Consider the following 129,886-nt stretch of genomic DNA (forward strand, 5'->3'; position numbering starts at 1 on the left):
TAAACAAACATAAGATCCAAATCCGATTCAGTACAGCACATAAAATCCGTGAATTAATTCCATCTGTGAAAGATGTCATTCCTGACTTACAATACCCTGGAGTTTATAAACCGAGTTGTAGTGATTTCTACACTGGAGAAACGAAACGTCACATCTCTGATCGTGTCCGCGAGCACAAGTCAGATCTGAAACACGGCAAACCTGATTCTTCTGCCGTTGCCGATCATTGCTACAACACTGTGGGCTCTCATGAAACTGCCTTTTCCGAGACCAAGGTGCTCTGCAAACCTCCTGGCTACCATCAAAGGGTTGTACACGAAGCCATCCAAATATACAAACAGACATAATTTCAACCGTGATGATGGGTACAAACTTAGTAATCATTGGAAAGATGTTATCAACCACGCAAAAAAGATTTAACTACACATTTGGACCATCTTATTTGACAGGCACTATTATTCAGTTACCGTATAGTTTCTTTTTTCTTTTTTCACACTGGTTTTCCTCCTTTTAATTTTACCACACATATTTGGCAAATCTAGACTTAATCCCAGCAACGTAACAAAGTGCTGTTTCATCTACATAACAAAGGCTCAGTCCCATTCACAGCAGCCGCACCTTTACATCAGCCGCACCTTAACTCTCAGAACCTCCCAGTTCAACCATTCTACACAACAAAGACTCATTCCTGGCAGCGATTTCAGCCACACCACTTCTACATAACAAAAGGCGCAGTCCCATTTACACGCACCTTTACATCAGTCGCACCTAGTTTACACAAAGGCTCATTCCTAACAGCGTGTTTCAGCCGCACCGAACCTCACAAAAATAATATTCAGGGCCTACCTTTGCTCCACCCACCCTCAACCAGTATATATACAAGGACTGTTTTCTTGGAATTTCTCTTACTTGATACAGCTATCATGCTGTGATGGTTCCACCTTAAGACGGAAGCTTGTGTTGCCTCCGAAACGTCGCGATTTTTATTTTTAATTTTCTTAATTTTAGTACCTACGTGACTTTACCAAAAAACCCAAGAATATGAGCCCTTATAAAACTCAACGTTTAACCTACTCACGCCGGAATACTCCACAACGCTGTTGACCCTGGCCATTGACCGAGCAACCCAACGTTCCAACCAGCTCCCTCCGCAGGAATGTGTTTCAGAAGGGACCTGGCCACATGCAAACGCAGTGGCATGCGGAAATTTACATTGGCCAAATACTCAAAGGGGCATATTTCTCAATACCGATACATTTCTTGAATTTTCACATTCGCATCGGACTTTGGACTAGGTTACCAGAAAATTAGATGGTCATCACTATCCGCCCACGCCTTTGCGGTAATGACCTTAATTTTAGACATCCAAAGCAAACGCGCAGCCAAAGACAACCAGGAAGTACTGCAAGGCCTCCAATTGCTGCAGAGGCCTCCATTGGCGATTGATCCGGAGGCAAGGTTTGAAGGGATTCAAACTGGAAAGGCAGCAAGCAAAGGTTAAGCTTTGAGGTGACGGTTGCACACCGCTGAGACCATCGACGTGAGAGAAGGAGCTCCAAAGAGCTAAGGTGAGAGCAAAAACATTACGGAAAAAGAGTCAAGCAAGTGGGGCCTAGCGTTGCTATGTAATAAAGACAAGGCTCCAAGTTTGTCCACATTTTCACTTCCACCAATAAGAACTTTGAGAAACGCCGATTTAAGTCCAATTCCCCCCCCACCCCCCCAAATACATTCCTTCGGAGTGGGCAGGTAGGAACTTGGTTGAACAACGCATTCGTGCGCGACAAATAATCCCTGGTGGGCAGTGTGGAAGCTGTTGTTCCTACCTGTATAAGGGTAGTGTATCATGTATAGTGTAGTGTGTAGGTTACACGTTCAGTTTTATAAGGGCAACACGGGGTGACTAGCCCCACCCCACACACGCTCCCCACCCCTCCCACACGCCCCACCCCCAACTGAATGACCAAGGCTGAGAATGTTGAAAGGAACACGAGGCAAAAATATCCGCTTTTTTCTTTTTAAGGCTTCCATTTTCTGAACGAGCCATCCTCCCCAAGTTCCATTCTGTGAATAAAACATCGCCCGTCTCCTCATTGGCCCGAGTCGCGGCGGTGCCCCCCCCCCACCACGAACCCCCCCCCCCCTCTACCAACCCACCGCTCACATTGGGGCGGGACCATGCACGACAAATAATCCCTGGTGTGAAGAGTGGAACTGTTGTGCCTACCTGTATCAATGGATTCTTCAACTGCATATTATCGATGTAGTTCAAGCTCAAGTTTCCAGAGTCAAATGCCTTCTCATAGTTCACAAGGGCTTGGGACAAGGTTAGTTTAGAGTTATGCATTACTCCAGGAAGTCAATTTCTAGTCTCAACGGCCACACTGCAAGAAATATTCAATCCCACCGATCAGGTGAGGGTGGCCGCAGGAACACAACGATTTTCTTTCCAAGATCTGCCAATACATTTGAGGGTGAAGGGAGCATCACCCCTGTTTCTACATAACTATATTTTGGGATGTTACCCATTCTTTAGGGGGCTATTAACTGGGTGTCAAGTGCTACCATCATATCCGTTTTTAAACAGTACAAAGCCCAATCCTCCTGAAATCGGAGGTCAGTGGGGCACTCGTTGCCCTTTTGGGCAAAGCCAAATAAGGAGGGGCTCTCCCATCAAGACCACCACCATTGCCCAAAACCAAACCTGCATCATGAGAAGGGAAATGCACCAGACATTGCTTGCCGGTTCAACTTGAACACACGATTCACCAAGCCCAGGACCAGTGTGCCAGCAATTGTATTAGTCATCTCATTTTATATACATTTGAAAGATTTATTTGGGCTTATCAGCAGAAATGGGCTGGCCACAGGGCCCCTTGGTGAGGAACACACGCTCCTGGAACGGGGCATGGCCGGCCACGAGGATCCGTGTCCACGTGGCCATGAAAGCTTGGAAGTCCACGCTGGCGCCTTGGTTCTCGTGAAGATCCCCCATGATCTTGCGCACTTCATCTGGGTCACACGCACCCTGCATTCGTGATACAGGAACACTTTCTGCTACAGCCAATGCACCAATCACTCTGCGGAGTGTTGCAGAAATAGGAATCAACATGCTATGGTGGCCATTACGAGCCCAGTCTCAATCAACCTCCAACAGTGACGAAGCACGCTCACTCGTTCTTGCAAAACCCAGTGCCACAGCACATGGCACCGCCTCAAGCCGCAGCGGCTCCTAGTGCACGCGGAGACACGTCATGGCACCACATTGCTCGAGAAACGTTTGCAGTGCTGCTGCCGCGCAGAAGCCACAGGAAACCCACCGCCAGGTAGGGCCGCATGTGCTTCACGAGCAGATTCTGCAGCGCGTGCTTCCTCATGGAGACGTTCCCCGCGCCTCCTTCACAGTTGGCGCAGAACTCGCGCACAAAGATGTCCATCACAGCGCTCAGATCCTCCATGGCAGCAGCAGACGAAGGCATCACCAGATTCCTTCAGCCAACACACGTGTACATTACATACCAAGATAAAGCACGCCCATAGCCTTTTTGGGTGCCCAGACGTATAGGACAGCTCGACTTGCAACACCGCCCCCCCCCGCATAAGACTTTTCTTATAATAATTAAGACCCTCGGTAACAACCAAACTACCGACGAGTCCGAGCAGGTCGTGTGCAGACGCAGCGCCATTAGGCGACGCGTTCATGTTACGCAGACGTCGCCAGATGACAGCGCTATGCTCTTCTGACGCATGTACAATTTAGCCCAACTGTGCAGCTGCGGTGAGAACTGCGGCACTCAATGCTCTTCAACTTAGTAAATTTACCTTCTGCTACGTCTGAAAATTAAATGATTTCCAACTGTCAGTTTGGTTTCACACATTTGGTAAAGGTTATGTTAAAATAAATGTTTGTAAGGGTTTTCACCAAATTCACTTAAACAAATGTAATGGGTTATCCCGGAACGGAACCCCAATGTCTAACATTTTGCCAATGGGAAATTAAGTGTTCGACTTTCAACAGCTCGACCTTTCGACGTAGTCCGGGAACAAATTAGGTCGTAGTTGCGGGGGGGGGGGGTCGCCTGTAATACATAATTTACATCTGTAAGGCGCCTTCCACCGGTCTCAAGGCGCCTTCTAGGAAATAAAGGCTAAGGAAAGGCCAAGCTAAAGAGACGCGGACTTTAGAAATACCATTTTAAATTACGAGATTTAAAAGTATCCAAATTATAGAATAAACGAATGTACAAAGGTAGGGCATTCAAGCAGTGCCACAGGCACAGCAAATGGCCGCTCACACCAGGAAGGCAGCTGGGATCGCAGAACTCGCAGAAGGGTGGGGGGTTGCAGATCTTAACAACCTTGGCAAGGGGTGTAGGGATGAATCAACCTCATGAATGTGGTACCAGCAATTGCAAGGCCTTCACTAGTACAAGGCTCTTTAACAGCCGCTTCTAGACAAGAAACCAGTGTAATGAGAACCAGGGAAATATGGTCACAATGGGGCGAGGGCAAGCAACCCAACGGCTACATTCTGAACAATGTAATCTACCAAGAATCTTATTTGAAACATCTACCAGCAAGGCTTTTCAAAAATCGAGTCGCGAGAGAACAAGTGCATGGACGAGCCTCACAATGAGCAAGCATAAGTATGTTGCGCAGTCGAGCACTGTTGGCAGGTAAAATTGTTTGCAACCTTAGCACGAGCATTGAATGGAAAGGGACCGATCAAATATCACAAAGATAACAAATCATGCTTCGGGCAGACGTTCTGGCCATCAATAACTAGGCTTAAAAGTCCCAGTTTAGTTGTTGGGGAAAGCCGACTAAGCTAATTAAATCTTGTTTAAATGTAGCTCCGAAAACATTTTTCCTGCAACCTTAATTTTACAGTTGAAAAGATTTCCGATGTAGACTATGGTGTTAGCTGGAGGCAAACGTGGGCGTCATCGGTGTAGCAATGGTAGCGCAGCCCTAGAAATAAGTGCTCCAAAGTGTCATGTTAAATGCTAAACAGAACCAAGCACCGATCCTTGGAAGTACCCCAGACCGCACCACATCTGACAGGACTTAAAACCACCCAGGTGAAATACGGCTTGGGGTTTTGCAGACAAGAGCAGAACCACCACAGGCCCCCATAATATTTTCCAGTCGTTAAATTAAAACATCATTGTTAACAAGCACCTATTAATGCCAACACTACGCCCAGATGCCTTTTTATCCCAAGCAGTAATATTTAGACACACGTCCTCAAGCCACGGATGTCTCCACCGAACTCGAGACGCCGAGAGGAGACGGAACTCACCGGGATGTAGAAGAATACGAACGCCGAGCAGCAACCACTGAATCCGCCTCCCGCAGGGTTAAAATCCTCTGCTATGCTGGTGACGTCACCAATTACGCCTTCACGTGTGCTGGTGACGTCACGTATAATTGTTTGCACCTGTGCTGTTAACAATCATTTCATCGACATGTTTTATTGACGTCACATGACCCATCGAGTCTCCGCGTGTGAATCTGACCAATTCCGTGCGTCAGCTCATTCAGACGAATTCCCCTGCCTGTGCGGGGTAATGGAAACGATTACGATGATAATTGATGATGATGACGAGAAGGAGGGTGGATGAGTTTGTCTGTCTCTTTGATGTTCACTATTGTCGTGAAGGCGTCACTCGCTGTTCTGTTGCCAGGAAACTTGATCACAAATCCAATGCGAGTTTTGATATTCAGCGTCGATTCGCCTGATATGCCAGCAGGCGAGCTGCTGGCATATCACGTCGCCACGTGATATGCCAGCAGCTCGCCTCTCTCACTGCCGCGCGTAGACGCAGTTCTCGCGTTAACGACTCCGATCACCACAGCGCCACTCCTCCTGCAGTGTCACCGAGTATCACGAATCTCTCCCAGTTTCCTGCGCCGAGATGTTTGGCCAGTTTCACATGGCACACGTGGTTCCCAATCATCTGGGAATGCCCCAAACGCCTGGAATTCGAACGCTTCACAAATGTCCGTGGTTCCCCTCCCATCTCCATCGCAATTCGATGCCGAGCTGTCGATTCTTGACGATAACTTCACCTGCAATTGCTCGTGACTCGAATATCCTCGCGTGTTTACAGTTCATGTTACTTGTTATTATACCACGATAAGTCGAAAATAATCGAATCGACTCAGGCTAAAGGGAATTTATGTTCCATGAATTGTGAAAATGCAATATTTGCGGCTTTTCATGGGACGTAGTTGTTTTTCCTTCAATCACTTTTTTGCTTCATTGCAGTACAGTATATTATTTATGTTGCTTAGATCACTCTTAAAATCCCATAACTCAACTGCGTCATTGTGTCATCACCAACGTCATCATCATAATAACAACACGATAAGAAGGACGTGCATTAGACACTGCTGGCACGATTTTGCGTTTCCATTGACACTGCCACGTTACTTTATATCACGAAGTTCGGTTTTCCAAAAGCCACTCTACGTTGATCTCCATTAATAAAAAAATTTAAATACATGAAAAATTGTAAAAAAAAAATGTATTAAAAAAAAATTTAGAACGTAAAATTCCGAGCAACAATTGTCCATCTTACCTTCCAAAGTATTTTTGCATTGCTCGCAGGTGAAGTCAGGTTCCCAGGGTTTGTCTTGATCCCCGACAGGCATGCCGAAATATGGCTTGTCGGCCTCACACATCTTCGCAGATGCTTTCACAGAATACTTTTTTGCTCTTGTCTTGATAAATTGGCCGCAGACATAGCAAAATGCGTCTGCCAGATGCTTGCAGCCTCTTGATGCCATCTCAGAAAAATGCACAAAGGTATCCACTTACCCAGCTGGAACTAAACTGAACTGGTCGGCTTAAGGCCCCCGTATTTATACTACTATTTATATTACGGGAAAGTTCTAGAATGTTCAAGAAGTTACTCCAAGTTTACTCAGCACTGAATCTATCTGGAATGTTCTGAAAAAAGGTACATTTCAAAATATAACTGTCCTGGTCACAAAAGCAATGTTTGCGGGGAATAATAGCCATTTTCTCTACTTTTGAGGCATAAGCAATTAGGAAATAACACTTACTAGTGTAATAAAGGACTCTTAGGCGATGTTGGTCTCCGTCTGTCCTTTATTGGGTTCTTGTCTCGCACCCCGCGATGTCCCCGGTCGGACCCGCACCTCTTCCGTCGCGTGCCCTCCGCACGCCGTTCGAGTCCTCCGCTCTCTCTGCAGCCACACCGCTGGCCGTGTGCCCCGCACACTCTGCAGCCACCCCGCTGCTCCGTGTGACTCCGCACACTCTGCAGCCACTCCTCCGTGTGCTCCCGCACACTCTGCAGCCACTCTGCTGCTCCACGTACACCGCTGGCCGACGGTGCCGTGACTCCGGCCACGTGGCAATTCGTGCCACTCCTTCGCCAGCACCCCGCGTGGCTTCTCCTATCTTCACTCTCTCTCGACTCCCGATCCCCTTCCGGTTCTCACCCTATATCCTCCTCCTCACGTGACCCTGACTCCTCCTCCTCCTCACGTGACCCTGACTCCGCCCCCACTCACCCCGACGACCAGGCTCCACCTCCCCTAATACTCTGGCCCGCGTGAGTGGTGCGGAGGCAGCGCCCACACTGTCCTTGCTCGCATTACATGACCCCCCCCCCCCTGATGAAAAACCAGACGTCCCCGGCTGCAACAGAACAAAATAATGCGAGTAAAAATACAGCAATCAGCATTACAAGACAAACGGAGATTATAACAACAACAACAATTAACGAAAGGAAAGGGACTTGGAATGCGTGCGGGTCGCCGGCCCGTCCCGAACGGTGGGCGGCCCCCGCACAGATCGCGACCGCGACAGGGTTTTAGGAGCGGCGGGATCGGAACCGCCCGCTGCTGTTGGAGGCCTGTCAATTCCAGAGTCCCGTTCCCCAGAGAGACCCGTCACCGGGGTCTCCTGCAAATGCGTCCGTGGCGGGGTTGGAGGGGCAGCGGGGTCAAGTGTCCCCGTCGCCGTGGTAGGCCCACCCGGAGCAGGAATCACTGTATCCATCTGTGTCACGGCCGGTCCGTCTGTAGAAGGCACGACAGGCGTGCTTGCAGGTTGAACAGGCAAAGTCAGTGGCGCGTCGGATGCAACAGACACCGGCAAGGCAATATTAGGAGATGATGCATGCGTCTGCGGGGCCACGTAGGGTTTCAATCGAGACGTATGGACGTGCCAGCGCCGCGATCCAAAACGAACACGTGCGGACTGCGGACTAGGAACCTCAATTAGCACAACCGGCCCCTGCCATGGTTTGTGCAACTTAGGGAAGGTCCCCACTCGCACCTGCGGGCAGTGCAGCCAGGCCATATCCCCCACTCGCCAGGGGCATTCCCCATCCGAGCGCCGAGTGCAACGTTCGTTCCGGGCCTGGGTCTTGGCCGTAGCCAATCGGGCCCCCTAACGTGCCTCTGTCATGCGACGAACAGCGTCCTGAATGTACTCCGGGAGAGGCTTAACAGGACCCCTCGCCCCGTACCCAGCTGCACGTCCACCGGCGGCACATTCTCGCGGCCGTACATTAAAAAAAAATGTGAGTACCCCGTCGACGCGAGAGGCGTCATCCGGTATGCAGAGAGCACCCCAGGGATATGCAAATCCCAATCAGTCTGCTTTTCGCTAACCGTGTGACAGAGCATGGCCGACAGGGTCCGATTAAGCCGTTCCACCATCCCATCCGTTTGCGGGTGGTAGGAAGACGTCCGAACCTTCTTGGTCCCTAGTGCAGCACACACCTCAGCCAATAATTTAGAAGAAAAATTTCGCCCTTGGTCTGTGAGCAACCTTTCCGGCGCCCCTTTGTCCATTACATATCCGAACAGGAACGCGTCCGTGATAGACGCCGCCGACTGGTCGGGTAAGGGCCAAGCCATCGCCCAGCAGGAAAGATATTCCACCCCGACCAGCAAAAATGTATTCCCCCGAGCGGACGGCGGGAAGGGCCCCAAAATATCCAACGCCACCAACTCGTTAATCCGAGACACCTGTATGGACTGCACTGGCAGCACATATGGGTGTTTAGGCGGCTTCCGCCGGGCACAGCCGGGACACGCCCGAATGTGCCCGACGCCATCAGTCGTCATGCTGTGCCAGAAGTAGTCCCGCTGCAATGTCAACAAGGTTTTCTGCACCCCGAGATGTAACAACGTCTCGGAGTGCAGAGTCCGAACCAACTCGTACCGTAACGACGACGGCACCACCAGACGCCAGCGATCGTGCAACCCTTCCCTCCACATCAGCAACCCATCCCGGAGAGCGGCTCCCGGCGTCCCACCTGACAGCGGTCACCCCGTCCCCTTCGCAGCCCGACCCCGCAAGGCCCCCAGCGACTCATCGAGCAATTGCTCGCGAATCCATACCGAACGCGGCAGGTTCAAAACCCCATCAGCCGGTCCCGGGCATACGGGAGCCTCGGGCACCTCGACAGCGGACACAACAGGCCGAGGGGGTTGTGGAATCCACGTACACCTATTCGTGCCCGAAGCGCAAGCGCAAGAGGACCCCTGCGGCAATCTAGAGAGTGTGTCCGCGTTCGCGTGATGCGACCCCTTCCGATACTGAATTTCGAACGAAAATTCCTACAGGGTTTCCAACCATCGTGCCAATTGGCCAGACGGTTGGTCAACTCTCAGGGCATATTGCAAGGCCGCATGGTCCGTGCGCACAATAAGCGTACAGCCGTACAAATACGGCTGATATTGGCTAAGAATATGTACAATAGCCAAAAGTTTGCGGCGAGTAACGCAGTAACGGGTCTCCACTGGAGACAACACGCGGCTACCGTAAGCTACCACACGTTCGACGCTGTCCCTAGACTGGGACAGAACAGCCCCAATCCCGATGTCACTAGCGTCAGTATCCAGAATAAAAGGTCAAGTGAAATCTGGATAGTCTAACGTCGGTGCCGACGCCAAACGATCGCGCAGGCCTTGAAACGCCGCCTCTTCCGTCGGTCCACAGCTGAATCTGTGGCCTTTAGCCGTAAGGAGGTGCAACGGCCTAGCGATCGTGGCAAAGTTTGGAACGAACCTGCGGTAATATGAAGCGTACCCAACGAACCGACGCACGTCCCCCACTGAGGCCAGAGTCGGCCAGTTACGGATGCACGCCGTCTTCTCCAGGTCCGTGGTGACCCCTTCCGAACTGACAATGTGGCCCAAATAGCGCACGGATCATTGCAACAAGTGACACTTTTTGGGCTTAAATTTCAAATTGGCGGAACGCATTCTAGAAAACACCACGTCCAACCTCCGCAGATGTTCCTCAAACGTGCGGCTGAAGACGATAACATTGTATAAGTATATCAAGCACGTCTCCCACTGCCGACCCGTTAACACGAGCTCCATCAGCCGCTGGAATGTCGCGGGGGCGGCGTTCAAGCCCATGGGAAGACAATTAAACTGAAACAATCCCTGCGGCGTCCGGAAAGCCGTCTTTTCCCTCGAAGACTCGTCCAGGGGAAGTTGCCAGAATCCCGATGAGAGATCAAGAGTAGAAAAAAAATTTGCCCCAGACAAGGCATCGAGGGCATCATCCATACGCGGCAGGGGGTACGCGTCCGCAACCGACACCTTATTTAATTTGCGAAAATCAACACAAAACCGCAACTTCCCATCCTTTTTTTTCACAAGCACCATCGGCGCGCCCCATGGACTGTTGGACGGGGAAATGATGTCAGCGGCCAGCATCTCCTCGACTGCGCCGCGAATGTGATCCCGCTCCGGCGGACTCAACTGATGCGGGTTCATCCGAATCGGAGCGGCATCACCCGTATCAATGTGGTGGGAAAGCAAGGAGGTGCGACCCAAATCGAAATCGTCCGCACTAAAGACGTTGGAATACTTCCCCAACAGCGCGCGAAGCGCGGACCGCTGGTCCCCAGTCAAAGACGCATTTTCCCGGCACAACTCGGCAATCCATCGATCGTCCTGTGACGTGGAGGCCGATACCTCCCCTACAAGGCCCCGGCGGCCCTGATCGTCATGGCTCGTGAAAGCAGACGTAGCGTGAGCCAAAACCGTTCCGGCCGGTACAACAACATTATCCGCGCTTCCATTCAACACTTGTAAAAACGGAGGTTGACCCGGCCGGATAATCATCTGTGCCCCGACCAGCGTCAAGCCACCCGTTATAGCAGTGGACGGTGATAACAAAACACCCGCCGCACCCTCGATTCCAGGCACCGGTTTCCGATACCGCAGCGGAATACGCATCTGCGAGCCAGGCGGAATATCCACCGATACCTCGGACAGCGCCTGTACCTGACGGTCAGGAGCTGACTGGCCTCAGGGTGACGGCAAGAATGAAATTTGCCGACCCCCTGGCAATTCAATACAATTGTGATCCACCCTTATTTGAATGGGCATCTTGGCCAGGAAATCGGTCCCCAACAAACAGGGCACCGCGAAGGACCTGGAAATCAACACGGTCCCTGAAGCCGAAACACCCCCAACCGATATACTGGCGTCCACCTGACCCACAATGCCCATACTACCCCCGTTCGCCGCTATGCAAGAGTCGTAAACCGGCCGCACCCGCCCCGGCGGAATGGACAAGAAATGGAATATCACGTCGGAGATAATAGTCGCGGATGCACCCAAGTCCACCAAAATGCGTACGTCGAGCCCTTGGATCGAATCCGGCACGTTTGACGACCCAGTTGCGGCCGCAACCACCCGTCGCGCCAATTTCCGCCACTGCGTCAGAGAGCGACGCGGATTACTAAGCGCCCCCCCCGTTAGTAATGGCACCCGGCCCGCATGGCGATGGTGATGCATGAGATAACAGGCCTTGCTGGGTGTCTGATGCGTACCGACTTGCCTGTCGTGGGTGATCCTGCCGCGTCGCGTCCGTGACCGAGGCCTCCTGCTGGGGCGGCTGCCGAATGCGAGCACAACATTCTCTGGCGAAGTGGCCCTTACAGCCGCAGCGGAAACACGCCAAGTCGGCTCGCTGTGCAGCACCCCCTCTGTCTTGGCGCTCCCGCACCGGCAGCCCGGGGCGCAACCTCGCTCCCCCTCGAGCAGGCCACTGGGTCGATGCCGCCGTCAGCTCCTCAGGACCCTTCTCGTCACGAACATAGACGGCCTTCTTCGGGTCCCACCCTGTTGCACCGCCTTCGATGGTGGGGCTCCCCGTCCAAGCCATCACCTGTTTCCACCGGCGAAGGTTGAATTGGGCATCCAGGCACTTAGCCGCCGTCCGGGACGTTAACTTATCGTAGCCGCACACCGGTATGGGGATGCCCAAATCCCTGGATAACTCCAACATTTTACCCAGTATCAGGCGTTCCAACAAGTCGGGCTCCGTCTCCGGATACGCGGCCATAGCTAGCTCCATCACAGCGCCCCGGAATGCCACCGGTGATTCTTCAGGTGCCCGTTGCCGCTGCGCAAACCTGCGATGTGCATCGTCCGGGGGCTCATACGCCTCCGCCATTTCTTCAAACACCCCCTATAGCGTCATCTTCTTTGCGGCCTTGATGGAACGGAAGAACCTGATGGGCTCGTCGTCAAGAAGCATTGGCAAGACATCCAAGGCTTCCGCATCCGTCCATTTTGCGGATCGTACCGCCGCTTGAAAACGGCAGGCGAATGCGCTCCAATCTCCGCCAATGGAGAATTCTTTCACAGTCGTTAGACGATGGCTGCGGGTCCCCACGCCGCCGTCATCCGCCGATGGTGATCCATGCGGCAGCGACAAGATGGCGTCACTCTGCAACGTGTTCAAAATGGCGGCTCCCCGTCGTTCGTCCCTGACCACGGCCAAGATGGCGGCTTCCCGCGGTGGAGGCAGCAAGATGGCGGCTTCCCGCCGTTCCTCCCCGACCACGCCCAAGATGGCGGCTTCGTGCCGCGTGTTGGAGAGGGCTGGAAGCGTCGGCAAGGCCCCACTCGGATGCTCCCCGCTTGGCCTCCCCGGACTCGTCATGGGCGTCACCAGGGCGCATAACTGCATTAAAACAGCCTTCAGCGACTCAAGTTGGGCCGCCACGTGTCGCCATCCCTCCACGGTGCCCACCAACGCAGACGGTCCTGCTGAGCCTGTAACATCTTGCACTCCCGGCGCGTTGCCTGTCCCTGCGTCGCCTCCGCCTTCCATCGTTGGTAGCGCCACCGCCGGAGAAAGATCGTCGTCGTCTTCAGAAGATGGTGCAGAAGATGGTGCAGGTATGTTCTTTCTTCTGAGCTGTTTCGACATGCCGTCTCACTTCTGACTCCAATGTAATAAAGGACTCTGAGGCGATGTTGGTCTCCGTCTGTCCTTTATTGGGTTTTTGTCTCGCACCCCGCGATGTCCCCGGTCGGACCCGCACCTCTTCCGTCGCGTGCCCTCCGCACGCCGTTCGAGTCCTCCGCTCTCTCTGCAGCCACACCGCTGCCCGTGTGCCCCGCACACTCTGCAGCCACTCTGCTGCTCTGTGTGCTCCCGCACACTCTGCAGCCACTCCGCTGCTCCACGTACACCGCTGGCCGACGGTGCCGTGACTCCGACCACGTGGCAATTCGTGCCACTCCTCCGCCAGCACCCCGCGTGGCTTCTCCTATCTTCACTCTCTCTCGACTCCTGATCCCCTTCCGGTTCTCACCCTATATCCTCCTCCTCACGTGACCCTGACTCCTCCTCCTCCTCACGTGACCCTGACTCCGCCCCCACTCACCCCGACGACCAGGCTCCACCTCCCCTAATACTCCGGCCCGCGTGAGTGGTGCAGAGGCAGCGCCCACCCTGTCCTTGCTCGCATTACACTAGCTAGAAACAATGCCTCAAACGCCTAAAATTCCATCGCTTTGCAAATGTCCTTGGTTCCCCTCCCATCGACATCGCAATTCGATGCTGAGTTGTCGATTCTCTACGGTAACTTCACTTGCAATTGCACTTGGCTCGAATATCCTCACCTGTTTTCAGATTTAAGTGATAGCCATCTTGTATATGTTTAATGTGATCGGTCTAAAAATGATCTACCCGAGCCGACTTCTGCTACAGGGACTTTATAATCAAACATAATTATTATTGTGAAATATTTTAGATGTTTCGTGACGCAGTTGTTATTGCTCTGATTCCCTTTGCTTAATAGCTGTTGATTGTTTTGTGGCTGAAATTCTCGTTACCTGGGTTATGTTTTCTCATCAGGCCCTCCGTGGTCTCTTGAGTTGTCACCTGGGTACACAAATTGCACTCGACTCGAATGTTTTTCAACGAATCTCTGGATGTGCCGTGTTGATTGACCATACTTCACCAATGTGGTAAGTCGGTGGTGAATGGGATGTGCGACGGGGGGGAAGCAGGACCGTTTCCGTTGTCGCGTCATACCCCTTCAATACCAGCACAGATCTCGCACTTTCTGGCCCCTCTCATGGACACCACACGGGGTTTATCGTTGTCTACAGTTGCACGTTGATTGGAAACGGAGTGGCACCGAGTATTGGAGTAACCGGAGCTGCGGGGAACATCACAACCCGAGTGTAGACTCTCCGCATTCTACCTTCAGCAGCAAAACTTCTGAGGGCGTCCCCGAGGTCAAACACCGGGGAACCCCACGGCAATTCACGTGCCAGATCCGCACGTTGACCTCACCGCCTCGATTTAAACTATAAAACAGTTTATTTTAACAGTTAAGGCCCACTGAGCTATAGTGTTCTTTTTCAGAAGTGATCTGGCCACAAATGGTAGCTGAATGAATTGGCCTATCAAGCTGAAATTTATAGCCGCCAAATACTCAAGTGCATGGATCAACATGTGCAAGGGGAAAACAAAAAACCCAGAAAAAATCGACGCAACCATGGCGAAGACAGAAACGCAAACTCCACATATACAGCAGGCGTCAGGGTTGGGATCGAACCCATGATCTCCTGTATATCAGGCAAGGTCGTTAACGTCTCGCCACCGGAGCACCCCTTTCACAATTGGTTACAACTTAAACCTCGCTCGGGCCTTCAAAACAGTCTGCAATGTTTCCCAGCAGGTTGCTCGCGACCATTGTTCGGCTCATTTAAGAGCCCAACTTTTGGGCTTGTTGATTATCTCTTGCAGTTTCACATTCATTTATATCCCACCTTGGAGTTTCATCAGAAAATCAGAGGCAATAGCCTCTCCATTTGCCCGTGCCTTTGTTTCCACCAATAACATCGTTGGAAAACAATGCCCGGTGAATAATGTTTGTTAAAGTGAGATACCCCCTCGAATAGCAAGTCTTCATCTGCATATCCTCGGCATTACCCCGTTCCCACCGAAGTTGAAGCTCCTCCATTTAGACATTCAACGGCCTTCTCGTAGCACAGAGCTTTGGACAAGATCAGTTTATAGTTATGCATCGCTCAACGAAACTTTGTATAGTGTAAACGGGTACGCTGGTAGAACACTTTCCAAATCCGAAAGCTCAGGTGTGAGCTTGGCCGCTTTCAAATTCTGATTCTTTCCGAGATATGCCTATACATCGTTCATTTAAAAAGGGGAGGTGCACTGATCATTGGGCGTCGTGTCGCCTATCACGGAGCTGTTTTGAAACAATTTCAAGCCCGTTCATCGTAACACCCGCGAGGTCAAACGCATGATTCACGAAGACCAGGACCAGTTTCCCAGCGATTACATTTTTCAACTCGTTCCATTTAAAGGGATTTATTTCGGTTTATATGTAGAAATGGGCAGGCCAAATGGCCCCTTGGTGAGGAACACACACTCCTGGAACGGGGCATGACCAGCCACGAGGATCCGCATTCACGTGGCCATGAACGCTTGGAAGTCCACGCTGGTGCCTTGGTTCTCATGCAGATCCCCCATGATCTTGCGCACTTCATCCAGGTCACACGCACCCTGCAGGCGTGATAACGGAAACAGTTTCTGCTAAAGGCAGTGTTCAAATCCCTCTGCTCAGTGCTGCATCGAGAGTAAACATGTCATGGTGGCCATAAGACCAGTCGTAATCAACCCCTTAGCAACGGCTACTCCCGCTCAGTCGTTCCTGCAAAACCCAGCGCCACGGATTCTGGCGCCACCTCGAGGTGTCGCAGCTCCAGGCCATGAAGATCCCACAATGTGAATTCGTCGAGCCGAGTGGAGAGGCTGCGTGAGGAGGTGCTTGCGGTGCTGTCGCCGTGGAGGGCACAGGAAACCCACAACCAGGTAGGGCCGCATGTGCTTTATGAGCAGATTCTGTTGCTTGTGGTTCCTCATGGAGACGCTCCATGCGCCTCCTTAACAGTTGGTGCAGAACTCGTGCACGAAGATGTCCATCACAGCGCTCAGATCCTCCATGGCGGCGGCAGATGAAGGCATCACGAGATTATCACTGAACACAGTGTACATTAATTTTACACAAGATGAAGCTCGATCTCCGATATAACCTTTCGACTGTTAGCAACCAGTATAGCACACGAGGGGGTAGATCGCCAGCACCACGCCCCGCGACCTTTGCTTCCCACGTTGAGGGGTGCACACACCAAGTGCTCATTTGCGGTCACGTCGACCTAGAGAAGGTCCAGGACTCGTTAAGAAAAAGCCTCATCTGGTGTTGGCCCCAATTGGGAATCAAACTCGGGTCGCAGAGTTCAAAATCGCAGCGCGCAACCCGCTCAGATCCACACCACAAGCGTGTCCAATCCACACGAGTTAACTTGGCGCAGTGACCCTACGCAAAAACACGTGTAATGCGGGCGTAAACGACCTCCAGGAAGTGACGTCATGGGGGGAGGAGTTACGTCACGTGGGGGAGAGGGTAAGGGTCTATAAGGGGGGTAACCGGAAGCAGTCGGGAGTGATCGGGGACTGGGAAAGTGAGAGGCCACGCAGGGCGAAGGGTGAGGAGAGAGTGGCGAGGTCGCCACACACCCGAGCCACGAGGATCGGCACCGTCGGCCAACGGTGACCGACCCCGGGGCAGGAGGAGCAGCGAGGAGGCTGCAGAGAGCAGCGGGTCTGCAAGGGAGGAGTCGGGCAACAGGGGTCTGCACGGCGTGACAGCAGCGGGGCTGCTAGGAGGGAGTTGGGCTACGTGAGCGACAGCAGCCTGGGGCTGCAGAGTGGAGAGTATATAGGGGAGTACCGTGATGGAAAAGAGATCGAACCCAAATAAAGGACACAGGACAGAGAGAAGCGTCCGAGTCTTTTATTACACACGTATAGCGTTCATGAGAGAGGGCTCGAGAACCGCGAGATGACCTGGCATAACAAACCAGGAGCCAGCCATGAGAGCAGATGCCTCAAAGGTGGAGTCCCTTTTTTTAGGTCCGCCTTTTGGCGTCATCTGGTCGAGCGCCAATTGAGACGAGGCTCAAAAGAAAACTGTCTCTGGTGTGGACCAATCAGTTTCACGGACAATGCATATATTATCAGTGTGTTTTTTATTTGCATTTTGACTACAAGTATTGTGGTTAATGCAGACATGAATCCTTGTAAAAGGTTTCAGTTTTGTTGCCAGAAAAAAGGGGAAACCCCCTATTATTATAATGGCTGTGTTAGATATTTAACCTGTTAAAGTTAGGACATTTAACCTGTTAATGTAACACTAAAGAGTCGAAAATAACTACTAAACATCACAGCCAGTTATGACTTAACCTGGTTAATAACGTCCTTCCAATGATTGCTCAGTCGTGATATTTTTGTAATTTTTTTATTCACTTTATTTTAATTTTCATTATTTTATTGTTATCATTGTTTCTATCTACGTGACGTTACCGAAATAACCATAGAATATGATTTTCGATGTAGTATCTTTGTTTACCAAAGTTCCTGTTCCTGACACCATTGCAGTCATTAAAGATTTGGTCCAACAAGAACTGAATGCTGATGTACCGGCCCTTGTTAGACACTGCCTCACCAACACTTACTTCACCTGGAATGGAACATTCTACAAACAAGTTTAAGGTACCCCAATGGGTTCTCCCTTATCTCCAGGTGTAGCCAAAGTTTTTATGGAATTTTTTTAGACAGATGCCATCCAGGCATCCACCCTACGTCGTTCCTTTTGGAAGAGGTACGTAGATGACACGTTCGTCATTGGGCCACATGGCCTACCAGCTTTGGACCAATTCTTCAACCACATCAATTCCATACACCCAGCCATAAAATTCACCATGGAGGTGGAAAAGGATGGCAAGTTACCATTCTTGGATGTTTTAATCGAAAAGAGACCAGATAGCTCAATGGGACGCTCTGTCTACAGGAAAGCCACCCATATGGATGCCTACCTAAAACCTGATTTTCACCACCATCCATCTCAGAAAAATGCTCTCATCAAAACGCTATACCATAGAGATCAATGTATATCTGATCATGAACACCTAACAAAGTGATCTCTAACACGTACACCAGGCTCCCAAACGATTTCCAAAATCTTGAACAAGCACAAGATCCAGGTCCAATTTAACGCAGTGCATAAAATTAGTGACCTGATCCCATCTGAGAAGGACAAGATTCCTGACATGCAATATCTCGGCGTCTACAAACTAACCTGTATCTGCAGCAGCAGTTACATTGGGAAAACCAAACGACATGTCTCGGACCGTGTTCGTGAACATGAGGCAGATCTGAAACACGGCAGGACCAATACTTCTGCCGTGGCTGATCATTACTTTAATTCGGCTGGTTCACGTGAAATTGATTCCTCTGAGACGATGTTACTTTGCAAGCCGACTGGCTATCAACAAAGATTCGTTCACGAAGCCATCCATTTCTACAGACACAGACACAATTTCAACCGAGACGAGGGTTTTAAACTCAGCAATCATTGGAAAGATGTCATCAACCACTTTGGGTCATGACTTGATTTGTTTTCTTGTCCACCTCACCCGTCAGCAGTGTGGGTGTGTGGAACGAGGTGCAATGTTTTGATTGGTATAGACCTACTGCCGGTATCAGAGACCTCTCGTACATTAACACTAGCTGCCCTGCCCATCTCTAAACCTTTATAAACAGCTCTTTGATTGGTGTAGACCTATTGCCAGTGTCGGAGACCTCTCCTACATTAACATTAGCTGCCCCGCCCATCTCTAAACTTTCATAAACAGCCTGCTTTAGCAGCTTTCCCCCTCTTTTTCTCCTGATGACGATTGCTTGTGTTGTGATCGAAACGTTGTGATATTTGTATTATTTTTTTTATTAACTTTCTTTAAAAAATTTTAATTTTATTGTTATAATTTTTTCTATCTACGTGACTTTACTGAAAGAACCATATAATATGAATTCCTGCAGTCACGAAAGTTAAGTCAAAATTTTACATTGAAACTGACAAGCAAATCACCTGGAGATAGTGAGATGTCCTTAATTAACGCTACCAAGTGAGCCGAGTTAAGTACAGCTGAGGTGGTCTTACCAGTGAATGTTTGTAAGGTCTCAGACAGAAATCAGGCTACTTTGTAGGTGAGTGAGTCAATGGTGGAGACGATAGGCCGAAGGGTTGTCCCTTCTTTATGGATTTTTGGTAAACCATAAAATCTGGGTGGTCTAGCAGCAGAGGGTTTTAAGGGTAGCCGCTTGGTTGGTTCGGTTAAAGATGTCGAATCTGTGATGATATTGTTGGTTTTCGTAACCAGGCGGTTGGTGGGATCTCTATTGATTTTGGTAAAGCTTCCATCATTAAGTAGGTCCTGAATTTTGTCGTTGCATGTGGTTTTGTCCAGGATGACAGTAGCATTGCCCTTGTTGGTTGAGAGGATGACTCTGTCATCTCTGTTTTTTAGGTGAGACAAACTCAAAGCGCTCATCCTTACTGATGTTGCCAATAGATGACCGCTTGCGTTGCGATCAAAACGTAGTTTTCTGTTATTTTTAATAATTTTCTTTGAACCTATCTATGTGACTTTATCGAAAGACCCAAGAATATGAATTCCTGCAGTCACGAAAGCTTTAAGTCAAGCATTCTGTAGTTTAACAAAACATTTACACATTTCCGCGATCTAACACCGCTCAAAGTGCTCATCCTTACTGATGTTGCTTATAGGTGTCTTAGCGTTTTTGAGGATTGCAGCGATTTCCGATCTTGCCACGACTGCAGGAATGTATCCCAAACCCTTAAGGGCTACGTCGATCTGGGCAATGATATCATCAACTGGGATGTCTTTAGAGGTGACTGTGAAATTCAACCCTTTAGCTAGAACCGGTTTTAGGCTGCCGGAAATTGGGCTGTTACTCTGATTGATAACAATCTTGTCATCGTCTAACTTTTTAACGTGTCGACCTGGCTTCTTCTTGGACAGGAGGTTGAACTTGGCAATCAGATTATCTTTAATATAGCTGACATTCAGGTGGCTGATGAGGCAGTCATTTTATATACATGTTCCCAATCAGATGTAAACATTTTTTCTGTCAATGTTAATTGTGATTGCAAGAGAGCCTTGACTAAATTGTTTAGTTCAAATTGGAGCAATCTTATTCACTCTGAGATCAGGACTAGGCCGGCCCTGAACAAGATCCGTTTGGCATTAGGAGAAGTGACAGCAGCAGATGTCAGTGTAAAAGCGATTGGTATTACCTTAGTGTCGTGGCATCTCTTCAGAAAAGTGAGCGACTCGATCAGATGAGCCTTCTTGTCTCAAGGTTGTTAAAATATCTAATAGTTGAGTGGAAACTAGGGGTCGGCACGGTTTGGCTCAAACCACCAAACCGCGGTTTGAACCGAACCAAATCGGTTTGGTTTGGCTCTGTTTGAACTGGTTCGGTTTGGTTTGGGGCTACGAAAACCGACTCGGTTTGGCTTGGACAGGGTGGAACCGGCTCAAACTAGTTTGGTTCAAGCCAACTTAAGAGGTTTGGTTTAGCTTAGTTTGGTTTGGTTTTGGTTTGGTTTGGTTCAGTCGTCGCTGGTTTGGTTTGGATTGCTCAATTTGAAACCAGTTTGAGTCGGTTCAAACCGTGCCGACCCCTAGTGGAAACCCTCCCCGTAGAGGTGGTAAAATCTTGACTTAAAGCTTTTGATGACTGCAGGAATTCATATTCTTTGGGTCTTTCGGTAAAGCCACGTAGATATAAAAAAAAATTACCACGACGTTTCGATAGCAACACAAGCAATTGTCATCAGGTGAAAATATAGCGAGAGAGCTGCTGAGGCAGGATGTTATAAAGGTTTGAGATGGGTGTAGCCCAAGGGTCACAACGGGGTGACTGCGAAATTCAACCCTTTAGCTAGAACCGATTTAAGGCTGTCGGAAATTGAGTCGTTACTCTGATTGATAACTATCTTGTCACCGTCTAACTTTTCACGTGTGGATCTGGCTTCTTCTTGGACAGGAGGTTGAACTTGGCAATCAGGTTATCTATGCATTTAGCTGACATTGAGGCGGCTGACGAGGCAGTCATGCTATCCACATGTTCCCAATCAGATGTAAAAAAAATTGTAAACGTGCAGTTTAGACAGGTTTCCATTGTACTGTGATCTGTAATGTTTTTGGGTTGGTGCCAACCCCCTTTCACATCTCTGCTTGTCCCTGAATCGTTTTGTTAATAAAATATTTTTGGAAAAAGTATTGCAATAGTCGGTGGTTCTTCGTTTTTGGCTGACTATGCTGAGTAACTGCGTGCTGAGAGGTCGGGTGGGCTCCACTGCTTCGAGTGGTTTTGGAGAGAAGTGCTGATAGACCCCGATCCAAACCTGCCACAACTATGACAAGAAGGGTAGCCGAGATTGTTGTTCTCTGATGTGGAGTATTAACATTAAGGTGCCACTCTCCGCTATTTTGCCTGGGAACTGGATCACAAATCCAATGCCAATTTCTTTATTCAACGTAGATTCGCATAAACTCTCGCCTCTCACTACCACGCACAGATGCAGCTCTCACGTTAACGACTCCGATCACCAGTACCAATCACCCTGCAGTGTCATCCAGTTTCACGATTCTCCCAGGAGGGTCCTGTGGCAGGATGTTTGGCCAGTTTCGCATGGCTTACGTGGTTCCCACTCATCTATGAATACCCCAAACGCCTAGCATCCATCGCTACACAAATATCCGCGATTCCCCTCCCAACTTTTTTGCTGTACATTCTCTACAATGACTTCACCTGCAATTGACTAATATCCTCACTTGTTTTACAGATTAGTGCAATAGCCACCTCGTTTTTGCATCTATGTAACTTAATTTTAAATTATTTCACTTTAAATTCAAAATACACGAGTCAACTTTGTCAACATAACTTATTAAATATTTACTTTCGTGCAATATTTTGGATTTCGTAAGTTGCTTTTCGGTCAGATTGCTCTTTGCTTCATTCTGTACTTTGTCATTTTGGTGACCCAAGTCACTTGCACATTAGACCATCCTGGCCTCTTGAGTTTTCGTCTCACCTGGTTAAACAAAATCAACTTTACTTTTTGAATGGTTTATTTGTTCAGTGTTGATTGACCATACTTCACTACTGGTAAGTCAGTGGTGGTGAATGGGATGAGGAACAAAAAAAAGCAAGACCGTTATAGTTGTCGCGTCATGTTCCTGCAATAGGAATACAGATCTTGCACTCTCTCGCTCCTCAGACACCACACTGGGATTGACACTTGCTGCACTTTGAGCAGGGGAGCTGGTATAGCTGTGGGGAACATCACCACCTCTCCATGTTCCACATTCAGGAACATTTTTGAAACCTTCGAGGTCAGACTGGGAACCCCATGCCAATTCACGCACCAGATGTGCATTGACCAAACCACATCACCAGCATTAATGCAATGAGAAGCATGTGTACATTAGACACTTGGCACAATCTTCCTGGGGGACGCATTTACACTGCCACAATGCTTTGTTACCAAGTTTGGTTTTCCAAAAGTCATGCCACGTCGAGCTCACTGCCTCGAAACTATTGTTTCTTTTACCAGGTAAAATCCAGAGCGATACGGATATTTTACTGGTAGGAACCTCCTGGTTACACCAGCCCACAGGGGATTATTGTGTCCGTCCGTCCGTCGTGCATCCAAAAATGGGAGGGGTGGGGCTGGGTGGAGAGGGGAGGGTGGGGCTGGGTGGAGAGGGGCTGGGTGGGAGGGGTGGGGCTGGGTGGGGAGGGGCTGGTCACCCCGTGGTACCCTTATAAAACTCAACGTTTAACTAGCTCACGCCGGCTTGTGCCCGCCGTCAGTCAGGGATTTTTCCGGAATACTCCACACCGCTGTTGACCTTGGCCATTGACCGAGCAACCCAACGTTCCTACCAGCTCCCTCCGCAGGAATGTGTTTCAGAAGGGACCTGGCCACATGATAGCGCAGTAGCATGTGGAAATTTACATTGGCCAAATACTCAAAGGGGCATATTTCTCAATACCGATACATTTCTTGAATTTTCACATTCGCATCGGACGTTGGACTAGGTCACCAGAAAATTAGATGGTCATCACTATCTGCCCACACCTTTGCGGTAATGACCTTAATTTTAGACCACATCCAAAGCAAACGTGCAGCCAAAGACAACCAGGAAGTACTGCAAGGCCTCCAATTGGTGCAGAGGCCTCCATCGGCGATTTATCAGGAGGCAAGGTTTGAAGGGATTCAAACTGAAAAGGCAGGAAGCAAAGGTTGAGCTTTGATGTGACGGTTGCACACCGCTGAGACCATCGACATGAGAGAAGGGGCTCCAAAGAGCTAAGGGGAGACCAAAAACATTTCGGCGGAAGAGTCAAGCAAGTGGGGCCTAGCGTTGCTACGTAATAAAGACAAGGCTCCAAGTTCGTCCACATTTTAACACTTCCACCAATAAGAACTGAGAAACGTTGATTCAAGTCCAATTCCCCTCCCCCCCAAATTACACGTTCCTTCGGAGTGGGCAGGTAGGAACTTGGTTGGACAGCGTGTTCGTGCACGAGACAAATAATCCCTGGTGGGCAGTTTAGAAGCTGTTCTTCCTACCTGTACAAGTGTAGTGTACCGTGTATAGTGTAGTGTGTAGGTTAAACGTTGCGTTTTGTAAGGGCACCACGGCGTGACCAGCCCCACCCCAGCCCCACCCCTCCCACTCCCCACTCACTGAATCACCTGAAGGCTGGGAATGTTGAAAGAAACACAAGGCAAAAAGATCCGCTTTTTTCTTTTCAAGGCTTCTATTTTCTGAATGAGCAATCCTCCCCCAGTTCCATTTTGTGACCGAAACATTGCCCGTGTCGCAGCGGTGCCCCCCCACCCCTCTACCAACCCACCACTCCCATTGGTCGGCACCCGGGGCCATGCACGACAGACAAATAATCCCTGGTTGGAAGTATGAAACTTGTTCCTACCTGTATCAATGGATTCGTCAACTGCATATTCTCGATGTAGTTCCTTCGCATCTCAAAAGTTCAAGCTAAAGTTTCCAGAGTCAAATGCCTTCTCATAGTTCGCAAGGGCTTGGGACAATGTTAGCTTGGAGTTATGCATCACTCCAGGAACTCAAGTTCTAGTCTCAACGGCCACGCTGCAAGAAATTTTCAATCCCACCGATCAGGTGCGAGGATGGCCGCAGGAACATAAAACGATTTTCTTTCCAAGATCTGCCGATACATTTGACGGTGAAGGGAGCATCACCCCTGTTTCTACATAAATATATTTTAGAGATATTACCCATTCTTTCGGGGTCTATTAACTGGGTGTCAATTCCTACCATCATCAGTTTTTAAACAGTACAAAGCCCAATCCTCCTGACATCAGAGGTCAGTGGGGCACTTGTTGCTCCTTTTGGGCAAAGCCCAACTGAGGGGGGCTCTTCTATCAAGACCACCACCAGACCGAAACTAAACCTGCATCATAAGGGAAATGCATCAGACATTGCTTGCCGGTTCAACTTGAACACACGATTCACCAAGCCCAGGACCAGTGTGCCAGCAATTTTATTAGTCATCTCATTTTATATACATTTGAAAGATTTATTTGGGCTTATCAGCAGAAATGGGCTGGCCACAGGGCCCCTTGGTGAGGAACACGCACTCCTGGAACGGGGCATGGCCAGCCACGAGGATTCGCGTCCACGTGGCCATGAAAGCTTGGAAGTCCACGCTGGCGCCTTGGTTCTCGTGAAGATCCCCCATGATCTTGCGCACTTCATCCGGGTCACACGCACCCTGCATTCGTGATACAGGAACACTTTCTGCTACAGCCAATGCACCAATCACTCTGCGGAGTGTTGCAGCAACAGAAATAGGAATCAACATGCTATGGTGGCCATTACGAGCCCAGTCTCAATCAACCTCTAACAGTGACGAAGCACGCTCACTCGTTCTTGCAAAACCCAGTGCCACAGCACATGGCACCGCCTCAAGCCGCAGCGGCTCCTAGTGCACGCGGAGACACGTCATGGCACCACATTGCTCGAGAAACGTTTGCAGTGCTGCTGCCGCGCAGAAGCCACAGGAAACCCACCGCCAGGTAGGGCCGCATGTGCTTCACGAGCAGATTCTGCAGCGCGTGCTTCCTCATGGAGACGTTCCCCGCGCCTCCTTCACAGTTGGCGCAGAACTCGCGCACAAAGATGTCCATCACAGCGCTCAGATCCTCCATGGCAGCAGCAGACGAAGGCATCACCAGATTCCTTCAGCCAACACACGTGTACATTACATACCAAGATAAAGCACGCCCATAGCCTTTTTGGGTGCCCAGACGTATAGGACAGCTCGACTTGCAACACCGCCCCCCCCCCGCATAAGACTTTTCTTATAATAATTAAGACCCTCGGTAACAACCAAACTACCGACGAGTCCGAGCAGGTCGTGTGCAGACGCAGCGCCATTAGGCGACGCGTTCATGTTACGCAGACGTCGCCAGATGACAGCGCTATGCTCTTCTGACGCATGTACAATTTAGCCCAACTGTGCAGCTGCGGTGAGAACTGCGGCACTCAATGCTCTTCAACTTAGTAAATTTACCTTCTGCTACGTCTGAAAATTAAATGATTTCCAACTGTCAGTTTGGTTTCACACATTTGGTAAAGGTTATGTTAAAATAAATGTTTGTAAGGGTTTTCACCAAATTCACTTAAACAAATGTAATGGGTTATCCCGGAACGGAACCCCAATGTCTAACATTTTGCCAATGGGAAATTAAGTGTTCGACTTTCAACAGCTCGACCTTTCGACGTAGTCCGGGAACAAATTAGGTCGTAGTTGCGGGGGGGGGGGGTCGCCTGTAATACATAATTTACATCTGTAAGGCGCCTTCCACCGGTCTCAAGGCGCCTTCTAGGAAATAAAGGCTAAGGAAAGGCCAAGCTAAAGAGACGCGGACTTTAGAAATACCATTTTAAATTACGAGATTTAAAAGTATCCAAATTATAGAATAAACGAATGTACAAAGGTAGGGCATTCAAGCAGTGCCACAGGCACAGCAAATGGCCGCTCACACCAGGAAGGCAGCTGGGATCGCAGAACTCGCAGAAGGGTGGGGGGTTGCAGATCTTAACAACCTTGGCAAGGGGTGTAGGGATGAATCAACCTCATGAATGTGGTACCAGCAATTGCAAGGCCTTCACTAGTACAAGGCTCTTTAACAGCCGCTTCTAGACAAGAAACCAGTGTAATGAGAACCAGGGAAATATGGTCACAATGGGGCGAGGGCAAGCAACCCAACGGCTACATTCTGAACAATGTAATCTACCAAGAATCTTATTTGAAACATCTACCAGCAAGGCTTTTCAAAAATCGAGTCGCGAGAGAACAAGTGCATGGACGAGCCTCACAATGAGCAAGCATAAGTATGTTGCGCAGTCGAGCACTGTTGGCAGGTAAAAGTGTTTGCAACCTTAGCACGAGCATTGAATGGAAAGGGACCGATCAAATATCACAAAGATAACAAATCATGCTTCGGGCAGACGTTCTGGCCATCAATAACTAGGCTTAAAAGTCCCAGTTTAGTTGTTGGGGAAAGCCGACTAAGCTAATTAAATCTTGTTTAAATTTAGCTCCGAAAACATTTTTCCTGCAACCATAATTTTACAGTTGAAAAGATTTCCGATGTAGACTATGGTGTTAGCTGGAGGCAAACGTGGGCGTCATCGGTGTAGCAATGGTAGCGCAGCCCTAGAAATAAGTGCTCCAAAGTGTCATGTTAAATGCTAAACAGAACCAAGCACCGATCCTTGGAAGTACCCCAGACCGCACCACATCTGACAGGACTTAAAACCACCCAGGTGAAATACGGCTTGGGGTTTTGCAGACAAGAGCAGAACCACCACAGGCCCCCATAATATTTTCCAGTCGTTAAATTAAAACATCATTGTTAACAAGCACCTATTAATGCCAACACTACGCCCAGATGCCTTTTTATCCCAAGCAGTAATATTTAGACACACGTCCTCAAGCCACGGATGTCTCCACCGAACTCGAGACGCCGAGAGGAGACGGAACTCACCGGGATGTAGAAGAATACGAACGCCGAGCAGCAACCACTGAATCCGCCTCCCGCAGGGTTAAAATCCTCAGCTATGCTGGTGACGTCACCAATTACGCCTTCACGTGTGCTGGTGACGTCACGTATAATTGTTTGCACCTGTGCTGTTAACAATCATTTCATCGACATGTTTTATTGACGTCACATGACCCATCGAGTCTCCGCGTGTGAATCTGACCAATTCCGTGCGTCAGCTCATTCAGACGAATTCCCCTGCCTGTGCGGGGTAATGGAAACGATTACGATGATAATTGATGATGATGACGAGAAGGAGGGTGGATGAGTTTGTCTGTCTCTTTGATGTTCACTATTGTCGTGAAGGCGTCACTCGCTGTTCTGTTGCCAGGAAACTTGATCACAAATCCAATGCGAGTTTTGATATTCAGCGTCGATTCGCCTGAACTCTCACGTCGCCACGTGATATGCCAGCAGCTCGCCTCTCTCACTGCCGCGCGTAGACGCAGTTCTCGCGTTAACGACTCCGATCACCACAGCGCCACTCCTCCTGCAGTGTCACCGAGTATCACGAATCTCTCCCAGTTTCCTGCGCCGAGATGTTTGGCCAGTTTCACATGGCACACGTGGTTCCCAATCATCTGGGAATGCCCCAAACGCCTGGAATTCGAACGCTTCACAAATGTCCGTGGTTCCCCTCCCATCTCCATCGCAATTCGATGCTGAGCTGTCGATTCTTGACGATAACTTCACCTGCAATTGCTCGTGACTCGAATATCCTCGCGTGTTTACAGTTCATGTTACTTGTTATTATACCACGATAAGTCGAAAATAATCGAATCGACTCAGGCTAAAGGGAATTTATGTTCCATGAATTGTGAAAATGCAATATTTGCGGCTTTTCATGGGACGTAGTTGTTTTTCCTTCAATCACTTTTTTGCTTCATTGCAGTACAGTATATTATTTATGTTGCTTAGATCACTCTTAAAATCCCATAACTCAACTGCGTCATTGTGTCATCACCAACGTCATCATCATAATAACAGCACGATAAGAAGGACGTGCATTAGACACTGCTGGCACGATTTTGCGTTTCCATTGACACTGCCACGTTACTTTATATCACGAAGTTCGGTTTTCCAAAAGCCACTCTACGTTGATCTCCATTAATAAAAAAAATTCAATAACATGAAAAATTGTAAAAAAAAATGTATTAAAAAAAAATTTAGAACGTAAAATTCCGAGCAACAATTGTCCATCTTACCTTCCAAAGTTTTTTTGCATTGCTCGCAGGTGAAGTCAGGTTCCCAGGGTTTGTCTTGATCCCCGACAGGCATGCCGAAATATGGCTTGTCGGCCTCACACATCTTCGCAGATGCTTTCACAGAATACTTTTTTGCTCTTGTCTTGATAAATTGGCCGCAGACATAGCAAAATGCGTCTGCCAGATGCTTGCAGCCTCTTGATGCCATCTCAGAAAAATGCACAAAGGTATCCACTTACCCAGCTGGAACTAAACTGAACTGGTCGGCTTAAGGCCCCCGTATTTATACTACTATTTATATTACGGGAAAGTTCTAGAATGTTCAAGAAGTTACTCCAAGTTTACTCAGCACTGAATCTATCTGGAATGTTCTGAAAAAAGGTACATTTCAAAATATAACTATCCTGGTCACAAAAGCAATGTTTGCGGGGAATAATAGCCATTTTCTCTACTTTTGAGGCATAAGCAATTAGGAAATAACACTTACTAGTGTAATAAAGGACTCTTAGGCGATGTTGGTCTCCGTCTGTCCTTTATTGGGTTCTTGTCTCGCACCCCGCGATGTCCCCGGTCGGACCCGCACCTCTTCCGTCGCGTGCCCTCCGCACGCCGTTCGAGTCCTCCGCTCTCTCTGCAGCCACACCGCTGGCCGTGTGCCCCGCACACTCTGCAGCCACCCCGCTGCTCCGTGTGACTCCGCACACTCTGCAGCCACTCCGCTGCTCCGTGTGCTCCCGCACACTCTGCAGCCACTCTGCTGCTCCACGTACACCGCTGGCCGACGGTGCCGTGACTCCGGCCACGTGGCAATTCGTGCCACTCCTCCGCCAGCACCCCGCGTGGCTTCTCCTATCTTCACTCTCTCTCGACTCCCGATCCCCTTCCGGTTCTCACCCTATATCCTCCTCCTCACATGACCCTGACTCCTCCTCCTCCTCACGTGACTCTGACTCCGCCCCCACTCACCCCGACGACCAGGCTCCACCTCCCCTAATACTCTGGCCCGCGTGAGTGGTGCGGAGGCAGCGCCCACACTGTCCTTGCTCGCATTACATGACCCCCCCCCCTGATGAAAAACCAGCCGTCCCTGGCTGCAACAGAACAAAATAATGCGAGTAAAAATACAGCAATCAGCATTACAAGACAAACGGAGATTATAACAACAACAACAATTAACGAAAGGAAAGGGACTTGGAATGCGTGCGGGTCGCCGGCCCGTCCCGAACGGTGGGCGGCCCCCGCACAGATCGCGACCGCGACAGGGTTTTAGGAGCGGCGGGATCGGAACCGCCCGCTGCTGTTGGAGGCCTGTCAATTCCAGAGTCCCATTCCCCAGAGAGACCCGTCACCGGGGTCTCCTGCAAATGCGTCCGTGGCGGGGTTGGAGGGGCAGCGGGGTCAAGTGTCCCCGTCGCCGTGGTAGGCCCACCCGGAGCAGGAATCACTGTATCCATCTGTGTCACGGCCGGTCCGTCTGTAGAAGGCACGACAGGCGTGCTTGCAGGTTGAACAGGCAAAGTCAGTGGCGCGTCGGATGCAACAGACACCGGCAAGGCAATATTAGGGGATGATGCATGCGTCTGCGGGGCCACGTAGGGTTTCAATCGAGACGTATGGACGTGCCAGCGCCGCGATCCAAAACGAACACGTGCGGACTGCAGACTAGGAACCTCAATGAGCACAACCGGCCCCTGCCATGGTTTGTGCAACTTAGGGAAGGTCCCCACTCGCACCTGCGGGCAGTGCAGCCAGGCCATGTCCCCCACTCGCCAGGGGCATTCCCCATCCGAGCGCCGAGCGCAACGTTCGTTCCGGGCCTGGGTCTTGGCCGTAGCCAATCGGGCCCCCTCCCGTGCCTCTGTCATGCGACGAACAGCGTCCTGAATGTACTCCGGGAGAGGCTTAACAGGACCCCTCGCCCCGTACCCAGCTGCACGTCCACCGGCGGCACATTCTCGCGGCCGTACATTAAAAAAAAATGTGAGTAACCCGTCGACGCGAGAGGCGTCATCCGGTATGCAGAGAGCACCCCAGGGATATGCAAATCCCAATCAGTCTGCTTTTCGCTAACCGTGTGACAGAGCATGGCCGACAGGGTCCGATTAAGCCGTTCCACCATCCCATCCGTTTGCGGGTGGTAGGAAGACGTCCAAACCTTCTTGGTCCCTAGTGCAGCACACACCTCAGCCAATAATTTAGAAGAAAAATTTCGCCCTTGGTCTGTGAGCAACCTTTCCGGCGCCCCTTTGTCCATTACATATCCGAACAGGAATGCGTCCGTGATAGACGCCGCCGACTGGTCGGGTAAGGGCCAAGCCATCGCCCAGCAGGAAAGATATTCCACCCCGACCAGCAAAAATTTATTCCCCCGAGCGGACGGCGGGAAGGGCCCCAAAATATCCAACGCCACCAACTCGTTAATCCGAGACACCTGTATGGACTGCACTGGCAGCACATATGGGTGTTTAGGCGGCTTCCGCCGGGCACAGTCGGGACACGCCCGAATGTGCCCGACGACATCAGTCGTCATGCTGTGCCAGAAGTAGTCCCGCTGCAATGTCAACAAGGTTTTCTGCACCCCGAGATGTAACAACGTCTCGGAGTGCAGAGTCCGAACCAACTCGTACCGTAACGACGACGGCACCACCAGACGCCAGCGATCGTGCAACCCTTCCCTCCACATCAGCAACCCATCCCGGAGAGCGGCTCCCGGCGTCCCACCTGACAGCGGTCACCGCTGTCAGGTGGGACGCAGCCCGACCCCGCAAGGCCCCCAGCGACTCATCGAGCAATTGCTCGCGAATCCATACCGAACGCGGCAGGTTCAAAACCCCATCAGCCGGTCCCGGGCATACGGGAGCCTCGGGCACCTCGACAACGGACACAACAGGCCGAGGGGGTTGTGGAATCCACGTACACCTATTCGTGCCCGAAGCGCAAGCGCAAGAGGACCCCTGCGGCAATCTAGAGAGTGTGTCCGCGTTCGCGTGATGCGACCCCTTCCGATACTGAATTTCGAACGAAAATTCCTACAGGGTTTCCAACCATCGTGCCAATTGGCCAGACGGTTGGTCAACTCTCAGGGCATATTGCAAGGCCGCATGGTCCGTGCGCACAATAAACGTACAGCCGTACAAATACGGCCGATATTGGCGAAGAATATGTACAATAGCCAAAAGTTTGCGGCGAGTAACGCAGTAACGGGTCTCCACTGGAGACAACACGCGGCTACCGTAAGCTACCACACGTTCGACGCTGTCCCTAGACTGGGACAGAACAGCCCCAATCCCGGTGTCACTAGCGTCGGTATCCAGAATTAAAGGTCAAGTGAAATCTGGATAGTCTAACGTCGGTGCCGACGCCAAACGATCGCGCAGGCCTTGAAACGCCGCCTCTTCCGTCGGTCCACAGCTGAATCTGTGGCCTTTAGCCGTAAGGAGGTGCAACGGCCTAGCGATCGTGGCAAAGTTTGGAACGAACCTGCGGTAATATGAAGCGTACCCAACGAACCGACGCACGTCCCCCACTGAGGCCAGAGTCGGCCAGTTACGGATGCACGCCGTCTTCTCCAGGTCCGTGGTGACCCCTTCCGAACTGACAATGTGGCCCAAATAGCGCACGGATCATTGCAACAAGTGACACTTTTTGGGCTTAAATTTCAAATTGGCGGAACGCATTCTAGAAAACACCGCGTCCAACCTCCGCAGATGTTCCTCAAACGTGCGGCTGAAGACGATAACATTGTATAAGTATATCAAGCACGTCTCCCACTGCCGACCCGTTAACACGAGCTCCATCAGCCGCTGGAATGTCGCGGGGGTGGCGTTCAAGCCCATGGGAAGACAATTAAACTGAAACAATCCCTGCGGCGTCCGGAAAGCCGTCTTTTCCCTCGAAGACTCGTCCAGGGGAAGTTGCCAGAATCCCGATGAGAGATCAAGAGTAGAAAAAAAATTCGCCCCAGACAAGGCATCGAGGGAATCATCCATACGCGGCAGGGGGTACGTGTCCGCAACCGACACCTTATTTAATTTGCGAAAATCAACACAAAACCGCAACTTCCCATCCTTTTTTTTCACAAGCACCACCGGCGCGCCCCATGGACTGTTGGACGGGGAAATGATGTCAGCGGCCAGCATCTCCTCGACTGCGCCGCGAATGTGATCCCGCTCCGGCGGACTCAACCGATGCGGGTTCATCCGAATCGGAGCGGCATCACCCGTATCAATGTGGTGGGAAAGCAAGGAGGTGCGACCCAAATCGAAATCGTCCGCACTAAAGACGTTGGAATACTTCCCCAACAGCGCGCGAAGCGCGGACCGCTGGTCCCCAGTCAAAGACGCATTTTCCCGGCACAACTCGGCAATCCATCGATCGTCCTGTGACGTGGAGGTCGATACCCCCCCTACAAGGCCCCGGCGGCCCTGATCGTCATGGCTCGTGAAAGCAGTCGTAGCGTGAGCCAAAACCGTTCCGGCCGGTACAACAACATTATCCGCGCTTCCATTCAACACTTGTAAAAACGGAGGTTGACCCGGCCGGATAATCATCTGTGCCCCGACCAGCGTCAAGCCACCTGTTATAGCAGTGGACGGTGATAACAAAACACCCGCCGCACCCTCGATTCCAGGCACCGGTTTCCGATACCGCAGCGGAATACGCATCTGCGAGCCAGGCGGAATATCCACCGATACCTCGGACAGCGCCTGTACCTGACGGTCAGGAGCTGACTGGCCTCAGGGTGACGGCAAGAATGAAATTTGCCGACCCCCTGGCAATTCAATACAATTGTGATCCACCCTTATTTGAATGGGCATCTTGGCCAGGAAATCGGTCCCCAACAAACAGGGCACCGCGAAGGACCTGGAAATCAACACGGTCCCTGAAGCCGAAACACCCCCAACCGATATACTGGCGTCCACCTGACCCACAATGCCCATACTACCCCCGTTCGCCGCTATGCAAGAGTCGTAAACCGGCCGCACCTGCCCCGGCGGAATGGACAAGAAATGGAATATCACGTCGGAGATAATAGTCGCGGATGCACCCAAGTCCACCAAAATGCGTACGTCGAGCCCTTGGATCGAATCCGGCACGGTCGACGACCCAGTTGCGACCGCAACCACCCGTCGCGCCAATTTCCGCCACTGCGTCAGAGAGCGACGCGGATTACTAAGCGCCCCCCCCGTTAGTAATGGCACCCGGCCCGCATGGCGATGGTGATGCATGAGATAACAGGCCTTGCTGGGTGTCTGATGCGTACCGACTTGCCTGTCGTGGGTGATCCTGCCGCGTCGCGTCCGTGACCGAGGCCTCCTGCTGGGGCGGCTGCCGAATGCGAGCCCAACATTCTCTGGCGAAGTGGCCCTTACAGCCGCAGCGGAAACACGCCAAGTCGGCTCGCTGTGCAGCACCCCCACTGTCTTGGCGCTCCCGCACCGGCAGCCCGGGGCGCAACCTCGCTCCCCCTCGAGCAGGCCACTGGGTCGATGCCGCCGTCAGCTCCTCAGGACCCTTCTCATCACGAACATAGACGGCCTTCTTCGGGTCCCACCCTGTTGCACCGCCTTCGATGGTGGGGCTCCCCGTCCAAGCCATCACCTGTTTCCACCGGCGAAGGTTGAATTGGGCATCCAGGCACTTAGCCGCCGTCCGGGACGTTAACTTATCGTAGCCGCACACCGGTATGGGGATGCCCAAATCCCTGGATAACTCCAACATTTTACCCAGTATCAGGCGTTCCAACAAGTCGGGCTCCGTCTCCGGATACGCGGCCATAGCTAGCTCCATCACAGCGCCCTGGAATGCCACCGGCGATTCTTCAGGTGCCCGTTGCCGCTGCACGAACCTGCGATGTGCATCGTCCGGGGGCTCATACGCCTCCGCCATTTCTTCAAACACCCCCTGTAGCGTCATCTTCTTTGCGGCCTTGATGGAACGGAAGAACCTGATGGGCTCGTCGTCAAGAAGCATTGGCAAGACATCCAAGGCTTCCGCATCCGTCCATTTTGCGGATCGTACCGCCGCTTGAAAACGGCAGGCGAATGCGCTCCAATCTCCGCCAATGGAGAATTCTTTCACAGTCGTTAGACGATGGCTGCGGGTCCCCACGCCGCCGTCATCCGCCGATGGTGATCCATGCGGCAGCGACAAGATGGCGTCACTCTGCAACGTGTTCAAAATGGCGGCTCCCCGTCGTTCGTCCCTGACCACGCCCAAGATGGCGGCTTCCTGCGGTGGAGGCAGCAAGATGGCGGCTTCCCGCCGTTCCTCCCCGACCACGCCCAAGATGGCGGCTTCGTGCCGCGTGTTGGAGAGGGCTGGAAGCTTCGGCAAGGCCCCACTCGGATGCTCCCCGCTTGGCCTCCCCGGACTCGTCGTGGGCGTCACCAGGGCGCATAACTGCATTAAAACAGCCTTCAGCGACTCAAGTTGGGCCGCCACGTGTCGCCATCCCTCCACGGTGCCCACCAACGCAGACGGTCCTGCTGAGCCTGTAACATCTTGCACTCCCGGCGCGTTGCCTGTCCCTGCGTCGCCTCCGCCTTCCATCGTTGGTAGCGCCACCGCCGGAGAAAGATCGTCGTCGTCTTCAGAAGATGGTGCAGAAGATGGTGCAGGTATGTTCTTTCTTCTGAGCTGTTTCGACATGCCGTCTCACTTCTGACTCCAATGTAATAAAGGACTCTGAGGCGATGTTGGTCTCCGTCTGTCCGTTATTGGGTTTTTGTCTCGCACCCCGCGATGTCCCCGGTCGGACCCGCACCTCTTCCGTCGCGTGCCCTCCGCACGCCGTTCGAGTCCTCCGCTCTCTCTGCAGCCACACCGCTGCCCGTGTGCCCCGCACACTCTGCCGCCACTCTGCTGCTCTGTGTGCTCCCGCACACTCTGCAACCACTCCGCTGCTCCACGTACACCGCTGGCCGACGGTGCCGTGACTCCGACCACGTGGCAATTCGTGCCACTCCTCCGCCAGCACCCCGCGTGGCTTCTCCTATCTTCACTCTCTCTCGACTCCCGATCCCCTTCCGGTTCTCACCCTATATCCTCCTCCTCACGTGACCCTGACTCCTCCTCCTCCTCACGTGACCCTGACTCCGCCCCCACTCACCCCGACGACCAGGCTCCACCTCCCCTAATACTCCGGCCCGCGTGAGTGGTGCAGAGGCAGCGCCCACCCTGTCCTTGCTCGCATTACACTAGCTAGAAACAATGCCTCAAACGCCTAAAATTCCATCGCTTTGCAAATGTCCTTGGTTCCCCTCCCATCGACATCGCAATTCGATGCTGAGTTGTCGATTCTCTACGGTAACTTCACTTGCAATTGCACTTGGCTCGAATATCCTCACCTGTTTTCAGATTAATGTGATAGCCATCTTTTATATGTTTAATGTGATCGGTCTAAAAATGATCTACCCGAGCCGACTTCTGCTACAGGGAATTTATAATAAAACATAATTATTATTGCGAAATATTTTAGATGTTTCGTGACGCAGTTGTTATTGCTCTGATTGCCCTTTGCTTAATAGCTGTTGATTGTTTTGTGGCTGAAATTCTCATTACCTGGGTTATGTTTTCTAATCAGGCCCTCCGTGGTCTCTTGAGTTGTCACCTGGGTACACAAATTGCACTCGACTCGAATGTTTTTCAACGAATCTCTGGATGTGCCGTGTTGATTGACCATACTTCACCAATGTGGTAAGTCGGTGGTGAATGGGATGTGCGACGGGGGGGAAGCAGGACCGTTTCCGTTGTCGCGTCATACCCCTTCAATACCAGCACAGATCTCGCACTTTCTGGCCCCTCTCATGGACACCAAACGGGGTTTATCGTTGTCAACAGCTGCACGTTGATTGGAAACGGAGTGGCACCAAGTATTGGAGTAACCGGAGCTGCGGGGAACATCACAACCCGAGTGTAGACTCTCCGCATTCTACCTTCAGCAGCAAAACTTCTGAGGGCGTCCCCGAGGTCAAACACCGGGGAACCCCACGGCAATTCACGTGCCAGATCCGCACGTTGACCTCACCGCCTCGATTTAAACTATAAAACAGTTTATTTTAACAGTTAAGGCCCACTGAGCTATAGTGTTCTTTTTCAGAAGTGATCTGGCCACAAATGGTAGCTGAATGAATTGGCCTATCAAGCTAAAATTTATAGCCGCCAAATACTCAAGCGCATGGATCAACATGTGCAAGGGGAAAACAAAAAACCCAGAAAAAATCGACGCAACCATGGCGAAGACAGAAACGCAAACTCCACATATACAGCAGGCGTCAGGGTTGGGATCGAACCCATGATCTCCTGTATATCAGGCAAGGTCGTTAAAGTCTCGCCACCGGAGCACCCCTTTCACAATTGGTTACAACTTAAACCTCGCTCGGGCCTTCAAAACAGTCTGCAATGTTTCCCAGCAGGTTGCTCGCGACCATTGTTCGGCTCATTTAAGAGCCCAACTTTTGGGCTTGTTGATTATCTCTTGCAGTTTCACATTCATTCATATCCCACCTTGGAGTTTCATCAGAAAATCAGAGGCAATAGCCTCTCCATTTGCCCGTGCCTTTGTTTCCACCAATAACATCGTTGGAAAACAATGCCCGGTGAATAATGTTTGTTAAAGTGAGATACCCCCTCGAATAGCAAGTCTTCATCTGCATATCCTCGGCATCACCCCGTTCCCACCGAAGTTGAAGCTCCTCCATTTAGACATTCAACGGCCTTCTCGTAGCACAGAGCTTTGGACAAGATCAGTTTATAGTTATGCATCGCTCAACGAAACTTTGTATAGTGTAAACGGGTACGCTGGTAGAACACTTTCCAAATCCGAAAGCTCAGGTGTGAGCTTGGCCGCTTTCAAATTCTGATTCTTTCCGAGATATGCCTATACATCGTTCATTTAAAAAGGGGAGGGGCACTGATCATTGGGCGTCGTGTCGCCTATCACGGAGCTGTTTTGAAACAATTTCAAGCCCGTTCATCGTAACACCCGCGAGGTCAAACGCATGATTCACGAAGACCAGGACCAGTTTCCCAGCGATTACATTTTTCAACTCGTTCCATTTAAAGGGATTTATTTCGGTTTATATGTAGAAATGGGCGGGCCAAATGGCCCCTTGGTGAGGAACACACACTCCTGGAACGGGGCATGACCAGCCACGAGGATCCGCATCCACGTGGCCATGAACGCTTGGAAGTCCACGCTGGTGCCTTGGTTCTCATGCAGATCCCCCATGATCTTGCGCACTTCATCCAGGTCACACGCACCCTGCAGGCGTGATAACGGAAACAGTTTCTGCTAAAGGCAGTGTACAAATCCCTCTAATCAGTGCTGCATCGAGAGTAAACATGTCATGGTGGCCATAAGACCAGTCGTAATCAACCCCTTAGCAACGGCTACTCCCGCTCAGTCGTTCCTGCAAAACCCAGCGCCACGGATTCTGGCGCCACCTCGAGGTGTCGCAGCTCCAGGCCATGAAGATCCCACAATGTGAATTCGTCGAGCCGAGTGGAGAGGCTGCGTGAGGAGGTGCTTGCGGTGCTGTCGCCGTGGAGGGCACAGGAAACCCACAACCAGGTAGGGCCGCATGTGCTTTATGAGCAGATTCTGTTGCTTGTGGTTCCTCATGGAGACGCTCCATGCGCCTCCTTAACAGTTGGTGCAGAACTCGTGCACGAAGATGTCCATCACAGCGCTCAGATCCTCCATGGCGGCGGCAGATGAAGGCATCACGAGATTATCACTGAACACAGTGTACATTAATTTTACACAAGATGAAGCTCGATCTCCGATATAACCTTTCGACTGTTAGCAACCAGTATAGCACACGAGGGGGTAGATCGCCAGCACCACGCCCCGCGACCTTTGCTTCCCACGTTGAGGGGTGCACACACCAAGTGCTCATTTGCGGTCACGTCGACCTAGAGAAGGTCCAGGACTCGTTAAGAAAAAGTCTCATCTGGTGTTGACCCCAATTGGGAATCAAACTCGGGTCGCAGAGTTCAAAATCGCAGCGCGCAACCCGCTCAGATCCACACCACAAGCGTGTCCAATCCACACGAGTTAACTTGGCGCAGTGACCCTACGCAAAAACACGTGTAATGCGGGCGTAAACGACCTCCAGGAAGTGACGTCATGGGGGGAGGAGTTACGTCACGTGGGGGAGAGGGTAAGGGTCTATAAGGGGGGTAACCGGAAGCAGTCGGGAGTGATCGGGGACTGGGAAAGTGAGAGGCCACGCAGGGCGAAGGGTGAGGAGAGAGTGGCGAGGTCGCCACACACCCGAGCCACGAGGATCGGCACCGTCGGCCAACGGTGACCGACCCCGGGGCAGGAGGAGCAGCGAAGAGGCTGCAGAGAGCAGCGGGTCTGCAAGGGAGGAGTCGGGCAGCAGGGGTGTGCACGGCGTGACAGCAGCGGGGCTGCTAGGAGGGAGTTGGGCTACGTGAGCGACAGCAGCCTGGGGCTGCAGAGTGGAGAGTATATAGGGGAGTACCGTGATGGAAAAGAGATCAAACCCAAATAAAGGACACAGGACAGAGAGAAGCGTCCGAGTCTTTTATTACACACGTATAGCGTTCATGAGAGAGGGCTCGAGAACCGCGAGATGACCTGGCATAACAAACCAGGAGCCAGCCATGAGAGCAGATGCCTCAAAGGTGGAGTCCCTTTTTTTAGGTCCGCCTTTTGGCGTCATCTGGTCGAGCGCCAATTGAGACGAGGCTCAAAAGAAAACTGTCTCTGGTGTGGACCAATCAGTTTCACGGACAATGCATATATTATCAGTGTGTTTTTTATTTGCATTTTGACTACAAGTATTGTGGTTAATGCAGACATGAATCCTTGTAAAAGGTTTCAGTTTTGTTGCAGAAAAAAGGGGAAACCCCCTATTAGTATAATGGCTGTGTTAGTTAGATATTTAACCTGTTAAAGTTAAGACATTTAACCTGTTAATGTAACACTAAAGAGTAGAAAATAACTACTAAACATCACAGCCAGTTATGACTTAACCTGGTTAATAACGTCCTTCCAATGATTGCTCAGTCGTGATATTTTTGTAATTTTTTTATTCACTTTATTTTAATTTTCATTATTTTATTGTTATCATTGTTTCTATCTACGTGACGTTACCGAAATAACCATAGAATATGATTTTCGATGTAGTATCTTTGTTTACCAAAGTTCCTGTTCCTGACACCATTGCAGTCATTAAAGATTTGGTCCAACAAGAACTGAATGCTGATGTACCGGCCCTGGTTAGACACTGCCTCACCAACACTTACTTCACCTGGTATGGAACATTCTACAAACAAGTTTAAGGTACCCCAATGGGTTCTCCCTTATCTCCAGGTGTAGCCAAAGTTTTCATGGAATTTTTTTAGACAGATGCCATCCAGGCATCCACCCTACGTCGTTCCTTTTGGAAGAGGTACGTAGATGACACGTTCGTCATTGGGCCACATGGCCTACCAGCTTTGGACCAATTCTTCAACCACATCAATTCCATACACCCAGCCATAAAATTCACCATGGAGGTGGAAAAGGATGGCAAGTTACCATTCTTGGATGTTTTAATCGAAAAGAGACCAGATAGCTCAATGGGACGCTCTGTCTACAGGAAAGCCACCCATATGGATGCCTACCTAAAACCTGATTTTCACCACCATCCATCTCAGAAAAATGCTCTCATCAAAACGCTATACCATAGAGATCAATGTATATCTGATCATGAACACCTAACAAAGTGATCTCTAACACGTACACCAGGCTCTCAAGGCGAATGATATTCTGACTACACAATCCTCAAAGCCTTCACTCCAACCGCGAGGAAGGAGCCATCTGAAGATTCAATCAAAACCATCACCTTACCTTACATAGCAGGGATAACCCAAACGATTTCCAAAATCTTGAACAAGCACAAGATCCAGGTCCAATTTAACGCAGTGCATAAAATTAGTGACCTGATCCCATCTGAGAAGGACAAGATTCCTGACATGCAATATCTCGGCGTCTACAAACTAACCTGTATCTGCGGCAGCAGTTACATTGGGAAAACCAAACGACATGTCTCGGACCGTGTTCGTGAACATAAGGCAGATCTGAAACACGGCAGGACCAATACTTCTGCCGTGGCTGATCATTACTTTAATTCGGCTGGTTCACGTGAAATTGATTCCTCTGAGACGATGTTACTTTGCAAGCCGACTGGCTATCAACAAAGATTCGTTCACGAAGCCATCCATTTCTACAGACACAGACACAATTTCAACCGAGACGAGGGTTTTAAACTCAGCAATCATTGGAAAGATGTCATCAACCACTTTGGGTCATGACTTGATTTGTTTTCTTGTCCACCTCACCCGTCAGCAGTGTGGGTGTGTGGAACGAGGTGCAATGTTTTGATTGGTATAGACCTACTGCCGGTATCAGAGACCTCTCGTACATTAACACTAGCTGCCCTGCCCATCTCTAAACCTTTATAAACAGCTCTTTGATTGGTGTAGACCTATTGCCAGTGTCGGAGACCTCTCCTACATTAACATTAGCTGCCCCGCCCATCTCTAAACTTTCATAAACAGCCTGCTTTAGCAGCTTTCCCCCTCTTTTTCTCCTGATGACGATTACTTGTGTTGTGATCGAAACGTTGTGATATTTGTATTATTTTTTTTATTAACTTTCTTTAAAAAATTTTAATTTTATTGTTATAATTTTTTCTATCTACGTGACTTTACTGAAAGAACCATATAATATGAATTCCTGCAGTCACGAAAGTTAAGTCAAAATTTTACATTGAAACTGACAAGCAAATCACCTGGAGATAGTGAGATGTCCTTAATTAACGCTACCAAGTGAGCCGAGTTAAGTACAGCTGAGGTGGTCTTACCAGTGAATGTTTGTAAGGTCTCAGACAGAAATCAGGCTACTTTGTAGGTGAGTGAGTCAATGGTGGAGACGATAGGCCGAAGGGTTGTCCCTTCTTTATGGATTTTTGGTAAACCATAAAATCTGGGTGGTCTAGCAGCAGAGGGTTTTAAGGGTAGCCGCTTGGTTGGTTCGGTTAAAGATGTCGAATCTGTGATGATATTGTTGGTTTTCGTAACCAGGCGGTTGGTGGGATCTCTATTGATTTTGGTAAAGCTTCCATCATTAAGTAGGTCCTGAATTTTGTCGTTGCATGTGGTTTTGTCCAGGATGACAGTAGCATTGCCCTTGTTGGTTGAGAGGATGACTCTGTCATCTCTGTTTTTTAGGTGAGACAAACTCAAAGCGCTCATCCTTATTGATGTTGCCAATAGATGACCGCTTGCGTTGCGATCAAAACGTAGTTTTCTGTTATTTTTAATAATTTTCTTTGAACCTATCTATGTGACTTTATCGAAAGACCCAAGAATATGAATTCCTGCAGTCACGAAAGCTTTAAGTCAAGCATTCTGTAGTTTAACAAAACATTTACACATTTCCGCGATCTAACACCGCTCAAAGTGCTCATCCTTACTGATGTTGCTTATAGGTGTCTTAGCGTTTTTGAGGATTGCAGCGATTTCCGTTCTTGCCACGTCTGCAGGAATGTATCCCAAACCCTTAAGGGCTACGTCGATCTGGGCAATGATATCATCAACTGGGATGTCTTTAGAGGTGACTGTGAAATTCAACCCTTTAGCTAGAACCGGTTTTAGGCTGCCGGAAATTGGGCTGTTACTCTGATTGATAACAATCTTGTCATCGTCTAACTTTTTAACGTGTCGACCTGGCTTCTTCTTGGACAGGAGGTTGAACTTGGCAATCAGATTATCTTTAATTTAGCTGACATTCAGGTGGCTGATGAGGCAGTCATTTTATATACATGTTCCCAATCAGATGTAAACATTTTTTCTGTCAATGTTAATTGTGATTGCAAGAGAGCCTTGACTAAATTGTTTAGTTCAAATTGGAGCAATCTTATTCACTCTGAGATCAGGACTAGGCCGGCACTGAACAAGATCCGTTTGGCATTAGGAGAAGTGACAGCAGCAGATGTCAGTGTAAAAGCGATTGGTATTACCTTAGTGTCGTGGCATCTCTTCAGAAAAGTGAGCGACTCGATCAGATGAGCCTTCTTGTCTCAAGGTTGTTAAAATATCTAATAGTTGAGTGGAAACCCTCCCCGTAGAGGTGGTAAAATCTTGACTTAAAGCTTTTGATGACTGCAGGAATTCATATTCTTTGGGTCTTTCGGTAAAGCCACGTAGATATAAAAAAAAATTACCACGACGTTTCGATAGCAACACAAGCAATTGTCATCAGGTGAAAATATAGCGAGAGAGCTGCTGAGGCAGGATGTTATAAAGGTTTGAGATGGGTGTAGCCCAAGGGTCACAACGGGGTGACTGCGAAATTCAACCCTTTAGCTAGAACCGATTTAAGGCTGTCGGAAATTGAGTCGTTACTCTGATTGATAACTATCTTGTCACCGTCTAACTTTTTCACGTGTGGATCTGGCTTCTTCTTGGACAGGAGGTTGAACTTGGCAATCAGGTTATCTATGCATTTAGCTGACATTGAGGCGGCTGACGAGGCAGTCATGCTATCCACATGTTCCCAATCAGATGTAAAAAAAAATTGTAAACGTGCAGTTTAGACAGGTTTCCATTGTACTGTGATCTGTAATGTTTTTGGGTTGGTGCCAACCCCCTTTCACATCTCTGCTTGTCCCTGAATCGTTTTGTTAATAAAATATTTTTGGAAAAAGTATTGCAATAGTCGGTGGTTCTTCGTTTTTGGCTGACTATGCTGAGTAACTGCGTGCTGAGAGGTCGGGTGGGCTCCACTGCTTCGAGTGGTTTTGGAGAGAAGTGCTGATAGACCCCGATCCAAACCTGCCACAACTATGACAAGAAGGGTAGCCGAGATTGTTTTTCTCTGATGTGGAGTATTGACATTAAGGTGCCACTCTCCGCTATTTTGCCTGGGAACTGGATCACAAATCCAATGCCAATTTCTTTATTCAACGTAGATTCGCATAAACTCTCGCCTCTCACTACCACGCACAGATGCAGCTCTCACGTTAACGACTCCGATCACCAGTGCCAATCACCCTGCAGTGTCATCCAGTTTCACGATTCTCCCGGGAGGGTCCTGTGGCAGGATGTTTGGCCAGTTTCGCATGGCTTACGTGGTTCCCACTCATCTATGAATACCCCAAACGCCTAGCATCCATCGCTACACAAATATCCACGATTCCCCTCCCAACTTTTTTGCTGTACATTCTCTACAATGACTTCACCTGCAATTGACTAATATCCTTACTTGTTTTACAGATTAGTGCAATAGCCACCTCGTTTTTGCATCTATGTAACTTAATTTTAAATTATTTCACTTTAAATTCAAAATACACGAGTCAACTTTGTCAACATAACTTATTAAATATTTACTTTCGTGCAATATTTTGGATTTCGTAAGTTGCTTTTCGGTCAGATTGCTCTTTGCTTCATTCTGTACTTTGCCATTTTGGTGACCCAAGTCACTTGCACATTAGACCATCCTGGCCTCTTGAGTTTTCGTCTCACCTGGTTAAACAAAATCAACTTTACTTTTTGAATGGTTTATTTGTTCAGTGTTGATTGACCATACTTCACTACTGGTAAGTCAGTGGTGGTGAATGGGATGAGGAACAAAAAAAAGCAAGACCGTTATAGTTGTCACGTCATGTTCCTGCAATAGGAATACAGATCTTGCACTCTCTCGCCCCTCAGACACCACACTGAGATTGACACTTGCTGCACTTTGAGCAGGGGAGCTGGTAAAGCTGTGGAGAACATCACCACCTCTCCATGTTCCACATTCAGGAACATTTTTGAAACCTTCGAGGTCAGACTGGGAACCCCATGCCAATTCACGCACCAGATGTGCATTGACCAAACCACATCACCAGCATTAATGCAATGAGAAGCATGTGTACATTAGACACTTGGCACAATCTTCCTGGGGGACGCATTTACACTGCCACAATGCTTTGTTACCAAGTTTGGTTTTCCAAAAGTCATGCCACGTCGAGCTCACTGCCTCGAAACTATTGTTTCTTTTACCAGGTAAAATCCAGAGCGATACGGATATTTTACTGGTAGGAACCTCCTGGTTACACCAGCCCACAGGGGATTATTGTGTCCGTCCGTCCGTCGTGCATCCAAAAATGGGAGGGGTGGGGCTGGGTGGAGAGGGGAGGGTGGGGCTGGGTGGAGAGGGGCTGGGTGGGAGGGGTGGGGCTGGGTGGGGAGGGGCTGGTCACCCCGTGGTACCCTTATAAAACTCAACGTTTAACTAGCTCACGCCGGCTTGTGCCCGCCGTCAGTCAGGCATTTTTCCGGAATACTCCACACCGCTGTTGACCTTGGCCATTGACCGAGCAACCCAACGTTCCTACCAGCTCCCTCCGCAGGAATGTGTTTCAGAAGGGACCTGGCCACATGATAGCGCAGTAGCATGTGGAAATTTACATTGGCCAAATACTCAAAGGGGCATATTTCTCAATACCGATACATTTCTTGAATTTTCACATTCGCATCGGACGTTGGACTAGGTCACCAGAAAATGAGATGGTCATCACTATCTGCCCACACCTTTGCGGTAATGACCTTAATTTTAGACCACATCCAAAGCAAACGTGCAGCCAAAGACAACCAGGAAGTACTGCAAGGCCTCCAATTGGTGCAGAGGCCTCCATCGGCGATTGATCAGGAGGCAAGGTTTGAAGGGATTCAAACTGAAAAGGCAGGAAGCAAAGGTTGAGCTTTGATGTGACGGTTGCACACCGCTGAGACCATCGACATGAGAGAAGGGGCTCCAAAGAGCTAAGGGGAGACCAAAAACATTTCGGTGGAAGAGTCAAGCAAGTGGGGCCTAGCGTTGCTACGTAATAAAGACAAGGCTCCAAGTTCGTCCACATTTTAACACTTCCACCAATAAGAACTGAGAAACGTTGATTCAAGTCCAATTCCCCTCCCCCCCAAATTACACGTTCCTTCGGAGTGGGCAGGTAGGAACTTGGTTGGACAGCGTGTTCGTGCACGAGACAAATAATCCCTGGTGGGCAGTGTAGAAGCTGTTCTTCCTACCTGTACAAGTGTAGTGTACCGTGTATAGTGTAGTGTGTAGGTTAAACGTTGCGTTTTGTAAGGGCACCACGGCGTGACCAGCCCCACCCCAGCCCCACCCCTCCCACTCCCCACTCACTGAATCACCTGAAGGCTGAGAATGTTGAAAGAAACACAAGGCAAAAAGATCCGCTTTTTTCTTTTCAAGGCTTCTATTTTCTGAATGAGCAATCCTCCCCCAGTTCCATTTTGTGACCGAAACATTGCCCGTGTCGCAGCGGTGCCCCCCCACCCCTCTACCAACCCACCACTCCCATTGGTCGGCACCCGGGGCCATGCACGACAGACAAATAATCCCTGGTTGGAAGTATGAAACTTGTTCCTACCTGTATCAATGGATTCGTCAACTGCATATTCTCGATGTAGTTCCTTCGCATCTCAAAAGTTCAAGCTAAAGTTTCCAGAGTCAAATGCCTTCTCATAGTTCGCAAGGGCTTGGGACAATGTTAGCTTGGAGTTATGCATCACTCCAGGAACTCAAGTTCTAGTCTCAACGGCCACGCTGCAAGAAATTTTCAATCCCACCGATCAGGTGCGAGGATGGCCGCAGGAACATAAAACAATTTTCTTTCCAAGATCTGCCGATACATTTGACGGTGAAGGGAGCATCACCCCTGTTTCTACATAAATATATTTTAGAGATATTACCCATTCTTTCGGGGTCTATTAACTGGGTGTCAATTCCTACCATCATCAGTTTTTAAACAGTACAAAGCCCAATCCTCCTGACATCAGAGGTCAGTGGGGCACTTGTTGCTCCTTTTGGGCAAAGCCCAACTGAGGGGGGCTCTTCTATCAAGACCACCACCAGACCGAAACTAAACCTGCATCATAAGGGAAATGCATCAGACATTGCTTGCCGGTTCAACTTGAACACACGATTCACCAAGCCCAGGACCAGTGTGCCACCAATTTTATTAGTCATCTCATTTTATATACATTTGAAAGATTTATTTGGGCTTATCAGCAGAAATGGGCTGGCCACAGGGCCCCTTGGTGAGGAACACGCACTCCTGGAACGGGGCATGGCCAGCCACGAGGATTCGCGTCCACGTGGCCATGAAAGCTTGGAAGTCCACGCTGGCGCCTTGGTTCTCGTGAAGATCCCCCATGATCTTGCGCACTTCATCCGGGTCACACGCACCCTGCATTCGTGATACAGGAACACTTTCTGCTACAGCCAATGCACCAATCACTCTGCGGAGTGTTGCAGCAACAGAAATAGGAATCAACATGCTATGGTGGCCATTACGAGCCCAGTCTCAATCAACCTCTAACAGTGACGAAGCACGCTCACTCGTTCTTGCAAAACCCAGTGCCACAGCACATGGCACCGCCTCAAGCCGCAGCGGCTCCTAGTGCACGCGGAGACACGTCATGGCACCACATTGCTCGAGAAACGTTTGCAGTGCTGCTGCCGCGCAGAAGCCACAGGAAACCCACCGCCAGGTAGGGCCGCATGTGCTTCACGAGCAGATTCTGCAGCGCGTGCTTCCTCATGGAGACGTTCCCCGCGCCTCCTTCACAGTTGGCGCAGAACTCGCGCACAAAGATGTCCATCACAGCGCTCAGATCCTCCATGGCAGCAGCAGACGAAGGCATCACGAGATTCCTTCAGCCAACACACGTGTACATTACATACCAAGATAAAGCTCGCCCACATAGCCTTTTTGGGTGCCCAGACCTACAGGACCAGCTCGACTTGCAACACCGGTCCCCCCCACCCCCACAAGACTTTCCTATAATAATGAACACCCTCGATAACCAAATTACCGACGGAGGCGACGAGTCCGAGGAAGTCGTGTGCAGACGCAGCGCCATTAGCCCAACTACCACATTTTGAACAATGTAATCTACCAAGAACCTTATTTGAAACATCTACCAGCAAGGCGTTGCAATAATCAATTCGCTAGAAAACAAGTGCATGGACGAGCCTCAATCGGCAAGTATACAAGTATGTTGTGCAGTCGAGCACTTTTGAGAGGCGAAAGGTTTTCGCAACCTTAACATGAGCATTGCATGGAAAGGGACGGATCAAATCTCACCAAGATGACCAAGCATGCTTCGGGCAGACGTTCTGGCCATCAATAATTAGGCCCAAGTCCCAGTTTAGTTGTTGGGGAAAACCGACCAAGATAATTCAATCTTATTTAATTTAGCTCTGAAAATATTTTTCCTGCAACCGTGATTTCAGTTGAAAGAAAACAAATTCGATGTAGAATACGGTGTTAGCTGGAGGCAAACGTGGGCGTTATCTGTGTAGCAATGGTAACGCAGCCCTAGAAATGCAGTGTTCCAAAGTGTCATGTTAAATGCTAAACAGAGCGGGACCAAGCACCCATCCTTGGAAGTACCCCAGACTACACCAAAACTGGCAGGACTTAAAGCCACCCAGTGAAATACGGCTTGGGGTTTTGCAGCCAAGAGCGGAAACACCACACGCCCCCATAATATTGTCCAGCCGTTAAATTAAAATATCATTGTTAGCAAGCACCTATTAAGGCCAACACTACGCCCAGATGCCTTTTTATCCCAAGCAGTAATGTTTATACACCACGTCCTCATTTTCGAAGTCGATGTAGGGAAGGCCCAGGACTGGTTAAGAGCATCCTCAGCAGGCGTTGACCGATTGGGAATCAAACTCTAATCGCCGGGTTCACAAATTGCAGCACGCAAACCGCTACAATACCCTTCAGATCTCAAACAGGCGTGTACAATCCACGCGGCCTAACTGCACCGACCCTACACAAGTATTGCGTTCAGAGGAAGACAAACCAGGAGACAATTTAAAGTAGATGCCTCAATGCCGCCCCAATGCTCGAGAACAGGCAGCGCAGAGAAGATTCACAGCGAGGAAGCCACGGGCGTCGCCACCGCACTTGAGACGCCGAGAGGAGACGGAACTCACCGGAATGTAGAGAAAAAAGAGCGACGAGCAGCAACCAATGAATCCGTCTCCCGCAGGGTTTAAATCCTCACCTATGCTGGTGACGTCACCAATTACGCCTTCACGTGTGCTGGTGACGTCACGCATAATTGTTTGCACCTGTGCTGTTGACAATCATTACATCGACATGTTTTATTGACGGCACATGACCCATCGAGTCTCCACGTCTGAATTTTACCAATTCAGTGCGTCAGCTCATTCAGATGAATTCCCTGCCCGTGTGTGGTAATGGAAGCGGTGACAATGATAAGGAAGGTGGCTGCGTTTGTCTGTTTCTGTGATGTTCACTATTGTCGTGAAAGCGTCACTCGCTGTTCTGTTGCCAGGAAACTTGATCACAAATCCAATGCGAGTTTTGATATTCAGCGTCGATTCGCCTGAACTCTCACCTCGCCACGTGATATGCCAGCAGCTCGCCTCTCTCACTGCCGCGCAGACACAGTTCTCGCGTTAACGATTCCGGTCACCACAGCGCCACTCATCCTGCAGTGTCACCGAGTCTCACGAATCTCTCCCAGGATCCTGCGCCGAGATGTTTGGCCAGTTTCACATGGCACACGTGGTTCCCACTCATCTGCAAATGCCCCAAAACGTCTGGAATTCGAACGCTTCACAAATGTCGGTGGTTCCCCTCCCGTCTGTGTCGTAATTCGATGCTGAGCTGTCGATTCTATGATAACTTCACCTGCAATTGCTCTTGACTCGAATATCCACGCGTGTTTACAGATGAGTGCAATAGCCACCTTATATCTGTTTAATGTTCATGTTACTTCAATTATTCCACGTTCAGTCTAAAAGAATCGAATCGACTCAGGCTACAGGGGATTTATTAACTATTAATTATGATAGTGCAATACTTGCGATTTTTTATGGGACGTAGTTGATTTTCCTTCAATAACGTTTTTGCTTGATTTCTGTATATTATTTATGTTGCTTAGATCACTCTTAAAAACCCACAGCTCAACTGCGTCATCGTGTCATCACCAACATCATCATAATTAGAGCGCGATAAGGACGTGCATTAGACGATGCTTGCACGATTTAGCATTTCCATTTATACTTCCGCGTTGCTTTATATATTACAAAGGTTTTCTAAAAGCCACTCTACGTTGACCTCCATTGTAATCTCGCTCGGTCTTTTAAAACGACAAATTTTGTAGTTCACACCAGTGTTCCTCCAGCAGAGATGTCCAGGTTTATAGCGACCTTGTGCATGACCTTTGCTCAGCTCGTGTGCATTAATAGCCCAAATTGAGCTTTTACCATGAAGTTTATCTCGCATTGTCAGATGGCCACTTTTCATTGCACGTTGTAATGGATCATTACCAAATCAGATTTAGTCATTTATCCATGTGTCTGTGCCTTTGTTTCGGAACAAAAGTCACGGTGGACAAAGAGAGTAAAAACGCAATTCCCTTTTAATGTCTAATTTTCTCGACAGTGTAGCCTCTCGCCTTCTGAGGTTGAAATAACTCAATTTTCACGGAGTTCAAGCTCTTTCCATCGCCTACAACGGCTAGGGAAAATGCTACTTGATATTCGTTTGCCTCTCAGACCGTCTCAAAGTCGGCACTTCTCGACGGCAGAGGAAGCTACTTAACCGTACATGGCTCAGGCGTGTTGTTGACCTCTAAATCTTCTACACATCTCCGAAAGGATCTCCATGAACATTGTAAATAATGGTGTCAGTAAATGGGTCTAAATTAGATCAGTTGCATGAACTCTAGTTGACAAGGAGCGATGAGTGCCAGGGTTGTACCCGTTCTCGGGGCTATTAAATCGGGCATTACGAGAAGCCGCTCATAACGGCCCTGGTGCTAAAAAGCAGAGCCCGATGTCGTAACGCCGTGGGGTCAGTGCCGCTCTCGTCGGCTCCTTTAACATACGAGGGTGGGAATGAGTGAAGGCCACAACCATTACATTAACGTGGCCATGAACCCCTGGAAGTCCTCGCCGCCGCTTGGATTCTTGTGAAAATACCTCATGATCTCGCGCACTTCATCCGGGTCGTTTGCGCCCTGCCCTCGGAAAGGGGGGGGGGGGTATGGTGTTACAAAGAGATTTCCGACCTCAGCCCATGGACACAGAACTGGCGTTCCAGTTATGTGTCCATGGCGTTCCACGGGCGTTAGTAACATCAGTTGCACTGTAGTGTCATGTTCACACTTCTGCCTTCAATCTCTCATTCACAAGTTAAAGGGGGGGGGGGGGGGGTAAAAGAATTGCGACTTGCATTCCCAATGAAAAAGCTCGCTAATCCATGGATTGACCAAGGTCTTTACAGACATACAAATACTGCCATATCCTCCATAAGAGGTTTTTTGGTTAAATCGCGTATATGTATTAATGTGTTGTTAACACCCGCCACCACCCTACACAGCCAACTAGTAAGGGTTGTCACGGAAACTAGTACAGCACACAGGTGTGTTGGAGAGCCAAGCCACAACATTTACAAACTGAGTACGACGTTTCGCCAGTAATTACAACTAGCTTCATCAGGCGAGAGCCAGATTTGTGGAGAAGTATTGCTGTTTAGTTCCTTATATAGAGGCGTAGATGTGTTGACCACCCTTCTGCGCTCTAGCACAATGTGGGTGGGGGGGGGTTACTGACGCAATGTACATTATGCATGTGCATTATGCGAGCCCTTTGAACGTGTCCTTCCTGTCTATTGTGTTTATTAAAATATACATATAAACGGTAATCCCTATTGAAGTACGCTGCCGTTCATAGGCATGCATTTAAATAATGTATTATTTGATGATTCGCTTCTACGCAGCACTAAGACGGTAGCTATCCAAACGGTTAAAGATATTTTGATTTCTTTCAATTTCGATAGATTATCTAATTAATCTTGGCCAGTAGGAGCTGGTTTTGCACAAAACTTCAACGTTATCAAAATCAATTGAGTGTTCTTGTTGGCACGCGTGTTCTGCTACTGCTGACAGTTGCATTTGGGAGAATTTTATATTTCTCTGATGTTATTTTAGTCTCGTGCTGATCATTCCGCCTGTTTGCCCAACATAACATTTACCACACGTGCAGTTAATCGTTGATAGCTTCGGTAATACATCTTTTGTACCAGAGATTAAATTCTGTATTTTATGTACTGTGCCAAATCTGACTCGGATGTTTTGTTTTTTCCAAACATCTGGCTAGTTTATCAGTTACTCCCGCAATGTACGGTATTTATATCGTTTTAATTACTTGGGAAGTTTCAATGCTCTTGTTATTTGATTTGGTTTTGGTATTCAGTGCCCTGTTGATTTGTGCATCATTGTAACCGTTCATTTGCAGTGCTTCTTTAACATGTTGAATTTCACTTCTCAGACTGTCACCATCTGACACTTTCTTAGCTCGATGAATGAGCGTCTTGATAACAGCAGATTTCTGTGCGAGGTGATGGTGTGACTCTGCATTCAGATAGGGGTCAGTATGCGTTTTCTTTAGGTAAACACTGTTTGTTATTTTAGCATTTCTACCCCGTCAGAGCAGAATATCCTTAATAGTTGTCTGTGTCGGATGGTGACCGGTTTTAACGACACATTTATATATTTACGCGATCTAACCCAAAAAAACCTGTATTATGGAATCCAGTTATAGATCGAATATTATGGTAGTGTGTGAAGCCGGGTAGTACAGACGCTGTCGCCTCGACAGACCTGGTTTTCACCTGAGGACGGCTGCTTGCGTTGTGGCCGAAACGTCGTGAGAATTATTTTATTATGTTTAATTTGTATTATTTTATTACTTCCCTTCTACGTGACTTTACCGAAAGAACCAAGAAGATGAATCCCTGCAGTCCCGAAAGCTTTAAATCGAAATTCAGTACAGCTAGTTAACCAATAATGTAACACGCGGACACGTGACACGAACGCCACGGACAGACGCAAGTTATTAAAAAGCTAATTTGACGTGTATCGGGTTTAGAGGAAGACAGTCTCTCAGTGACTGTATGAAACATATTTAAAGGTACAATACTCACAATTAAGTTATCATGCAGCTTGCTTTCATGCAGGCCCATCGGTTTAGGATTTCATCAAAGTGGGTGGATCGCGAAACGTTATGCTGCTATATTGATATGATAGCAAGATGCGTTAATCGGGCTTGGTCTATGGTAGATTGCAGGTAAAATATTTTTATGAATACATTTATTTTTATAAATTTTATTCTAGATTTGAAGCTTTCGTGACTGCAAGGAATCATATTTTTAGGTTTTTCCGGTAAAGTCACGTAGGTAAAACATAAAAATTAATTAAAATAAAATAAAATAAAACAAAAAATCACGACGTTTCGGAGGCAACACAAGTCTCCGTCATCAGGTGGGACCGTCACAGCCGAATTAGCTGCATCAAGTGAGGCAATGATTCAAGATGTAATCCCTTATAAGCAAGTTGAAGGGGGGAGGAGAGGGGGGGGGGAGCTCATCAGAATGTTAGTACAACTCATCGGGAGGGGGAGGGGGGGGGCCAAAAAATTGAACGACGGCTTGGACGCGGTTGCTGCTGCACACGCCAACACAATGGACAGAGAGGGGGAGGGGAGGTCTGATACACATTATAGACAAAAGAACGAAAATGCCCATGTTTATACCAATGCTGGCTGAACAATGAAGAGGGTACTGTTAAAAAACAACTGGGGATGTTAACACTCGGTAAAGTAAAGTAAAATAGTGCCTGTCAGATAAGATGGTCCAAAAAAGTGTAATTAAGTCTTTTTTGCGTGGTTGATAACATCTTTCCAATGATTACTAAGTTTGTACCTATCATCACGGTTGAAATTATGTCTGTGTTTGTATATTTGTATGGCTTCGTGTACAAACCTTTGATGGTAGCCAGGAGGTTTGCAGAGAACCTTGGTCTCGGAAAAGACAATTTCATGAGAGCCCACCGAGTTGTAGCAATGATCGGCAACGGCAGAAGAATCAGTTCTGCCGTGTTTCAGATCTGACTTGTGCTCGCGGACACGATCAGAAACATGACGTTTCGTTTCTCAACACGGCAGAACTGATTCTTCTGTCGTTGCCGATCATTGCTACAACACTGTGGGCTCTCATGAAACTGCCTTTTCCGAGACCAAGGTACTCCGCAAACCTCCTGGCTACCATAAAAGGTTTGTACACGAAGCCATCCAAATATACAAACACAGACATAATTTCAACCGTGATGATGGGTACAAACTTAGTAATCATTGGAAAGATGTTATCAACCACGCAAAAAAGACTTAATTACACTTTTTGGACCATCTTATCTGACAGGCACTATTTTACTTTACTTTACCGAGTGTTAACATCCCCAGTTGTTTTTTAACAGTACCCTCTTCATTGTTCAGCCAGCATTGGTATAAACATGGGCATTTTCGTTATTTTGTCTATCATGTGTATCAGACCTCCCCTCCCCCTCTCTGTCCATTGTGTTGGCGTGTGCAGCAGCAACCGCGTCCAAGCCGTTGTTCAATTTTTTGGCCCCCCCCCCTCCCCCTCCCGATGAGTTGTACTAACATTCTGATGAGCTCCCCCCCCCCCCTCTCCTCCCCCCTTCAACTTGCTTATAAGGGATTACATCTTGAATCATTGCCTCACTTGATGCAGCTAATTCGGCTGTGACGGTCCCACCTGATGACGGAGACTTGTGTTGCCTCCGAAACGTCGTAATTTTTTGTTTTATTTTATTTTATTTTAATTAATTTTTATGTTTTACCTACGTGACTTTATAAATTTTCTTAAATGTTTTTTAAAACGTTGATTCAAGGCCCCGTTGTGACCGACTGGGCCCTAATGCATCGCATAACGCTGTCTCATATCCCAAACGGTCCTCCTTCCAGAAGGGGGTGCAGGCTGCGTGATGGATACCGTGCAGGAATAATTTATCATATGCGCCATAAACGTGATCGCCACTTTGTGGTGACGAACGCAGGAACACGTGCACAACGTGAAATGAATATACGATGGCGTGAGAAATATATATATAAATATCATAAGAATAAATGTACAATATGCAAACGTTTCGGGAATAGGCCCTTCTTCATAGCACACAAATTACACATCAGAATCCCCACGTAAACAACACAGATGATGACGAAGAACTCCGGGGTACTCCTCGCCATTGATTGGCTCGTGTGTTATAACGCCGGCAAATGATTGGTCCAGACAAGCCATTAACGTAACTTTCATTAATCTTCGCTCGTTGATTGGTCCACTGCGGCTATTGCTGCTCAAGCTCCTCTGATTGGTAGCCAGCCAGACAGCGCGTCATCCGTTTCCCGTCGTGATTGGTCGCCGGCACCGGCGGACCGGAATCGGAAGCGAGCGAGCGTGCTGTTGACCTCGGCTCACGATTGTCTGACGGCGCCTCGGGTAGGCGTGGTTTGTACCGCATAACCTGCGAGTCTTGTTTATGATTGGTCCGCACCGTGTTGTGGGGGCGGGGCTCGCCGAGGAGGGGAGGGCGGGGCGTTACAGGATGCACAGGACCCGGATGTGGAGGCTGTGAGCGCGGGGCTGAGCGGCCGCAATGATGGTGAGAGACGCGGGGCCTTTCATTCACTCAGCCGCTCACCCAGCCACTCGTCCTGCTTCTCAGCCGTCGATCTGACACCCAATCCTCACTCGTTCTGCCACTCACCTACCCCTCACTCGTTAACCCACTCATCCACCACTCACCCTGCCACTCACCTCTTGGTCTGACACCCATTCCTCATTCTGCCGCTCACCCACCGATCTTCACTCGTTCTGCCACTCACCCCTCGTCATTCACCTACCACTCACTTATTCTGATACTCATTCTTCGCTCATTCACACACTGATTCATCTGCTCATTCAACTCACTCCTCACTCTGTCACTCATTTATCCACTCACATCTCGCCCATTCATCCAATTATTAATTCATCCAGTCATTCCTCACTTGTTCCTCACTGCTTCGTCACTCATTCCTCACCCATCTACTCCTTCCTCACTCAATCTTTACTCATTCCGCACTCAGTCACGTATTCCTCCATCTCATCACTTAATCAACTAATTCATAGAATTTCACTCATTCACGTCGTTGTACAAAGCTTTTTCACTCATCTCATTTCTCATGAACACCATTCACTATTCGCTCATCTGATTGATTCGCTCGTTCATTTTATTAACTCATTCAGTCACTCATTTACCCCAGTTACCTCACTCATTTATTTCTTTGACCTGTCATTCCTTAATCCATTCATGAATTTAAATTACTCAAGTTATTCACTCATTCACCCACTCATTCACCCACTCATTCACCCACTCATTCACCCACTCATTCACCCACTCATTCACCCACTCATTCACCCACTCATTCACCCACTCATTCACCCACTCATTCACCCACTCATTCACCCACTCATTCACCCACCCATTCTATCACTCATTCACCCACTCATTCACCCACCCATCCATTCTAGATCTCATTCCTTCATCCACGTATTTACTGATAAATTAATTCGCTCAATTACAAATTTTAATTAATCTGGTTATGTCATCCACACTCTTAATTCACTTAATTACTCTCGTTAATCCCCTCGCCATGCATTCACTGATTCATCTCATTCATTCGCTAATACATCTCATGCAACAATGCATCTCATTCTTTGTTCTTTGACTCATTCACGCACTGGGTTTACGATCGTTGATCTCAACCATCACTGTTGATCAACCATGGATTTATCGCCTGGGTGTCACAAATCACGCACCTCAAAACAGGTTCATGAAACGAATCATGAATTTCACATCAGTACACAAACAGTGAGAGCACCTCCGTTGAGTCGGGTTATTATGACTTGCAGCATTCTGAGCAAGAATAGATAATTTGTCTGATCCAAGTGGATATTATTGTCTTGATTTTCACTTTTTTCCTCGCTAGTTTGGTATATTGCAGTCGGCACGGTTTATAAGTTTATTTGCATTACATGGATAACGATGTAACTCCTTTTCGAATATGGGCCACTTAAGACCTGGTGAGATATATTTAGATGCATTTTTAAAACACTCTTCCTTTCGATATTTGGAAGCCACTCGAGTTATGCACTTTTACATCATCTAGATTGAAAACGTATTTCTTTAGAACTGCTTTTTGTGTTTAGTTTGGTGTCCCCCCGCACCTCCGATTAGCACGGTTGGCTGCGTACGGTGCGAAAGAAGTTCAACATACGTACAACTTAAAGCGCTTTGTAAATAAACTGCCTGGCCAGGGGCTCCATACGCCTCTTTGGTCGCGGGGGGTAGTAGTTTGAACATACTTCACCACTCTGGTCAGTGCTGGTTTCTGATACAAGGGGTGGGTGGCAGGCTTTGTTAAGTCGTGGCCGGGAATGGGAGGCCCTGGGTTCATAGGCCCAGTGTGCTAACCGCTGCACCGCCGCTCCCACCACTGTTTGCTCTACAGTAGTATCCAAATATGTTGGTGATGTTGCTGCGTTGGCAGTGAAACATGAGCACAATAACAAATAAAACGCAAAGTATAAAAATGAAAAGAAAGAGGCAACATTATGGGCTATGTACATTTATAGCAAATGCAGTCAAAGTTATGCTGTACTGTATTTCTGATTAATGCAATTAGGGTGCAGTAAATGAGTTGAGCCTATGACCAAATCACCTGAAATGTGCCAGATCTCGTCACAAGGCAAAGATAAGCAGGCGTTTTAAGCCTGCATAGTGCTTACATGGGTGACCACCACCAGGGCCGGATTACGTTTCTTGTGAGCCCGAGGCACTTGTGTTTCTCAGCCTTCAGTGATAACTTTCTAAAGTTGGTGCTGCTGGCCCATGTCACTACCGCCGCTGTCACTCGCTTGTTTTACGCGTTGGGCAACAACGCCCGCCTTGTCTTCCCTTGCACTATTCTCTATTGAGAATGAGATAGTTAGAAAAACACCATTTGAAGATGTTATTGCTAATTTTACAATGAAAAAAAATGTTCATAAGTTCATCTCCGGTGTTAATTTATCTCATATTATGGGAAACAACGATTGACTTGACTGCCTCTGTGTATTACTGTGCTTATCCTTGCTATGTAAACATTTATTCAAGAAGATATCTTGGGTAAATGTTTTATCATACAAACAAAAATGCACAGTCACATTTCTTTCGTAGGCCCTTTAGTATTTGTTGGCCCTAGGCACGGTGCCTACTGTGGCCTATTGGATGATGCGGCCCTGACCACCACCGTCCAAATGCCGATTTACCACAGGCGGCTGTGGAGGAGGCTGCGCTACATTGATGGCAGTAGAAGGCTGGTAGAGCGAAATAAATTGGTACAAAACTGACACCTTTATACAAGGCATCATGTTTGCAATAACCGCAACACAAGCAGTCAAAATGCAAAAAAAACAACTCTGATAATGGTAATGATATGCACTGTCCTTGAAGTTGATTGGTCCACACCCGAGACAGCTTTCCTTAGAGCCTAGTCTCCATTGGTGTTGGACCAGATGACGCCAAAAGGCGTACAACTCAAAAACAGTGCACTATCAGAGTATTGAGAGCTCGGGGTATGCTTACAGTGCACTATCAGAGTATTGAGAGCTCGGGGTATGCTTACAGTGCACTATCAGAGTATTGAGAGCTCGGGGTAAGAGCTCGGGGTAAGCATACCCCGAGCTCTCAATACTCTGATAGTGCACTGTTTTTGAGTTGTACGCCTTTTGGCGTCACCTGGTCCAACACCAATGGAGACTAGGCTCTAAGGAAAGCTGTCTCGGGTGTGGACCAATCAACTTCAAGGACAGTGCATATCATTACCATTATCAGAGTTGTTTCTTTTTGTTTGCATTTTGACTGATTGTGTTGCGGTTATTGCAAACATGATGCCTTGTATAAAGGTGTCAGTTTTGTACCAGTTTAAAGGGTAAAAAACCTACTACTATATTTTTTCCACTGGTAAAGGAGGTCTCATAGCGAAGTAAATTGTTGCACTACACAATGCTTCTTCCCATGTCTTATGCTGTCCGCCTTCGCCAGGCCAAGCTGCACTAACCCACCGCGAAAGAGTGGTTAAATAAGCACCGTGACCCACTTGGGGGTGGAGAGGCCCTCATCCAGCAGTGGATCAGGCAAAAGGGATGAACGTGTATAACGTGGAATGAATATACTGGACACATATATTGTACATAATTATTACTGTATTTAAAAAGAGTGGATTGCTTTGTTCCGCTGGTAATGATTGTAAACTGAGTGTTGAGCCCTGTGGGGCCATGTCTGCATGCAGGGGTGAATCTTCACGCCGGGGAGTGATCGTTGGCGCCTACTGGTCCCTGGGCTGTGTGCTGTCGCTCTGGGTGGTGCTGTGGCTCTGATGAATCATCATCAGATTGAACTGTGCTGTGCTCTGCTGTGTGTTTTAGTACACGTGTCGTTCTCTGCCGTAGGATGCTCTTTGGTTCTTTCGGTAAAGTCACGTAGGTAGAAATACAATAAAATAAATCACGACGTTTCGATCGCAACACAAGCAATCTTCATCAGGTGGAACAACCACAGCAAGAAAATGCTGAAGTAGGCCTACTTATGTACAATATATGTGTCCAGTATATTCATTCCACGTTATACACGTTCATCCCTTTTGCCTGATCCACTGCTGGTGCTGATTTCACCACTCTCGCGGTGGTTTAGTGCAGCTTGGCCTGGCGAAGGCGAACAGCATAAGACATGGGAAGAAGCATTGTGTAGTGCAACAATTGATTTCGCTCGACCAGCCTTCTACTGCCATCAATGTAGCGCAGCATTTTCTTTTCTGTGGTTGTTCCACCTGATGAAGATTGCTTGTGTTGCGATCGAAACGTCGTGATTTGTTATATATTTTTTTATTTCTACCTACGTGACTTTACCGAAAGAACCAAAGAGTATGGATTCCTGCATTCACGAAAAGCTTCAAATCAAGATTCTGCCGTAGGATGTTATATGTTCTGTGTTCCCGTGATGTTGCACGGTTTTTAATACGTGCTCTTGTGATGTGTGTGTTGATGTCTTTGTTTGCCTTGTTAGTGGGGAGCGATAGTGCAGCGGTTAGCGCACTGCGCTATGAACCCAATGACCCGGGTTTGGTTCCCGCTCACGGCCAACACCAGTGACGATTATCTGAACCGGTCCTGGGCCTCCCCTAGGTCGATTCAGCCTCAAATGAGTACCTGGTGCGGTGTGTAAACATCGCCACTGGGGAGACAAAGGTGGTCGGGCGTGGTGCTGGCCACCCCCTCGTGTACCGTTCCGGCCTTCATAGGTGCTCGCTAACAGCACTTGCCCCTACAGTTTGTTAAGGCTATACGGGGACTCTTTGTCTTTTGCCTTTTTAAAGTGGAGAGCGATAGTGTAGTGGTTAGTGCACTGCACTACAAACCTGGCGACTCGAGTTAGATTCCCGCTCATGGCCAACACTAGTGACGATTATCTGAACTGGTCTTGGGCCTCCAGAGGTCGACTCAACCTCCTATGAGTACCTGGTGCAATGTTTAAACATGCGTATCTGTGCGAGTGTATGGCTCTCTGCGTGATGAGTCTGGGTCTCTGTTTAGTGATTCTGTGGGTCTCTGTGTGATGAGTCTATGGGGCCTTTGTGTGAGTCTATGAGTCTCTGTGTGGTGAGTGAGTCTGTGTGGTGAGTCTGTGGGTATCCGTGTGGTGAGTCTATGGGTCTCTGTGTTGTGAGTCTCTGTGTCATGAGTTTGTGTTTTTGTGTGGTGAGTCTATGAGTCTATGTGGTGAGTCTATCGGTGGTGCTTGCCACCAACCACCTTGTGTGCCATGATTCATAGGAGCTTGCTAACAGCGCTTGCCCCAACAGTATGTTAATACCGGGGATCTTTGTCGTTTTGCTTTGTTGAAGGATGCAGTGTTGTGCCGCGTGGTTCTTCTTTGTGAGCTGTACAACATTTTCGTTTTGCGAATGTCCATATAACCAATACACTGTTTTGCTACAAGTATTTTTTTCTATGTACTTGGATGCCAGAACTTCTGTTTGAGGCATGGTGATGATAATTGTGCTCGTTATTCATCGCTGGTAGAGCACTGTGTGTGCGCCCACACAGCCGTACACACAATAATACCGACGCTAAAAATGTCACCGTTAAAATGAATGTTCCAGTCGGTGTTGAACCTCCCTCCCCTTCCCCAACCCCCATGCCAGCGTGCGATGATGACAAAGCAGAAGATCTGGTGTGTGCGAGTGGGGGGGATATTTATTTTCTCTTTAAATATTCGCCGTGCTTCTGAAGGCTCAGCTAGCGAGTGGTCACAAGTGCCCTGTTTTGCCGTGATTTTACGCTTCTGCCTTGCACATAACGACAGTCGCCCTGTTTGTGGGCTGAAAACGACTGCAATAAAAAAAATATAGTATATAATTGGCGACGTTTCGGGCAATGGCCGTTATTCATGGCACTGCATCTTAATCAGAAATACTGTATACATTGATATGGAATTTAGTGTGCGAGTGGTGGTGCAGTGGTTTCGCGCACTGCGCAATCATCTACTCAATCTCTCTTCTGGCCTCTCTTTACGTGCTATGAGGAAGGGCCATTGTCCACGATGTCGCCTGCTGTACATATTTTTTTCTTTTTGAGGCCACACACAGTGTTGTTGACGAACGTGTTAATGTTTTTTGTAACTTGTGCAACACTGCCAATGCAGCAGCATCACCATATAATTTTCATATCAATGATCAGCACTGTGCAAACTACAGCTTAAATTATGGCCGCCCCCCCCCCCCTGTTTGTAGGACGGAATGGATGACAGTCCTGACTACTTCACAGAAGAGGAGAACAAGGCAAGTTCATGCACTAATAATACAAAGACAAACAACTACTCCCTGTAGGATGAACAGACTGTTGGGGCAAATGCCGTGAACGAACACTCATGAATGCCGCCACTGCACACAAGGGGTGGGTGGCCAGCACCACGCCTGGCCGCCTTTGTCTCCCAAGTACCTGGTATACTACACACTTTACAAGGTACTCATTTAACGCTCGAGTCGGCCTCAGGGAGGCCCAGATATTCGACACCCCATGTTAGCTGTGAGCAGCGCTGGGTTTGTAGCACATCGCTCTAACCAATATACTACTACTACCATTCCCCATAATAATTATACACAGTTATATTTCAATATCATCAGCCATGTGCAATCAACTGCTAGATGAAGGTGTAAGAATCCACCCAGCACACATGCACGCAAACTGATTTAATTGCATAATATTCTGCTGCTGGTGAACGTTCGTTGTAACGGGTTTCATCCCTTGACCGACGCATACAGCAGTGGATTGACCATGGCTGCTGATGATTCTGAACGGAATCGTGCGCTGTTTACTGGTATTGCACACATTTTTAATGGCCCTGCATCTGTTTAAGAAGATGGCCTTTAAGGATTATGCTTGCGTTATGGTTCCAGTCACAGTGGGCATCCTATCATCGACACAAGTGTAATGACAGGGTGACACCTGCTGGCCTGGAAGGGGAATCACGGGCACGGTTAAGTAACAACTAATCAGAGAGGGAGGTGTATCTGGGGCAAAGGTATAAGGTGGGGCTAGCCGAGATACTCCAGGAACCTGCTCGAAGGTTCCACGAGAGGGCGTGGCCGGAGGCAGGATTTAGCCACGCCTGGGGGGATATAAGGAGGAGCGGACCCGGGATTCGGGGCTTGTGTGTGGGAGTCTTGGGTCCTGACTGCGTTGATGCTCGCCGACATCTCTCTCCGTCCTGCGTGGTTTCCATCGTCGTCATCATCACACCGCCAGCCAACGGCGTAGCCGAGTGAGGGCGATGAGACCACGCCGAGTGATCGGCTGTGTGTGGCCAGGAGAGACGTTAATACCTCGTGTTGTACTCGGTGTGAGTAATAAAGAAGTACACTCTCCACGACGTGTCGTGGAAGTCGCTCATTACACAAGTATACATTTCTATATCACTAGCCTTTTGCCCGTCCAAGGACGGGTGTATTGCAGTAAATCTGAAACTTGCAAGCGAAAAGCAGACCGCGACGCGATATTCATTGCATCCATTCGTGTGCAATTTGTAAGGGCGCGGTGACACAGACTTATTTCATTTAAAGGTTATAATCCCTTGTTCATCATGACGTTCTTTTTACTTCTATGTCTCAAAAGCGTGACGGAGATCGCGTGACGTGAGGGTTTTGCCTCTGTAGTGAGGGTTGTAAGTTGACGCTGAGGAGGGGGGAGGAGGCGCCTCGCCCCCCCCCATGTGGAGTGACGTCACCCGCTCATGATTATTAATGAGGGGGGGGGGGGTTCATTTGGAGGACGTCACCTGGTCATGATTATTAATGAGGGAGGCTGTTCGACGTGGAGTGACGTCACGCGTGTTACACACTGACATTCTTGGGTAACTATAGTAGTAAATAAGGTTTGAGGCCGTTGTCATAAATTAGTGGTCAGTTGTACAAATATGTAAACTAATCTGACCGCACAGCACACTGGACTATTCGACCTCATGATTGATACAATGAAGTGCACCATCATTATCACCTTCGGGTATGATCTGGAAAAAGTTATCCTGATGGTCCTGCAGTGCCATAATATATCTAATTTCCCTGCATCGTTACTGAACACGTTCCATCCTCTGCACCGGCCGTCCTTTCAAATATAAAGACAAAGATCCCCCACATAACCATAACAGACTGGTGGGGCAAGTGCTGTTAGCGAGCACCTATGAGGGCCGGCACGGCACACGAGGGGGTGGGTGGCCACCACCATGCCAGGCCGCCTTTGTCTCCCTCGTGGCGATGTTTACACACTGCACCAGGTACTCATTTGAGGCTGAGTCGACCTAGGGGAGGCCCAGGACCGGTTCAGATAATTGTCACTGGTGTTGGCGATGAGCGGGAATCTAACTCTGTTCGGCGGGTTCGTAGCGCAGCGCACTAACTGATACACTTCCGCTCCCCGCCTTCACTTTGGCTGCCATTCGGTGACCAGTCTCCTCCCTTGGCCATCATCTCTTCTAGTCATGACATGTCCCGCCCAAGCTCACTCTTCTTTACAGTCAAATAGACACCAATTATAAGGCATCATGTCCACGTTAACCACGCATACTTGTGGCAAGTAACACAAACAAAATATGCTTTGATAATGTACAGTCATCCCTTGTTATTTGCAAGGGATATGTTTCAGAGGTGCTCGTGAATAGCAAATTTCGCGGATAATGATGTATCATACGTGCGACGTCTCCAAATGCTTCTAAAACTCGCAGAAGTTCTCTCTATCTCTCTTATGTCTTCATCTCATCACTTTCTCTCCAGTGAACCGTTGTACAACAAAACTGTTTAAAATTTCATGACAACTTGATTTGATTGGCTCTGTCCGGTGGCAGAGGGATTGAGTTTATGAACTTACATTAGCCCTACACGGTCTAACCCAACAAAAAAACGAATTATGAATCGGTATCGTGGATAATAAGAACCTTATCACACATCTTCTCTTATAACACCTCCGCACCTCCGATTAGCATGGTTGGCTACGTACAGTGCGATGGATGTTCAACATACGTACATAACAATATATTACCATTTGTCAACCCACTGCTGAAGACATCGGCAAGCTGTATCAGTCGTGGGGTTCGTTTTGACCGTACTTCACCACACCACCCAGTGGGTTGGTGAGAACGGGGAGCCCAAGTACCGATTCATATATCGTTTGCAGTGCTGATCAGGAATCAAACTCAGATCGCTAAGCCCACAGTCACAGTGCGAGGACTACTGTGCCAGAATTTCCCCAAAAGAACTTCTTTAATCCTGTTAAAAAACGGATATTGCGAAATTCCGTTTTCGGTTTGTGTCTATAGTTGTAACATATATAATGTTAAAAAAAGTTTGTAATTTTTAATTATTTGATTAAAATTTATTCAAATAAGTTCTTACGCTCACGATAGTGTGTGTTGTATTCTGCAGCGTAAGATTTTATTATGTTCAAGTAGTAAATGTTGCACGTGATTGATGCACGTAAGCCTTGCAGTCACTTGAGACTCCACTTACACCCACCATGACAAAACAATCCAGTCTCGAATCACAACTCTAACATTGTTATGGCTCATCCAATTTCATTGACTGATTCCTCCACCCATATCGAGAACTCAGTCTACCAGACTGACTGTTACCTCTTGTCCCTACTGTGTTCTCCCACCACACTCCACATCATAACAACACAAAAAACAAAGATCCCTTGTATAGCCTTAATAAACTGTTACGGCAAGTATTGTTAGCGAGCACCTATGAGGGCCGGCACGGCACACGAGGGGGTAGGTGGCCACCACCATGCCAAGCCGCCTTTGTCTCCCTCGTGGCGATGTTTATACACCTCACCAGGTACTCATTTGAGGCTGAGTCGACCTAGGGGAGGCCCAGGACCAGTTCAGATAATTGTCACTGGTGTTGGCCGTGAGCGGGAATTTATCTCAGTTCGGCGGGTTCGTAGCGCATGGCACTAACTGATACACTTCCGCTCCCCGCCTTCACTTTGGCTGCCATTCGGTGACCAGTCTCCTCCCTTGGCCATCATCTCCCTTAGTCATGACATGTCCCGCCCAAGCTCAATCTTCTTTACAGTCAAATAGACACCAATTATAAGGCATCATGCCCACGTTAACCACGCATACTTGTGGAAAGTAACACAAACAAAATATGCTTTGATAATGTACAGTCATCCCTTGTTATTCGCAAGGGATATGTTTCAGAGGTGCTCGTGAATAGCAAATTTCGCGGATAATGATGTATCATACGTGCGACGTCTCCAAATGCTTCTAAAACTCGCAGAAGTTCTCTCTATCTCTCTTATGTCTTCATCTCATCACTTTCTCTCCAGTGAACCGTTGTACAACAAAACTGTTTAAAATTTCATGACAACTTGATTTGATTGGCTCTGTCCGGTTGCAGAGGGATTGAGTTTATGAACTTACATTAGCCCTACACGGTCTAACCCAACAAAAAACGAATTATGAATCAGTATCGTGGATAATAAGAACCTTATCACACATCTTCTCTTATAACACCTCGGATTAGCACGATTGGCTACGTACATTGCGATGGATGTTCAACAACATACATACATAACAATATATTACCATTTGTCATCCCACTGCTGAAGACATCGGCAAGCTGTATCAGTCGTGGGGTTCGTTTTGACCGTACTTTGCCACACCACCCAGTGGGTTGGTGAGAACGGGGAGCCCAAGGACCGATTCATATATCGTTTGCAGTGCTGATCAGGAATAAAACTCAGATCGCTAAGCCCACAGTCACAGTGCGAGGACTACTGTGCCAGAATTTCCCCAAGATAACTTCTTTAATCCTGTTAAAAAACGGATATTGCGAAATTCCGTTTTCGGTTTGTGTCTATAGTTGTAACATATATAATGTTAAAAAAAAGTGTGTCATTATTAATGATTTGATTTAAATTGATTCAAATAAGTTCTTACACTCACGATAGTGTGTGTTGTATTCTGCTGCGTAAGATTTTATTATTTTCAAGTAGTAAATGTTGCACGTGATTGATGCACGTAAGCCTTGCAGTCACTGGAGACTCCACTTACACCCACCATGACAAAACAATCCCGTCTCGAATCACAACTCTAACCTTGTTATGGCTCATCCAATTTCATTGACTGATTCCTCCACCCATATCGAGAACTCAGTCTACCAGACTGACTGTTACCTCTTGTCCATACTGTGTTCTCCCACCACACTCCACATCATAACAACACAAAAAACAAAGACAAAGATCCCTTGTATAGCCTTAACAAACTGTTAGGGCAAGTGTTGTTAGCGAGCACCTATGAAGGCTGGCACGGCACACAAGGGGGTTGGTGGCCACCACCATGCCAGGCCGCCTTTGTCTCCCTCGTGGCGATGTTTACACCCTGCACCAGGTACTCATTTGAGGCTGAGTCGACCCAGGGAAGGCCCAGGACCGGTTAAAATAATTGTCACTGCTGTTGGCCGTGAGCGGGAATCGGGGGTCATAGTGCAGTGCACTAACCGCTACACTGCCACTCCCCATAAACAACCGGAACCACTCATTGACCATAATTCATTGGTCAAAACACTTTTCTTTTGCTTCTTTTCTCGCACTCTTCGACTTTGGAATTCCTTCCCATCGTCCCTTTTGCACAAGCTCTCATTTAGTAACAGTCCTCAATTCCAAGGAACGTCTTGCCTCTTTATCTGTTACAACTTTAATGGTGTTGTTGCTGGTTGCTTGATGTGTTGGGTCTTTGGACCTGTGCTCAGCAACGGTGTTTCAAAGAAACTCTGCGAAGGGGGTGTGCGAATCGTTACGAGCGTGCGTGTGTGCGTGCGTGTTGTGTAACAGGACTAACGTGGACGTTGGAACATGATGCATTTCACATTGCCCATCAGAAAAACTCTGAATTAGGTCACTTGAACCGACAGTGGCTGTCAGAGTGCCATCCCCGGTACCACCACCAGTGGTGGTCCAACGACGGTCCTCCAGGTGGTTGATCCGCGGGGCTGTGATGCAAATATAAGTTGATTCGGACTATAATGACAATGCTTATACCTTTTTGGTTTCAGGCGTGAATTCATATTTGACTTTTAATTAATAACAAAAATATATAATTAGGTAAACTACCCTGTTTAAACTACCCTAGCCATCTTACCTATACAAGGCATTCTTTGTCTGTCCGTCTGTCTGTCTGTCTGTGCACGCACGCTTGCGAGGGATTTGGCTCTCGAATGGTGGGGTTTACGTGAAAAGAAATTAGCCCCCGGTGGGCAAGCACTATTTCCTTTTCCCGTCCGTCACCTTTAAATTAGTTAAAATAGCGTTTTTGTGCGATTTCTCTTTATTTTTTTCCCCGCCCCGCTCAAGCTGCCCGGGGGTTGCCCCTGGCAACGCACGCACCGTCATCGGTGGAGGGTGGGGGGGATTTCTCATTTGCGTTCAAAATGCAAAAAAATACACGCAACGCTGAGGGAAATTCATCGAAGTGTCATGTCCTTTTCTCTCCCCTCCCACCCCAATGTGTGCACTTACTACTATAGGGTCGGTAGATACTAATATTATAGCGCTTAGATAGTATTATTGTAGCGCAGGCAGGGGGATGGTGGGCGGGGGTAGCGGTCCAGTTCCCAGCCTCGGCCGGCTGGTCAATCTAGGCGAGGCCGGGGGCTCTGCACGGGACTCGGCCTCACTATGGCACTCTGTCAGGTTAGTAGTTTGTGCTATAGAGCCGATATATACTGCTATAGAGTCAGCATGTACTACTGTAGGGATAGCAGGTACCACCATAGTCATTATGTACTACTGTAGGGATAGCAGGTACCACCACAGTCATTATGTACAGCTGTAATCATACAGGTACCACCACAGCCGGTATGCACTGCTGTAGTGAAAGCAGGTACCACCACAGCCGGTATGCACTGTTGTAGCAATAGCAGGTACCACCACAAGCGGTATGCACTGCTGTAGTGATAGCAGGAACCACCATAGTCGGTATGCAAAGCTGTAGTTAAAGCAGGTACCACCACAGTGGGTATGCACTGCTGTAGTGAAAGCAGGTACCACCAAAGTCGGTATGTACTGCTGTAGTGATAGCAGGTGCCACCACATTCAGTAGGCACTGCTGTAGTGATAGCAGGAACCATCACAGTGGGTATGCGCTGCTGTAGTTAAAGCAGGTACCACCAAAGTTGGTATGTACTGTTGTAGTCATAGCAGGATACCACCACAGTCGGTATACACTGCTGTAGTGATAGTAGATACAGCTATCGAGTTGGTAGATACTGCTATATAGAGTTAGTAGATACTAAAACAGTTAGTATATACCACTACAGTCAGTAAATACTGCTACAGTCAGTAGATACTACTATACAGTCAGTACATACTACTATGGTGAGTAGCTACTCGAGTCAGTAGATACTACTATCGAGTGAGTAGATACGGCTATAGTTAGTCGTTACTATTATAGTCAGTGGATACTACTATAGAGTCAGCAGATACTACTTTACAGTTCGTCGTTACTACTATAGAGTCGGTAGATACTACTGTAGGGCCAGTAGATACTACTTCGGTCAGTAGTTACTACAGTCAGTAAATACTACTAAACAGTCAGTATCTACTACTGGCTCAGTAGATACTACTGTACAGTCAGTAGATACAACTACAGAGTCAATAGATACTACTTACTCTGTTGTATGTAGGGTGTGTAGGTATATATACCTACGCGGGGGTAAAGATATTTTTTGAGGAGGGGGGTCGACAATTTTCAGAAACCTTTTAGATGAACTATTTACCCACCACTTTCTATAACTTTTTGCGCTTGTGCAAGCCTCTTATCATTTTGTTGGTGGAGAAATGGACAAACGGCCCACCGGGCTTTCACAATATTTGTGTATGTATATGTAAGGTTTTTAAAAGAAGTTTAGAAATATATTTTTTGCCCGGGCAATGCCGGGTACTTCCCGCTAGTAAAATATAAATGCCCCCCCTAAATAAAACCTTATAACTACGTACAAAAAATATTATGTTCTGGCAATACGAACCGTTTTGTATTTCTGGTATTTAGAGAGAGAAGTGAATGCGTTTTATCACCAGGAGTGGGGGCTGGGTGATCCGTGGAAATGTTTGCATTGGCTGAGTGGTAGGCGAGCCAAAAATGTTTGAGAAATGCTGCCCTAACACCTACCAAACACACAGTTACATATTTTTTTAGAGTATAGTGTAAGCGATTTAAGATTTAACACGTAGGCTTTCACGACCAATATCATCCATAATAGAGGTTTTTGGGTTAGATCACGTAAATATATAAATGTGTCGTTAAAACCCACCACCACCCGACGCAGCCAACTAGTAAGGGTTGTCACGTAAACAACATGCCAATGCGTCACTAGTACAGCACAAATCGGTGTGCTGGAGAGCCAAGCCACAAGATTTACTAACTGATTACGACGTTTCGCCAGTAATTACAACTAGCTTCATCAGGCGACAGCCAGATTTGTGGAGAAGTCTTAAGACTTAAGTTTGTAAATGTTGTGGCTTGTCTCTCCAACACACCGGTGTGCTGTATTAGTGACGAATTGGCATGTTCTGTTTACGTGACAACCCTTACTAGTTAGCTGTGTCGGGTGGTGTCGGGTTTTAAAGACACATTTATATATTGACGCGATCTAACCCAAAAACCTCTATTATGGATTTAAGCTTTGCACACAATGTAGCACATCACCTTGCTGAGGTGTGCACACATGTTCAAATCCAGATGCTTGTGTAGTGTTTTCAGCAATGACTCACACCGACACGTTGTAACAAGTCACCTGCTTACACTTTATTCATCTATTCTTGCACCAGTTGTAGGCATACCTATAGCTATCTTTACGGTCACTTATGTTTAACGTCTCCCCACTCTTATCTACCTTTCACCTCACTTATCCTGCACTCAGCAGCTCTGCTCTCAGCGACTCCGCATACAGTGACTCCGCACACAGCGACTCCGCACACAGCGACTCGGCACACAGCGACTCCGCACACAGCGACTCCGCACACAGCATCTTCACACACAGGAACTCTACATCCCCACCGCTGCCCTCACCTACGCTCCCTCAGACCTGCTCACCCATCTGTCCCGGGCGGGGGGGATCAGCCAACACCCGCCCGGCGACAGCGTGAGGGTTGAGGTCCCGTTGACGACTGGAGCGGCAGTGGCGAGATGTCTTCACTCTTCATCCTTGTCAACCACCCCCTCTCTGCTCACGCACACACCCTTATATCCCTCTGCTAATTATCCGAGACCTCTCGTGCGTCTCTTTAAGCTCTCGCCAGGCCGGCGCCTGTTGGCCCATTAATCAACCCTCATCTCCCGTCACCCTGGCAACACCTCCGGTCTCAACGTGCACAACCTGTCGACCCCATTTGCACCTGCTTCGCCCCTTAACAACTGGCGGTTTGTCCGTGCAAACCTCATATTGCACACGCGCACCTGTTTGCCCTCGGTTGCCTCCGGTTAACTGTGCGCACCGTGTATTCACTCCTCTACACTTGTAAACCCAACTGATAGCTTGACAAAGATAATTATTATCTCGATAATAATGATTTCAACTTGAAATGCGCCGGTCCATTCTGAGGGCCGGTGGGGCGTCTTGTGTGGGGAAATTGCAAATGTGATCAGAGTAAAAAACATAAAAATGTTTATTAAAATATTGTATTACCTCTAATGGAGTGGTTCTTAACCTGGGGTGCACGCACCCCCTGGGGGTGCGAGATATTCCAGATTTTTTTAGAAGGTAAATCTTCGAAAGACAAATTAAACACGGGCACGTAAGTACAACTACTGTGTTTCATCAAACTTATGTATTTATAAAGATTATAGATGTTTTAACGATTTAGCACCAAAGGGGTGCAAGGTTGCAGTAAAGGTCAAGAACCACTGGTCTAATGTGTACGCTTCATTGCTTATTTACGCTCTAATTTTCCATTAAGTTCCCACCATATTCGGCAGCACCCAAAGATTCTTCCTCACCGACCTCCCCCATTTGTGTTTTTTTGGAGACAGCCCCAAATTGGGCAAATGAGGTTCACACTGCAAAACATCACGCTAACACAACTGTACCTCACATCTAAACATCTCGCTCACTCCCATAGCCCGAATTTGGGACCAGTGTGGTTTCCAAATGCCTGGGCCCGATTTTTAGCCGCAGTCCGTCACTGGGGCCCAGCATTGTAACCGCGCCGACGCTCGTGCTGCTTGTCTCCTGTGCGTGTTTTTGGAGCAGTTGCGGTCGGTGTCTGTAGACCTGCACTCGGATGCCACACTACAGGTGGACATCTCGGACGCTCTGAGCGAGAGGGACAAAGTGAAATTCACCGTTCACACTAAGGTACGTAACGTGTGTTTGTGTGTGTGTATGTACATGTGTTGAACTTCTTTTGCACCGTATTGTAGCCAATCGTGGTAATCGGAGGTATCCGACATTTAAACCTATCCGGTTATACCAGGGGGTCTGCAAGCTAAATAACAAGGAGAGACATTTTTTAGAATTCGGTAAAAAACATTTTATATTTCAAGAGCCACAATGCATCTGAACACGAGATGGTGGTCCTAAATAAATAACGTCACGAAACAGCCCTGAAAGAGCCGCACGCGGCTCCGGAGCCACAGGTTACCAACTCCCGGCCTGTACTCAAGTTGCCAGCGGGTCAAATATGCGCTGCCGATCTGTATTGCGTTGATGATCATAATTAGGGTTTTTTGGATCGCACAAATATTGCGAAACTGTATTTCCGTTGGGCGTTGAGGAGGTGCCATACCCTGGTTCCGCAGGAGAATGCAGTGCAGCATTGTGCAGATGAATATCATCTGTAGTGGGATAGAGTGTTGCCCCCTTGCATGCATGTGATTTCTCCTGGCGCTTCAGTTTCCTCCCACATGCATAATCACATATTTACATATATAGGTAAGATTGCAAAGCTTGGCCAATTGTGCTTCCTTGTACCTCCGAGTTGAAATTATTATTTTTATTTCTGGGAAAATAAGTCATTATCATCATAAAATGAAGGCGTAAACATCTAACGACGGAGTAATCTCAGATTTTTGCCTCCAGTTTTTTTTCTAATGGAAAAAAACAGATGAGGCGCGTTTGCTTGAGGATGATTGATGATTTTAAGATCCCCCTCAACGTTTGTGACGCAACTGCGGTGTGCGCGCTTCAGACCACCCTGCCCTATTTCAAGCAAGGGGAGTTCTCGGTCGTGCGCCAGCACGAGGAGTTCATCTGGCTTCACGACGCCTACGAGGAGAACGAGGAATACGCCGGCATAATCGTACGTCAGCACCGCTGCTGCCTTGGATCAGGCCATTTGTTTTTGTCATTAAGATTTACTTTGTTCACATTTCTGACGCACGGTACATTCCAGCAATAAGCGTACAGTCTGGCGTTATAGGTCACAGCGCTCTTTGTGCGGGATTTTGCAGGGGTTGGACAGACTTTTCGGTGGCAAGATGTTAACTGCCTCGCCTCCTATACAAGGGGCCGTGGGTTCGATCCTGACCCTGACGCCTTGATATTTGGAGTTTGCATGTTCTTACTCTTAGGTTTTTTCGGTAAAGTCACGTAGGTAAAAATAAATAATAAAAATATAATAGATATAATAATAGAAATAAAATAATAAATCTATTATTATTTCTATTTTATTATTTATGTTTATTATTTATTTTTACCTACGTGACTTTACCGAAAAAACCTAAGAGTATGAATCCTTGCAGTCACGAAAGCTTCAAATCTAGAATTTGCATGTTCTCCCCGTGGTCGTGTGGATTTTTTCTCTTGGTCTTCGGTTTTTTTCTTCCGTATTTAGACTCAATTTGACTCATTTAGAGTATTTGGCTGCTATAAATTTCCACACGACAAGCCAATTCTTTGAGCTATAATTTGCGATGTAGAGGAGGTGGGGGGGAGTGATTAACACATGAGAGGGCTAAGAGCTGCACGTTCTGTCTGTGGGGGGATGCATATCACACGGTTTACAAGGCCTTTACAACACCTTATTACCTCCTGCAACTTTCAATACGATTCGGTGTTTAATACAGGAGCGACCGAGCACATGGATCTTTTTATTCAGTCCTTTGCTCTGTCTACCCCACGTGGGCCCAAAAGATCCCGCCGGCACCTCCGAGGCCAGACTTCGACGCCTCCCGGGAGAAGCTGCAGAAGCTGGGGGAGGGCGAGGGCACGATGACCAAGGAGGAGTTCACCAAGATGAAGCAGGAGCTTGAGGCGTGAGTCACGGCGACCCTTCTGCGTTGAAGTGATAACAACAACGATGATGACGATGATCGCCGCCTTGTGATTGTGACAGCAGCAGCGCACAGCCGAAAGGCCACTGTAATGCACAGCAAAAGCTCCGTCATCCAGCACTTTACCATCCGGAAGGCTCAATGACAGACAGGCGTCTTGTCATAGACGGCAACAAATAATTTTTTCGTGTATGCAGAAAAATTCTGACAGCCGTCCGGCGTATTGCCGTGCACTTCTCGTAGATCCGTTGTAGTTTACAGGAGCTTCAGGATGCTAGCAGCAGTCTATACATACAGTACTGTACTACTGTCTTCTGTACCCTAAACGGCCCCACTGCTTCTCTACAATCAACTAAGAATGTTCTATACTCTTTGGTTCTTTCAGTAAAGTCACGTAGATATAAAATTTATAGATCACGACGTTTCGATCGCAACACAAGCAACCGTCATCAGGTGAAACAAACACAACAGAAGAATTGCTGACATAGGAGAAAGAGCTGCTGCAACAAGTCAGCAGTTCTCCTGCTGTGTTTGTTACCGAAAGAATCAAAGAGTATGGATTCCTGCAGTCACGAAAGCTTCAAATCAAGAATGTTCTACGACTGACTGGCGAGTGCCTCTGTGAAAGAGTATATTATTTATTATATCACAGTTAAAGTGTACGCTTGGTTTATTTTTGAAAGTTTTATGTGCTTGAAAATTTGGTGAACCGTAAGTTTTTACTCTCAGATTAACCGGCACCCTCTCCATTCCCCATGAAATGCCGATTAACAGAGCTCTTGCTGTAATTCTAAAACACTCCGCACTGCTCTCTCAGAGGGAATCACTGTAATGCGGTGCTTCTATATGTGAGTCTTACGGGGTGGGAGTGCGGGCTGCGGAATGCGTACCGTGCAGAAGAAATTTTCAATTTGCGCGTGGGGAATGCCTAAAACAAACCCACTCGTATACAGTAGGAAGCAAATGCCCTACTGACACAAGCACACAGATACCTGGCCTGTGCTGTCCGGTTACCTGGGTGAAGAGTGAGCAAAGTTTTTGCCCAATCCTCGCCAGCTTTCTCAAAACGCAAGACAAAATAAATAATACGCAACATAAAACTTACGCCCTACTAACACAAAACACATTCATACACAGTGTTGAACTAAATTCCTTAAGAACACAACACTAATTCACAATCTGAAGCAAATGGCTCGCACAAAACCCTCTGGATCACAACAAGAAACACACCTTCCTAACACAAAGCACACGTACATAACGTGCAACAAATGCCTTACTAACACCGCGTTGACTAACGGAGTGGACTTGTGATCCATGTATTGTGGCCTTAGTAAGGGTGGGTGAGGAGTTGTTTGGTGTGCAATGGGTTCACTCCACACCAAAGACAGTTAAGAGAATCACCGGTGTGATGTAAACGTTCAAACATTTCAACGCTGGTATTCTCCGTAGGGAGTATCTGGCGATCTTCAAGAAGACGGTGGCGATGCACGAGGTGTTCCTGTGCCGCCTCGCCGCGCACCCTCTGCTGCGCAAGGACCACAATTTCCACGTCTTCCTGGAGTACGATCAGGACGTGAGTTCTCACCCCCATGGCATTCTGCGGAGGGAGTCCTGCTCTACTACGTCCTGGCTAAGCAGAGAGGGTTTGACGGCCGCCACGGTGGCGAGATGTTAACTATCTCGCCCTGCAATCCAAGAGGTCGTAGGTTCGGTCCCAACCCTGATACCTGAACCTTATGGCCGTACCCCGGGGTACCATAGTCCCCCGGCTCTCGCATAATGTCCGTGATGATGCAGGCATTTTTAGTCTGTTGATGGTCGGCGATGCGGCAATCGACTCATTTCGACGAGCTGTACACGATGCACTATTTAAAGTAGAATTTTTGGGTAACGGATTTTTCATGCTAATGTTTGGCGTTTAGACATCGCAGAGTAGCACTGATTTCGGATTGGTACCCCAGTCGCGGAGTTAAATACACCCCTGAAAAAAATAGTGTCCCAGAAATCAAATATTTAATTGCCTCGGCCATTTTGTATTCTTTGGTACCCCAGGGTACCACCATAAGGAGGATCACCTGTTGTATGTTTGGAGTTTGCATGGCTCTCGCCCTGTGATCACATGGACTTTTCTCCAGATCCTCCGGTTTTTCCCTCGACAATTAGAAACATGTGCTTATAGTGTGAGGCTGCTATAAATTTCCACGTGATAAGCCACTTCATTGAGCTGTCATTTGTGGTCACTTCAGAAAAAGACCTACATAACTCAGTAGGCCTTACCTGGTAAAATAAAAAGGTTAGTTTTTGTGGAGTCGGCTAAGAAGGCAGTGGGGTTTTTCTTCTTGGAAATTATTTGACGAATGCTTCCACACATTTATGTGCTGAGTGGTATATCATGTGACCTCCTTTGCCAGTACCAAAATATGAGAATATGTTTTTCCCTTTTTTCTGGCAACAAAACAGGTGTTTAGATGTTAAAACACCAAACTGAAACTTTTTACAAGGAATCATGTCTACATTAACCACAATACTTGTGGTCAGAATGCAAACAAAAAAGTACTCTGATGATAAATGCATTGTCTTTGAAACGGATTGGTCCACACCAGAGACAGTGAGGGGTATAGTCAACCACTCACAAGTGCAATGTCTCAAATGGGGTTTTCACTCAGCCCATCATGCTATCATGCTATTTGGGGTTGATAAAATACTTACCGCTTTGTGAAAATCACAACAAGGGACATCCCGTTTGATAGACCAATGTCCGTCATGGTAATGTGCAATTTCCGTCTCCAGCTCAGAGACGTCAGCATCGCTTACCGCTTTTCGATCAAAAGGGACCTTTAGAGTGCGATGTGTGGAATTCGAATGGTGCTGGACAAACGAGCTGCTGACACTGGGCGTGGTGACATCGGTTTTGGGGTTTTCACAGTTGAGCGTGCGTGGAAAGAACAAGAAAGAGAAGTTTGGCGGATTTCTCAAGAATATGGTCAAGACGGCAGACGAGGTCCTCATTGCCGGCACAAAGGTACGGAAGGAGACAGGGTTAGGCCAAACACGCTCTGTAAATATGAAAACGCGTAACAGCTACGCGTTGTGAATACGCAAACATGTTTTGCCCTCGATGGGTAACTTTGCCAGTGTCCGCGCTTTAATCAACTCTTGTGAACGTGAGCGTGCGTTTTGGAAAGCCGCGCCTAATCCATAGCGTGTCGCCTGATTTTTTGCCGAACTTGTTTTTATGCCGGCGTATCTTAATCGGGGATCGGCCAAATTGCCGTGAGTAATGATGAGCTGTGCAGATGCTCACCCCGTCTTTGTGGACCCATTCTCCGGGGTGGTGGCGAGATGTTAACTCCCTCGCCTGGTATGCAGGAGGTCGTAGATTTGATCCCGACCCTGACGGCTATGTATTTGGAGTTTGCATGTTCTCCCCGTAGTCGCGTGGATTTTCCTCCGGGTCCTCTGGGTTTTCCTTACATATTTAAAACAAGCATTTAGAGTATTTGGCTGCTAGAAATGTCCATGCGATAAGCTATCATTTGTGGCCAGGTCGTTTCTGAAAAAGAGCTACAAAGCTCAGTGTGCCTTACCTGGTAAAATAAAAAATAACGGTAGTTATGAATAGTTTAATTATTTTGTTATTCAGCAAATCGGAGAAAAGTTCAAATAATTTTGTTTTACAATTTTGTTGTATGACATTTCGCTGACAACCGCTTGGCCATCTGAGCAAGGAATTATTCAAATATTATATTTTTGGTGTCCCGGGGGAAGGCCCGTTGAGCTAGCGAGCTGGAGGGCTAGAGAAACGGCACATCGGAGCAGTTTTGTGATTCAACAAAGTCGCATTTTAATAACATAACATCTTGAAGTGACCTTGAGATGTAATTTTGGGACATCATCTTCCATGGCCATTCTGCTGCTTGTTAGAGTTCTAAATGGAAATGTCACAATGCTGACAGCACAATGAATACATTAACATATAGTAAAACAAAAACCCTGATACATTAGCTGATAATACTGGCCTTTAAAATGAAAAGTATGTAATAGACGACGTTTTGAGTGATGGCCCTTCTTCATGGCACACAGAGAGAGGCTAGAGAGGTAGTGGCCTCTTTCTTGTGTGCCATGAAGAAGATCTATTTCCCTTAACGTCGCCTATTGTATACTTGTTATTTTTAAGGCCGCGATATCAACAAACGCCAAAAGCAGCAGTGCCAGCATCACCGTATAATTTGTGAAGTTCTGTATTTGCGCTCGGTCTCAATGTGCCTGCATCTCAGGACGCTGTACAAGGTGGCGAGACTTGTGTGTACTGGGGGGGTAGGAAGTGGGGGGGGGAGATAATGCGACGTCGTGACACGTTACGACGCGCTCGCCGATGTTTTCAGGATGTAGATGAATTCTTCGACCACGAAAAGACGTTCATCCTCGAGTACCACGGCAGGATTAAGGACGCCACCATGAAAGCTGACAAGATGACGCGCGCGCACAAGAGTGAGTGATCGCTTTCATCCATCGCAGTATGTCCCTCGGTTAACAGTGACATGGGTTAATGGTTTTTCGGTAAATGTTTCACCTCCCATAGGGGACATGAACGTTATATACACACGGGTGCCAATCTTGGCGAATCAGAGCACTCATAAGTGGTGCCAATTTATGAGTGTTTAGACCTTGACTGGCTTTCAATTTACATTATATGCTTTCTGTTTTGCACAGTGAAAACAGCTCTCTTGCAGACTCGGTGATCTTTACTTAATTTTAAACTGATAAGTGAATTCAATTAACAGTTATTTCGGTTAACGGTAGTTTTTTCACGGAACGGATTAAAATGTTAACTATTGCACTTCCCCGCTGTGGTGGGACGCCGAGTGTCACATGAAGCACCTCAGCGACGAGGGGGCCGAGGCGCCGTGCAGGGGATTAAATCGCGTGATTCCGGCGACGAAGCCGGAAACTGCGGCTTGGAGCATGCTTATGGATATTCATGTCGGCATGACGCAACATGGTATGCATATTCATGTAAGGTGTGCTCATGAATATTCAAAGATCCGCCATCTAGCCTTAACATACTGTTGAGGCAAGTGCTGTTAGCGAGCGCCTACGAAGGCCGGCCCGGCACATGAGGGGGTGGATGGCCATAACCATGCCTGGCTGCCTTTGTCTCCCTTGTGGCAATGTATATACCTCACCAGATACTCATTTGAGGCTGAGTCGACCTAGGGGAGGCCCAGTACCGGTTCACATGATTGTCACTGGTGTTAGGCTGTGAGTGGGAATCCAACTCTGGTCTCCGAGTTCGTCGTGCAGAGCGCTAACCACTGCACCACCGCTCCCCACAATACACACAGCATATAAGGACAAGTGCTAGGGCGTGGCAGGGCATCACTTCCTCCATGGATGCAGAGCAATGCTGTCACATGAAGCTTTTGCGTGTGAACTAAAGCACTGTACTGAGAACTCCTTAAAGTATGTAAGGTTACCAGACAGAATCTATGTGTTTTTACGTTACCACAAGGCATAACGTTACAGTAACGTTTTTATTGTTTTTTTTCTGAACGCAGATGTGGCCGAGGACTACATACGGATCTCTTCTGGAGTCTACACACTCGGCACTCAGGAACCCACCAACCTCAGCAGGTGTGTGATGCTCTTCTTGCCCGGTGGGCAGGGCGGGGCGACCCTACTAGGGGGGTGCAGGCCCGGGGCAAATCACTCACCGTGTGGGTTCCACCAAAGCGCAGGGGCCGGGGCAGTTGCCCCCAATTCGCCGTTACCACCCAAGGGTACAAACATACATACCTACAAGTGTAATATGTTTCCTTGTTTTCCACTTGGAGCACCCGAGTTGTTTTTGAAATAGTGTTCTTCTATATACCTGGCCTCATCCTTGTTACCAGTAAGTGTACAAAAAAAAACAATCGTCTCAATTTGGTCGGGTTACACACCTGCAGCGGTGGAATCGAGGGAGGTTTTGGGACTTGGTGTTTACCGTTGCGTAAACGAGGCCGACTTTTTGGGTTGCAGAATTTTCCTCAAGTTCACCGAGCTGCTGGAGAAAACCCGGGTAAGCGGTCGGTTCATTCATTCCCGGTACCCTCATTCCTTTAATCTGTAGTGTCTTTTAATTCTCTTAGTCTCATATCGTTGGAATTTCGTTCACTTTTAAGTCGCCAAAACATTGGAACGTAATGGCGGTACACTGGTGGTGCATGATATAATAAAGTAAAATCACAATAATTATTTATTTTCCCGAGATTCGCAACCCCGATCAGAAAATCTTGCGGGGTGGTGCGAGTCAAAATCAGTTGTCGTGATGTCGAAGTGGTCAGAAGACGAACGTTTATATGAGCGGCTGAACACGAAGCTTCACAGTTTGTTGCCGTATCGCAGCACCCTGCCTGATGATGATTGGCTCCGTGTTCCAAAGACAGATTTGACTCCTCGTACCCTAGACTTGGTCGGACGGTCCCTTGATTCAACGGACCCAAATCAATGGTCAATGTTGACCTTTTTAAGAAAGTTTCAGTCGACTGAATAAACCTTCGAATCGCATCATCTTTGGCGACAGTGTCAATTAAAGACCGATAAACAGATTTGCTGATTAAAATTTAGATTTTAGACTGTTTTATGAGGAGCGGTGTGTTATGCTGCACCAGCGTCCCGCCAATATGTCCATTTGCATTCTTCCAGGCTGCTGCATTAGCAAAATTTCACACGATGCAAAATAAGAATATGTTTTACCCTTTCTGGTAATAACACAGGTGTTAAGATGTTTAAACACCAAATGGATTCCTTTTGCAAGTCTTCTGCTACTTGCATGGTCTTTGTGTTATTCGCCTTTTGGCGTTCTCTGGTCCAACACTGGTGAGACACGGCCATAAAGAAGGCTGCTGTCTCTGGTGTACGCCAATCAGTTTTAAGGGCTCACATCCCCTCCCTCCCCTGGCATTTTGTCGTGCTCTATCTCTCCTCCCTGGCTCCTCCCCCCTCTCTTACCTATATAGCCTCTTATTACAGCAACTCTTTGGCCCACTTCAGCAATTGTTTCTGGCTGTGGTTGTCCCACCTGATGACGGACGCTTGTGTTGCGCCCGAAACGTCGTGATTAAATGTATTATATTTTTTATACCTACGTGACTTTACTGAAAGAACCAAATAATATGCATATATTATTTGAGCTTATTTTTAAACCGCAAGTATTTGCAGACTTGATGCCTGCAAAAGGATTCTATTTGGTGTTTTAACCATCTTAACACCTGTTTTATTGCCAGAAAGGATAGCACCTATTCTTATTTTTCATAATTTTTTATTCCAGTTAAAGGGTCCCATAGATATAGAGAATTCCACACGTTCCACAGCCAGCCAATTTCCTATGCACAGCTTTGCATTCGGCCTCATATTCCATTTGTTCCTCCCCGCCTGCATCCTTCACCCAGTTGCTTTCCTCCTCTGCCACAGCGAATGAGTGCAGACATTGTGAGTGCTTTCTCCTCCATGCTGCGGTGGTCGTCAGCATCTCCGGAGACTCACAAAATCCAACTCACTCGGGGCCAGTGACCTTTGATCAGTCTTCCACCACTCAGTTTCAAGCAGCGGAACTGAATCGATGGGGCTTCATTTCCTCAAAACCTTAACGCACCAGATCTCAATGTGTGAGGTGCAGGCTGCGGCATGGATACCGTGCAGGAGAGATTTTGAATGTGCAGAGGGAACGCCACGTTGTGTGTCGACAAAATACCAACAGACAACAGAAAAAAAAATGCTTTGCTAGCAACACTCGAGAGGTGTGGACACATGATCTATCTATATGGTGGCCTCACTTTAAAATTCAACACGCTTGTCAATAACACGCACACTGTGCAATGATCCACTCTATCTCGTTTCTGGTCTCTCTATGTGCTATGAATAAGGGCCATTGCCCGAAACGTTATCTATTATATATTTTTTCTTGTTAAGGCCACCGCAGTGTTCTTTGACAAATGTGTCGAGATTTTTGGTATTTGTGCACCACTGCCAACACAGCATTACTAAATTGTTCCTTCATTGTTGTTTGGGCTGGGGAGTTGGGACGGTGTGGGGACCACTGGTCTTGATTGGGGGCCCGTCATGCCAAAAGAGTTGCCTTGGGGGATAACCGTGTAGGATTTTTGTTAGATTTCCGCGACAAAGTACAGTTGAATGACATCGAATTAACCCCGTAGTGCTCGGTTTTTAACCCAATATCGTTCATGAACCCATTTCATTTTACAGTGGGGAAATGATAGTGGTCGACCAGTTTCTTTGGCGGGCGTTTGACCGATGCCAAAATTACCGATGCTGATTGCACATTGGGCTGTGTCCATCCTGATAAAAAAAAATTATATATACGTAAAAATACATATAATTATAAAAATGTATCATAAAAATATAACAAAAATAATAAAATTGCTTAATAAGAACTGATACAAATGTATAATAAAACATACTAAAATAAAAATTCATACAAAAAAAACAGGTGGCTCATTGGAGCCACGGTTTGTGCAAGAGGATTCTCGTATCTCCATTTCAGAAACTCGAGGGTCGGGTTGCGTCCGATGAAGACCTCAAGCTCTCCGACCTGCTGCGGTACTACATGAAGGACTCGCAGGCGGCCAAGGTACCCAGTACACGGTCGTCGTAATGGTAGGAGTGGTAGTGGTCGCAGCATTGGCAGCTTTGGTCACCGTCCTTCAACCCAAGCTATGGACTGTAAAGTAAACCCACTGAGGTCTGCCCTCTCGACGTGGCCAGCAGCAGGCCTCGGACATTGGCACTTAGCGTCTGGACGCATTGCCGTGAGTGAGAATAGAACTTGCCAGATGATCCTGATAGCACGTACAGATACACACTTTTGGAGGCCTTGGTTACTGGACATTTGTGACATCTCTAAAAAAAAAGCTTTATAGCTCATCGGATTTCTGCAGGATAAATGCTAATTTTGATTCTGATTGAAAAAAAATGTCTCAGAGATTTTGTGTTTTTGGATTTTATAGTTCTAAGCAAAAAAAAACCCAACGCATTTGTTCATTACACCGTGACCTTAAATGGAAACGTTTATAAATTACGTGTCACTTAAGCAACGCCCCTTGCTTCTTTTCCTTTTCAAGTCACAGTCTTATTGACAATCATGTTGATGTTTGTTGTTTGTGCTTGCGCACCATTGCCAAAGCGGCAGCAGCAGCATCACCAAATAATTAGTTTGGTTATAAGTGTAGGTTTCACTACGTTTGTGCCAAACTTCAGCTCTCTCGACCTTCTAGAACATCATTGGAATCCGCATCAGCCACTCACTCATTCGTGCACTCACAACCAGCTCACCTCTTTCCTATTGCCCATTCTCCTCTTCCCTCGTCCCTCCACTCCTTTCTGTCCCTCCCCTGAAGCGCCGCAGTGGCGAGATGTTAACTCTCTCGCCTGGTATGCAGGAAGTCATGGGTTCGACCCGACCCTGATGCCTGTATATTTAGGGTTTGCATGTTCTCCCCGTGGTCGTATGGATTTTTCACTGGGTCCTCTCCTTTTTCCCCTCCACATTTAGAAACATGTTTTTTTAGTATTTGGCTGCTATAAATTTCCACATGATCAGCCACTTCATTGAGCTATTATTTGTGGCCAGTTTGCTTCTGAAAGAGAGCTACGTAGCTCAGTGGGCCTAGCCTGGTAAAATAAAAAAAGTTTAATTCAGTATGAGGAGCAGCGTGTGTACGCACGCGATGCGCTCACTCTCGTGTGCGTGGCACCGGCAGGATCTGCTCTACAGGCGGGCGCGCTCCCTCATCGACTACGAGAATGCCAACAAGGCCCTGGATAAAGCCCGGGCCAAAAACAAGGACGTGCAGCAGGCGGAGGCGCACCAGCAGATCTGCTGCCACAAATTCGAGAAGCTGTCCGAGTCTGCAAAACATGGTATAAATAATAATAATAATGCAGTTGATCATCGATTATCCGGCATGCTATTATCACTGCTTCCAAGATTATCTGGCGGTCCTGGGCTGGTCCGGCAAAACCACTCCAAAGGCTGTACCAGTCCGGCGATCAGCACTGTGTGCGTGACAAACAACGTAGCTATGCTTGATCTTGGCTACGCATCGCGCGAAAGAAGCCCAACACACACACACACACACACGTACATACCGAGCAAATAAAAAACCCATACTACTACCAAGCTAAATCCAAACTGAATAAAAAAAATGAGGAAATGGCACTTAAACAAAAAGTTATCAAAACAAAGAAAACCTTTCTTTGGTCTACAAATCCCAGAATACAATCTCAACAAAAGAACAAAATTATCGTCACATCTATTGCGCTTTTCAGTTGTGAAATTTTAACCCAGATTGTGCTATCCGGAGTCATCTCGTGAGAAAACGAAACCACTAGGAACTCGCAAGGAGCATGCAGTCGCTCTTCCCTCACCCACGCAGTGTTAGATGAAAGAACCACGGAAGCAGATGTCGCAGAAGTACCTCCTAAGGTCCTTTCAAGTGACCTGGCCCACACGATAGAGGGCAGCACTCTCCCACCTACTCTTCCCTACACACAAGTCGCCTTTGCCACATGACTTGCACCAACATTTTAATTCTCAGAGTTGGTAATTGGCTAAATTAACCTCATAACCAAATTTTTACGTGGTTGGTTTTTTTTGTGTGTCCTTAATGACTGGGCCGAGACCTTACTCTCTATACTTGAGAACACAGTTTAATTACAGATAGTTACCTGAATTCGAACCCAGAAGCTCAGCAGTGCCAGCTTACCAGGCCACCTGAAATAGAAATTTTAAGAGGAATCATTTATTGTTCCTTAAATAAACACACAATTGCCTCACCAATAACAATGCGAGCCTCCAAAATCTCACGAGCAACGGGGCCACTTAAAATCCTGGTTGTTGGATAATACAGCCAGTGAAGTAGTGTCAGCATAAAGAAGTACGTGGAGAAGCAGGTTTCTGACTTGACTGGCGGTCTTTGCAGAGTTTGTGCATTCTTCCCATGAGTGGATGGGGTCCACTCTGGTTTCCCATCACGTGCAAAAAATATTAAAACTCACCCAAACTCCACACTGTTGAGACTTGGTGCGTAAATTCCTGGGCCACTCTGTTGAGCTTTCATTTGTGTCCAGGTTGCTTCTGAAAAACAAGTTAATGTCTCAATGGGCTTCTCCTGGTACGATAAAATCATTTAGTTTTATTTGTATATATTTTTACGTGATTAGTTTACCTTTCCCATACTTTGCACTCCTATCGTGTTTTTGTATTTTTTGTTGTTGAATAACGTTCTTACCCGCCCCTACTTGACATCTGTAAAATAGCTTTATAGCTCATGAGATTCCTGTAATTTCGATAAATATTAAGATTCTAGTTGTGTTCGTATTGTATTTCCCCAGAACTGATCGACTTTAAAACCAGGCGAGTGGTCGCCTTCAGAAAAAATTTGGTGGAAATGACGGAAATGGAAATTAAGCACGCCAAGGTGAGTGTGTGCCTGTTGAGTGTTCGCGACGCTTGTAGTTGGTGTCTTGAGTAGGTTTAACAGAGGGTGTCACACACTCTGTCGCCCGCGTTTCACGACGACAAAGGTTACGCCTCTTCCAAGACATTTAATCCCAACTCGGTGCAGGTCATCACTATTAGAACTCCACTACGATTTTGGTTGCAGAAATCACGTACGTTCGTAAAGTCCGTGAAGTCTTTAAGAATGATGTCGGGCAACAGCTCTGTGGTCACCAAACTTTCCAAGTACGTAAAACTTTGAAGAAATAAACTAAGCCTACATTTTAACCGCGATATAAGAAATAACACACTCTTGCAGAGGTACTCGCCAGTCAATTTTAGAGCATTTTAAGTTGATTGTAGAGAAGCAGTGGGGCCGTTTAGGGTACAGTATACAGTAGTACAGTACTGTATGTACAGACTGCCGCGAGCGCCACCACTCGGCAGTGTCCTGAAGTTCCTGTAAACAACAACAGATCTAGGAGAAGCACGCTGCAAGACACCGGATGGCTGTCGGAATTTGTATAAATACGTGAAGGAATATTTGTACTGCCGTCTATGACAGACGCCAGCGGTTAAGAGAGCATTCCGGATGGCAAAGTGCCAGATAACGGAGCTTTTGCTGTAGTATATATTTACTGTATGTTTAACTTCTTTCGCACCGTACGTAGCCAACCATTTCTAATCGCAGGTGCGAACATTGGATGTGTAGTAACATTGGATTCGGTGCTTTCTTGCTGTCCTTTCTCGGTTGACATATGTCGTGCACTCAAACCGGTGTGGCAGGGGAAGGAGCAGAAGGAAAAACCAGCCGCCCGACATTTCAGTTCTTTTGAAGCATTCTCTTTAAATCGATTCACAAAAACAATGGTGACCTACGTTAGCCACTTAACCCTTTCCCGTTCTGAGACGTCTGGAAGTTGCTGGGTGTTCGTCCCGTTCACCGCCGAATCTCGGAACGCGCAAGCGGTTCAAGGTTAATTTTATTTCGAGAGGCGTAGTAGCGCCGTTGTTTTTAAAGACATTGTTACTCGCCGCAGAGAACTGTGGCAATACAACCGCACCCTTAAAAGCTGGTGCCAAACTGTAACACACGCCCACCCACATGACCTTGTGGAAGCCTCGGTACATCTTCCGACCTGAAGATGTACCGGTAAAGTTATTTTATCACTTTGACATGCGTGTACATCATCGGAACGGAATCAGAAGGAAAACTGATTATGTACACTCGCTTTCTAGATGGGATACTCGTTACTTTAGAACTGCTTTTTGTGTTAAGTTTGTCCTTCCCCCGTACCTCCGATTAGAACGGTTGGCTACATACGGTGTGAAAGACGTTCAGCATACATACAAGTGTTTACGTGTGTATTTAGCATTCCTGCCAAACCTACAGCGCAGCGGTGATCATGAGCAAGGGGCCACAGTTATGCCCCTGTAAGCGTCACTGAAAGTTACCGTCTTGAGTCGACTACTTGCAGGAGTGGATGAGAGTTGGAGACCAATCACATTGACCCTGGCATCGTCCTGCTTTTTAACTTTGTTTATACATTTTAAAAAGAAGAAAATGTTTTTTTTATAAATATATATTTTTTAAATAAAAATGTTAAAGTAACTTTAGATGAGGCACCTTGAGACTCCACCCCATGTTATTGTGACCTTCCTTTCTGTAAATTGAGTTCTTTCCCACACCTTGGCCGTGAACTTTCCAGAACATCTCCATACCAAACTGGTATCTCACTAATCATCATGAATGCGGGGTAGAGTGGAGGACCCACAGTTGATTTTCCAAATCCTCCTTGCATGAGACTTCGCTCAAACTGGGTAGGCAAGAGGCCAATAAGTTTTAACGTATTGCATAAATCCAACCCATCCTCGCCTCCCAAAAGAAGGTATTGCGAAAATATGATTAAAATGTCATGTATTTTAGACACACAGTAGTCAGCTTTCGCGACCAATGTTATCCACAAAGGTTTTTTTTGGGATTATATCGCATAAACATAAATGTGCCGTTAACCCACCACCACCACCCTACGCAGCCAATGAGCAAGATTTGTCACGAAAACAAAACGTTACAATTAGTCACTACTTCAGCACACTACACCATCTCACCCAAAAACAGGTGTTAAACACATCTTTTATGTATGGTTAATGCAGTACTTGATGTCTTGCAATAGGGATATATATATTTGGTGTTTGAACATCTTTATTGCCAGAAAGGGTTAAAGCTTATCTTTATTTTTTTTCATCATCATGATACAGGCACAAAAAAAAGTGCCAAGGAGACGAAACAGCACGATGTCGTGCGTCGTTTAACATTGTTGTGTTTCGCGCGTGCAGGCCAACCTGCAGTTTCTGCGTAACTGCCTCGTGACCCTTAAAGAGGAGCAGCAGCAGCAATGAAGAGCTGCACACAGCTTCTGCCACGCACTTGGGGGCCGCCGCTCTCTCCGTCCGTGCTGTTGAACGAGCTGTCACTAACCGATTGCTGCTATAGCCACGACAAACAAACAAAAGGTTGAAACATTGAAAATTATGTTGTTGTTGTGTATTTTTTTCCGTTCAAATCACTTTTTTAGTCACAGAGTGGTTAATAATGTGGTGACATTCCGAAACTTTGTGTGATGTGCGCTTGGTGTGGTGTGGGTGAGTGCAATCATCCTCCCATAACAAAAAAAAAACCCATGCAGTGCAGATCTTAATTTGTCGGGTTGTTTGTATGGTTTTTTGAGCTGTAAACCTGTATGGTAGTTGGTGCCAATCACTGGGCCGGATCTTAATTGTTAAAATTTGGTTTTGTTGTCTGGTATATATATTTCTTTTACTCTACATGCTACTTATTTTTATAATCACAGCGACACCAACAACAACAAAAAAAACTGATCTGATGCAATGGCGATTCACGGTCCTGAATGCATTCTCAACTAAAAATCACACTTTCAAAATCACGGTGAAATATTAATGATGCGTTTTTTTCGTTCTTTTTGCTGTTGAATAGCGGTACTCGTTATGTTTTGCGTAATAAAACAAGTGATTAATTACGTGTTGATACTAACTCGTTCCCTTTGTTTTTATTGTAATTCCCTTTGGAGGCAATTGCGGTTGTTTACACGCATGTTTGAACAAACGAATGCTGTTATCAGGGGGCAAGATTATAACGATGAAACTACACTTTTTTTTATTCACCAGGTAAGGCCCACTGAGCTATATGACTCTTTTTCGGAAGCTGGCCACAAATGATAGCTCAACGAAGTGGCTTATCATCACGTGGACATTTATGGCGGCCAAATACTCTCTGGAGATCCACATCTCCCGATCTCTCATGGTCAAACGTGAAAGGGCGCGGTCGCTATAAAGGGTGACGATGGCCCATGGTCACAAATTCACGCAACGGGAATGTCGGCTAAGAAATGGAATGCATTTAAGAGGACTTTTACCGAGGAGATTGAGCGATGAAATCGGTGTATGTGCATGTACTTATATTTCGTATTTCATTTCGTGAACTTGTGTCCTTGAGACACCAAATAATAATTAACATTTGTAAGGCATATTTCATTTTTAGGTCGTAATGCACCACTGTATGGAAAGCCAGGAAATAACCTGCAGGGTATATGGACAGAACTCTGGTGTGGACCAATCAGTTTCAAGGACAATGCATATATTTTCAGAGTATTGTTTTTTGTTTGCATTTGACTGCAAGTATTGTGGTTAATGTAAACATGATTCATTGCAAAAGGTGTCAGTTTTGTTGCCATAAAAAAGGGGGAAACCCCATTAGTAAATAAAAATAATATATCACGACGTTTCGATCGCAACACAAGCGGTCGTCCTCAGGCGGAAAAAATAATCCAGCAGCGGAACTGCTGAACCAGCGAGAGAGCTGTTACAACAAGAGGTTATTTATGTGGCGATGGGCAAGAAAGCGAGTCTGAGCTGGAAAGGAATTCCATCCACGGACGCAAGCACGTCAGTTGTGTTAATGGGGGAGATTAGCATGAATGAGCTTCCGTCGCCGCATAAGAGTATCATCCCCGCATATGCGCACAACAGCAGTGTTAATGAGAGATTAGCAACATGAGAGTGCAATACAAATGACATGTGAGCATGAGAGTGCAATCCAAAGGACCTGTGAGTATGAGAGTGCAATCCAAAGGGCATGTGAGCATGGGACTGCAATCCAAAGGACATGTGAGAGATCTAAGAGAGAGGCACAGGGAGAGAGAGAGAGTCAGAAATAACATAGGCAGGTAGGATGGAAACATCATAGTCAATTAAGACTTTACCTGGTTAATAACGTCCTTCCAATGATTGCTCAGTTTGTACCCATCTCGATTGAAGTTGTGTCTGTGTTTATATATCTGGATGGCTTCATGAACAGATTTCTGAAGGTAGCCAGTGGGTTTGCAGAGTACCTTCGTCTTGGAAAAATCTATTTCATGTGAGACCACAGCGGTAAAACGATGATCAGCAACGGCAGAGGTATTGGTCCTACCGTGTTTCAGATCTGCCTTGTGTTCACGAACGCGATCCGAGACATGTCGTTTCCTTTCCCCAATGTAACTGCTGCCACAACCACAACTCAGTTTGTAGACACCAGGGTATTGCATGTCAGGAATCACATCCTTTACAGATGGGATAAAATCACGGATTCGGGGTACTGTGTTGAAACGAACCTGGATCTTGTGTTTGTTTAAGATTTTGGAAATATTTTTGGTAACCCCTGCTATGTATGGTAAAGTAATGGTTATGGTTGGATGCTCAGAAGGTTGTCTCCCCATGGCTGGGGAGACAGCTTTGCAGATTGTACAGTCAGAGTATCCGTTCATCCTGAGAACTTGGTGTACGTGTTCCAACTTACTGGCTAGGTGGTGCTGGTCGGAGATGCAACGGGCCGTATGGTGTAGTGTTTTTGATGAGGGAATTCTTCTGGGCTGGATGGTGGTGGGAATCAGGCTTTAGATAGGCATCCGCGTGGGTGTCTTTCCTGTAGACAGTGTCCCAACGAGCCATCAGGTCTCTTCTCGATCAAAACATCCAGGAATGGTAGCTTGCCATCCCTTTCCACTTCCATTGTGAATTTGATAGACGGGTGTATGGAATTGATGTGGTTGAGAAATTGGTTCAGTGCTGGCAGGCCATGTGGCCAGATGACGAACGTGTCATCTACGTCGCTCTTCCACAAGGAAGGACGTGTAGGGTAGATGTCTAGATGGCATCTGTTTCAAATCTATCCATGAAAACATTGGCTACCACTGGCGATAAGGGAAAACCCATTGGGGTACCCTTATTTTGTTTGTAGAATGTACCATTCCAGGTGAGGTAAGTGTTGGTAAGGTAGTGCCTTACCAAAGTTGGTACATCTAGATTCAGTCCTTGTTGGACCAAGTCTTCAATGATTGCAATGGTGTCAGGTACAGTCACCTTGGTGAACAGAAAAACAAGATCGAAACTGACAAGCAAATCATCTAGAGACAGTGAGATGTCCTTGATTAGAGAAACCAAGTCAGCTGAGTTAAGTACAGCTGAGGTGGTCTTGCCTGTGAAAGGAAGCAGGGTCTCAGACATACATCGTGGTGGTCCCCCTTTTTAAGAAGGGGGACTGCACAGACTGTAACAACTACAGGGGCATCTCACTCCTCAGTGTGCCGGGAAAGGTCCTGGCAAGGATTATTCAACATCGCCTTGCTAGGCACGTTGAGGAGAGGCTTGCAGAGCCCCAATGCGGTTTCAGGAAAGGGCGGTCCTGCACAGATGCCATATTTTCTATCCGTCTGCTACAGCAGAGATGTAGGGAATTCCAACAAGACCTACATCTCTGCTTTGTTGACCTGGTCAAGGCCTATGATACCATCAGTAGGCCTGGGCTCTGGGTTGTTCTTCGTGCTTTCAGAGTCCCTGACCCTCTGCTCATGATGATTAAGGACCATCATGGTGAGCGGGCCCGGGTAAAACTACTTGACGGGGAGTCGGTGCCATTCCCTGTACACCTTGGGGTGTGGCAGAGATGTCATCTGACTCGCACATTATTTAACATCTATTTTGACCACGTAGTTTGTGAAGCCTTCAGTAGCTGTACCAGAGGAATTTCCATCTGGTACAGATACAATGGGAGGCTGATCGATGCCCGGGTGCGGTCAAGGGATGGCTCCCTATTGGTCAACCACGTTACAGTGATGGAAAAAAGTATTTGATCCCCTGCTGATTTTGTACGTTTGCCCACTGACAAAGAAATTATCAGTCTATAATTGTAATGTTAGGTTTATTTGAACAGTGAGAGACAGAATAACAACAACAAAATCCAGAAAAACGCATGTCAAAAATGTTATAAATTGATTTGCATTTTAGGCTAGCCTAAAATGCAAATCAATTTATAACGGCGATCCAGGGGAGTCCCAGGGCCTATCTAGCCGGTCTTCTTTCTTCGCTGGTTTAAGCTAAACACTGAACCCCGAGCCCACCGGCTCACCGCCTTATATAGCAACTCCCCCACCGAGGGGTGGGGCCGTGGGGGATCACAGCGCCGTTTCAGCCCCCCAGGCTGAACGGTGCGGACGTGGATGTAAGCATCCTTCCGTGTGCGGGCATAACCACCCCTGGTGTGTTTGTTCGCCCTCCCGTAACACGTCTACACAAAGACAAATATCCCCCGTATAACCTTTACCAGTCTGTTGGGGCAAGTGATGTTAGCGAGCACCTATGAAGGCCGGCACGGCACATGAGGGGGTGGGTGGCCAGCACCACGCCCGGCCGCCTTTGTCTCCGAGTAGCGATGTTTACACACCACACCAGATAGAGTACTAAGGGACCGTCCATAAATGACGTCACGCGATTTTGGACGATTTTTGACCCCCCCCCCCATCGTCACACATGCTTCAAATCGCTTTAAACTATTGTCATTGTAGTGCGTATTTAATGTGCCGCTGCACTCTGATGTTGTAGGAGAAAACATGTATTAAAAAGGCTTTAATTAAGTAGAACGTGTTGTCTATATTTATTTAAAGTTGCGCATTTTGATGTGACGTCACATTTCTCACCCCCCCTCGTCACACATCGTCACAAATGTCTGCCCCCCCCCAGGTGCGTGACGTCATTTAAAGACGGCCCCTAATTTAATTCTGAGTCTACCTAGGGGAGGCCCATGACCGATTCAGATAATTGTCACTGGTTTTGGTTGTGATCCCCCGAAAAGCCTCAACAGACTGTAGGGGCAAGTCCTGTTAGCGAGTAGCACCAATGCAGGCCGGCACGGCACACGAGGGGGTGGGTGGCCAAACCACGCCCGGCTGCCTTTGTCTCCCCAGTGGCGATGTTTACACACCGCACCAGATACTCATTTGAGGCTGAGTCAACCTTGGGGAGGCCCAAGATCGGTTCAGATAATCGCCACTTGGTGTTGGCCGTGAGCGGGCACTCAAACTCCACCTGCACCACTCGCAACCCCCCACCCCCCTCCCGTCCCCACCTCCTCCCTCTGACCCCTCCCCCCGCTCCACTCTGGAGCCCCCCCCCGCCACCAGCACTCCCCCTGGGCTCGGCTGTCTCGGCTCGCCGACCTCAGGGTCCCCACCAGAGACGACGAGAAGGGAGGAGGAGCAGCAGTCCGTGCCCCGCCGGTCCACCGAGACCCCTCAGGGTCATGCGGCTCTCGCGATGTCTCGGCGCCGACTCGGCCACGGGGCTGCGCGCTCACGGTCGCCGTGAGGCGGAGACGGAGGCCCGCGGAGCTGCGCCAGGACCCCGAGGAGCTGCGACAGGGGCCGGAGGGGCTGGGACAGGAGCCGGAGGACTCGGGGAGAGGAGGAGGAGCGGCGCGTGGGGTCGAGCCCCCGGGAGCCCGGGTTCTGGGCTCCCGATGGGGGTCGAGTTTGATGAGAGAGGAGATAGTGGACTCGACACGAGCAGGTGAGCAGGACAGCATCATCATCAGCACCTCGATCATCAGCACCATCATCAACATCACCATCTTAAGCACCACCAACACTAGCAACCACCATCAGCAGCAGCAGCACAATAATCAGCACCACCATAATCACCACCATCACCACTATCATTATCAATCATCACCACTATCGTCAGCACCACCATCACCATTATCATCAGCACCGTCATCATCATTACCACTTCCAACCATGGTTTAATTCCTCAATTGGATAGAAACAAAAACATTGAACACAAAAAAAACGTGTGGCTTCAAAACGAACGACTGTTTTGTAATGTATAATCATTGGCGACGTTTTGGGCAATGCTCCTTGTTCATAGAACACAGGCCAGAGAGGTAGAGTGGATAAGAGTTGGAGACAGAACTTTATATACCACGGGGCCGAATGAGAATTAAATTATAACAATGTTTCCTGCTGAACTGTTTTTTTTATTGAATCCACTTCGTGATGCGTGCGTCGGTTTCAATTCACACATCGAGAGTAAACTAATTATGGCGATGTTGTTGCTGCTGCATTGGCAGTGGTGGCACAAGGACAATTAACAATCAAACTACTCGGCAATTTCTTCAATAACAACACTGCGTGGGGCGACGTTTCGGGCAATGGCCCTTCTTCAAGAGCGCGTCATTTCAGGAAGATTGCATACGTTCACTGGCAATGTAGGGATCGAACCTGTCCAGTTGGACTTGAAGATGTTTTAAATTCCTGACCGCGTGCAAGTGTCGAATTGAGTGGTTCCTAACCTTCACTGCAGCCTTGCACCCCTTTAGTTCACAATCTCGTATTTGTTGTATAATGTTAATAAATACGTAGGTTTGATGATGAAGTAGGACTTATGTGCCCGTGCTTAATTTGTATTTCGATTGTTTTCCTTGAAAAAAGGAAATCTGGCCATGTCTGGCACCCCCAGAAAGGACATCTCGCACCCCAAGGGGTCGCGTGCACACCAGATTAAGAACCTCCGCTCGAGATTGATCCCCTTGCTGTCCAGATTTGTACCGATAAATCAAACGTGTTGAACAGCTGATTTCGTGTTCCAATGGGAGATTGCCTCCACGCGTGAGCCTACAAGGGGGTTTTTACACGTTTTTATTTAACTCACTTTGTCTGTTGTTGTTGTATCCTCAAATCTTATAACTCAATTTTTACCCACTTCCCAATGTGGTATCGACTGCAAACTTGGTATACGTATGTCATACTGATGACAATATAAAAAACATATTTTTAGACATTCTTTTTTACATGTTGTGTTTCGGCTTGGGTCTAATTGTCCACGCTCAACTGACGTTGGCTGTAAATCACCACGGCCCCTTACGCTGTGGCCACTTCCTGGAGTCCTGGAGTTCTGCCATTACGAGTTGGGTACATTTCATTAAAGCGTGTTTTTTAAAACTTTTTTTTAATATTACTTATTTCACCAGAAGGGTTCATCCAGAGCTCAATGACAAAGCTGTTGTTTTGTCATTGAAGGTATGGGGAGGCGTTCATTTTTAGTCCGGCCGACTGAACGGCGTTCAGCTGTCACGAGACGCAGTGTGCTCACAACACGGTCACAACACGTGTGTAGACTGTAGTGACATACAGTATACAACACGTGTGTAGACTGTAGTGACATACAGTATACAACACGTGTGTAGACTGTAGTGACATACAGTATACAACACGTGTGTAGACTGTAGTGACATACAGTATACAACACGTGTGTAGACTGTAGTGATGGATGTACTGCCGGCCGCTGTCAGTGGAGCGCGCAGCTGAAACAACGCGGTCCGAATCGCGGCAGATTCCTGCGCCTCTCAAAATAACCGCGACCCCATCACCCCCACCCACGACTCCATCCCCCCCACCCCCATCCGCGACTCCATCCCCCCCACCCACGACTCCATCCCCCCCACCCACGACTCCATCCCCCCCACCCCCACCCGCGACTCCATCCCCCCCACCCACGACTCCATCCCCCCCACCCCCACCCACGACCACCATCCCATCCCAGCGCGTCTCCCACGCTGGGGAGCGGTGGCGCAGCAGTTAGCACACTGCGCTGTGAATTCCGCCCCCCCCAACCCCATCACCTTGAGTTTGATTTCCAACCACTGCCAACGTTAGTCAGCGGGGTTGTGATATCTTACGTGTCCTTAATGCGCACGTAGCCTGGCACAGGCGCCGCGGTGACGTCACGGCCACTTAGTGGCGGTGTTGATATCTTACGCTCGTGATATCTTTAAACTCTATCATGGACCTGTGTGTATTTTGAACTTCTTTCGCACCAGCTGTGCTAATCGGAGGTGCTGTGGGTTAATGACAACAAACTAAACAACATTAGCGAGCACCTTTGGTGCGGTGTGTTCAACATCAAATGGGGTTTTATTTTTAAATGTGTGTGCAGTCATTGGTAACCGGGGATGGAACCATCTCTAACCCGAAGTATCTATAACCACAGCACGGGAAAGGGAGTAGAGTCGAGGATGTGAATGATGCACGGGACAATGAAAGGGAACAGAGAAGAACGTGGGAAATAAGAGGACAAGGGTGGAAAAGGACAAGGAGCCAAAGGGTCAGGAGAGATGAGGGGGGAGAGGAGGCTACATCAGGGCCTCGACGCTGCCACACGGAGGAGGGTGAGCGGCGTCTGTTCTCACAGGGGGCGGCGCAGAGGGGAGGGGGACAGAGTGTGGGTGGCCACACACAGGAGTCACGTGGTTTACGGGAAGCTTGACCCGGTTTAGAGAGATTTACAGATTTGACCATCAACTCGCTACGCTAGAGAACCCGGTTTAACCACAGCCCAGTCTACGTGCATCTATGGGTTTATGGGGGTGTCTGTATAAGTCTGGATCTCTGTGGAAGTCTATGGGTCTCTGTGTATGTCTATGGGTCTCTGTGTAAGTCTATGGGTCTCTGTGTAAGTCTATGGGTCTCTGTGTAAGCCTATGGGTGTCTGTGTATGTCTATGGATCTATGTGGAAGTCTATGGATGTCAGTGTGAGTCTATGGGTGTCTGTGTAAGTCTATGGGTGCCTGTGTAAGTCTATCGATCTCAATGTGAGTCTGGATCTCTGTGTAAGTCTTTGGATCTCAATGTAAGTCTATGGGTCTCTGTGTAAGTCTATGGATCTCAGTGCGAGTCTGTGGGTCTCTTGTGTAAGTCACTGATGACCCAGTTTAATCACGGGTGGCTGCCTGAATTCGTACTCAAGATCGCAGCGGTGCCGGCTCAGCATTCTGGCCTCTAACCCTTGACCAGACCTACAAGAAATATTCTTGTAAAGTTACTTTAAACAGTCAACAGGAGATGAGCGTCAATGCCTTAGTACTTATTTGGGGACGAAATCGTTCGACTTTTTAATGGGTGTTCGCCAACAGCTAAAACTCATTAAACCTATTTTTTTAATTTTCCAGGTAAGTCCCACTGGGCTATGTAACTCTTTTTTCAGAATTGACCTGGCCACAAATGATAGGTTAACGAAGTGGCTTATCACGTCTAAATTTATAGCAGTAGCCAAATACTCGAACGCATGATCCGGAGAAAAATCCACACGACCACAGGGAGAGAGACACGCAAACTCCAAATATACAGCAGGTGTCAGGGTCGGGATCGAACCCACAACGTACTGTATACCAGGTGAAGTCGTTAACATCTCGCTACCGATCTCTGAGTAAATCCATGGGTCTCTGTGTAAGTCTACGAGTCTCTGTGTGAGTCTATGGATTTCTGTGTAAGTCTATGGATCTCTGTGTAAGTTTATGGGTCTCTGTGTGAGTCTATATATCTCTGTAAGTCTATGGGTCTCTGTGTAAGTGTACGGGTCTTTGTGTAAGTCTATATGGGCGTCTGTGTTAGTCTATGGGTCTCTGTGTAAGTAGTCTATGGATCTGTGCTTAAGTGTGTAGACGCTAAAGTGCCGCACGGGGGGAATCTGGACATCTGTGACAAAGACCTTCACAGCTCACCGGCTTCCTCCTGCAGTCGAAATGAAGATTCCGACTCTGAATGTGTGCGAGCTGCGTGCCATGCATGGAGGCCCCTGCCTGAACCGTCGCGCGCTCGGCTGAGCTTTGAGCCGCGTTCGAAGGCGCCGCTGCGAATCAACAAACGAAGCGCGGGCCACGGTGCTCCGAGCTGAGACGCACAAAGGGCTCCTCGCTCGCACTGCTCGCGTCGACAGCGGTGTCAACAAACACGGAGCTGCAGCGGCGGATTGCCCTGCAGGGACCCCGAGTGTGTGTGGAGATACTCAGCCTCAAATGAGTACCCGGTGCCACTGTGGAGGCAGAGGCTGCCGGGCGTGGTGTTGTCCACCCAACCCTCGTGTGCCTTGCCGACCTTCATCGGTGCTCGCTAACAACACTTGCCCAAGCTGTCAGTTCAGGCTATGCAGGGGATCTTTGTCTTTGTGTGTGTGTATGGAGACACCCGTGCTGCAGGGACTGTGTGTGTGTGTGGAGACATCAGTGCTGTCCAGAGATGTGTCACACATTTGGGAATCCAACAGCAGCAGTACATTTTCAACTCGAAGCCGTTTTTGGTTTTGATTAATAATTTACCCAGTTATTATTGCTTCTCAAGACATCAATCATCCTCGTCATCATGAGTACGAGTTTAGACTACAGGGTGCGTGGTGATGACGGGTCGCTTCTATTGCTGCTGCTTCTGCTGATGATGATTGTGGGTTGCTGCTGATGATGATGGAATTAGCCGATGATCTATCAACTGGGGGCATCGTTGGCAGTCCCAGAGAAGCCGCACGCTGCTACACAGTTCACCTATCTAAACTAAACTATGTTTATTTTAGCAGGTAAGGCCCACTGAACTAAGTAGCTAATTTTTTAGAAGCGACCTGGCCACAAATGATCGCTCAACGAAGTGGCTTATTACGTGGGAATTTATATCAGCCAAAAACTCTAAATTCTTGAAGTTGATTCTAAATGTGGAAGGGAAAAAAACGGAGGACCCAGAGGCAAATCTACGCGACCACGGGGAGAGAGACACACACACTCCAAATATACAGCAGCAGGCATCAGGGTCGGGATCGAACCCACGGCCTCCTGTATACTAAGCGAGGTAGTTAACATCTCCTTGCCACCATGGTACCATCTCACACAGACCGTGTGTGGCACCGCGCGTGACACCCCGTGTAGCACCGTGTCTGGCACCGCGAAGCATCGGAGATGCCTGGCTGCGGTGACCCTGTGATGACCTCAGTAGCGACTGCCAGTAAACCGGAGGGCCGTGCTCACACGATCGTCGACAGACCACGCTTGCTGTATCAATCACACTTTTAGCTCAAGTGCAATGAGTAGTAATAATTAGCTCAATGTTATTTTCGTACGAAGGGTTTCACGGCCAACATCACGATCTGTTTATTTTGGGTTAGGTCATCGTGCAAATAAACTGTGTTGAACAAACTGTATTACCGATTCGGCAGCACCACCGCTGTTGTTGTCTGTGTTACTTTACAGACCGCTATCAATCCACTCCTGAATGGAGGGTTTGCCATACTGTATCGGTCATGGGGGGGGGTGTGCTGTTTGACCATACTTCACCACCACTGGCGAATGCGGCGTGGGTCTGCTGCGCCTTATAGAAAACGTACAAACATTTATGTGGGTTGAACTTATTTCGCACAGTACGTAGCCGAACGTGCTCATTGGAGATGCGGGTGAAGGACGACAAACTAAAGCACACAAAGCGGTTTGAAACAAATGAGCTTTCAACAATAAATATCGCTCGCCACCGACGGGTAGCCGTGGTCTGAAATGAATGCGAGGCGGCTCGCTGGGTTCAGTACTTGTACGATAATCATAATAAACACTGCACCCCGCGTCCTGTGAGTGTGTGTGTCGCGCGCGTTGCCCTGTGCTGTTTGCTTTGGCTGCGATCTTACCAACCTCCCCCTCCTCCTCCTCTTCCCATGTTGTTTATACTATTGCAGCTCGGACTGCAGTCGCACGTCGTCCTTGGAGAGTGGTGAGTTGCTCTCCCAATGCACATTCAGCATCTACACACGCACGTTGCGGATCCCATTACTACTGCTAATTATAATCGCGAGTTAATTACAATAATATGTGATATTCAGTTCAACACGTAGGCTTACACGACCAATATTATCCATCATAAAGGTTTTTTTAGGGGGTCAGATCGCATAAATATACATGTGTAAATATAAACAATCTTGGCTATCGCCTGATGAAGCTAGTTGTAATCACCAGTGAAACGTCGTACTCAAAATTGTAAATGTTATGGGTTTAATCCCCAACACACTGGTGTGCTGAACTATTAATTGCCACGTTTTGTTCACGTGACAGACCTTACTCATGGGGTGTGTCAGGTGGTGGCAGGTTTAATTACACTTTTTATATTTATGCGATCTAACGCAAAAAAAACCCTTTATTATGCACTAGCTTTACTACCCGGCTTCGCCCGGGACTTGGATTCACCACGGCCGGCCGCCTTTGTCTCCCCAGTGGCAATGTTCACACACCACACCAATTACTCGTTTGAGGCTGAGTCGACCTAGGGGAGGCCCAGTTAAAATAATCGTCACCGGTGGTGGCCGTGAGCAGAAATCAAACTCGGGTCACCGGGTTCGTAGCACAGCGCGCTACCCGCTACACTACAATGCGTTACGCTTCCACATGCGCGGGTCACATGACAGATTTGACGTCACAGTTCACTTGCCATGCAAAAAATATATGCATTATTGAGCTCCCCCCCCCCAAAAAAAACCCCCCACAAAAGTGTATTTTTATAATGTTTGCATGGTGTACAGTCTGGAAAGTACTCACATGGCAAATTTTAAGTTTGTTGCATGTCGGGAAGTACGCTAAACATTTTGAACAGACACACATAATCACAACTTTGCCTTTTATATATATGGAGATAACAACGTTAGTAATAGTTTCAACTTGTAACTCAACGTCGCCGCACGACATTCGCTCCTCGCTCTTGTAGAGAGAGAGAGGACGACTCAGAGGTGCGATGGTGATCCATAGGTGAGCGGGAGGGGCAGCGTCCACGCGGTGAGGAGCCGGTGCTCACAGGTATCCGAGCTCCGCGATCCTCTATACAGACTGTTCTCCTACAATGCAGTAGTTGCGTTCCTGAAGAACACCACGTTCTCATAAATAATATATATTAGAGGGTCAATGCACAGTCCGCGATGATGCGTGAGATACGTATGCAGGCTGAACAAAGAATGAGACAGCATCCCAATGCCCTGTGCGATGCTACACCAAGGCAGACGTATTACAACCTCTTATTCCTACTCGCTCGACATGGTTCCGTTCACTAAATCGCGTTAAGTCAAATTCTCATCCGCGTTATAGAAACTGTATTCCCTAATACACTTATCACGTTTTATCCAATCGGCGTTATGGAAGCTACACACGTTATAGCAGAACTGACTTTGATAATTGTTTTTTTACCCTTTTATCTGGCAACAAAACTGACACCTTTTTTACGAGGAGTCATGTTTGTATAGACCACAATACCTGCAGTCATAATGCAAACAAAAAACATAACTCTGATAATGTCTATGCAAACATGACTCCTCGTAAAAAAGGTGTCAGTTTTGTTGCCAGATAAAAGGGTAAAAAAACAATTATCATATGTTTTACTGGCAAATGAGGTTCCAATGGTGTAAAGAACTGACTTTGTCAAGGTGTTATCGACCAATTAAGTAAATGTTTATACACGTGGGAAGAAACCGGAGCACCCAGACAAACCGCACACGTGCGAGGGGGAAACACTCTATCCCACACAGATGTAACAGGTGGAGTGCACACTTTGCTGTTACCACCTTCTGTTGGCAGAGTCTGGGTATTGGCATCTCCTCAATGCCCACGGGAAGGGAGTTTCACACCATCTGTGCGCGATCCACCAACCCTCGCTACTGTGCTGGGTTACAGGCCACGTGCTCAACCACCACAGCCCGGCTTAATGCAGTGTGCAGCCCGTGGTGATTTTCCTTGTGAATTCGAAATGTGCATGTTATAGATTTGGCAACGTTTGCATACACGGGGTCATCGCGTGTTTGCTATGCGTGTTTGCTATGCGTGAGTCGATGGCTACGCTGGAGAACCCTTGCAAAACTAGATGTTTCACGTGCGTGTGTACGTTTAACTTCTTTCGCACCATACGTAGCCAACCGTGCCAATCGGAGGTGCGGGGGAAGGCAACAAACCATAATACAGTGCTTGATATGGAATTGGCTCCACGTATAAAAATGTTCAATCCATCGAGTTCTAAATGTGAGCCTTCATTGTCGTATCACCTAAAGGCGCCACCACTGGACATCAGTGCGGATTGATGAAGAGGGTGGGGAGGGGGCGCTTATCGTACCGGTGCAGATATCACTCCTCGCCACTGATATTAGCCGTGACCGAGAATTGAACTCATGTTACCAGTTTCGTAGTAACTCTACCCGCCATGACCCCCCCCCCACACACCCGCGCTCCCCCATCACGCCACCTGCTTGCGGCAGATGCGATCCATTATTGAGGAAGTGGGCGTAGGCAGCGTTACACCCCCCCGCCGCCCCCCCTGCTCGCGGCCGGGGCTCCGGGGAGGTTACGGAGAGGGAGGGGAGAGGGGCCCCGTCGAATTCATTAATTGAGGGGGCTCTGGAGGAATCCGATGAGCTGTGAATGTCTTTTTCGCAAGTGTCCAGATTCCACGTGCGGCACTTTGGCGTCCACACACTGCTTGCACGAGTTAACAATCTCGCCGCGGTGGCTAGGAGATGTTGACTACCTCGCCTGGCGGCAGCAGGAGCATTACCAAATAATTAGTTTGGTTATAAGTGTAGATTTCACTCCGGCTGTGCCAAACTTCAGCTCTCTCGACCTTGGAATTGACATCAGCCACTCACTCATTCGGGCACCCACAACCAGCTCACCTCTTCTCTATTATACATTCTCCTCCTCTTCCCTCGCCCCTCCACTCTTTCCCGTCGCTCCTCCGTAGCACCGCAGTGGCGAGACATTAAATCCCTCGCCTGGTATGGAAGAGGTCGGTCGCGAGTTTGATCCCGACCTTGACTCCTGCTGCTGTATATTTTGACTTTGGATTTTTCTCCGGGTCCTCCAGTTTTTCCCTCCACATTTAGAATCAACATCGTGCGTATAGAGTTATTTGGCTACTCCAATAAATATCCACGTGATCAGCCACTTCGTTGAGCTATCATTTGTGGCCAGGTCGTTTCTGAAAAAGAACTGTACAGCTTTATTCTCACATACCCAGTCTCATATCACCTGTTCAGGCTGATCTCTTTATTCTGGAATTTTTTTTAACATACGTTTAGAGATGATGACGAGGCACCAAGACATCGTCATCGCTTAAATAGACCTGGCCAAGTGCTGACGTCGTGGAAACTGGGTTTTGAGACTCAGTGGAGACTCAAATACTTGACACACTCGTCAATAACACTGCCACTTTGACAAGAAAGAAAAGTAAATAATTTTCCGACGTATTGAGCAATGGCCCTTCTTTAGAGCACATGGTGTCAAGGTGCAGTCTCAAACTTTGATGATGCCCTCTACCTCTCTGGCCTCTCTATGTGCTGTGAATAAGAGTCATTGCCCGACACGTTGCCTACTGTTTACTGTTTTCTTCAGTTTTTAAGACCCCAGCGTTATTTGACGAATGTTGAATTATTATTTTTTATTGTTGAATGTGCCTATTGCACCCTCTGCCAACGCAGCAACAACAGCATCACCAGATGATAGCTTGTTTACTCGTGGAGACTTGTGTGTCTGTGTGTGTCTGTGTGTTTGTGGGGAGCGGTAGTGTAGCGGCCAGCTCGCTGCGCTATGAACCTGACGACCCAAGTTCGATTCCCGCTCACGACCAACACCAGTAACGATTATCTGAACCGGTCCTGGGCCTCCCCTAGGTCGACTCAGCCTCAAATGAGTACCTGGTGCGGTGCATAAACATCGTCACTAGAGAGACAAACGCGACCGGGCGTGGTGCTGGTCACCCACCCCCTCGTGTGCCGTTCCGGCATTCATAGATGCTCGCTAACAGCACTTTCCCCATAAGTCTGTTAAGACTATAAGGGAGATCTTTGTCTTTGTTGCGTGTCCAAAGTACTCCCATCAACGTAACTCTATTAATGTTCGGCTCTTTTGTTAATGCACTGCTGGATGAAGGCCTTCCTACGCAAAAAAATAATTGCAGGAAGAAAAAAAACAACCTTAAAATAGTAAAGCGACGAGAGCGGAGAGACGCACGCCTGGAATTGCAATGAGAATCATGCGCAGATAAATGACATCATTCCAACTGTTCAGCAAAGAGAGAGTGTGGGCTGCTTGGGCAGGACGGTGTCACGGCTGGAAGGGTCGATGGGGCGATGGTCAACAATAAAAGCGGCGTGGCAGGCAGCCAAGGAATGAAACGTATCCACCACTGCACAGACAAAGACCCCCCCGGATAGCCTTTGGCAGACCGTTGGGGCAAGTGCTGTTCGCGATAGCGTACGAATGTCTGCATGGGCACGGCACGCGAGGTGGTGGTGAGCGAGCCCAGATTTTATTCAACGGCGTCTCTCTGTCTCGTTGTGTCTCTCAGTGCCTCTTTGTGCCCCTCTATTGCACTCTGTCTGTCCGTGTCCCTGTGCCTCTCGGTGTCTGTGTTTCAGTGTCTCTCTGTGTTTCTCCGTCTCTCCATGATAAAGGTTTTGTTAGATCACGGAATTATAAACGTGTCGTTAACCCACCACTCGACACAGCCAATTAGTAAGGATTGTCACGTAAACAAAACATGCCAATTAGTTACTACTTGAGCACACCTGTGTGTTGGAAAGTAAACCCACAACATTTTTATTTGAGTACAACATTTTCTCTGGTGATTGTATGTATATATGTTGAATTTCTTTGCACCGTACATAGCCAACCGCGCTAATCAGAGGCGCATGATTACAACCAGCTTCATCAGGATATTTTCCAGAATTATGTCTTCCAGTTACGGTCTTAAATAAAGTAAAGATGATGTCTTCAACATCACCATCGCAACAACCAACATCACATCCCCATAACTACTGCCCCCCCCCCCCAACACACAGGAGAGGGTCCCCTTCAGCAGCAGCAGGAGGATGAGGGGAGGTCTGGGTGTGGGGTCCCCGCGTGGGGTTGGGACCCCTACCGCGTGTGCCTGCACCTCCTGGCCGCGCCGCGCGACGTTCCGCGCCTCCAGGCGGCCGTCAACGCAGCCGCGGAGCTCCTGTGCCCGGGGCTGCGGCCCTTCTGCGTGTCCCCTCGGGCCCACCCCGCCGTGCCCCCTCCTCGGGCCCCCCCCCGCCTCGCCCCGGCCCCGTCTCCTGGTGGAGCTGACGGCGGTGGAGGCGGCTGATGTGGAGGCCCTGATGGAGCTGTTCTCGCGGCCTCCCTGGAGGCCCGTGGCCCAGCTCGATCTGCGACATCGGTGCCAGCAGCAGCAGCAGCATCTCCGCCATCAGCAGCATCTGTTGCATCGGCGCAGTCTGTTCAGTGATCAGCAGGAACTCGACAACTATGATTTCAAACAACAGACACAGAGTTATCGTTTCCATCAACAGCAGCACAATTTGCACCAGCAACACGATCAACATCTTGCTGCTGTTGATGATGATGGTGATCAGCAGCAGCTCGCTGGATTATCCCGCCGCTGCCGCTGCCCCTACTGCTGCCGTTTCTTCTCGCTCGGGGATCTCGACTCCCCCGCCTGGGTCATCCGAGTGCCGTGCCGGTGCGCGGCAGCCAAGCAAGATCCGAGCCTCCACCGCCACCCGCACCACCACCAACAACACCACCACCAACAAGACCACCACCACCATCTCGAGCAGCCGACGGCCGTACTGCTCTACGTCCTCCCGTGCGGCCCCGGCGAGCTGGGCCCTCTCGCTCGCTTCTACGGCCTCCTCCTGGACGGTGGCAGCGCGGCCCTGCCGAACCCCGGCTGCTGCTGGAGCCGCGAGCTGAGCGCCGGCCCTGGGCTGCGAGTGCAGCTGTTGCTGCGTGCCGACGAGGCCGTGCCGGCCGGGCCGCCAACGCCCGCGCCGTGTGCCCACCTGGAGGTGAGGGTGCCTGCCTTGGCGGCATTGCCCTGCCAGCGCCGCGCGCGCCTCCTTCGGCTGAGTGGCGTGCGCTGGCAGGCGGAGGACCCGAGCGGGCGCACGCTCCTACTGCTGCTGCAGGTGAGACCTCCAGCACCAGCAGCGATCCCGTATCAGCGATCCACTTTGGATAGATCCACTATCGCGGGATTCACTATCGAAGGACGCACTATTGAGGGGTCCAGCATCGGATCGAGTATGTATGTGTGTATGTGTTGAACTTATTTCGTACCGTACGTAGCCAACCGTGCTAATCGGAGGTGCGGGTATAGAGGGGTGAGTGCGATCTTGTCGTTGATCCAGGACTAGATTTGTAAAGATGCAGTCGTAGGCAGGAGAAAAGTGGGAAGGCCCTGATACTGACCTTGAAAAGTGGCAGGGAGTCGACAGCACGGAGGTGCTGGGGGAAGGGAGTTTCAAACCCTGGGGGACAGCAGAGGAGAATGAGCGACCTCCCACTGAGCGAAGGATGGGTGAAGCAAATATTGTGTAGAATAGAGTGAGATGAGAGGGGAGAGGTTTGAGATAAAGTGGAGGAAAGTGGAGTGAGAAAGGAGGGGAGAAGTAGGGAAGTGGAGTGAGATGAGAGTGGAGACATAAGAGAGTGCATGGAGGGGAGTGGAGTGAGATGGGAGGGCAGCTGGTGGTGGATCGGGGGGTCTGGGGGTGATGTAGTCTTGTGTGTGGCAGGCCGCGTGGGTGACAAGGCCGTGAGTTATCTCACTGGGGTCTCACAACAACAACAAAACCCCGTACCGTGTTCTTGATGTTGTGATGAGGGGCAAGGGGGCATGGGGGCGGGGGGGGGCATGGGGGCGGGGGGGCATGGGGGCGGGGGGGATTAACGAGGCAAGGGGCGGGGCTAGGGGGGGAGGGTGCGGCTGGAGAAGTGAGGGCGATGTCCCCCCCGTCCAGCAGGAAATGATTTATTGTGAAGATCTTTTTGGTAAAATCATTCTCGTGTTTTGACTGTGTTGTTTTTTGCCTGCGTGTGTGGTTAAAGAAAGGTAAGGCGTTCCCGATGAGATAATCTGAGTGAAATACTCCCCACGTCATTGCGATAACAACACCTCCCGTTGTTTTTGCGCCCAGCCCTTGTCTTGGCAATTTACAAGGAGGATCTTTTGTCTTTGTGCTACAGCGGTGGTTCTCAATGAGGGGGTACGTGGACCCCTGGGGGTATGCGTGGCAATGTCCCAGGGGGGGGGGGGTGGGTACGTGAGGTGATTTATAAATGAGTGAAAGTATACTCTTTGCTTCTTTTATACCTCATGGAGGTATAAGAAAAGTTAAATCACGACGTTTCAGGCGCAACACAAGCGCCTGAAACGTCGTGATTGAATTTATTTTATTTTCTACCTACGTGACTTTACCGAAAGAACCAAAGAGTATGGATCCCGGCAGTCACGAAAACTTCTAATCTAGGATGAAAGTATATCGTACGTGGGAATCATTGGTGAATAATCACGTATGAATCTGCCAATATAACATCACTACGATAATATGTAAATGCGTATGGTAACCTAGAACGATATTAAATACTTTTTATAAACTCGCTGATCGTAAACAATGCGGTTGATAAGAGTTAACCAGCGAGTGCGAACAAATTCTTTCATGCATGCAGAGCGTCCGTTGAGTTTGTATTTTATTCGGCTTTCAGTTACTCGCTAGTTAGGATAACCTCACGCAATGGACAATTCGTTAACATGTCGACGTTCATTATTCATACATTTATTTCTCAGAACCGTGTTGGGTCAGGCAAGGGAGTTTACTCTTCGGTTGAAACAAAACTCAACGGGAGGGGTACAGCAGTAGCCAACATCGGTTGAGAACCACTGGTGGGACTGTATATACATATACAGGGCGGTCCAGATGTCTTGTGACCCACAAGTAATTGACTCCTAACATTGTTTTTTTTACCCTTTGCATATTAATATCTGTTTTGAATACACCTCACTTTAAAAAAAAGATTACGTTTTTGTTAAGGTTTAAATGGGCGGTCACAAGACATCTGGACCACCAAGTACAGGCGTGCCTCGCGGTTACGCGATGTGCATCTTGTCGGGGACTTCACACTGACACTGCGCGCTTCACACTTACGCGCTCGAGAGAGAGAGAAAAAAAACACCCAAAACAATTGTGAAGTTTAATTAGGTGCTTGCTAACAAGGACGGCGGCGAGATGTTAACGACCTCGCCTGGGATACAGGAGGTCGTGGTTTCGATCCCAACCCTGACGCCTGCTATATATTTGGAGTTTGCGGTGTCTCTCTCTCCCTGTGGTCTTTCTCCGGGTCCTCCGGGTTTTCCCTCCACATTTAGAAACGTGCGTTTAGAGTATTTGGCTGCTCTTAAATTCCCACGTGATAAGCCACTTCGTTGGGCTATCGTTTGTTGGCAGGACACTTCTGAAAAAGAGCTATATAGCTCAGTGGGCCTTACTTTGTAAAATAAAAAATATTTATAGTTTGTTAAGGCTATACGGGGGTCTTTGTAGTAATCAGAGCAGCAGAGAGACAGGGAGGTGGCCGTTCGATGGTGAGAGGGTGACCGTAGTAACGAGAGTCGCAGCAAGCAGAGCAACGATACATTGGCAGAGCCAAACTTAGACACCATCACGAATTGAGGATTTATCTTCAGATGAGACGAGAGCTCAGTGCAAGACGTTGTGATGGTTCTTTACCAGGTGACATGAGGATCCTCAGTATTGCAATGCTTCTGTACCCGATGTTGCAAGGCCTCTCCGTGTTGCAGGGTCATGGCAGGGGTTCTGTGTGACATGACACGAGTGCTCCGTATCAGAAAATAGATGGCATTTCCAGATTGAATGAGGTGGTGATGACGATGGCTCTCTATCCGATGGGTTGCTACTGTGGAAAGTTTCTTCAAATGTGCATTGACCACGAACCGTTACCCCCATGGCACGTGACCGATAGGAGCCGACTAATTTCTGATTAGACATCTTCCACTAACGGCGGAATACTTTATTTATGTTTGTATCATCTGCTCATCTTGACGAGCCAGACGGCAGCCGCTCCATCACCAGCAGCAGTGTCAGTGTGGAGGAATGGGGGGAACGGGCGGACCCTGAGGTCACCAGTGAGTCCGGCTTGGGACTGCGTGCAATGACGCGATTCTGTCACTGTGCACATCCACAGGGCGCGCTGTGGTCACCCTGAGCCCCGGGTGTGGACAGAGGGCCACTGAGATGCACACAGAGAGACACAGGGGGAGATGCAGGGACACATACAGACACACACGGACAACAGAGAGGGACAGATACACAGTGAGACACAGAAATTGACGCAGTGATAAGCAGGGAGACACAGAGACAGACACAGAGAAACACACAGAGACACAGAGCCACATGAATAGAGACCCAAAGAGACACAAGCACAGATAGAGAGAGAGATACAGAAACACACAGCGAGCCACAGACACAGAGACCCAGAGAGGCATAGAGAAAGAGAAGGGCACTGAGGTACACAGGCACAAAGAGACACAGAAAGACAGACATACTGAGACACAGATAGACGCAGCGAGGCACGGAGACACAGAGGCACAGAGACACAGAGACACTCATAGACACACAGGGCCGCAGGCACAGAGAGATACAGAGAGACAGAGAGGCGCAGTCCTCAACAGCGGACCCTGTTGAACATGGCCCATGAATCTCCGAAGTTTTTTTGTTTGTTAATGAGAAGCGTTTTGTTTGTCTGCCATCATTTCTCCTCAGATGTTATGTCTCAAGAATCGATCAACGGAGACAGTGAGTGGGTCACCTCGCCTATAAATCGAACTGGGCAGTTCACCAGCGTCGCTTGAAGCAGACACCACTGAATATCGAAACCGGGCTCTAATTGTGCACTCCCCAGTGGGGGGGGGGGGGGGGAGGTCGTGGCCGACGGGATGTGTGAACAATGACGTTGTGCTTTGATTGTTCTCACGTGGAGGGACAGGCATAGGACGGAGGCGACTCATCTGCCGAGTGAGAGGAGAAGTTTCTCTTTTGGGGTTAGATCGCGTAAATACGAATGTGTCGTCAAACACATTTGCATTGTTTACGTGACAAACTTTACTAATTGGCTGTGTCGGGTGGTGGCGGGTTTCACGAAACATATTTTCACGATATAACAAAAAAACCCCCTCTATTATGGATAATATTGGTCACGAAAGCCTTACTACTCCTAATAATGTGTTAACCTGTGAGTTGTGGTTTTTATTCTAATCGGACGGAGTGGATTCTTGTTGTGGGGGTCCCGTCCCGAACGTTGGGGGTGAACGTCACGGAGAGAAAGGGACAGCGACAGTTGCGAGCGATATAACGAGCCGTGACGAGCCTGTGAATGCATCCCGCATTCCCGTGGCCACTCGCAAACCACACTCCCTTCTCGCTCGTTCTCTCTCGCTGTCCTTTCCTTAGTTATATGGCTCTCTCGCTTGCTCGCTTTCCTCTCTTTAGTTCTCTCGCTGCCTCTCTCTCGCTCATTTCCTCTCTCGCGCTCTCCTCTCCTTAGTTCTCTCGCCCAAGTCCTCCCCTCCCAAGTCACCATGCATCACCACCAACCACTCCGCTTGCTCCTCTCTCCTCCGCCTCCCCCAGCCATGCCTGCCCCTCTCCACGCCACCTCCAAAGCTGGGCAAACACTCCTCGTCTGTTTCCAAGAGATCTCGCCCTTTAATGCCACCGCATAATCCATGGGAGAAGGGGCGTGCAGTGTGTGCAGTGTGTGTGGCATTTAGTGTGTGCGTGTGTGTAGTGTACGTGTGTTTGTAACGGAATGGCGCGCTGCGCAACGAACCCTACGACCCAAGTTCGATTCTCGCTCGCGGCCAACATCGGTGACGAATATCTTAACCGGTCCTGGACTTCCCCTAGGTCGACTCGGCCACAAATGAGTAGCTGGTGGGATGTGTAAATATAGGCACTCGGGAGACAAAGGCGGTCGGGCGTGATGTTGGCCACCGATCCCCTCTTGTGCCGTGTCGGCTTTCATAGTCACTCGCTAACAGCACTTGCCCCAAAAGTCTGTTAAGGCTATACGGGGGATCTTTTTAACGTGTGTAGTGTGTGTAGCGTTTTCTGGTGGAACAACTGGACTCCACTCAGCTACCACCCCACCCTGTATGCTGTGGAATGGCTCACATCATTGAACACACATTCTTTGGTTCTTTCGGTAAAGTCACGTAGATATGTTCAAAGAAAATAACAAAAAACTACGACGTTCCGATCGCAACACAAGCGGTCGTCATCAGGAAACTTTTTCCTGTTATTGTTATTTTCTTTGAACCTATCTATGTGACTTTACCGAAAGAACCAAAGAGTATGGACTCCTGCAGTCACGAAAGCTTCAAATCATATTTGTTGTTCACTACTAAGTGGCGGTGACGTCACCACGGCACTTGTCCCAGGCTATGTGCACTCTAAGGCCATGTGAAGTGTTGAACGCTCACCGCCAAGAGGTCACGGGACAGACCCAGGTACCATGGTTTGACTGACTGTGATGATTGGCAGATACACCAACTGTGATCCCTACTCTACCAACTTTCTGTGCTTTAGACACACTCATTATTTCAATTTAAAGCTTTCGTGACTGCAGGGATTCATCTTCTTGGTTCTTTCGGTAAAGTCACGTAGAAGGGAAGTAATAAAATAATAAAAATAAAACATAATAAAACAATTCTCACGACGTTTCGGCCACAACGCAAGCAGCCATCCTCAGGCGAAGAATGAAACACCCCAAGCTTGGAGCGTATATTTAAGCTGGGTTAGAGGGGGGGGAGGTGGGAAGAAGAGCGCCTAAACAAAATAATTTGCATATCAAGAGGAATTCAGCATATGGAAAATGCGTAGGAGGTGGGCGGGGGGGGTTCCAAATCAATACTATGCCCGTGCATTATGCAGGATTAGCAGCATCAAAGGGGGGGGGGGGGAAAGGAGGGGAGCATTAACAAAGGAAAGGAATGTTAATAGTATGTAGCTGTAGTTACTAAACAACCACGTAAAAAACTACAGTATAAACTGCATGACAAACTAAAGTATAAACTACATAGCATCATCAGTAAACTTACTATACTCTACAATAAGCTGAGTTACTAACAGTAAGTAATACATGAAAAATTCTACGTTGTAAAAAATTATATAATATGCTTCCATCTAAACTTTATTCTGTTACATCACACGCGTCTATACCGTACTATATACTTCCATAGGCAAAACCAACATTAAATTACATACTGTATTGCTATAAACCACCCTATACCTTATACATTTTTAATATAACACTATGTATTATTCTACCCACCCTAATGTGTATCAAAATGGTTTATTACGTCCTTCCAGTGATTGCTAAGCCAGAATCCATCTTCTCGGTTAAAATTGTCTCTGTGTTTGTAAATGTGGATCGCCTCATGTACGAATCTCTCATGATAGCCAGATGGCTTGCAGAGAACCTCTGTCTTGGAGAACGACATGTCTCGGACCGCATCCGTGAACATAAAGCTGACCTGAAACACTGTAGGACAAACACCTCAGCCGTGGCAGATCACTGTTACAACTCAGTGGGCTCACATGACATTGACTTCTCCAAGACAGAGGTTCTCTGCAAGCCATCTGGCTATCATGAGAGATTCGTACATGAGGCGATCCACATTTACAAACACAGAGACAATTTTAACCGAGAAGATGGATTCTGGCTTAGCAATCACTGGAAGGACGTAATAAACCATTTTGATACACATTAGGGTGGGTAGAATAATACATAGTGTTATATTAAAAATGTATAAGGTATAGGGTGGTTTATAGCAATACAGTATGTAATTTAATGTTGGTTTTGCCTATGGAAGTATATAGTACGGTATAGACGCGTGTGATGTAACAGAATAAAGTTTAGATGGAAGCATATTATATAATTTTTTACAACGTAGAATTTTTCATGTATTACTTACTGTTAGTAACTCAGCTTATTGTAGAGTATAGTAAGTTTACTGATGATGCTATGTAGTTTATACTTTAGTTTGTCATGCAGTTTATACTGTAGTTTTTTACGTGGTTGTTTAGTAACTACAGCTACATACTATTAACATTCCTTTCCTTTGTTAATGCTCCCCTCCTTCCCCCCCCCCCCCTTTGATGCTGCTAATCCTGCATAATGCACGGGCATAGTATTGATTTGGAACCCCCCCCGCCCACCTCCTACGCATTTTCCATATGCTGAATTCCTCTTGATATGCAAATTATTTTGTTTAGGCGCTCTTCTTCCCACCTCCCCCCCCTCTAACCCAGCTTAAATATACGCTCCAAGCTTGGGGTGTTTCATTCTTCGCCTGAGGATGGCTGCTTGCGTTGTGGCCGAAACGTCGTGAGAATTGTTTTATTATGTTTTATTTTTATTATTTTATTACTTCCCTTCTACGTGACTTTACCGAAAGAACCAAGAAGAACACTCATTATTGTGAGCGTCGCTCATCTGCCCTCCGTTTTTGCTGAAGGGCGACTGCCTCCAACTGCCCAGTAGCGTCCTTCACGAGCCTCCTCCACAGAGGCCGATCTTGACACTGCTGGTACCAGTCATTGGCAAGTCCACTCAGCACCATATCCTTCTGCACCACATCAGTCCATCTCTTCTCTAGCCTGTGCACTCACCAGGGTGGCGAAGTATGGTCAAACAACTTCCATAAGACCGACACAGTGACCATTGGATTGAGAATGGGCAATCAATGACGTTTCATTATCTCATTGTGAACCTTCGCCACCTAGAGGAGTGTCACTCAGAATTGTCCCACAAATTGTGAGCTTTGTCGGCCTGCGAGCCATTGACACTTCGTTTGGCCTCAAGGTGCACCTAGCCTGGCGCACCAGTGTTACAGTGACGTCACCGCCGCTTAAGAGCTGAATAGTCGCTGCTGTTGTTGTTAGAATTGGAACAGCAAGAGATTGTGTGGCTGGTCGATTCATAATGTGCCAGAGAAGCTGAGATCCTGGGTTCAAATCAGGGTTCTAGGCACCCGCGAATCAAACCGCGTCACCAGTGAATTACACGGAAACATATAGACTCACACAGAGACATCCCCGATGTCATTACAGACTTACACAGCGATCCATAGACTTACACAGCGACCCATAGACTTACATAGGCTGGGCTGTGATTAAAAGCCTGGTCATCAATTACTTACACAGAGATCCATAGACTTACATAGAGATCCATAGACTCAACCTGGTCACCAATGATTGCACCAAAAACACCCCCAACGCATTCAATTGTCGTTCAGTTAATTCATTTTTTGTTTAGCTCTAACGATCTAAATGTTTGGTTTCGATTTAGGGTGGCCAAAATCCTTTTGCTTGTGAGGTGTGCCACCTAGTGCGTGTGGATAAGAGGCGACTAAAGAAAGGGGGGCCTCCAGGAGTAGTTCTGCGACTTGTTCTTCCACGGGCCATTCTCCGACACGCGACGACATTGCGCCGCCTCCTTCCGGGCATTTTCTGCGTGGGGACATTTAATGAATTCACGTAAAACGAGACGCTCTCAATACCAGAACCACAAAAAAAACAGCGACTGGTGGGTAATTACCACATGCAAAATAATACTATGTAACACATTTTTTGTTCCTAGGTTGTAAGTGTTATTTCGTAATTGCTTATGCCTAAAAAGTATAGAAAATGGCTATTATTCCCCACAAACGTTTATTTTGTGACCAGGACAGTGATATTTAAAAATGTACCTATTTTCAATGAGAAAACGGGCGAATTTGTGTCATTCGTTCACATAAAGTCAGAAAAAAACTACATATGAATCAATATTAACATGTATTTATACTAAAGTAATACAAAAATGACTACAAACGATTTAGAAGTGTGTAGTTTTTCGAGATTTACGATTATACTGTAAATCACTTTCACGAATCAGCCCCCAAATGTAGTCTCCCATCATGTTATCATTATACTGTCCTTGGTAGCGGCGTGCAAAGTCCAGTAGATGCTGGTGGAAGCGCTCGCCTTGCTCCGAGTACGCTCCCATGTTCTTGAATTTATCAAGATGAGCATCAAGGATATGGACTTTGGGGGACATCCTACAGCCCATTGTGCTGTAGTTCTTCACCAGAGTCTCAACCAGCTCCACATAGTTTTCGACCTTGTGATTGCCCAGGAAGCCACAAACCACTGCGACAAAGCTGTCCCAAGCCGCCTCTCTTTATTAGTGAGCTTGAGGAATTCATTGCACTCCAGGATCTTCTTTATCTGTGGTCGGACAAAGAAACCGGCTTTGACCTTTGCCTAAGACAGCTTAGGGAAGAAGTCTTGAAGGTACTTGAAGGCTGCCGACTCCTTATCTACAGCTCTGAGAAATTGTTTCATAAGGCCTAATTTGATGTCCAGTGGTGGCATGAGCACATTCCGGGGGTCCACCAGTGGCTCCCACTTGACGTTGTTCCTCCCCACAGAGAACTCGATCTGCTGTGGCCAGTCCCGCTTGTGGTAGTGCGCCTTGGTGTCCCTGTTGTCCCAAAGGCAAATATAGAAGGGAAACTTGGTAAAACCGCCTTGGAGACCCATCAGGAATGCCACCATTTTGAAGTCTCCAATGACATCCCAGCTGTACTCATCATACTTCAAGGCATCCAGCAAGGTCTTGATGCTGTTGTAATCTTCTTTGAGGTGCATCGAGTGAGCCAGGGGAAGAGACGGGTACTTGTTGCCATTATGGAGCAGCGCGGCTTTGCTGCTCCTGGATGAGCTGTCAATGAAGAGGCGCCACTCATTCTGGTTACAGGCGATTCCGATTGCCTCAAACAGACTGGTCACATTGTGGCAGAAGCAGAACCCATCTTAACGGGTGTAGAAGCTGCAAAAAGGTTGGTGATGGTTCCTTTGATCTGCGACTTGCACACTTTTATTCAACAAGTTCCACTGCTTGGTTGGGGTAGTATGGGTTTCTCTCCTCAGCTCCACCTCTGAAATTGTCATCTGGATCTACAACGTCTTCCTCGCTCTCTGGCTTGCTGCTGTCTTCTAAAGACGGCTGCTCCCTCTTCGGAGGAGTGGGTACGGGGAGCTCATGGCAGTGTGGCACTGGGGCGATGGATGAAGGAAGGTCCGGATACGTGATAGCAGGTGCATTCTTGCCAGTCCAACGTTTGTAAGGGTCCACCATGCAGAAGTAGCAGTCAGTGGGTTCCCGCCAAATTCTTGGGATAGCGAACTTCATGGCTCTCTTTTCCCCTCTGTACCATCCTACAAAAATACATTTATTTCACCCATGACTAATGTGTAAGAGATTCTCGCAACATTTTTGATACATGATATCTTTTTTTAAATAACATTGAAAATTGTAAAACATTTTAAAATTAAAAACTTACAAATGTTAACACATTTTTTCACGTTAAATTCCGAGCAACAATTGTCCATCTTACCTTCCAGAGTTTTTTGCATTGCTCGCAGGTGAAATGAGGTGCCCAGGGTTTGTCTTGATCCCTGACAAGCATGCTGAAATATGCCTTGTAGGCCTCACACATCTTAGCAGATGCTTCCACAGAGTACTTTTTCGCTCTTGTCTTGATAAATTGGCCGCAGACATAGCAAAATGCGTCTGCCGGATGCTTGCAGCATCTTGATGCCATCTCAGAAAAATGCAGACATGTATCCACTTAGGCAGCTGGAACTAAACTGAACTGGTGGGCTTCAGGCCCCTGTATTTATACTACTATTTATATTACTGAAAAGTCCTAGAATGTTCTAGAAGTTACTCCAAGTTTACTCAGCACTGAATCTATCTGGAATGTTCTGCAAAAATAGGTAAATTTCAAAATATCACTGTCCTTGTCACAAAAGCAAAGTTTGAGGGGAATAATAGCCATTTTCTGTACTTTTTAGGCACAAGCAATTAGGAAATAACCCTTACTACCCAGGAACAAAAACAATTGTTACACCGTGTAATCATTCGGCGTCGTTGTCGTGAACATGAGTAACACAACAAATAAGGAGGCCATAACGCCTCTTTACCACGTGTCTTTTTTTTTCACGCAAAAAAAAGTTTCTATTTACACAACGCGACGTTTTTCGTCTGATTGCTTATTTCGATTGTGTTACTCGTATTCCCCACAGCAGACGACGCTCAGTAGTTATATTTGTTAAGCTGTTATAGTTGCGCCCCTCATGATTCATCTTGTAGGGACATACTTCGCACTTACGCTACAGTTACGGGCGCGAGAAAAAAAAACACTTGTAAAGTTTCATTTTTCTGAATAAAAAAAATATTATTTTCGATGACAACAAATCAAAGTAAAAAAAATTGTAATGTCACTGCGTCATGGCAGCACTTCAGCGTCCCGGGTTGGGCTCAGCCGTCGTACATCTGAGTAGAAGCAGCAACCCACGGAAGCGTAAAGGAAGCCCTGAAGTTACTCCTTATTAAGTAATCTTTGTAAGTAGTATTTGTATTATTATTTGTTAATAAAGGAAATTATATGAATTTTTGTTCGGTAATCCACCCCCCCTTATAACATGTACATCAAAAGAGGATTCACACAACGCGATTCAACTTGTGAGCTGTTTTTCAGGAACGCATGTCGCGTGTTATGCGAGGAATGCCTGTTTTGTATTGAGACTAGCACCCATTTTAAACTGCAAGGGTCCCTTGCCTTGAAATATCAGGCAGTTCACCAGCATTGGTACGAGCAAACTTTACTTCTGATGATGAGAGTCACAACCTCCTCCCTCCTCCTCTTCTCTACGCTAAGGAGCAGGACAATGGTCACTGCCAGGCACCGTTTCTCCGTGGCAGCCCCCGCCGTCTGGAACACGGACATCACTGTCCCATCATCAATGTCCCATAATCACCGTCCCTTCACCACCATCCCATATTCACCGTCCCATCATCAATGTCTCTTCACCACCATCCCTTCATCACCGTCCCATCATCACTGTCCCATAATCACCATCGTATCATTACCGTCCGGCCGCTGCTGCTAACTACTGCACATTCACAGCAGCAGCTGTGTGCTATCCCCACCGACTTCTAAAAGACACCGAGACGCTCTTGCTCTTTCTTAAAGGGCCCCATCCCTTTCTTATAGGTCCCACCTTTTTCTTAAAAGCTCTGTCTCTTTCTTAACGGTCCCACCTCTTGCTTAACGGGCCCATTTCTTTGTTAAAGGGCCCAAATATGTATTAATGGCCACATCTCCTTCTTAAAGGCCCTATCTCTGTTTTAAAGGCCCATGTCTTTCTTAAAGGCTCTTTCTTAAACCCTCCACTGCTCTTGCCTGGTTTCAAGTAATATTGAGCTTGGCTCGGCACCTAAAAGTCATAATCATTTGTGTCTGTGAAATATAAAGTGCCTCTTACAAGGTGCATTGTTATTATTAATGTTCAAACCGCTCCAGAGTTTGCCTACATTGAACCAATGCTGCTGAACAAATGCACTCCAGGACGTCCGTGTGGCTAATGGGATGTGTATTTCGATTTTTAGTTTTGTCTTTTTTTTATGTACAGAAACAGATACAAACAGGACCCTGCGGGGTGGGCTGGTAGGAATAATACTTAGTACCGGTACAGGGATTTCGACCGGGTATAGAGTTAAAGAAAAAATTACTGTATTCTAGTGTAACGTTAATTAAAAGTGTTTGTTTTGACAAGAAACGCTGTGAGATTTAAAGACTCGTAGTCTTTCATTTCCAAACGAGGCCTCCTGCAGTAGGCCTCGCGAAGCCTTCTGCACTAGGCCTCACGAAGCCTTCTCTGCAGTAGGCCTCGCGAAGCCTTTTCTGCAGTAGGCCTCGCGATGCCTTCTCTGCAGTAGGCCTCGTGAAGTCTGCCGCACTAGGCCTCGCGAAGCCTGCTCAACTAGGCCTCCCGAAGCCTTTTGCACTAGGCCTCTCGAAGCCTTCTCTGCACTAGGCCTCGCGAAGCCTTCTCTGCAGTAGGCCTCGCGAAGCCTTCCCTGCAGTAGGCCTCGCGATGCCTTTTCTGCAGTAGGCCTCGCAAAGCCTTCTCTGCAGTAGACCTAGCGAAGCCTTCTGCACTAGGCCTTGCGAAGCCTTCTGCACTAGGCCTCGCGAAGCCTTCTCTGCACTAGGCCTCGCGAAGCCTTCTCTGCAGTAGGCCTCGCGAAGCCTTCCCTGCAGTAGGCCTCGCGAAGCCTTCTCTGCAATAGGCCTCGCGATGCCTTTTCTGCAGTAGGCCTCGCAAAGCCTTCTCTGCAGTAGACCTAGCGAAGCCTTCTGCACTAGGCCTCGCGAAGCCTTCCCTGCAGTAGGCCTCGCGAAGCCTTCTCTGCAGTAGGCCTCGCAATGCCTTTTCTGCAGTAGGCCTCGCAAATAAGGCGATTAAATGTATCTCGTGTCTGTGTTAATATAAATGTATATTAACACAGGGGGAGCGGGCGGCCATCTTGTCGGACAGACGGACGGACGGACACATTAATCTATTGGTGGTCTGGTCCACTTCGTTCCTACCAGTATAACTGTCTCTACTTGTGTATTGTGATGATGGTGGAGTATCTGAGACTCATCAACAATAGTGTGCACATTTTGGTCGTGCAATATTTAACAAATCATCATCTTTTATTTTAGTACCTGCCCTGGATATGAACTGGAGCCGCGATTGTGTGCCGGGTGCGGACACCAATTTTTTGGGGTCACGATCCTCGCGTCCGTGTCCGCGTGTGTCCAGAATGCGTTCGTGACGCCGCCTCTCCAGACACGCCGCTCGCTCCCCCCGCGGGGTCTCCCGCGATGACATCACCTCCACGACGGGGACTCCATCCCCGGCGCAGAGCTCCGCCTCCAGCCCCAGTCCCAGCCCGACGCCGCGCCGCCTCGACGGAGACCGCGCCGGCGGTCCTCGCCGCCGTTGCCACGGCGATAGAGGAGCACACGACGAGGGACTCCCGATTAGAATCGGGAGCGCCGTGGCGATGCCGGGCGGCGCCAACCTCGGCGCCAAACTCGGCGCCACCACCCTGCTGCGCTTCCGGCCCGCTGAGGTCCACGATGGCCGGGGCGGAGCGGCGGAACGGGGCCCGGCCGGGCGGCCGCATGGGCGCCACGTGCCCGCATCGAACCCGCGCCACCCCTGCCACCCATTCCACCCTCACCACCCGTCCCACCCATCCCACCCATCCCACCCGCACCACCTGTCCCACCCATCCCACCCTCACCACCCTCGTCACCCGCGCGTCGCGAGCCGTGCCGAGTTGCTCTCCACCGCCACCACCACCGCCGAGCCCCTCAACGAGAGCGGAGCGGGCGAGCAGGAGTTCTTTATTTGAATGGAGATGAAGGGGCACCGCGGGAGGGAACTCTCGCAGTTATTAAGACCGCAACAGTCGTCCTTCACTTGGTGGGAGGTCGCTCTTTCTCTGCTGCTGCTACTGCTGGCAGAGATAATGCTGGACGTTCATTGAGCCAGACTGGTGCATCTTTAGGGTTCTTAAGGTTCAGTGTGATTATCTTGAGCTCATAGAGTCAAGCTGTGGCATATTTAGGGCACTTACGGCTGGGTGTTAATACATGAGGCTCAGAGAGCCTCACTAAAGTGGCCTTTTATAATTCGTACGATTCTAGCGGTAATGCCTGAATCTCAGACGAAGGCACCACGATTGGAAGGTAGTTAATTCCTCCACGCACACAGCTTTAATGTGTGCGTCTTTAGCATGAGAATCGACTCGCACCGACAAATGTTGCATATAAAATGTGTAATCGCTCTTTCATTGACTGAAAACACCTAAATATATAGAGGACTACAGAGCTTGGACAATTGTTGATATTGCTGGCTTATGGCCTGGCTACTGCCATCGTTATACATGATAATTACTTTCGCCTGATGGGAAACGGGAGTGCGCGGAGAAAACCGACACGATGGGGATCTTAATAAACCCATAGCCGGCCAGAAACCTGCTTGCTTTACTCACCGACGCCATCTCGATGTGAGTCTTACTAAACTTTTTTTATTTTACCAGGTAAAGCCAACTAAGCTATGTAGCTCTTTCTCAGAAGCGACCTGGCCACAAATGATAGTTCAACGAAGTTGCTTATCATCACGTTGAAAATTTATAGCAGCCAAATACTCGAAACATATGTTTCTAAATGTGGAGGAAAAAACTAGAGAACCCGAAAAAAACGGGGGGAGAGACATGCAAACTCCAAATATATAGCAGGCGTCAGGGTTGGGATCGAATTCATGTCCTCCTGCATACCAGGTGAGGTATTTAACATCTCTCCACCACGGCGCATGATGGCTCCCTTCTCTGCACGATTCACCAACCCCGGCATTTGCAGCATAAGCCCATGCAGCAGTAGTGAGCGCGGGCGCTGGCATCACAGGGGCAGTGCCAGCGACGGGCTGTGATGCCGCTAGTGGAAGCGAAGCCTATAGGAGGCAGAAAAGCAAGTAGGTTCGACGTGCTACCTGTGCAGCAGAGGTGTGGTTCTCCTCTCCTAGGTGTGGATTTTATTTTACTCTGAATTGTGGTTATTTTCGTACATTGAATAAAAAAGAACTACTGTAAAGTAAAATAAAAAGTTTAAAAGATTTAAATAAAAGTAAAACAATAATAGGGATTGTCATTACGGTACTGTTTGTGTGTGTTTATGGTGAGTGTGGGTGGAGCAGATTGTGCGTGTGTGGTACAGACTCTGCGTGTAGTATAGACTGTGTGTGTGTAGACCTTGATACTTGGTGGTACAAGCTGTGTGTAAGTGGTGCAGGCTATGTGTGTGTGTGTGGGCCATGGTGGTGCACTTGCCCCGACAGTCTGTTACAGGCTATACGAGGGATCTTTGTTTTTTGTAGTGTGAATGTGAATGGGGGGTGTGTATGTAGTTAGGTCAGTGTGTGCGAGGGGCTGGTAACCCCTCCATCTGGCACTTTTCCGGCCAAGCACCACGGTGGAAACACCGAAATAAGCTCGTGCTGGAGGCTCCAGGGGACAGGCGTTTATGACACCTTCTGGCCAAACCCCATTTGGTGGAGTCGGACTGAACCCCACTTCTGGGGGTTCCTCCAGGAACAGGATACTCCTACGATTGGCCACGTGGAATGTTCTAACTCTCGCTGCAGAGGAGAGGCTCTCATTCCCCTGTCGGGAAATGGACTGGTACCGCCTGGACTTTTGTGGAATACAGGAGGTCCGGTGGACCGGTTCTAGGTCCAATCATCACGAGGGGTGGACAGTTCTCCACTTGGGCCTGGAAACTGCCAAACAACAGGGAGTGGCACTTTTGCACAAAAGAATGAAGAGGGTATGGGAGCGTGATGGTGAGATGTGGGAAGCTGTGAGTTCCAGGCTCCTGTGGGCTCGCCTCCCCATCAACAAGAGGTGAGGAATGGTGGTGGTGGTGGTGGTAATGGTTGCTTACACCCCCACCGAAAATGTACATTAGTGTAGGGATTCAGACAAGACTGTTGACTCAATCCTCCTTTCCCAGTTGCTTGCTAAAGTTGCTCTTCGGGATAGAGTCATTCTGTTGGGTGACTTTAATGCCTGAGTGGGTCATCACGCCTACACCTGGGCCTGAGTAATTGGAAAGCTTAGGCCAGGTTAGCTCAATAATAATGGTCGGAGGCTGTTAGACTTCTGTGCAGCCCATGGGCTTATAATTACCAACATGCTGTTCCGGCATCGGCGCATCCACACAACATCATGGATGTATGCCAGGTCCAAGCAAGAACATCTGCTGGACTATATAGTGGTGGAACAGCGGATGCGGGCCCATGTCCATGACACGGGCTTATCTGCCCACTGACCATCAGCTTGGCATCTGTAAGATGCACCTGTCATTCTTCCACTGCTGTGGTGAGTGTAAATGTAGGACCCCATTCAAACACACAGTCGCCTAGTCTCAGCAAGCTGAGGGTAGTTGCAAACAGGAATTTCAACAAAACCTTTGCAGCTGGAGTTGGCATCATCCCCTCCCCACCTGATGCTGAGGGGAAATGGGTGAGGTTCAAGACTGTGGATCATGCAGCTGCAATAACAGCATTGGGTATGCAGTTTAGACCTCCCCAGATACCTTGGCTGAAGGAGGAGGTGTTCCGGCTGGTTGAGACCCACTCTCATCGTCTACAACATCCAACATCGGAGGATGAGGAGGCTTACCGCAGCCTTCACTCAGAGGTTTGGAGAGCCGTGCGGCGATGCAAGTGTAGTGGGTTCTAATTAGGTGCACACACGCAGCTTGGAGGCAACACTATTTATTAACGGTAAGTAATATAACACTGTACATGAGGTGGTGACCACCTTCCTCAACTCACTAACACTCTGGAACACGACACAGACTGGACCAGGCAGGCAACGGCCTGCCTGGCCCAGGACGACGACTCGGGACTTGACGTGTGGTGCCACAGCGACGGGGCTGCTCTGCCGAGCCAGGGAGCCGCCCGGCTTCCCCCACCGCACTGCCCCCCATCACCCCCCTCACATAAGCACACACCCGCACGCATTCCCCCCCCCCCATAGAGCTGGAAGGGAAGGTCACCTGATCGACCGGTTTTTATCCGAGAAACCCTTATCGGGAATAACTCTCACGGTTTCCGGCGATCAGGGAATTGGACGACCTCCCCCGTGCTACGTTGCGCCGCGGCGCTGCGACCAGCCTTAATATGCTGTGGTCGCGGCGTGGGGCATTCGGCCACCGCGGTTGAGGCGCATTTCCCCTCACACACACCCCCACGGGTCGACGAGACAGACGGAGGAGGGAGGGGACAGCATGAATAGCGGGACCGCAGGGGCTCTTGCGCATAGTCATGGAGGGTTGGGATCATTACGCTTGAGCGCGCAGGCCCCATTGTTAGGAAGGGTAAGGGAGTAATTAGGATGTACGCCGCCAACGCCGCTCACTGATTAGCATATCAAAAGCGCCCGGAACCGCCGTGCGCGGGCTCGAGGTGTACGAGCCGATTGTTCAGCGCAGCATCCCTTTGAGGTAGAGAGGATTAATAGGGGGGCGCAAAGGGGAAATCGCTCTCTTACTCCGAGAAGCCAGCGTCCAAGACGGCCCCCAGCTCTGCCCTCCGGACGTCCGTGCGACGTGTCGAGGCAAGCAGCGAGGAAAACCCACGGAACGTCGAGTGCCTCAAACCGTGAGTAAGGAGGTAAAAGTATTTCGTGAACGATAAATAGGGAATAGGTCCAGGGGAAATAGGATAGGCCAGCCTCGTCGACTCATACTGATCTTAACATCTAGTTCCAGGTAGGGCTAATAAAATCTCGAGCGTAGTAACAAAACCGTGTTGTTGGGTGTTTTTGAACGTGGTATTAGCGTGCACGGCATTCGCGGGTGTGTGGTCGTTGTATGCGTAAAGGCCGTGGTCTCTGTACGATTGTGCGGGTACGGAGGTGCGTGTGTTAACGCCCGGGGAGAGCACTTTTGTGTGTTGGCGTGCCTACGCCGCCGTGTGAGAGGAGAATCGTCCTTGTACGATACTTGTGTTGACGTGCACGCGCGAGTGCGGGAGGGGACGAGTCGTCGTGTCGGCGTGCGCCCCGCTCGCGTGTGCGGAACCGCGGTGCGCAGTGAAGCTGTTAGCTTGGTGCGAGCTTACGCGTGCTCGTAGTCGTCGTGTCGGCGTGCGCCCCGCTCGCGTGTGCGGAACCGCGGTGCGCAGTGAAGCTGTTAGCTTGGTGCGAGCTTGCGTGTGCTCGTTACTTGCGTAAGCTCTCGGCGTGCGTAATCGGCGTGCCCCAGGTGCGCGATCGTAACGTGAGCGGCCAGCGCGGCGCAGAGCGGCGAAAGAGTGGGTGTCGCGTGTGGAGCTGTATGTGGGTGCGCGCACGTTCACGACGTGTGTACTACAGGTGCGCGATCCTAGCGTGAGTGGTCAGGGTTGAGTGAGTGCCGCGCAGAGCTGTGTGTGGGTGTGCGCGTACGTAATTGACCATGCCTGCTACGCGGACCCGCGGTGGAGGGGAATCCTCGGGCGACGGCTCCCACACCATGGGTGAGGAGCCTAGCAGCGGTTCGCTTAGCAGCGGGGGGGCGATTGATGATGTTAGCCCGGCCGTTAGCATTATCGAGGGAGGGATCTCGGGGGCTAGCGACCCCCACAAATTGGTGTCAGAAGCGGTACGAACCCCCGCGTTACCTCACGCTAAAATAAGACTAATATTTACCGGCCGGGGGGCCCCTTCATGGAAGGCATTCGCCCGCAATCTCTTAGGGGCCAAGGAAATTAATGGATGGACGGACGCGCAGGCAGTACGTCAACTTAATATGAATCTTGATGGACGGGCAGCCGATTTTGTAGAAGCGTTACCCGCGAGCGCACAGACACAGCTAGAGGAGCTGATGCGCCGACTCGATCAGCGTTTTGGCACGCGTGACGAGGAGGAAGCAAAATCGGCCTTAGAGGCGCGCCGTCGTCAACCTGGCGAGGATCTACGTGATTACGCCGAGGATGTGCGCGAGTTAACAAAGATCGCACGCCCGGGGTACGCAACTGATGTTATTGAGGAACTGGCCGCCGAGAAAATCCAGAGGTACCTGTCTCGCACGGCGTGGTGGCAGCCAGACGTGAGCTGCCCACGTCTTCCCTTTAACGCCCTTGTCGAGCGCGCACGTAAGTGTGAAAGAATTCACAGCGAACGCGCGCAGCTCCGGGGGCTGGGACGAGAGCGCGCCATTGCGAGCCTGCTCTCGGAAGACGAGGAGGAGGAACAGGAGCTCGCGAGGACGGTAAGGGGCCGGGAAAGAGAGCCTCCAGTGTCCCGCGAGACAACCCCGGGATGGGTTGCCGGTATACAAACGGGTATAAAGGATGTCTCCGGCCAGGTAACCCAGGTACGCGAGGAAACGAACAAAAATATGACCCAATTGCAATCCTCCGTTGAGACCATCCGATCTGAAATGGGGGACCTACGCGCCACGGTGGTAGGGTTATCTGGGAGGGTAGCCCGACTAGAGGCGGAGGGTGGACGGCGGCGTAATGGGGGGGGAGGGAGTGTGCAGGGGGCCCACTACGGAGCCGCCCCCCCTCCCCGGGCATGTTATATGTGCGATCGCCAAGGGCATCTAGTGAGAGATTGTCCTGAAATCACCCGAGCTAGGCAGGCGCGGGGGTTAAACTCCAACGCCTCCTAGTGAGCGGACCAACTAGGGGTGCAATCGACGCGGTCCCGATACAAATAGACGGTAATGAGAATAATGGCGAGCGAGTGATCCATGGACAGGTTACAACGACAACACCCAAGGGCGCGGGGACCTCGGGCGATTGGCTGCGGGAGCTGGTGGCAGGGATAACGGGAGCCACGTCGCTGGTGGAAGGCCAGGTGAACGGGCAGCGCACCCGGATCCTGCTGGACACGGGCGCCGTGGCCTCTCTCATGAGCGCCGCGCACTGCAGCATGCTCGGGGTGGACGTGGGCTGCCTGCAGGCCCCGGATCGCGCGCTGCACACGGCAAGCGGAGCCGGGATGGGGTTGCTGGGGAAGGTCTCCCTCGAGGTCCGTCTAGGAAACCAGGTGTGCACACAGGAATTCTACGTGTCGAGTGTGTTGTGCCACGAGTGCATTGCAGGAACGGACCTCTTGGAAAAGTTGGGACTTAACGTACAGCCCCGGCAACGATGCGCTACGGTGGAGGGCAGCGGGGAGCGGATTCCGTTCCTAGGACAGGAGCCGAATCGCCCACGCTTCACACCCGTGGCCGCTACGCTGGTGTCGGCCGTCACCATCGGACCTCTCGCCGAGATGCTGGTGCCAGTGGCAACCCTCTCCACCGACCCAACCCACCGACCATCGGGCGAGGTAATGCTGACTCCGCACCCGGAGTTGGCATCGCGATACGGGGTTGTAGGGTCAGCCACACTGGTAAACGCAGATGGGGGCCGGCTGTTTATACGTGTGTTTAACCCACACAGTACCCCGGCAATGATACGACGACGCACCCCGATAGCCACCGTACACCCCCTGCACGCACGCCACTCTAACGACTCGGTGTTCGCACTCTGGGCTGAGGACCCCGGGCGTCCTGAGGGTGACCAGGACCTGGCCTGGCGAGTCGGCCCGACTCCCCGAGCCGAGGTCGTTCCACTGCTCGACGCGTTACATGTACCATGGGCGGATTTACCTAAGGGAGAGGCCGATCGGCTGCGCGAGTTACTGCGGGAGTATGCCGACGTATTCAGTGAACACGACTCGGACGTGGGTCGGACCGATCTTGTTAAGCACCAAATTGACACCGGTGCAGCCCGACCCATCAAACTCCCTGCGTACCGAGTGGGTGCACCCGAACGCGCCCAAATCAAAGAGGCAGTTGGGGACATGCTTCGCGATAACATAATTCAGCCCTCGGCGAGCCCCTGGTCAGCCCCAGTGGTACTAGTGTAATAAACGACTGGACCACGATGTCTGGCTCAGTGTCCTTTATTATTCGGTTCGTGCTGTACACCCACACGGCTGTCTTTACTCAGTAGCTTCTCCACGGTGCTGACTCCAATGTCGGCCCGATCCACAACAGCAGCTCCGCTGCTGTTTCTCTCACACAGCCCCCCTTGGCTGTACTCTCGGCTGCTCTTCTCCCTCCGCAGCTCTCACAGCTTCTTGCTCTCTCTCTCTCTCTCCGCAGCTCCTCCTGGCAGCCACACCGCTGCCTCTAACAAGCAGCCCCCTCTCTCTCTCTCTCCGCAGCTCCTCCTGGCAGCCACACCGCTGCCTCTAACACGCAGCCCTCCTGGCTGTCTCCTCCCCAGCTGCACACCACTCCGCAGCTTCCTCTTATCTTCGGGGTTGGCTCCCGATGGCCGTCGGCGCCCCCCCCTCTCCACACTTGCCCGCGTGGCCTCACTCTTTTCCGCTCACACCCCGACTGCCTTCCCCTTCCGGTTTACCCGCTTAAAGCCCCGAACCTTCCCCCCACGTCACATGACTCCATCCCCCGTGACGTCACCTCCGGAAGGTCGCTTACGCCCGCATTACACCACCCTCCCCCGTAGAAAAATCCCAGCCGACCTCGGCTGACTAATAGCAAATCGTAATGCGGCGAACCGAGCTTCCCCCCCTAAAGGACACTAAGCATATAATGTAACAACAAGAACAACAACAACGCAATTAACATCAACGAACGTACAAAAGCATGCAATAAATACAACTGTAAGAAAAAAATAACAAGACAGCAACAATCAACGAAACGTAAGCGATTTGGAACGTGTGCGGGTCGCCGGCCCGTCCCGGACGGTCGGCGGCCCACTCGCAGAACGGGAACGCGATGAAAGTCGAGGAATGACAGGGGGTAATCCCCCTGTCGTAGCCGGAAGTCCACCGACGTCCCGTGTCCCTAAAGAGTTAGTCTTGGGCTTGTCCTGTGACCGTGCCCGCAGCTGGGTCGGAAGAGCTGCAGGGCTCGAAGGTCCCGCAGACCTGGCAGGCGTCCTCCGAGCAGGGCCCCTCGTCCCCCGCAATGTCACGGCCGGCCTGTCTGGAACAGGTACGACAGGCGCTCTAGCGAGATCAATGGACGCAGGCAGGGGAGAGTCAGCAGCAACAGACCCCGGCAAGGCAACATTGGGGGATGACGCATCATGTAAGGGAGCAACATATGGTTTCAAGCGCGACGTATGCACAACCCAGCGACGAGACCCAATCTGGACGCGTGCTGACTGTGGGTTGGGAACCGCAATGAGGCGTACGGGACCATGCCAGGGTTTGTGCAATTTCGGCGAGGTCCCCGGACGTACCTGTGGACAATGAAGCCAGGCTAGGTCCCCAACCTTCCAAGGGCACTCCCCCTCAGACCGTCGCGCATATCGCTCGTTCCGGGCCTGGGCTTTGGCCGTAGCCACGCGGGCATTCTCCCGCGCCTCCGTGACTCGGCGAACCGTGTCCTGAATGTATTCAGGAAGTGGTTTACGAGGTCCCTTCACCCCAGTTCCCAATTGCACATCCACCGGCGGCACGTTTTCCCGACCATACATAAGGTAAAACGGCGAATATCCTGTAGCCGCATGAGGCGTCATCCTGTACGCCGAAAGCACCCCGGGGATGTGCAGATCCCAATCTGATTGTTGTTCACTCACGGTATGGCAAAGCATGGCAGACAACGTCCTGTTCAGCCGTTCAACCATACCATCCGTCTGCGGATGATATGGGGATGTCCGTACTTTCTTAGTCCCAAGGCCCGCGCACACTTCCGCCAATAATTTAGAAGAGAAATTCCTGCCCTGGTCCGTGAGGAGTCTCTCAGGCGCCCCCTTATCCATAATATACCCAAACAAAAAGGCGTCGGTAATGGCCGCGGCCGACTGATCGGGCAACGGCCAGGCCATCGGCCAACGGGAGAGGTACTCAACCCCTACCAGCAAATATTTATTACCCCTCGCCGATGGTGGAAAAGGTCCCAATATGTCCAGCGCCACCAATTCATTGACTCGAGACACCTGAATCGACTGGAGAGGCGGCACGTAAGGATGTTTCGGCGGCTTACGTTGTGCACACGCAGGGCACGCGCGCACGTGCCCTACGACATCTGTCGCCATGCCGTGCCAAAAATAATGACGTTGCAACGTCAACAAGGTCTTCTGCACCCCTAAATGTAAGAGAGTGTCACAATGGAGGGTTCTAATCAACTCGAACCGCAAGGACGTTGGTACCACCAGGCGCCAACGTTCCTGGAACCCCTCCCGCCACATAAGCAGACCATCTCGGAGAGCGGTTTGCGGCCCCACAGCCGTACTCGGACTCCCATTGTCCTTAGCAGACCGCTTCCGCAAGGACACCAATGACTCATCCATCATCTGTTCCCGGATCCAGACAGACCGCGGCAGATTCAAAACCCCGTCAGCCGGTCCCGGTTCCATCGGAGTGTCCGACTTCTCGACGGCCAACGTGAGCGGCTGAGGGGGGTTTGGAATCGGCGAACACCTATGCGTCCCCGACTCACATTTACAAGGGGCGCGCCGCGGTAATCTGGAAAGTGCGTCAGCGTTCGCATGGCGCACTCCCTTCCGATGTTGAATTTGGAAGGAAAATTCCTGTAGCGTGTCCAACCAACGTGCCAACTGTCCGGATGGCTGGTCAATTTTAAGGGCATATTGCAAGGCCGCATGATCCGTACGCACAATAAAAGAACGACCGTAGAGGTATGGTCGAAATTGCCGTAGGAAAAAAACAACCGCCAATAGTTCTCTGCGAGTGACACAGTAGCGGGTTTCCGCAGGAGACAAGACTCGGCTACCATACGCCACGACACGCTCTACACCCCCTTTAGACTGTGATAACACCGCCCCAATACCTGTGTCACTCGCGTCCGTATCAAGAATGAATGGGTGATCGAAATCGGGATAATCCAATGTTGGGGCCGTGGCCAATAGATCACGCAGACTCCGAAAGGCCGCCTCCTCCGGCTGTCCCCAAACAAACTTCCGTCCTTTACCCGTAAGGAGATGCAAAGGCCTCGCAATCGTCGCAAAACCCGGCACGAATCTTCGGTAATACGAGGCAAATCCCAAAAACCGCCGAACATCCCCCACGGTGGCCGGAGTCGGCCAATCCCGGACGCACGCCGTCTTTTCCGGATCCGTGGACACTCCCTCAGCGCTCACGATGTGCCCCAAATAGCGGACGGACCGTTGCAGTAGGTGACATTTCTTTGGTTTGAATTTCAATTTGGCAGAACGCATCCTCGTGAACACTGTCTCCAGCCGCGTCAAATGTTCATCGAATGTGCGGCTGAAGACAATGATATCGTCCAAATATATAAGACATGTCTCCCACTGCAACCCCGTCAAAACGAGCTCCATCAATCTTTGAAATGTAGCAGGGGCCGCATTCAATCCCATCGGGAGACAGTTGAATTGAAATAACCCCTGCGGCGTACGGAATGCGGTTTTCTCCCGTGAGGACTCGTCAAGGGGAAGCTGCCAAAATCCCGAAGAGAGGTCCAGTGTGGAAAAGAACTTAGCCCCCGACAATGCGTCGAGGGAGTCATCCATACGCGGCAGGGGGTACGCATCTGCCACC

The 129,886-nt window shown here is 48.7% G+C and overlaps 5 protein-coding genes across 7 annotated transcripts; 2 read left to right on the top strand and 3 right to left on the bottom strand.

Moving 5' to 3' along the window:
* Positions 1–2,781: 2,781 nt before the first annotated feature.
* On the bottom strand, positions 2,782–5,439 carry LOC144732696 (uncharacterized). Its single transcript, XM_078614268.1, has 3 exons — positions 5,303–5,439; positions 3,321–3,489; positions 2,782–3,028 (listed from the first exon to the last, which is right to left on the bottom strand). Exons 2-3 carry the CDS (start codon positions 3,477–3,479, stop codon positions 2,834–2,836), a joined length of 354 nt encoding a protein of 117 aa, XP_078470394.1. The 5' UTR covers positions 3,480–3,489; positions 5,303–5,439; the 3' UTR covers positions 2,782–2,833.
* A 19,344-nt stretch (positions 5,440–24,783) lies between these two features.
* On the bottom strand, positions 24,784–27,449 carry LOC144732697 (uncharacterized). The gene is made up of 3 exons (XM_078614269.1): positions 27,312–27,449; positions 25,329–25,497; positions 24,784–25,030 (listed from the first exon to the last, which is right to left on the bottom strand). Exons 2-3 carry the CDS (start codon positions 25,485–25,487, stop codon positions 24,836–24,838), a joined length of 354 nt encoding a protein of 117 aa, XP_078470395.1. The 5' UTR covers positions 25,488–25,497; positions 27,312–27,449; the 3' UTR covers positions 24,784–24,835.
* Positions 27,450–46,595: 19,146 nt separating this feature from the next.
* On the bottom strand, positions 46,596–48,737 carry LOC144732698 (uncharacterized). Of its 3 annotated transcripts, none has more exons than XM_078614271.1 (3): positions 48,606–48,737; positions 47,141–47,309; positions 46,596–46,842 (listed from the first exon to the last, which is right to left on the bottom strand). In XM_078614271.1, exons 2-3 carry the CDS (start codon positions 47,297–47,299, stop codon positions 46,648–46,650), a joined length of 354 nt encoding a protein of 117 aa, XP_078470397.1. In that variant the 5' UTR covers positions 47,300–47,309; positions 48,606–48,737; the 3' UTR covers positions 46,596–46,647. The 3 variants fall into 3 exon arrangements, with proteins under 3 accessions (XP_078470397.1, XP_078470399.1, XP_078470398.1); XM_078614273.1 differs by having other exon boundaries at positions 48,497–48,607; XM_078614272.1 differs by lacking the exon at positions 48,606–48,737 and adding an exon at positions 48,473–48,591.
* A 6,335-nt stretch (positions 48,738–55,072) lies between these two features.
* Positions 55,073–87,957, top strand: LOC144732699 (sorting nexin-6-like). The gene is made up of 14 exons (XM_078614274.1): positions 55,073–55,162; positions 61,371–61,418; positions 71,385–71,489; positions 72,322–72,432; positions 73,266–73,387; positions 74,855–74,978; positions 76,332–76,427; positions 77,791–77,896; positions 78,964–79,039; positions 79,427–79,466; positions 81,951–82,037; positions 83,167–83,326; positions 84,800–84,885; positions 87,243–87,957. The coding sequence occupies exons 1-14, from the start codon at positions 55,157–55,159 to the stop codon at positions 87,303–87,305; spliced, it is 1,230 nt and encodes a 409-aa protein (XP_078470400.1). The 5' UTR covers positions 55,073–55,156; the 3' UTR covers positions 87,306–87,957.
* Positions 87,958–89,272: 1,315 nt separating this feature from the next.
* On the top strand, positions 89,273–120,490 carry LOC144732523 (uncharacterized). Its single transcript, XM_078613931.1, has 5 exons — positions 89,273–89,290; positions 92,420–92,804; positions 98,776–98,810; positions 103,906–105,015; positions 118,606–120,490. Exons 1-5 carry the CDS (start codon positions 89,273–89,275, stop codon positions 118,669–118,671), a joined length of 1,614 nt encoding a protein of 537 aa, XP_078470057.1. The 3' UTR covers positions 118,672–120,490.
* Positions 120,491–129,886: the final 9,396 nt, after the last annotated feature.

The sequence above is a fragment of the Lampetra planeri genome, chromosome 43 (genome assembly GCF_965212315.1).
Source record: "Lampetra planeri chromosome 43, kcLamPlan1.2.h2, whole genome shotgun sequence".
Taxonomy (NCBI): domain Eukaryota; kingdom Metazoa; phylum Chordata; class Hyperoartia; order Petromyzontiformes; family Petromyzontidae; genus Lampetra; species Lampetra planeri.

Bases quoted from the DNA above. Each gene is read 5' to 3' on its own strand.
- LOC144732697 (XM_078614269.1), bottom strand. From the start codon at position 25,487: ATGCCTTCGTCTGCTGCTGCCATGGAGGATCTGAGCGCTGTGATGGAC. The intron at 25,031-25,328 runs GTGGGTTTCCTG...TCACGAATGCAG, and splicing joins ACATGCGGCCCTACCTGGCG to GGTGCGTGTGACCCGGATGA.
- LOC144732698 (XM_078614271.1), bottom strand. From the start codon at position 47,299: ATGCCTTCGTCTGCTGCTGCCATGGAGGATCTGAGCGCTGTGATGGAC. The intron at 46,843-47,140 runs GTGGGTTTCCTG...TCACGAATGCAG, and splicing joins ACATGCGGCCCTACCTGGCG to GGTGCGTGTGACCCGGATGA.
- LOC144732699 (XM_078614274.1), top strand. The intron at 73,388-74,854 runs GTGAGTCACGGC...TATTCTCCGTAG, and splicing joins ATGAAGCAGGAGCTTGAGGC to GGAGTATCTGGCGATCTTCA. The intron at 74,979-76,331 runs GTGAGTTCTCAC...GGGTTTTCACAG, and splicing joins TCCTGGAGTACGATCAGGAC to TTGAGCGTGCGTGGAAAGAA.
- LOC144732696 (XM_078614268.1), bottom strand. From the start codon at position 3,479: ATGCCTTCGTCTGCTGCTGCCATGGAGGATCTGAGCGCTGTGATGGAC. The intron at 3,029-3,320 runs GTGGGTTTCCTG...TCACGAATGCAG, and splicing joins ACATGCGGCCCTACCTGGCG to GGTGCGTGTGACCCAGATGA.
- LOC144732523 (XM_078613931.1), top strand. The intron at 92,805-98,775 runs GTGAGCAGGACA...ATACTATTGCAG, and splicing joins AGTGGACTCGACACGAGCAG to CTCGGACTGCAGTCGCACGT. The intron at 98,811-103,905 runs GTGAGTTGCTCT...CCCAACACACAG, and splicing joins CACGTCGTCCTTGGAGAGTG to GAGAGGGTCCCCTTCAGCAG.